At 48.8% G+C, this 130344-nt stretch overlaps 2 protein-coding genes and 1 long non-coding RNA gene across 10 annotated transcripts; 1 reads left to right on the top strand and 2 right to left on the bottom strand.

The window, feature by feature from the left end:
* Positions 1-58650: 58650 nt before the first annotated feature.
* On the bottom strand, positions 58651-66022 carry LOC110340476. The gene is made up of 3 exons (XR_002382296.2): positions 64136-66022; positions 59685-59762; positions 58651-59125 (listed from the first exon to the last, which is right to left on the bottom strand). It is a non-coding gene; the product is annotated as an uncharacterized LOC110340476 (long non-coding RNA).
* A 72-nt stretch (positions 66023-66094) lies between these two features.
* Positions 66095-94978, top strand: Tcf7 (transcription factor 7). 6 transcript variants are annotated; one of them, XM_013111638.3, is made up of 12 exons: positions 66095-66457; positions 66607-66673; positions 67127-67251; positions 85720-85831; positions 86760-86850; positions 88314-88406; positions 89505-89624; positions 90166-90328; positions 90437-90544; positions 91016-91064; positions 92102-92174; positions 93283-93398. In XM_013111638.3, exons 1-12 carry the CDS (start codon positions 66206-66208, stop codon positions 93284-93286), a joined length of 1257 nt encoding a protein of 418 aa, XP_012967092.1. In that variant the 5' UTR covers positions 66095-66205; the 3' UTR covers positions 93287-93398. The 6 variants fall into 6 exon arrangements, with proteins under 6 accessions (XP_012967092.1, XP_012967093.1, XP_012967091.1 ...); XM_013111635.3 differs by having other exon boundaries at positions 66100-66457; positions 93306-94978; XM_013111639.3 differs by lacking the exon at positions 92102-92174 and having other exon boundaries at positions 66097-66457.
* A 4427-nt stretch (positions 94979-99405) lies between these two features.
* Positions 99406-115010, bottom strand: Skp1 (S-phase kinase associated protein 1). 3 transcript variants are annotated; one of them, XM_040748606.1, is made up of 7 exons: positions 114857-114961; positions 112047-112089; positions 111237-111333; positions 104784-104857; positions 102780-102923; positions 101248-101388; positions 99406-100275 (listed from the first exon to the last, which is right to left on the bottom strand). In XM_040748606.1, exons 3-7 carry the CDS (start codon positions 111331-111333, stop codon positions 100240-100242), a joined length of 492 nt encoding a protein of 163 aa, XP_040604540.1. In that variant the 5' UTR covers positions 112047-112089; positions 114857-114961; the 3' UTR covers positions 99406-100239. The 3 variants fall into 3 exon arrangements, with proteins under 3 accessions (XP_040604540.1, XP_040604538.1, XP_040604541.1); XM_040748604.1 differs by lacking the exon at positions 112047-112089 and having other exon boundaries at positions 114857-115010; XM_040748607.1 differs by lacking the exons at positions 112047-112089; positions 114857-114961 and adding an exon at positions 114357-114470.
* Between the last annotated feature and the right edge of the window lie 15334 nt (positions 115011-130344).

Raw genomic sequence — 130344 nt, 5'->3', positions numbered from 1 at the left:
GTGGAGTCCCTGTGGGGTGGGCAGGCTACAGAGCCCTCTCCACCCAAGGCACACCTATGCTGGCCAGTGGAAAAGCAAATGGTATCGCACAGCCCTTCCAAGGACAGGAGAACCCCAAAGCAGAGCCCAGGGGTGGGATCCCCATAAAGTCCACCTCATCTTTTGGTCTTCTCTGACAGCAGCTCTGTGTTTACTGTGTCATCTCTAACGTGCATTCTTTTAACTGACCAAGGGCTAAGCCGGGAGGCCCCGGGCCTCTCGACATGATGTGCAGCATTAGGCATTTGCATCTTGCCCCAGCAAGAGGGCTTGTGGCTTTCACTAAAGGTCAAAACACACAGACCTGAGCTGAGCATGAACCACTGAGGAAGACTTAAGCCTACCATCGCAGAGGCTGAGGTAGAAGGATCAGTATGAGTTCAAGGCCACTCTGGGCCACACGGAAAGACCTTTGTCCAAACAAATGGTGGGGATGCAGCTCAGTTGGCAGAATGTTTGCCTAGCGTGAATGGAGCTCTGTGTTCGAAACCCCAGCACAGCTTAAACTGGGCATGGTGGTGCAAGCCTGTGTTGCCAGCACTGGCAGGCGGAAGCGGAAGGATCAGATGCTCAAGTTGGTCTTTGGGTACACCGAGAGTTTCAGGTCTGTCCTGGTTACTTGAGACTTTGTCTCAAAAACAAATCCCTCAAGGGCTGACTGGCATTCAGGTCGCAGCATGCGCGAGAAGAGGTCAATGCTAAAAGTTTTTAGCATTGCTCTTCCTTACTGCTGCCAGGAGGACCTGCCCACCTCTGGGGAACAGCCACAGGTCCCTTAGGGGCAGAGCCATGGAACATGGGCCCCAGGTTCTGGGGCAGCCTCTCCTGACCAGTGGGGAGATGCAGGCGGGGGTCAGGGATGGGGAAGCCAGCCCTCTTGGCCTCAGACCTGACAGTGCTTTCCTAATGGCCCAGGTCCTGCAGCTCAAGACGAGGACTGAGCCTGGTAGTCTGGAAACTGAATCTCAGAGAAAAACAGGCTTTGCTTAATATTACCCAACAAAGGGCCTCTTAACTTTGCCGGGGATCCCAGCCTACTGCCTTCCCAGTGTGGCCCTGCTCTTGACCCCCAAAAGGACCCCCGGGGTCAGAACGTCCTGTTGGTGGGTGAGTCATTCCCTAAGGATTAGAGCCCACCCAGGGTGACCTTGCCAAGCAGTCCCCTGGGGCTAGGCAGCACCACCCTGGCCACCACACACCCCTCAGCCGCCACCCCTGGAGCTCCTGAGGTGACCCATTTCCCTCACTCTCTTCAGCAGCTTCAAAACAAACCAAAACACAGACCAACATCCTTTGTTTGTTTGGGGGATCCGAGCGGGGAAAGCGTTCTGTGGGTTTTTACTTGAAAACAAGGTTGCTTGAGTGGGGAGCAGAGACCAAAGGCAAAGGGGACAGGGCTTCTTGTGGCCACATGCTTTCTGGATGAGTCAGGGCAGGGCTGGGGACCCAGCAACAAGGCTGTCTACTCACCACGTTTGGGGACTAGGGCCAGGGCCACCCCTACTCGCCCTAGGTAATTTGTATTTGGGGTGACTCAGTTCAAAGAGAGGCAGGCTTCCCATTTAACGACCCCAGACTTCTTTACCGTAAGTCGGGGTGGGTTGGGTTGGTTCAGGCCCCTAGAGCAAATTCATCTCCGTCTTTTAGCTTCCAGGCCCAGGCGAGGTGTCCAGGGCCTGGTGTTCCTCCCCAAGGGAGAGAAGAGAGCCTATCTAGCACGGGCTGCCTCTGGGGTATCCTGCCAGCCTACTGGATCTGGGCTTCCTATTGAAATCGGGATCCCTGAGGCACCTGCCTCCAGGACAGTGCACACAGTAGGTCAGAGACTAAAGCTCCCGTGTCTATATACAGAGTGTGTGGGTGTGGGGGACAGGCTAGTGGGGACTGCCTATCAGCGGACTTCACCCACGTCTGTGAGCAGCAGAGTCTGAAGGGTGGTGACTGACAGGCAGATGGCTATGGATGGAGTGGTACCCAACACTGCCTGGACAAGTGGTGGCTGCCAGCTGATTCCTGGCCTCTGACAGTTTTAGATGCACCAGCTCATTGGAGTTGCACCACTAGTTAAGCTAGAGAGGATGAGGCCACTGCGGTTCAGATAGGCAAAGGACGCACAGCAAGCCTGCATCAGACACAAGGCAGACAGGCTCAGCATTGGACCACATCCAGGGCTGGGAATGAGCCCGCTAATTGGAGCCAGATTCTACTGCCCGGTGGGAGGTGACTCCAGAGGACTCTCACCAATGGCCCTTACTCTGCTGGCCCAGCGTGGGGATGAGTAGGCTTTGGTTAAAGGCCTCCGTTTTCTGAAGCCACCATTTTTTAGTTCCATTCTCATCGGATCGTCCCTGCGTTCCTTAGGGAGACGCCATCATTAGCACATTTCAGAGATTGAAGCAGCGGGGTCGTGAGATGGCTCGGAGGGTAAAGGCGCTTGCTGCCCAAGCCTGGTGACGTGAGTTTGGTTCCTGAGACCCACATAAAGGTAGAAGGAGATGAACCATTCCACAATATTGTCTTCTCAGCCAGGTGGTGATGGCACTCGCCTTTAACCCCAGCACTCAGGAGGCAGAGGCAAGTGGATCTCTGTGAGTTTGAGGTCAGCCTGGACTCCAAGACAAGTTTCAGGACTGACGGCACTGTTATATAGAAAAACCCTTGTCTCAAAAAAAAAAAAAAAAAAGAAGCAAACAAACAACAAAACGAAACTGTCTTCTGACCTCTACACATGTACCATGGCATGTTTGCCTCCTGACACACAATAATAACATGTGATGTAAAAAGAAAAAATTAAAAGGCTAAAGCAGCAGGTGGGGCCCCTCCAGCTGCAAAGCAGGGGCTCTCTCCTCCCACCCTGTCTCTTCATTATATTGAAATGCCAGATTCCTGCCCCTTCCCTCTGTGAGCCTGCTCCAGGATACCAGTGAGTTGCGCTTTGGGACCTAAGCTACAAGGCTCACCCCCTCGTGCTGGGGTGACATTTGCACGGGGCCCTGCTCCTTCCTACCCTCACTCAGCTCCCGTCACACAGGTGTGTGTTAACGGCCCCACCAACGGCAGCCAACATCCGGGGGCCTGCTCCCCACTGGTGGGAGACCCCCATCCTTCTTGCCTGTGTCTTCAGCTGCTGGGCCCACAGGGAAGCCCCAGGTGTCTGTGAATTTGCAAAGCCTTCAAGGCCTTGCTCAGCTAGCTGGCATCTTAGCTCTACAATGCTCATGGAGTCACCTCTCTTCCTTAGACCGCAGCTCTGTGACACAAGAGTGTGCATCTGTTACATAACTATCTGTATATTTATGTGTGCACAGCTTTGTGCATATATATGATCCGTGAGGGTTGTGTGTGTACCTCCCTCCCCATCTGTATGTGGTTTGTTTGGTTTGGTTTGGTTTTTGAGACTCCATTTGTCTGTGTAGCCCTAGCTGTCCTGGAACTTGCTCTGTAGGCCAGGCTGGCCTATACTCAGACATCCACCTGCCTCTGCCTCCCGGATGCTGGGTTCAAAGGCGTGTGCCACCATTGCCAGGCATGTAGGTGTTTTCATGCGTGTGAACTCCATGTGCGTACCCGGGCTCTGCTGGTGTACGTGTGTGGAAGTAACTGGTGCCCACACTGTCATCCATCACTGGCTCTTCCGTCCACCCAGTCAACACCGCATCCCTAGGCATCGTGTGTGATCTAAGCACACAGAAGAGACCAGCCCCACAGATCTCTGAGCCCTTGTAAACTCACCTTCCTGGGAGACACCTAGCCGTTCCAGACAGGCGGCTGGGCCCAGACTGGAGAGCAGTTGGGCCTTTGGTGAACAGCTGCCAGGGTAAGGAAGGGTCCAGCAACTCCCAACACAGGCCACCCTGCAAAGCCCTGTGCCCTGTCCCCTTCAATCAGATCACAGGCCAAACCCCCATGAAGCCCACGGATTCATGCTCTAATGATCATGATGGCACATCACGTAAAGGCACTTGCCACCAAGCCTGACAACCCACATTCCGTCCCTGGAAGCCACATGGTAGAAGAAGGGAACTGCAAATTGTCCTCTGACCTACACATGTGTACCATGGCATACGCTGCGCCCACCAGATGAGTGTGTGTGTGTGTGTGTGTGTGTGTGTGTGTGTGTGTGTGTAGTCCAGGGTGTTGGCTTCACATCACACTGTAACAAGAGAATGGAGACCCTAACCAAGGTGCCAGCAGAGGAGTGGCCTTCCAGAATCCTCTCCATGTCTTTTCCTACTTCTCGCAGCTGCTCCATCCCTTGGCTCACAGCCTAACCCTGGCCCCCACACCAGCATATCTTCAGGCTCAGCTTCCGCTGTCGGATCTCCTGACCCTCTTCCCAGCAATGTCACTGAGACACTAGGGGAATGGCCTCCCTCTAGATCTTCGGCTTCCTCCCATCTGCCAAGTCCTGTTTGCTGAGTGAGGTAACCTGGTCACAGGCGCCGGGGAGTCAGTGGGTGCGTCAGAGCTGGGTAAGAACAGAGGGAAGAAGAAATTGTCGGTGCCCTGGCACCTGTTTGTTAGTGAATTCCCCTAAATATGAAACATATTGTGCACAATTTTTTTTTAATCTGTTGTTTCAAGACAAGTTCTCATGGAGCCCAGGCTGGCCTTGAACTCCAGATCTCTGGCCACTGTCTCCAAAGAGCTAGAGTTACAGCAGTGTGCTGCCACACCTGGATAAACCTCCCTTCCCCAGCCGAGCTGGCATCTCCTCCACTCTCTCAGAGCGGAGAAAGGGGCACCCCAGAGAGCCTGGCTCTCTGACTTCCTGTGGTTTTGGAGCCAAGAGGAGGGGACAATTCCCTCCTTTGTTGTGTGTGGCTGTCCCTAACAATGGCATTCTTCAAGAATTAGGATATTAAGGATTTAATAACTACTTGATATGCAGTAAAACATTCCATTACACTTCTCGAAAGTGCCATCCTCATCTCTTACAGGAATCCAAGTGTCTTTTAATTAAGTTGGTTCTCGGTGAGACACCTCAGTGCAGTGATTTTCTGAATGAAGCTACCCTGAAGTACTAATTATTTGGTTTCTAATGCACAAGGGGCCCTGCCAATGTGGTGGCAAGGGTGGGGTTGACCTGCTGGGACGCGACAAGGTCTAAGTGGGCGGTGAAGTCTCCTGGCATCCAGATTTCAGGGAACGCATCCACATTACATTCTTACAGCGTGGAGCCACCTGTTAGAGGCAGTTTGTTCTAGTAACCCTAAGAACACACAGGAGGAGCTAAAGACTCAGCTGGCTGTTACTTGTCTTACACTCACCACCACCATCGTCTTCATCATTATTATCTGTATCGTTAATGAGACAGGGTCTCACTGTGTAGCCCAGGCTGTCTTGGAATTCACTATGTAGAACAGGTTGTCCTTGAACCCACAGAGATCTGACTGCCTTTGAAGCCTCCCGAGTGGTGGGATTATGTGCCCTACCATCTATCCCCCTTTCTATTTAGATATTGATTTGTGGGTGTCATGTGAGAGTTGCGTGTAACTCAACTTGATGTGTGCAGTAGCGTGTAATTGCAGGTCCCCATGGGGGCCAGCAGAGGGCATTCGATCCCTCCTGGGACTGATGTACAAGCAGTTGTGAGTCACCTAACGTGGGTGCTGGGAACTGAGTTCTGGTCCTCTGAAAGAGCAGCAAGGTCTACTGAGCCATCTCTCTAGCTCACTCCAGTTGTCTTTGGTATGCTGTGCTGTGCACCTTCCAGTCTCTGGCTGATGTAACATTAGAGCCTGATGTCTTCAAGATGAGCCTCTATTCCTGTATGACTCATTCACATTCTCTGTCTCTCTGTGTCTCTGTGTCTCTGTGTCTCTCTCTCTGGTGTGTGTGTGTGTGGTGTGTGTGTGTGTGTGTGTGTGTGTGTGTGTGTCCTCTATAGTTTTTTGAGATAATGTCTCACGTAGCTCAAGCTGGTCTGGGATTTGCTATATAGCCGAGGAGAATCTTAACTCCTGATCCTCCTGCCTCAACCTTCCAAGCCTAGTGCCGGGACCCTGGGCAGCACTCCTCCCAGCCTTCTCTCTTCATGAGACAGGGTCTTGCTATGCAGCTGATGCAAACTTGAACTTTTGACCCTCTCAATAAAGCGTGTTCACCCATTCTAAAAATAAAAATGATGTTGGGTGTGACAGTGCACACCTTAATTCCAGCACTGAGGAGGCAAACTCAGGTGGATCTCTGTGTGTTTGAAGCCAGCCTGGTTTATAGAGTGAGTTCCAGGCCAGCCAGGGATACATAGTGAGACACTGTCTCAAAAATAAATAAAAATTAGGGCTGTCAAGATGGGTCAGGTACAAAGGGATTAAGACTGGGCTGGTTTAACCCCCAGAAACAGCTGACCTGACAAGGGTTAACTCTTGAATCCCAGGCTGATGCCTGGGAATCCAGCATAGGACTGATCAAGACCCCCTAAATGTGGGTGTCAGTGAGGAGGCCTAGGTAATCTATTGAGCCTTGGGCAGTAGATCAGTATTCATCCCAAGTATACACATGGACTTTGGACTCCCATCCAACAATGTGAGATGCACTCTCACCCTGAACTCTTGGGGGAGGGTCTGGGCCCTGCCCTGGATGAAATGACAGACTGTGGATACCCCCATGGAGGGCCTCACCCTCCCTGGGGAAATGAGGGGATATTGGGGGGGTTGGGGGAAGGCACGGGAGGAGGGGAGGGAAACGGAGAGGGATCTGGAACTGACTTGTGAAGCAACCTTGTTTCTAATCTAAATTTAAACTTAAAAATAAATAATAAAAAAACCTGAAAATAAAAAAAAGATGGGTCAGGTACAAACACTTGCTGGCCAAACCTGACAGAGAGGGCAGAGAACTGACTCCGCAGAGTTCTACACATGTGCTATGACGTGAACACATGTGTGTACTCATGCATGCACACGCAGGTTTACACGCACACTTATAAATAAGTACATAAATGTACACATAAATAAGATAAATTTGAGTTTCACAGATATTGCCAATGACACTTGAGGAACTCAGCCCCTTGCCCTCTCAGTATTGAATATCATTCGCCCGTTATTTACATTTTTTCTGCCAGTTGGAGAGTCAGAAGAACAGGAGAAAGGAAGGAAGAGAAAAAGGTGCTCCTTGTGGTCTGACTTCTGTGTTCATGCTCTGAGAGGCTGACTGGCAGGAGGGCCTGGGTTTACTGTTCGTCCCCTGACTGGAGAGGTCTTGGGCAGACCAGTGTAGCAGCCTTGACTGTGAACAGTACATTCTAGACACAGTGGGATGGAAGAGGAAGGGAACTTTGGGGAGGCAGAGGCAGGTAGATCTCTGTAAGTTTGAGGCTAGCCTGGTCTATGGAGCTAGTTCCAGGATAGCCAAGGCTACACAGAAAAACCCTGTTTCAAAAAACCAACCTTCCCACAAAATAACCAACTCTAAAGGAATCCCTAGGACAATTTCATTTGAGTTTAGAAGAAAAGTTCCAAAGCAGGTGAGTGAGAAATCTGGAGAGCTTCCCAGAGGAGGTAGACAGGGAAGATGGAGAATAAAGAAAAAGAAATCCATTCCTTTGAATTTGGCTAACATGGGGTCAGCCACATGGCAGATAAACAGCCAAGGGCAGAGAGGGAACCTTAGAGAAAGGGTCCAGCCGAGAACCCTTCTGGAAAGCAAGCTTAGGAAAGAGACCGAAGGGAAAGTTCATTTTTCTGAGTAATTTAAGAAACCCAGTCAACTAACCAAGTCAGCCTCACAGCTGCAGCACCCTCAGCAATGCACTCAGAGGCAGGGATTGAGGAGAAGAAAAGTATGTTATCTCAGAGCGGGAGAGATGGCTCTGTAGTTAAAAGCTCTTGCTGCTCATCTGTAGGACTTGAGTTTGGCTCCCAACACACAAGTTGGGTAGCTCACCACAGGTATAAAACAGCTCCAGGGGATCTAGCACCCTCTTCTGGCCTCCTTGGGTGCAGCATGCATGTGCACATACACACATAATAAAAGAGTAAAAATTGTAAAAGGCACATTATCTCATTAAAGGGATAATTATTCCTCCTATCTCTTTAATGTGGCCAGGGTAAATCTACTTCCCTAATGGGAGGTCCCACCTTCCAGCAGGTTGACCCTTCAGCCGGGTGTTGACCTGCCTAACTAAATGCTAGGTCTCAACCCAGGCCAGAGATTCCATTGTCTTGATCATAAAGAAATAATATTCCAGCCGGGCGTTGGTGGCGCACGCCTTTAATCCCAGCACTCGGGAGGCAGAGGCAGGCGGATCTCTGTGAGTTTGAGGCCAGCCTGGTATACAAAGTGAGTTCGAGGCCAGCCTCCAAAGCTACAGAGAAATCCTGTCTCGAAAAACCAAAAAAAAAAAAAAAAAGAAATAATATTCCTTTAACGGGTCTGTTACGGTTACTGCGACACAAGCACCTGGGCTCTAAGACCTTCCTGAAGCTTCCTGAGGCAGAGGCTGACATATCTGACCCGGCACCGATGATGCAGTCTACAAAAGCCTCCGGCTGGCATCTTATCCCACAGACCATCCTGTCTCTCACCTGTGCCCTTCTCAGGGGCTGAACCCGCTGTTCTCAGCAGCTCCAGGTGAACCCAACTACTCCCAGTACCCATGAGGAGGCTGAGGAAACAGACCAGCCTGGTGAGTCAGTACTTCCGGACACCAGGCTTGCCAACTCCTCGTCGGCGACAGGCCATGAGTCACAAATTATAGGCCTTCCACATGAGCAGGCTGTGCCAGTCTGGGAGGCGGCAACGCTGGCAGCGAGCTCAGGAACCCTAGGCTCGGGGCCATGGGAAAAGGAAGGCCCAGACAGGCCTGCATACTGTAGGGCACTCCTATGGCTTCTCTCCCTCCAGCCACCAGGCCGCAGTGCCAACTAGACATGCTCTGACACAGGACTTCCTCCTCAGCCTCAGACCAGAAACTGGCTTTACCAGAGCCTAGTGGAATCTCAAAGCCAGAGCCATCCCACTGCAGCTACAGAGGGTGCAATGCCAGAGAGCCTGCTTGGTCCCACAGTGGGTGGCCTCTGCTGGTCCGCTCCCTCACACCCGGAGACACTCCAGGACTTGGAGCTGCCTTGTTCAAGAGCAGGAGGCCACAGGCCAGTGCACTGCCTCTGAGGCCAAACAGGCATGATAGCACAGGCCTTCTGAGTTCTGGCATTTGCTTAGTCAAGGCATCAGGGGCTTCTAGAAGGTTCAGAGAATTTTCATGCTGATATAATGATGCCAACTGCATCCTACCCGCGACAACATTCCTTTAAGCTCAGGACCACATTCTCCACAACAGCAAATTTACGTGTTCCCTGAATCTGATGTTTCATTCAGCTTTTCTTTTTGTTAGAAATGTTTGATTGTGTGGCTGAAGGGGATGCAGGAAGGCATAGACAGAAAGGAATGAGAGCCAGAGCCAGGCTTGGGCAGAGGCCCGAGGAGACTGTCTCTCTCCTTGAGAAGCGCCTTCTGACCCCCCTAGGCCTGGCCTGCTATGCTAGCCTCTCACCCAGGACTCTGTTAGCTATGACACCCCTCTCCTTCACTTTCCTGTTTTTGTTTTGTTCCTTGAGACAGGGTCTTACTTTTTGCCCTGGAACTCTTTATGTAGCTCCGGCTGGCCTCCCATCAGGATGACTCTCTCAGCCTTCCCAGTGCTGGGATTACAGATGTGTGAGCCTGGAGTTGGCAGTAATCCTCCTACTTTAGCCTTCCCAGTGCTGGGATTACAGACAGGGGCTACCACATCCAAATGTTTCTATTCTTTCTTTTTCTCAGTGTGGGAAGACTGCGCCACGGCGCAACGTGGAAGTCAGGCGGTGTTTGCGGTGTCGGCTCTCTTCTTCCAATTGAAATGGGCCTGGGGGTTGACCGCCAGTCACCAGGCTTGCATGACAAGCACCTTTATCTGCTGAACCCTCTCACCCGCACGTTGGTCTGAGGACCAAACTAGAGTCCTCTGGGAGCACAGCCAGCACTCTTAATCACTGGGTCATCTCTCCAGCCCCATCACTCACTCCTTAGCTTCAAGTATGGCTCCTTTCCCATTGCAGTTGGTCCATTCGCCTAGGTGTTTGTCTTGGCCTTTTGCCTTTTTAAAGAGCCCAAGGTTTGCTTTTGTTCTGCTCCCCCGCAACACACCCCAGGCAAGGTCTCCAAACACAACACTCGGGGTCTCCAACATGCCAGTGCTGTGCTGAACTGTATTTCCAACCCTAATTTTCAAATTTCTTACATTTTTCCATCATTGTTCTTCTCCCTAGAAATTATTTGCATGTCTTTCTCTTTTTGCAGCCCTTCAATCATCAGCTGTCAGTATTGCTGCTAAACGTAGGAGGGAGGCTTCCTTAGATTTACCCAGCATGGGCTTTCTCCCCTTATTATTCTTCCATTCCACTCCTTTCAGATTTCAGTGTCCTTCTGTATTTTTTCCTATGTGTAGGAGAGAGTGTGTATGTGCATATGCATGCTGCTGTGTGTACGTGTATGTGTGCAGAAGCTGGTGTGTGCATCTGTATGTGTGCAGAGGCTAGTGTGTGCACCTATGTGTGCAGAGGCTGGTGTGTGCACCTATGTGTGCAGAGGCTAGTGTGTGCACCTATGTGTGCAGAGACTGTGCACCTGTATGTGTGCAGAGGCTGGTGTGTGTATCTGCATGTGTGCAGAGGCTGGTGTGTGCACCTGTATGTGTGCAGAGGCTGGTGTGTGCACCTGTATGTGTGCAGAGGCTGGTGTGTGCACCTGTATGTGTGCAGAGGCTGGTGCGTGCACCTGCATGTGTGCAGAGGCTGGTGTGTGCACCTGCATGTGTGCAGAGGCTGGTGCGTGCACCTGTATGTGTGCAGAGGCTGGTGTGTGCACCTATATGTGTGCAGAGGCTGGTGCATGCACCTGTATGTGTGCAGAGGCTGGTGCGTGCACCTGTATGTGTGCAGAGGCTGGTGTGTGCACCTATATGTGTGCAGAGGCTGGTGTGTGCACCTGCATGTGTGCAGAGGCTGGTGTGTGCACCTGCATGTGTGCAGAGGCTGGTGTGTGCACCTGCATGTGTGCAGAGGCTGGTGTGTGCACCTGTATGTGTGCAGAGGCTGGTGTGTGCACCTCCATGTTTGCAGAGGCTGGTGTGTGCACCTGTATGTGTGCAGAGGCTGATGGGTGCACCTATATGTGTACAGAGGCTGGTGGGTGCACCTGCATGTGTGCAGAGGCTGGTGTGTGCTCCTCCATGTGTGCAGAGGCTGCTGTGTGCACCTATATGTGTGCAGAGGCTGGTGTGTGCACCTGCATGTGTGCAGAGGCTGGTGTGTGCACCTGCATGTGTGCAGAGGCTGGTGTGTGCACCTGCATGTGTGCAGAGGCTAGTGTGTGCACCTGTATGTGTGCAGAGGCTAGTGTGTGCACCTGTATGTGTGCAGAGGCTGGTGTGTGCACCTGTATGTGTGCAGAGGCTGGTGTGTGCATCTGCATGTGTGCAGAGGCTAGTGTGTGCTCCTCCATGTGTGCAGAGGCTGCTGTGTGCACCTATATGTGTGCAGAGGCTGGTGTGTGCACCTGTATGTGTGCAGAGGCTGGTGTGTGCACCTATATGTGTGCAGAGGCAGAGGCAGAGGCAGAATCATGTTCCTGCTCCATCTCTCTGCCTTGTTCTTTTGAGGCAGGATCTTTCTCAGAACCTTATACCTTCCTATTTCCACTCTACTTAGTATTGGGGTTATAGGGATGTGATGGACAATTTTGGCTTGCTCTGTGGGTGGTAGAATTGGTACTCTGGTCCTCATGTTTGCAAGGCAAGCACTTTTAACTGCTGAGCCATCTGTCCAGCTCTCCCTGCCACCCCTGCCTTTTCTTTCATTTCTTTGAGATCTGCTCTCATGTAGTCAAGGAACATCTTTAACTCTTTGTCCTACACTAGCTCCTAAGCACTGAGATTATAGGCTTGTGCCACCACACCTGACTTTTCTTTCATCTCTCTCTTTAAATCTTACTACATAGCTAGGATCCTCAAACACAGGATCCCCCTACATCAAAATTCAGCGTTAACATCCCCCTTTCCAAGGAATGTTCTCTATCAGTGTTTTTGCAATAGTCTGTCTGTGAATGTCTTTCTGTGTTTTTAATTTTATTTATTTTACATGCATTGTTGTTTTTGCCTGTATGTATGTCCACATGAAGGTGTCAAGCTGCCATGTGGGTGCTGGGAAGTGTACCAGGACCTCTGGAAGAGCAGTTAGTGTTCTTAACCACTGAGCCATCTCTCCAGCCCCTTGTTTTTATTTTTTAAAGAAATGTCTGTTTGGAGCCAGGCAGTGGTGGCGCACACCTTTAATCCTAGCACTTGGGAGGCAAAGGCAGGTGGATCTCTGTGAATTCCAGGACAACCAGGACTACATAGAGAACCCTACCTCAAAAACAAACAAAACAAAACAAAACAAAACAAAACAAAACAAAACAAAACACATCTGTCTGGACTCCAGGAACATTACAGCATTTCTGTATCACTTTAGGATGGTGATTCCCTTGTCACTTTGAGGACACTTTTCTGTTTTTTTGTAGCTGACAAGAGGGATGCTTTCCTGTGTTTTTCTTGTTGGGAACATCCTTTTGTCTGTGCTTTCTGTAGGGATAAGCTTGGTGATCAGGCTAGGCTGAGTCCCAGGAACCCCTGTCTCAGTCTCCTCCACCTTGAGATTACAAGGCTCTTGTGTGTATGTTCTTAGGATTGGCCTCAATTCCTGGTATTTTCAAGGCAAGCACTTCATGGGTAAGTTGCTTCCCCAGCTATTTTCCTTAAAAACAAAAAAAAATTTGGGTCAGCAAGATGGCTCAGAGGGTAGAGGTACCAGCAGGCCAAGGAACCTGAGTTCAGTGCCTGGGACCTACCTGGTGGAAGGAAAGAACCAACTGTGAGTTCTTCTCTGACCCATACATGAGCTGCAGCCCACACACCCTCCTGTCCTACCCCTGCTAAAATAAAAATGTAAAAAGTAATTTTATAGATGAATTGTCATGTCACACAGACTGTCCCCAAACTTACTATGCAGCTGGGGATGACCTTAAACTTCTGATCCTCCTGTTTCACCTCTCCAGAGCTAGGACCACAGTCATGTACCGCCCGCCACACTCAGTTTATGCTGAGATTTGAGCCAAGGGCTTTGTGCACATTAGCGAGCACTAACCAACCTATAGACATGACCTGCTTCATTCATTCTCCATCTTTTCAATTCTGTCTTGGCTAGGCATGGTGTCATGTACCTCCAATCTTCATACTCAGGAGACTGAGGCAGGACTGTTACTCTCAGGACAGTCCAGAAAATATGAAACCCTATCTCAAAACCCAAATTCATGTATACACATACACAGACACATCACTCAAACCTCTAGGCTTAATTAGTACATTCCTTCAAAGTGAATTTAGGAGAAAATAAGCTTTCCTGGGAGGAGTGTGTGTCTGTGTGTGTGGTGTATGTGGGGGTGGGGGAATGTGTGTATGTTTGTGTGAGTGTGTGTGGTATATGTGGTGTGTATGTATGTATGTTTGTGTGTGTGAGAGAGAGAGATTTAGTAAAAGAAAATTTTAGTTCTAGTGCCTCTGGGAACCCCAACAAGTCTCCCCTGCTCACAGCCTCCCTAACCACCAGGTTTTACTTGCTTACAGATGAAAGTAAAAAACGAATGGTAAAAGAAATCAGAAGTTTAGAATGACTTACAGTAATAAACTGCCAAGTTCGTACTTCAAAGGATCACCAGGGCTTCAGAGAGAAGGGGATTTTGTGTGTGTGTGTGTGTGTGTGTGTGTGTGTGTGTGTGTGAGAGAGAGAGAGAGAGAGAGAGAGAGAGGGAGGGAGAGAGAGAGAGAGAGAGAGAGAGAGAGAGAAAGAGACAGAGACAGAGACAGAGACAGAGAGAGACACACAGAGAATTCTATGGTAAATAAGGGGCCTGTTGCAATGGGCTGTAGATTAGCAGTAATGAAAATGACCCATACCTCATTGCTCTTCTCCCATTAACCATCCCCTAAAACCCAGGATTGGTAACCATGGGAATGGCCTCAGAGGGTGGTGCTAGCCATCATCTTCTGGGAGGGAAGCTTCACGGGAAAGTGTTCTACCACCTCAAGCATCCTGAGCAGACAAGGGCAAAGGTGACAGACACATAGACCCTGGGTCTCACATGGTGGCTTTGCTGGGGATGGGGGTGGAAAGGTGGGGAGCAGTGGGGAGGTGTTACATACTCTTGTTTCCTAGTGTCTTTCAAAGATCCACATCTGAAGAAACATGCTGGGGCTGAGACAGGATACTAAGACAGGCAGGATACAAAAAGCAGGCAGGATACTAAGACAGGCAGGATACAAAGGCAGGGAAAATCTTGGGGACATAAGAAGTAGGGAAGCAGCAGAAACCCCTAAGTGTTGGGGCACACAGGTCCTTGTGCCCACAAATCACTAGGGAGAGCAGGAATGTTGAACACAAAGGTGCTCCTCTCTTTGGAGGAGATAAAACACCTGTTTTCCTATGCAGAAGGCTGCGAGTGGATTTTGTTAAAGACCCGGTGACCTGTTTGCTATCTGTGGAGGCAGACCTCACCCACCTTTTGCTACAGAGGCAGCCCTCACCCAAATCCCCCAGAATGACTATCCCAGACTCTTCCCTTCCTGGACCAGTACCCATCCTCCCATCCTTAGGGGAGATGTCACATGTACGTAGAAGTTGCTGACCTCTATGCTATCTCTGTCAGAGACCACACTAGATCCTAGGCTTTTTACCTATAGAGCCCATCTTCATGGCCACATGTCCTTTTTAAGGGAGTTTCTAAATTGTCACACCTTGAGCTTTATTGTGCATCTGGATTGGGAAGATTGTTGCCTGGAAATCTGGAATGGAAACTGTTGCCTGGAGACCTTTTCCTAGGTTGTATTTTTTTTTTAAATAAACTGACAATGAATTGCCTGGCATTAGACTCCCCGAAGTTATTCCCATCTCTTTGCAGGTTCGATTCCCATCTGATACCTGCAGAGAACCCCCCAGCTAAGCTGGAATCTGGTTAAGCTTTGGCTAGCAAGGTATCAAGAAATCCAACTCAATTAGCAAGTACTTAAGGTTTCCCTTCCCAGCCACGAACATTCAGTTCTCTAGGAATCTCACCAGAAACTCTGTTTGCAGGGAAAAGGTGCATCCTAACCACCTTGTGTGACCCTAGTGGTTCCTGGTTTTACCTTATCATATTGAAATCACAGTGAGATGGTACCACCAAGCCTGCTGTCCTGAGTTCAATCCCCACTACCTACCTGATGGAAAGGGAGGACCAACCCCTGCAGGTTGTCCTTTGACCTCTGTATAAATTCTGTGGCACAAGCAGCCACAAGTATACACACAATAAAATAAAATGTATGTTTTAAAAAGTCATTAAAATGGATTTAATAAAGTCACCAACCCCAGGAAACTGGCCAGTTCTGAAATTCTCTTCAGTATTGAAGCCACAAACCTGAATTTGGCTTGAGTCAGGGTCCCTAAAAGTCCAGGGAACTCTTCAGGCCCCTGAGGTTGGCAGTGTGGATCTGTGTCACTGCCCTCTCATCACTGACAGGGCCATTTGAGTGTTGTTGGTACCAGGGAAGCCAAGAATGCGTGGTCCTGAGCAGCGGGCACGCCTAAGGGACTCTGGGCAGGAGGCTTGACTCTGCGCCCCCTCCCTGCTTTCCACTCTATGACTCCATCCATATTCTTCAAAGAAAAGAACTCAGTCACGGAAGGATGCAGGGCTGGAGCCAGCCTTCTACAAAATGGAGATACCAGTTGATTAAACCTCTGATTGCCTAGGGGCCTGTTGCAAATAATAAAATAAAAAAATATGCTCAAGTGTTCTGAGTCTCTGATGGATGCCCCTCAAATTCAGAAGTAACAGGGCTCTGCAGGTACAGGTGCTGGTGGCCGTGCCTGACGACTTGCATTCACTCGAGGACCTGCATAGTGGAGAGAGAGGGTTGACTCGCTCCACAAGCTGTCCTCTGACCTACACACACATGCTGGACTATGCATGCATGTGTGTGCACAAAAACAAGTCCGCACGTGCGCGTGCGCACACACACACACACACACACAGATACATATATACACAAGAAGTAGTTTTTAAACATTGAGAAGTTAAGAAACCTGGTAGATTTATTTCCATTCCTTTTTTTAAACTTTTTAATTTTTTAAGGATTTATTTTTGTGTGTGAGCGTTTTGCCTGCATATACCTATGTGCATGCTTGGAACCCCAGGAGGCCAGAAGAGGGTGTTGAATCCCCTGGAACTGGAGTTACAATGATCTTAAGGCCCCGTGTAGATTCTGGGAATAGAACCAAGCTCCTCTGAAAGAACAGCAAGTGCCCTTGACCACGGGGCACCTCTCCAGCGCCTCTCTCTATCTTTACAACTGAGGTTTCTTGTGTGTGTACCACTTGTTTAGGATGTGCTCTATCACTTGTCTATAACTCTAGCCTACACAGTTTTATTTAGATGAAACGGGAGCTGGAGAGATGGCTCAGTGGCTAAGAGCCCTGGCTGTGCCTCCAGAGGACCCAGGTTCAGTATCCAGCAACCACATGTATCTGGCACACAACCATCTACAACTGCAGCCCAAGGAAATTCTGATGACCTCCATGGGCAATGCACACATGTGATACACGTACATACATGCAGGCAAAATATCCGAACACGTAAAAAAATGTATTTAAGGAGATGGCAAGGTGGGTGGGGGCAGGAGCTCTAGAACCCACGAGGTTCAGCTCCCAAAAGTCACCCTCTCACCTGTGCCCACACAAAGTAAGCATATAACACACATAGCTTATGGCATAAAATATTATAAGGTTTCAGAGAAACCTAAGATAACAACAGTCCAGACTTCTTTGTCCCAGTAGCCAAAGAGAACCACGACTAGTTGTTTGGTGTCTTATACCCACCCCCACTCTCCATCACTCCACCCCACCCCACCCCATTCCACCCTGGTTCTTTTTTTTTTTTTTTTTTTTTTTTTTGGTTTTTCGAGACAGGGTTTCTCTGTGGCTTTGGAGGCTGTCCTGGAACTCACTTGGTAGTCCAGGCTGGTCTCAAACTCACAGAGATCCCCCTGCCTCTGCCTCCCGAGTGCTGGGATTAAAGGCATGCGCCACCAACGCCTGGCTCCACCCTGGTTCTTTAGGCTCATAAAGTTGACCAAGCTAATACCAAGGGATTTTTACATGTTGGGTACTCGATGTTCTCTGTGATCTGAAGTCATGCCTTTCCTCTGTAGTTGCCTGACTTGAGATAAAGAGTGAATGCAGCCAGCTTCCCCACCCCCACACCCGCCCCCGGAATTTTCTCCATTTGTTTCCCAATGCTAAACAATATTCTGTGTGTCTTTGCATATATCCATGTTTATTTCTCATCAATGCTACTCATAAGGCAAAAGTCTGCACAGGGATGTTAATAGAAACTGGTCCTTGGCCCTCATCCTGCTAAGCGCAGGCCCATTTGGGGACTTTGGCCCTGTGGCAGACCTCCCCACTCCTCAAGAGGGAAACCCTGGTGTGTTGGAATGGTTCCCCTTCTGGATGCCAGGCCAACACGCCTACACCCTAACACTCAAAGGCAGAATCTGCAGGGAAGCCCCTAGCCCTCCTCCCCGGGTTTGGATTCATAAAAAACAAAGAGCACCCAGTGGGTGTCACCAATCCATTCCTATGCAAAGCGCCGGCTGCTGCTCCCAAGGTGCTGGCACTGGGGGAGGCGGGGGCAACCGACAAGATGATGCTGACGAAGCCAAGGTGCCTGGGGCAGCTGCCACTTCAAAGCTCTCTACTTGGGAACTGTAGATGAAGAGGGCCAGCTAGGGCCCCGCAGAGGGGTGACCCTCCCTACTAACTCCACCTACCCAGACCGTCTCTCCAGCCATGTCAGCTACCCAGCTAGTATTAGGGTACTTTTAGTCTGAGATTCTAGTAAGGAAGACCGAGGCCTGTACCACCCAGACCAAAAGTAACACCTGACGCTTTTCCACCGAGCAGAATTCCCCTGAGCTCCGCTGTCGTCTGCTGGGTTAAAGGAGCATCTTGAAAGAAATGAGAAGTCTGTTTTTGAGTCACAAAGGATTAAAAGCTTCTGCCATTCCCACCCCCACCCTAGTTCCAATATTACTGCAGAGCTGGAGGGGAATGTGGGTGAGGGGTGTCTGGTGGGGTCCTGGACAGAGTCCCTCCTTTCCCTTAGTTGGCATGGGCAGATCTTGGGCTACAGCGGGCTGGGAAAATGCTCATGGATCCATTGCCCCTCACTCCTCTCTGGAAGAGGAAGCCTTTGCACATCCCCCCTGAGGCTTAGCTTGTCTCAAGTTAACCCTGGATGCAGAAGTTGTTTCTAGGGACGAGACCCAGCCCCCTCTTGCAGGGCCCTAGGAGTTCTCCGATACCAACATGGCTGTCCCTTGCAGCCCCCACTTGCAGGAGATGAGCAGCTGAGCCCATCTTGTAGACACCTGCTAAATCTTTCTCTGTTCCCTCCTCTGAGCCTATGTAGATCAGCCTGGGCAGACAGGACTTCAGATGTAATCCAGTGAGAGAGGGGCTCCTGGACACACCACTTTCTCAGCAGTGGTACGGCATCCTAGCATGAAGACTAGATCCAACCTGTCCCTCAAGTGGTGGGGCCTGGAGCAGCTCTCCTCCCTTTTCATTTGTGACAGGTGATCCAGAGGGAGCCCCGTCTGAAATCAGGTTGCCCATGTTCATGGACAGTGTAAAGGGCAGGGCCCATTGAGGAACAGGGCATCATGGCTCTTTGGCAAAGGTGTAAGACAAATGCACCCCAGGTCTGGCTTTCCGCCGGTAACTCAACTGTCTGCACAGGTGCACAAGTGACTTCCAAAGCCACCAGAAGGACCTGGGGAAAGCAATGGCTCCTTCCTGGTGGTCTTTAGTTGCAAGGGTCCAGGGTCCTGCTTCTCCCCATCCAGTGTGACCTCTCGCAAACATACGGAGAACATAGAGGGCATGGTGGCCCTGAAGCCTCAAGTCCTTTAGAAGACTCCACTGGAGAGGGGGTGGTTGTTTGTTTCCTCTTCCTCCTCTCCCCCTTCCCCCCCCCCGCACCCCCAAGAGAGCATTTTGTAAAATAGACTTTGTCAGCCTGGTGGTGGTGGTGGTGGTGGTGGTGGTGCACACCTTTAATCCCAGGCAGAGGCAGGCTGATCTCTGTGAGTTCAAGGCCAACCTGGTCTACAGAGTGAGTTCTAGGACAACCAGGGCTACACACAGAGAAACCCTGTCTCGAAAGACCAAATAAAACATACAATAGACTTTGTCTCTGTCTCTCTCTGTGTGTGTATGTATAAGCGTACACGTGGAGGTTGGAGGGCAACTTTGTGGAGTGAGTTTTCTTCTTCCACCCTTACATGTGTCCTCAGGATCAAATTCCCGTTGCAGAGCAAGGGCGCCTGAGCCATCCTGCCTGTTCTACAATAGGCTTCGTTGTTGCTGCTGCTGTTGTTTTCGAGGCAGAGTTTCTCTGTGTAGACCTGACTGTCCTGGAACTCTCTCTGTAGACCAGGAATAGGCCTTTAAATAAAATAGACTTTTAATATTTACACAAATAATAAAAACTCCCAAGAAAAACAGGATCTCTCCAACTCCAGTGCCCTCCCTCTGGGGCAGCAGATGGATGGATCTCCTTGGTCAGCTTTCAGGACACATTTACAATATATATATTGTAATGTGTAATGTATAATATATATATTATATATAATGGGTGGATTTGCTTGCAGTACACTGTACCCCAATATATCAGAATATTACATAAGCCTGAGAAGTTTTGGTTTGTTTGCAGTGCTGGTCTTGTGCATTCCAGACAAGCACTCTATAGCGGAGCTACATTCTCAGAGCCCTTATATCTGAGTTATATATATTTACTTAGCAACTTATTTTTAAATTTTATTTTGTTTTATGTGTATGTGTGCTTTCTCTGCATGTATGTCCGGTACCATGTGCATGCCTAGTACCTGTAGAGGTCAGGAGAGGGTGTCCTTTCTCCTGGAACTACAGTCACAGATGGTTGTAAGCTACCATGTGGGTGCTGGGAATCAAACCCAGGCCCCCTGGAAGAGCAGCCAATGCTCTTAAAGGCTGAATCATCTCTCCAACTTCTAACACTTTCCCTTTTCATTTAATGCTACATCTTGAAGATCACCCACTTCTCAGCTCTCTTTTTTCTTCCTTCCTTCCTTTCTTTCTTCTTTTATTTTTTTATTTTTCTCTATGTATCCCTAGATGTCCTGGAACTGACTGTCCTGGAACTCGATCTGTAGATCAGGCTGGTCTTGAACTCAGAGATCCACCTGCCTCTCTGCCTCCTAAGTGCTGAGCTTCCTTCCTTACTTGTCCTGGGAATTAACCCCAGAGGCTCTCTTTTGTGGGGTAAGCACTCTACCACTGAGTTATATCACCAACCTTTTTTTGTTTTGTTTTGTTTTATTTTGAGGCAAGGTATCTATCGCTAAGTTGCCCAAGTTAGCCTCCATCTCACTCTGTAGCCAGGAAGAACTTGACTTTAGGGTCCTCCTGTTTGGCTTCCCAGTGGTCAGGATTACTCTTTGTTTTTTGTTTTTTGTTTTTTTTTTTGAAACAGGATTTCTCTGTGGCTTTGGAGGCTGTCCTGGAACTTGCTCTTGTAGACCAGGCTGGTCTCTAACTCACAGAGATCCCCCTGCCTCTGCCTCCCGAGTGCTGCGATTAAAGGTGTGCGTCACCAACGCCCGGCTCGGGATTACTCTTTGCAGATGACTGTACAGTATTCCAAGTGTGTACCCACTCCTCCACTGTTGAATACATGCATTGTGTTCAGATTGTCACAATCACAAACAGCACTCTAGCAGATGTCCTTGTACTAAGCTCAGCCTACTTCATCTAAAGGTTAGCTGCTTTGTTGAGTAATGGGCCTCCATCAGAGAAGGTATTCAAGTAGGAGGAAAAATAATGTCCCTCGGCATTGGTGACGCCCTGGAGAGTTTTTAAAGCTGTAGGTGCTGAGCCAGACATACAAAGGGGGAGACTTAGGATTTGTATCCTATCTTGTTGCCAGGTGACGATGCTAGCCTCAAAGTCACTCTGTAGTCAAGGATAATCTTGAACTCCTTCCTCATCCTGTTTCTATCTCCCAAGTGCTAGGATCACAAGCATATGACACCATGCCCAATTCCATTCAGTTTGCTTGTTTGTTTATTTGCTTGTTTTGTGGTTGATGTTGTTTTAAGACAAGGCTCACTTTGTAGCCCTAACTAGCTTGGATCTCGTTATGTAGGTAGAACAGAGATCCACTGCCTCTGCCTCCGGAGAGTTTGGTTTACAGGCATGCACCCCCACATCTAGCTGATCAGGTTGTTTTAAACGAATGCTTGGATTCTACTCTGTAACCCAGCCTGGTCTTAAAGTGCCATCCCCCTGCCTTAACTTCCCAAGTGTTAAGATTATTGAAGTGTGCTAGCATGTCCCAATTTGCAGCTTGCTTTAGGAAGAGTCTGTGGCTTTAAATTTAGGGAGCACAACCAGAGTCCTTTCTGGCCTTCTGGACAAAATTTTCTGGACATTCATTGGGTATCTTTAATGTCCTTTCCTGCTATTAATTGGAGATCTGACCTCAGTCAAGATTTAGGACCCCCAGACAACCCACCTTCCATATTTCCCTTGGTTCTGAAGAAAGTGCTCCTGACCCCACCAACACTGTGCCAGGATGACTGGGAAGGCCAAAAGGAGACCTGGCTTTTCTCTGTGCCTCAGTCCCCTCATACAATGAGTGTACCATGAGTGACTGCCATGCAGGGTTATAGTATTGATTAACTGAGATAATATGCATAAAACTCTAAACCCAGTGACTCACATCTTTTCTTTTGGTAGATGGGCTTGCTATGTTGCTCAGGTTAGTCTTGAACACGTATCCTCCTACCTCAGTCAGTCATTTGAGAGTTGTAATGGCATCATGCGTGACCAGGGTGGCTGTCGGGTCTGATGTTATAATGACAATGACAGGTATGGGCCCTGGGACCTGCCAGCACAGCAGAGAGTGTACAAGTCCCAGTGTGGAGAAGACTGTGGGGCCAAGCTGTCGTTTTTCTCATGAGGAGATGCTGTGAAGGCAGAGGCTGCACACAGTAGGACCCAGGAAGCTGTTGGAACGAAGATGCATCTCAGAAGGTGGAGTTTGCCCACTGAGCACAAAGCCCCAACCATGCATAACAGCAAGCTGCCTAGTGCGTGCCTAGAACCCCAGAACAGGGGCGGTGGTGGCAGGAGGATCTGACATTGAAGGCCATTGTTGACAAGATAACAAGTCTGAGGCAGGTTTGAGATACATACAGCCCAGTCTGGGGAGGAAGAGGAGTTTGTAGGGTGCATTTGGAGTGTTTGCTTTTCATTTATTTTTTTCCCATTGCCCAGGAAGACTTTGCAATTGAGAAAATAAAGAGATTTAAGGTCAATGTTTAGAAGAAACACTTCAAGCTATTTATAAGGGACTCTGGTTTGCAGGCGTTTTCCCCAGATTATTCCTTCAAACATCCACTGGGAACCCATGTTATGTTTCCACAGAGGCCCAAACCTAGCTAAGAGCAGGCAGGCTGGGCTATGGAGAGACCTCATTTTAGGGGAGACAGTGCATATTCACAGGCGCGAGCGCACGCGCGCGCGCGCACGCGCGCACACACACACAGAGCGAGAGAGAGAGAGAGAGAGAGAGAGAGAGAGAGAGAGAGAGAGAGAGAGAGAGAGAGGGAGAGGGAGAGGGAGAGGGAGAGGGAGAGGGAGAGGGGATCATCTAGTTATACTCAGAGTACTGGGTATGTGCTAACCCCCCCCCCAGCCAACGCCAACTGGGAAGGACCCTCTTAACCAAGTAGGGTGGGGCTGGTCTTCAAATAGGAAGCCATATCCAACCCCTGCTCTCTAAGGCCAGAGACCCCTGTAAAGGATGCTTGTAGAATGGATCAACATACACACACACACACACACACACACACAAAGGAAAGAGATCAAACCTGGTATGGTGGCACATACTGTCTTCCCACTACTTGGGAGGGAAAGGCAGATAGATTCAGAAGTTCAAGGTCATCCTCTGCTATACAGTGAATTAGAGGGCAGTCTCGGCTACATGAGACCCTATGTTAAAACCAGCCAGCCAGCAATCTAACAGACAGCACCAGAGGAGGGAGGCTGACTCTGAGAGCGAAGGGTTCAGAACAGTGACAGGGATCAGCAGAGGGTAACAGTTGGCAGCTAGGACAGAGGTCAGGAGCAAGCAGGCTCAGTCAAACTGCGCGGAGCTCAGGAAACCAACAAGGCTGTGGCCTCCTTAGGAACTCACAAGGGGCCGGGTGCTGTCAACACCAACACAGAGAGGCTCATCTGGGCCTGGGAGGCCACAGTGGGGACTTCAGAGGCTCCACACAGAAGGTGGGCGAGGATGAGGATCAAAGTGATCCCTCAGGTATCCAGGGAGATTCTTTGACCACCATATAGACTGTGGGTGGGAAGAGATGAGGCGGGGCAGAGAGAACATAGTGGAGGAAGACACTTACAGATGGCAGGGGGAGGAGCTGAACTTGGGGACACTGAGGAAGAAGGACAGATGGACCTGTCTCCACTGGGGAAGGAAATGAGGAAGAGGAAAGCCAAGAAACAGCTCCAGGGTGTCTAGGCCATGGCCACAAAGCCGGTGCTATAATCCCTGCGCTTGGCTTGTCTGGGGACACGCAACTTCAGTGTGGATTGATTGAACGCATGTGCGTTGCAGGCCCACTGTGTACTTGGGCAGCGCCCACCTTCACTGGCAAAGCGGTTGATGATCTAGGTCACCCTCGGGGACACAAAGGCCTTTGCCCAGTCATCCTGGGGGAAGTGGTTTTACTGAGGCACTTGCTAGAAGGACCCCAAAGCTCACTGATATCCCCAAACATTCATCCCCAGAAGCCCACGCCACCAGGGAGCCCCAGAACTGAACAGAAAGAGAACATGAGCTGTCTGTCGTCAACACAGGAAAAACCCAGGCTTCCTGTTTGAACTTGGGCAGGTACTGGAAGCTGTGAGTAATGCTGGGGCGGCCTGCGGTGGGGGCTTCTCACAGTGGCTGTGAAGCCTGGCTTCCAATCAGTTGCAGGGGACACGGGGCCCAGTGGGTGTAGGGGTGTGTAGAAGGAACACTGCATCCACGCAGGCAGGCCACAGGCCAGGCAACATCAAAGCCAGTTGAGCTGTGGCCTCTTGACGGCCGCTCTTTGTGGTCAGTCGTCCTCGATAATGACGAAGCATCAGAGACAGAGGGCATCTGAAGTCACGGTCCCTCCTGGCCTTCATTCGCATAAGACAACCATTGCTAGGTCCTTGAAAACAGCTCGTCCTCTTTTGCCCGACTTTAGTTCTGGGGTCCACTCTGGACCAAGAATGCTGTGTGTATGCATAAGGCTTCCTGAGGGACCAGGGGCAGGGACTCTTGCCCTCTCCCAGCTTCAGACCCATTAATGAATAAGGGCCCTACAGAAACTGCCATGTCTCTAGAGCACAGGTTAAGTGTGAGGGCACCAGCAGCTGACACTCAATTGTGTCCCTATCCTATACCAGGCACAGCAAGCTAACGTCTCATCTCATTTATTTTGTTATTACTATTTTTTTTTGGTTTTTTGAGACAGGGTTTCTCTGTGGCTTTGGAGGCTGTCCTGGAACTCACTTTGTAGACCAGGCTGGCCTCGAACTCACAGAGATCCGCCTGCCTCTGCCTCCTGAGTGCTGGGATTAAAGTCGTGCGCCACCAACGCCCGGCTGTTATTACTATTAATGACAGGGTTTCTTTAAGAAATTTTTAAATTTCACTTTTATCATCGTTTGTGTGTGTGTGTGTGTGTGCATGATGTGTATATATTCATGCCACAGTGTATGTGTAGACATCCAAGCACAACTTTGGGGGGCAGCTCTTACAGAAATCAAACTCATTAGGCATGGTGACAAGCGCTTTTACTCATGAAGTCATTGTACCAGCCTCATGAGAAAGGGCTTCTTGTATTTCAGGGTGTTCTTGAACTTGACACATAGTCAAGGATGCTCTTGAATTTCTGACACTCCTGCCTCCACATAAAGCCCTAGGCTTTTAAAGTTAGATCACAGACAGATACAGTGGCACACATCTGCACTCTCGGTACTCTGGAGGCAGAGGCAGGGGATGCCAAAACTTCAAAGTCATATAACCAGGCTCCATATGGAGAGGCAGGGTTGGGATGGAGGGATGCTAAATCATAAAGTTCATAAAATTCCCATTCTAGGCTCCAGGGCTTGGGTATGGCTCTGTGATAGAGCTCTTGTCTATCTAGCTCAAAGCCCTAGGTTCTAATCCCAGATCAGAAGGTTAAGTCAAATGCCTGAACTCATGAAACTGCCAAGGACCAAAGCAAGATTTTTTTGCTGCTGTTGTTTTTTGAGACAGTTTCTTTGTGTAGCTTTGGAACCTGTCCTGGAACTTGCTCTGTAGACCAGGCTGGCCTTGAACTCACAGAGATCCTCCTGCCTCTGCCTCCTGAGTGCTGGGATTAAAGGTGTACACCACCACCTGGTTCAAAGCAAGATTTTATTTTTGTCTTGTTTTCCTTGTGGTACTGGGGCTGCTCCATAAGACAGGGGTCCATAGTCCCTATGTCTGTTCAGGCCTCATGGACAAGTTTATCAGTTCATTCCTCTGTTAGCCATTTGATCTCTCTGCATTTCCATTTTTCTGTCTCTGAAATGGGAATATGAAAGCTTGGCATACCTGCCTGTGTAGCCACAGCTCGTGGCAGAGATCAAACCAGCTGCTAAAAGATCTGAAAACACTTAGAAACCTATAAGATGTTAAACTTATGCAAATCCTGGCGATTCATAGAATCACAGACTGTAACACTTGGTAGCAGTACTCACATCTAAAGAGCGTTTACTACGAAACCTGCATTTTTCCTGATAAAGAAGTTGAAGCCCAGAGAGGTGAAGCAACTTACCTAAAGTCACACAGTTAGTAAGATACAATTCAAGACTTGGTTTCTCTGATCTAAACCAGCTCTCACTCCTCAATCTCTCAGACTCAGATCCTTGGGGTTCATGGTCACAAGACAAAGCTAAAATAGAGGGCTGGTTAGTGGCTCAGTAGAGTACTTGCCTAACATGAACAGTAGCCCTGGATTCCTTGCCCAGGACAACATAAAGCAGGCATGGAGGTGCACATCTGTGATCCCAGCCCTTGGGAAATAGATTTAGGAGGATCAGGAATATAAGATCATCCTCAGCTATACATGAAGTTCTAGGCTAGCCTGGGCTACATGATACTTTAAAAGAGGAATGTGTAAACAAGTGGAGCTGGAGAGATGGCTCAGTGCTTAAGAGCACTGGATGTTCTTCCAGAGGATGAGGTTCAGTTCCCAGCATCCACATGGTGGCTCACAATGGTCTATAACTCCAATTCCAGGGGATCCAGTGCTCTCTTCTGTTCTCTGGGCACTGAACATATGTGGTGCATAGACATACCCATAGGCAAAAGCATCCATACACATAAAATAATAAAATTTAAAAATTAAAGAAAAACAGACAAAAAGCATTACAATAAAACCAAGAACCAAGAGAGTTTGTCTTGGCTTTGGAGATTCCCCCATGGAGGGCCTCACCCTCCCTGGAGAGCGGAGTGGGGATTGGGTGTGGGATGGGGGATTAGTGGGGGGTCAGGGGAGGAGGGGAGGGAGAGGGAGCTGGGATTGACATGTAAAGCGAGCTTGTTTCTAATTTTTTTTTGTTTTTTGTTTTGTTTCTTTTTGAGACAGGGTTTCTCTGTGGTTTTGGAGCCTGTCCTGGAACTCGCTTGGTAGACCAGACTTGGTCTCGAACTTACAGAGATCCACCTGCCTCTGCCTCCCAAGTGCTGGGATTAAAGGCATGTGCCACCACCGCCCGGCAGAGCTTGTTTTTAATTTAAATAAAAAATAAATAATAAAAATATGACACACATATATATATATATAGATAGAGATAGAGATAGAGAGAGAGTTTGTCTTAAGACCCAGGGAAACCTTGGAAGTCTTTGCCTTGTCTCTACAGACATGATAAATACTGTTGCTAAGAAACCCTCCCTTGGCCTCAGGATTGTCTCTATGGCTACAGCTCAGGTTGGCCCGGAACTGAAGGTCCTCCTGCTCCAGCATCCTAAACGCAGGGATTATAGAAATGGCCTTCTATGACCTGGCAGATTGCAAATATTAATGAGCCTGGCCTCATTGATAGAGGCCAATGAATCTAGAGCCAGCACCACCACCAAATACATTCAGATGTCTCAGGGTTAGGGGATGCTGGGCACCACCTAACACAAGCCTCATAGGATCTTTTTTTTTTTTTTTTTTTTTTTTTTGAGGTAGCATCTTGCTGTACAGCCCAGGCTAAACTAGAACTACATCCTTCTCTCCTTTCCTGTGGACTACTAGGATTACACAGACAGCTGGCTGACACCACAGCTTGCTGTCACAGTCTCTCCATTTAAGCAAAATTGACAGGTGATTCTGACAACATTTTTTTTTTTTGGTTTTTCGAGACAGGGTTTCTCTGTGGCTTTGGAGGCTGTCCTGGAACTAGCTTTGTAGACCAGGCTGGCCTCGAACTCACAGAGATCCGCCTGCCTCTGCCACCCAAGTGCTGGGATTAAAGACGTGCACCACCAACGCCCGGCTCTGACAACATTTTTTGTTACTATTGTTTTTCTTTAACTGAGAAAGGATCTCACATAGCTCAGGCTGGCTTCCAACTGTTTTGGCCAAGGATGGCCTTGAACTATTGATCTAAATTTTGAGCATATGCCACCAGTGCCTACTTTGAGTGACGCTGAAGACCCTGGCTCTCTTTCCTTCTTTCTTTTTTTTTTAAAGATTTATTTATTTATTACATATACAATGTTCTGCTTACATGCCAGAAGAGGACACCAGATTGAATTGTAGATGGTTGTGAGCCACCATGTGGGTGCTGGGAATTGAACTCAGGACCCCTGGAAGAGCAAGCAGTGCTCTTAACCTCTGATCCATCTCTCCAGCCCCTCTTTCCTTCTTTCTTATGGGGAGGGGAGTGACAGGGTCTCATCTAGATCAGGCAAGCCTCTAATTCCCTGTATAGCCAAAGCTACCTTGAACTACTGATCCTCCTGCCTCCATCCCCCAAGTGCTGGAATTATAGCATGTCTCACCATTGTTAATATACGCAGTACTGGAGGTCCTGGGCTTTGTGCATGCTCTGCAAGCCCTCTGCCAAGTAAGCGAATTCTGTCATTCATTCATTCATTCATTTGAAACAGGGCTAGCCCCAAACTTGATACATAGCCAAGGATGACCTAGAACTTTTGATCCTCCTGCCTTTCTCTCCCAGGTGCCAAAATTACAGGTATGAGCCACCCCTCCTGGTTTACATCTTGCTGGGGATTGAACCTAAGGCTTCCAGTGTGATCCTATGAATGCCCTGGAGCAACTAAAGGAACTACATTTCCAGGCTGCTGTCCCTCACTCCCTGGCTCCTCTCTGACTCTTCCTTGTCACCCCTCCTCCCCCCTCCCTGCAAATCTCCCAAGCAGGCAGACACAGGAGCATTTCACAGACTCAGCACATTCTTCCCTCTCATGAGCTCAGGTGTCTGATTTTCCCTTGTGACGCTCCTAGTGGTGAGCCCGAGGTACAGTGAGCGGTTTTGAAGGCAGGTTCCTTATCTCTAAGCGTTATCTAGTCATCAAAGCCCACTTGAAGAAAAAAGCAGTTTCAACATCAAACTTGAAGGTTTGACTGTTAAAAGGAAGAGCCGGGACAAAGCGACCACAGCTTTTATCGCACGTTTATGAAGGTGGCGTGTGGTGGGAATACTACCACACGCCACCTGAGGTCTGCTGCTGAGAATGCTCGGTGGCCTTTGAACAAAAAACAAACCGGTGGATGGAAACTGCCGGTAATTGTCTTTACCTATGGTTTCAGAGGGCGCACACCCGGCCTTGCGGTTGCGGGCGCTATTTCATGCTGGGGTTCGCGTCCCCGGCCCTGCCTGGCACCCAGTGGAACAGATCGGGCCTCAGATCTGTGCACCTGTGGTTCCCGCAAGGAGGCGAGTGGATTACCGCGAGATAGGGCAACAATGGAAAGTTTTCTCACCTTGAAAGGTCTGGGGGAGGGGAAGGGGAGTGCTGTGTGCTCCGGGGAGATTGGTGTGCCCCAGAAAAATAAGGAGCCTGAGGAAGCCAGCCCCCTCCCACCTAGGAGCCCCCGGCCCACACTGCTGATTTTCTTTGTCATGGGTTTCTTCTACCGCAGGTGATGCCCTGCTTTGTGTGTCAATAGTTTCTGAAGAAAATAAAGAGAGCAAACAGAACTTTGAAGATCAGAGTTTTTTTCCTTCCCGAAAGGGTTCATGGGGTTAGGGATGTACCTCAATTGGTATAGTGCTTGCCTGGTTTACACAAAGTCCTGTGCTGGATCCCTAGCTCCATATAAACCGTGTGGTAACATGCTCTAAACCCAGCGCTTGGAGGTGGAGGCAGGAGGATCAGAAGCTTAAGATATCCTATTTGGTGTTTTCCTGGGCTACATGAGACCCCATCTCAAAGAAAAATGTTTTGTTTGGCTTGGTTTGGGGTTTTTTTGTTTGATGGTTTGGTTTTAGCTTTTGGTTTTGTTTTTCAAGAAAGGGTTTCTCTGTGAAACAGTCCTGGCTATCCTGGAACTCACAGAGATCCTCCTATCTCTGCCTCCAGAATGTTGGGATTAAAGGTGAGTGCTACCAATGCCCAGCAAAGAAAAATGGTTCTGTACTAGAGATACGTTCATGTCACAGCAAAAGACCTACTGGGAGTCTCTCGGAGTTAGCTGGCATTGCCCAGGCAGCCTGCTACCAGAGAACACCAGGTGGGAACTACAAGGTCTTCTGGTTCCTGTGCTCTTGCTGGGGACAATGGCACCTCAGAGGTCCCCATCAAAGACAGTCAAAGAGCCGGACAGTGGTGACGAACACCTTTAATCCCAGCACTCAGGAGGCAGAGGCAGGAGGATCTCTGTGAGTTCGAGGCCAGCCTGATCTACAGAGCAAGTTCCAGGATAGCCTCCAAAGCAATACAGAGAAACCCTGTCTTGTGGGGGGCGGAAGAATGACCAAAGAGTTCTGACAATTCTTGACCCCGGAGGGAAATCATGGACTCTATCTGAGGAAGAGAACTAGTCCCCAAGTCCAGAAGGAGACCTTCCCCAGGTCCTAGTGCCAGACTAAGTGCCAGGGGCTACTGAAAAGGGTGACTCTGTGGCCCCCTAAACTTCAGGCCCTGGGGAGGGGCGGTCTGTAAGCCCTGTGATCCCATTGGGCTGAAGCCAGAGTATCTTGGTCCATCTTCTGATGCTAAAACAAAATACCAGAGCTGGGATAATTGATAAAGAATAGAGGTTTATTCATCTGATGGTTCTGGTTGCATTATAACCTGACAGGGTAAAGGAGCTAGCTAGGAAGGCCATTAGAGTGACCTTGCTCTCACCCTCAAACCTCTCACGTATGATCAGTTCCCCAAATCTCCATTGCTAAATGCCATCAACACATGACTGTGAGGTTCGAGTTTGTCACACATGAGGCTCTGAAGGGTACTCATTCAAATCTAGACCTGAGTCAAGTGGGGAGGGGGGCGCTAAGCACAGGTGTGGAAGAACTAAGGGGGGGGGGGGGTGAGACCACAAGGGAGCCAACCAGGGAGGGCAATGGGGGCCAGGCTGTTGTTCAATACCCCTGCTGTAGGTTTCCAAACAGTTGAAGTTCGAGTTTTCTTTTTTGCAATGTTAAAGGCCAGATTCTCGTTTTTGTTTGTTGTTTGTTTGAGACAGGGTTTCTCTGTGGCTTTGGAGGCTGTACTGTAACTAGCTCTTGTAGATCAGGCTGGTCTCTAACTCACAGAGATCCACCTGCCTCTGCCTCCTGAGTGCTGGGATTAAAGGTGTGAGCCACCAACGCTTGGCAAAGGCCAGATTCTAAATAAAAGCTCTACTACCAGTAAGCTCCATCCCAGCCCCTTAACTATTTTATTCTTCAGAAAACCAAAAACACAATGACATCAAGGATAGTCACACAGCAACCTGAGGGGCAAGGAACAGAGCTTGGCTGGGTAAGGTAATTCATGCCAGTGACCCAAACACTTACTGGTCAATCTGGGGCCAGGACGATGACCAGTTCAAAGATACAGTGAGTTTGAGGCCAGCCTGAATAAGACAAAGTGTGTGTGTGTGTGTGTGTGTGTGTGTGTGTGTGTACACTTGGGTGACAATGCTGCTCCTAAAACCATAGACTATCATCTTGATCCTCATTCAAGATGACCATTATGACAACATTCTTTTTTTTTTTTTTTTTTTTTTTTTTTGCTTTTTACAAGACAGGGTTTCTCTGTATTGTTTCGGAGGCTATCGGTCCAGCCCGGCCTCGAACTCACAGAGATCTGCCTGCCTCTGCCTCCTGAGTGCTGGGATTAAAGGCATGCGCCACCACTGCCCAGCGACAACATTCTTAAAGTTATCTTACCTATACTAATATGTGAATGTGTGTGTGCAGTCACTGTACATTTGCTTATTTATTTAGCTTGTTTGTTTTAAGGCAGAGCCTCACGTAGCTCAGGCTGGCTTCATTTATAGCCGAGGCTTGCTCTGCCTTCACTTCCTAAGTCTTGGATTACAGGCATGGACCACAGCTCCCAGGCCTGGGGAGTCAAACCCAGAACTTCATGAATGCTGGGCAAGCATTCCACCAACAGAGCTACTTTCCTTTCCCTGGCATTGAACTTTGATCCTTTTGCCTCTGCTGCTCAAGTGCTGGGATTATAGGCATATACACCTGACTTAATTTGCTTTTGTGAGTTAAAGTCCGATTTGGTAGACTGGACTGGTTTTAAATTAACTATGCAGCACAGGCTGCCCTCAGAGCACTGCAATCCTCCTGCCTCAGCCTCCAGAGTGCTAGGATTACAGATGTGAGCCATCAGGGTTAACTGACCTTGGTGCCTTCATTTTCAGTATAGCTAGCTCCCTGGCCTACCTCAGAGTGTCTATTCCTGGGTTTCAAAAGGCAGAACCTGGGGATGTGGAATGCTCCAGACCCTGCCCCCAGCCAGGGGCCCCAGGCCTCCCACAGACTCTAGGGTTTGACCACATGTTACTTTCTCCAGGAGGCTGCTCTGTGGAGACTGGGGAGGACACAGAGCCAGTGTGCCCAACAGCATCTGCAGAGCTTTGCATGGGGCATTCTGAGGTTTGCAAGTGGCTCACCTCAGCCTTTGTGCCGGATGCCCGTCAAGGACATTTCCCATGACTGCTCTGCCAGCTCTAAAAACCACTGGGCACTGGGACGGGGCAACAAATCAATGTAGGTCCCAAACGAGAAGCAGGTGGCTTCCTGACAGTGTATCCTAATGTGGCCTCCTCTTGGTTTCCCTCTCCAATGTGGTTCCCATTTGCAAGAAGCTTGAGTCTTTAGAGCCTGTGGCTCAGATGCAAAATGATGTAAATTACAGCTTGCTACTCCAGCCTGGCTGCTGGGGATTTTGGCATAAACATTAAGGCAAAGGTACCCTGATTATAAGGGAGAGACACTGACGAGAACTAGGGAGGGCTGAGCAGCATCTCCCCCCCACCTCCAGCAATGGCCTCTCTCTGCTCCTTTTTGCACAAAGGGAGGGGCCAGCCCAACTCTTAAAGGACAAGGGATCCCAACAACTAGCAGGGAGGACCCTGAAGAATTCACCCTCAATCCTGTCCATTCTGTGGGCATGCTGGCCCTCCTTCCTGCTGTTCCCACTCTCAGGGGAAGCTGGGTACCCTCCCTAACCTGCCACCTACCTGGGGTTCCTCTGACCCTTCATGGATTCCTGGGCACTTGGTTTAGCAGCCCACTGCTGTTCCACCCCCTGGAGTGTGGCATCTCTCCACTTGTAGACCATACCAATTAGCCCTGATTACAGGATGTGCGCAGTGTTCTCCCTGTTTGCTGAGTGCAGACCCCAGTCTGAGAAGGGGAGGGGATGTATAAACGTGGGGCAGAAGGTGGAGGCTTCTAATCCTCTCAGTGGGACCTCAGTGGGCTGTGGTGGACCCTCCAGCCCTGGAGAGGTAGAGGCATAAAGAACAAGTTCAAGGCCAGCCTGAGCCACATGGTGAGGAGGCCTTGAGGCCCTGGCCCCTCAACCCACACACTGGCCCAAGTGTGTACTCTGACGTGCAGGAAAGGGGGGTTGCCACTCTCCCCCTTCAGCCCCCCCAGCCCAGCCTGTGTCAGGAAAGTCTTTCCCACCATTCCTCAGCTCAAGAAGGCAGTGGGGGGGCACCTCCGGCATCACCCCTTCAACAAGCAGCCTGGGGCAAAACATCCTACACCACAGAGAACTTCTAAAAATACAATGTTTTTGTCAGAGAACCACCTACTTCCTTCAGGCTTTGATCTTCACACAAGCCCTTTCACTGAAAATAACAGTCCCGAGTTGCCATCTTTCTTTGGGGGTACCTGTCTAAGACACAGAATCCCTGCTTGGGCATGGCAGCTTCTGGACCTTTTACATATGCTCAGCTGGTGACAGCTCACACAGCTGGTCCTGCCCTGTGGGAGGAGGTCTGGGGTCAGGGACAGAGGCTGCTAGAGTGCCTGTCTGCTGCAGAATGTCATGCGAGCTTACGAGACTCCACTCTCTAAACACTAGGACAACTAGTGATAGAAAAATCAACGCTCAAATAAAGAAATGGGCAGGGCAGGGCTTAAGAATGGGGACTCAACTCCAGTGATCCAGGAACAGTGAGGAATTTTGTGAAGATCTGAACTCTTTTTTTTTCTTTTGTTTCTTTTAGGTTTTTAAAGAGGGTCTCATGCAGCCAGCTGGCTTTAGACCTATAATGTAGCTAAGATCAGCCTTGAACTCCTGACCCTCCTGCTTCCATCTTCCTAGTGTGGAAATAAGAGTATCCCTGCACTTACTGAATAGGCAATCTGATGGTTCACAACTTTGCCAGGATTTACCAAAACATCTGCAACAAAGCCCCTTCAAGGTCTCACATCATCATCTTTGCAGGGGCATAAAGGTGATTATAGATTCATGGTCCAAGAGTCAGGAATTTTCCAGTTTTCTGCTCCAGGTAGAAATGTGGCTCCCTGACTTGTAGTGAGCCTGTAGGTACTGGGGTATGCCTTGTGGAGAGAGTTGGATGTGATCCTGAGGGCTGGATGCAAAAGTTATCCCACTGCAGACATCCTGGGGGAAGCCCTCAGGGGTGGGGGTTAAAACACCTGGCTTTTAAAACTCCTTTGGGTACCCTGAGAGGAAAGTGTGCGTGTATGTGCATGCATTGCATGTATGTTTGTACAGCTCACATTGTGTTCTAAGTGAGTGGTGCCCCAAGGGTGTGAGGAATTTGGTAGCCTTGCACGTGTGTTCAGCATGCCCACATGAAAATAGACCCACTAGGCGTGGTAGTGCACACCTGTGATCCCAGCACTTGGGAGTTCCTGAGTTTAAGGCCAGCCTGGGATATATAATGAGACCCTGGAGAGGTTGCAGGGAGAAGGAGGAAGAGGAAGTAGGGAGGAGGGAAGGAAAAAGAAGGGGTAAGGAGAGGAAGAAGGAGAAGGAGGGGAGGTGGAAGGGGCAGGAGAGAGTTCAAGGTCATTCTTGTCTCAAGTTCAGGGCCCAGCCTGGGATACCAGACAGGTGTACACACACACACACACACACACACACACACACACACACACACACACACACACACACGAGAGACAGAGAGACACAGAGAGATTCAGAGCTGAAAATCCCACTGGCCCCAGCCTAGCAAGTCTGTGAGTGCTCCCTGACTGCTGATGTCCTTCACATGACTCCAGATGTGTAACTCCACTGTCAGAGTGGAGTCCTTGGAGGGACTGCACATTGTCCACCAAGGCTCCTGCACTGGACTCTAAACAGTGTGCTGGATTGAAAAGACTAAGTCAGTGCCAGGCAGGCAGGACAGTACAACATCAACCAAGCTCTGGAGTAGCAGAGGTGAGGACATCCCTCCTTATTGCCCAGAGAGAACTGAGCTAAAATTATTCAGAAGACGACAGACCAGAATCCAACCAAGACAGCCACGGCCTATTGGCTGTCCCTCTTCTGAGAAGCTATTTAGCTAAATGTAGGGTCAGCAGGCAGAGAACTGCCTTATCCCAGCAGGCACCATGGTTTCTATTGGGTGTTTTGGGCCCCTTCCTTCAGGGTGCAGCCCACTGACCTCCAGCCAGCTCTAGTCCTTTACATGCAAACTGAGGATGCAAGCAGACATTGAGGACACTTGAGCGCTGAGCCTTGACTCCCATCGGGGTCCAGCTCAGACACCAGAGCAGTGGAGTGACTCATGGACCAACAACCAGGCAGGAACAGTGGCGGGTCGGAACGACATGAAGTGGGGCAGGATGCAGCTCAGTGACAGAGCTCAGCAAGCCTGAGGCCCTACATCTGATGCCCAACCCCACGCAAAGGGCAGGGGAGCAGGCTAAAGGCAATGATAGGGAGGAGACAGCAGAAGGGTTAGGGACACACACTGCTCTTGCAAAGGACCTAGGTATTCCAGCTCCAGGGGGAACCGATGCTTCTGACTTATACCCTATACCCACACACATACACATAATAAAAAATGAGACTAGGAGGCTGGAGAGATGGCTCAACGGTCAAGAGCACTGGCTGCTCTTCCGGAGGACCTGGGCTCAATCCCCAGCACCCACATGGCAGCTCACAACTGTCTGTAACTCTAGTCCCAGGGGATCTGACACCCTCACACAGACATACATGTAGGCAAAATACTAATGCACATAATTTTTTTAAATACAAAATTAAAAAATAAGAATAAGCAAAACTTTAAGGCCAATTGTAGTGACACAAGTCTTTAATCCTAGCAGAAGGGAGGCAGAGACAGGAAGAGCTCTGAGTTTTGAAGCCAATCTGATCTGTACAGTAAGTTTTAGGCAAGTCAGGGCTACACACTGAAAGAAAGGGGGCCAGGGAGGGAGGGAGGGAGGCAGGGAAAGAGCAAGGCAGACCTGAGAGCTTGGTCTTGGGTTCCTTAAAATTAAAATAGAAGCCCTCATTGTGCCAGTGGCAGCACAGGTAGACTTTGGAAGAGTCTGGAACATCATTGTTCAGTATGTTTCTACGAGACCCTTGTCTCCTCTGCTTCTGATCCCCTCTTCAATAGTGCCAGTGGCAGCACAGGTAGCCTTTGGAAGAGTCTGGAACGTCATTGTTCAGTATGTTTCTACGAGACCCTTGTCTCCTCTGCTTCTGATCCCCTCTTCAATAATTGAGATTATGCGGTGGCTCCGAGGTACCTTGGATGGCACTGCAGTCTGATAAGGTAACCCATGAGCCACTACAATTTCCTAAAACCTCTTACTGCAAAGGGAATCTGGTGAGAGTCCTGGAAGACTGCAGCTTATAGCCAGGAAGGGAAGGGCAAATGGCTTTAAGCAAATGTTAATTGTGTTGGAATTCTCAGTTCTCAACCAGACTCTGAGGTGAGGGGCTCCTTTCCCTCCATACTTTCCACTCTTTCTATCCTGTCTCAGGTGAGACGAAGTGTTTCTGGTTTAGTCTAGGTTTTTCCTCAATGAGTTTATCTCAAGACTGAAATTTATAGGAAAAGGGAGGGGGGAGGAGGAACAGAGAAGGGAATAGCAGGGTACACATGACTTGAGTGGGGTGAGTGGGAAAATGGGGGAACTCCAACTGCAAATAGGGGAAGGAGACAAATGCAGAAAGAGGGAGTGGGATCAAATAACAGTAAGAATGTCTGAAATAGGGGCTGGAGAGATGGCTCAGAGGTTAAGAGCACTGGTCTGCTCTTCCAGAGGACCCAGATTCAATTCCCAGCACCCATATGGCAGCTCACAACTGTCTGTAACCCTGGTTTCAGGGGATCTAACGCCTTCTATACCAATGCAAATAAATAAAATTAAAAAAAATAATGTCTGAAATATCATAAGGAATCATATTCTCTATCTACCTAAAATTACTTATAATACATATGAAACTGTACACACACACACACACACACACACACACACCCCTACATAGTTTAAAGTAAATTTTCCCAAGTGGGATAACAACGCTTCCCTGCCCAAGAGCCATAGACTATCTAACAAAACCCCCCAACACCAATCACGAGAAACCATTACAGAAAACCACAACCAATCAAAATGGAGAACAAGAGATTTTAACAGATTTCTCTGTAACACAACTCCTGCACCTGAGGCTCAGGGGACATTGTGGAAGAGGAGGAAGAAAGATTGTTAGAGTCAGAGCAACAGGAAGCTTGCTGTGTGGTTGTGTCTCCTAGAAATGTCAGAGAGGCTATGCCCATGAAGTCTTAGCAACATGGCTGTCTAAATAAGACCTGACCAATGACATAAATGAACATGCTAAAATGGAGGGGGTAAATCTCATGGGGTGTCAACCCTAGACAAAAAACTATAGGCAACTTGGCAACACCAAGAGCAGGAGAGATGGTCTTGTCCAGGGAAGAGCCCTGTCCAACCCCCAGTTGGTGATCCAATATCAAGTGGTCAGCCCTGAAATCATACATACAAGTAACATTATATAGGCAGGGCAGTGATGGAGGCACAAAGGTCCTTGAGCCCACAAATAAGCACTTGGATGTTGTGGAACAATCTTTTTGTACGCTGTGAAGAAGTGTCACTCTGATTGGCTTAATAAAAAGCTGAACGGCCAATAGCTAGGCAGGATTTGGGGAACAGAGAGGATGCTGGGAAGAAGGGCGGAGACAGAAGGGAGAGGAAGCATGACATATAGGAGATGAAGTACCAAGCCATGAGCCACGTGGCAGCACATAGATTAATAGAAATGGTTTAAGTTACAAGAGCTAGCTAGAAACAAACCGAGGCGATCAGCCAAGCTTTCATACTTAATAAAAAGTCTCTTATTATTAACAAGGAGCTAGCTGGCAGGACAGAGAAAGGCTCCCTACACTTGGGAAACCAGTAATGTTAAACACACAGGGACCTCTCCTCAAGGAATTACCTGTTTTCCACCCAGAAGACTGGGAGTGGGCATTGTTAGTGACTTGGTGACCTTTTTGTTGTTTGTAGAGGCAGACTTCACCCAGAATGTTTATCCCAGATTCCTACCCCCTAGATCATTGTCTTTAGCTCCCAGTTAACAGAACCCATCCTCAGGAGAGATGTTGTGTGTGCTGTATGGCCTGCTGACCTCTATGCTATCTCAATCAGAGACCACACTAGATTCTAGACGTGTTAGCCATAGAACCCACCCTCGTGGTCACATGCACTTTGTAAGGGAGTTTCATTGTAGCCACACTTTAAGCTTTATTGTGTACCTGGAATTGGGATGTTTGTTCCCTGGAAACAAAAAGCTGACTATCCAATAGCTAGGCAGGAGAGGGATATGCAGGAAAAGAGGAGGGAGAAGGAGAGGGACATGCCCAGGGCCAGAAGTCATGCAGCCACCAGCCAGACATGGAGACAGCAGGAAAGTAAGATAAACAGAAAGAAAGGTGAAAAGTTCCAAGGTAAAACATAAATAAAGAGAAACAAAATAAGAGCCAAGATAAGGCCGAGCATTCATAATAAGTGTCTGTGTCATAATTTGGAGGCTGGTTGTTGGTCTAGAAGAAAGCGTGCTATAGACTGCCTGCGAGCAGACCCCCAGTGTCCTGATCAGGTTGATGAAGTCCATCAGAACTGAATTTTCATTCTTACCTTCTCTGCCTACTGTGATACCTGAAGGGTCCCCCTTCAGAGCAGGCTGTATATTTTATGTATTTAGAAGTGTGTGTGTGTGTGTGTGTGTGTGTGTGTGTGTGTGTGTGTGGCAACAATTAAACAATTAAAGGAAAAGAGGCAATAAATTTGAGACTGGTCAAGGTGGGTGGATGGGCGGAGTTGGAGGATGGAAAGGGAATGGTGAAAATGATGTAATCATAATTACAAAAAATAAAAATTATTATACATAAAAGCAATAAAACACACAATTTAATAAGTAAAGTCTTGGTAACAACAACAAAAGGACTGGGGTTCCCTAGAGTCTGAAGTGAAGGGATGCTATACCCCATGCTGCTCACTTGTCATTCTCCGGGAGTCCAGATTGCTGGATGAGGTTGGTGAGGCTCAAGACCCCGGCGTTCAGAACCCAAGCCAGCAGCCATGGGCCACACTGAAATTCACTTCAATTAGCCACACATACAAACGTGAAGAACCAAGACCAAATGCTCTTTCTGTTTGACTGCGCGTTTCCACAGCTGGGGATCAGCCGTAGACAGACTTGTCTGTGTGTGAAATGCACCTGGAAATGGATTTCTGCCACAGTGTCAGAAATACCTGGTTGACGTGGACTCGCATCCCCATGTTCGCTCAGCAACAGCTTCCCCTACTGAACCATCTCCCAGCTCCTTGTTTTCATGGCTCCAGTGGGGAGGGGTGCTTGTTTTTGAGACACCATCTCATGTAGCCCAGGCTGGCCTTTAGCCACTGGCCTTCCTACCAATTCTGAGATTACAGGCACATAAGCCCACGCTCAGCTCAGGCATGTCACTCCCAAAACCTCAGAAATCTAATAGCCCAAAGCTAAATGGATGAAAGTTGCTGAGAGCCGAGAGCCGAGGAATTGAAAGTGGGCTTTCAGTCCTCTGCTAGAGCAGAACGGGGATACAGTGTGATGTGCCTCTCTCCTATCAGAAGGGCATCGTCCCGTTCGGTAACACTAGCGGGGCTGTGGTGAACCACACAGCTCTGAGCTGGTAGCTCCCTTATGGAGGCAATGTTCTTATCACAACGGCAGGCCAAAAACTTCTTCCTATTTGACTGAGCGTTTCCACAGCTAGGGATTAGCCGTAGATAGACCCAGCAATGGATTCCTGCCACAGTGTCAGAAACACCCGGCTGGCATTCAAAAGCGGGGCAGCTATCTAAACAGAACCACTAAACAGGCAGCAGGCTGGTGAGATGGTTCAGCAGGTAGGGCCACTTGCCACAAAAACATGGTGACCCGAGTCCAGTCCCCAGAACCCACACTAAGAAGGATAGCTCTAGATCCAGAGTTGTCCTCTGATCTCCACAGCCTATGGCACATGCCCCCCATAATAATAAAGACATAAATACTTATAAAAATAAGATGGGAGGGGCAGAGAGATGGCTCAGTGGTAAAGAGCACTTGCTGTTCTTGCAGAGGACCCAGGTTTGGCTCCCAGCACTCACACAGGGGCTCGCAAATGCCTAAAACATCAGTTTCGGGATCTTATGCCCTCTTCCGGCCTCCACCTGCATTCCAACTTATGCACACAGAAAGACACACTTTGTGGAGCCTAGCTCCTGGCCAGTGGTGTAGGCCCAGAGGACAGCTCCACACCCATCCCTTGAAGGCAGCCCAGGTTAAATTCAGTGGGTCACAAAACAAAAACAGCTGAGCATGGTGGCGCATGCCTTTAATCCCAGTACTGTGGAGGCAGAGGCAGGCAGGTCTCTGTAAGTTCAAGGCCAGCCTGGTCTACATAGAGAGTTCCAGGACAGCCAGGGCTACATAGTGAGACCCTGTCTCAGCAAAGCAGACAGACAAACAGACAGGATAGTGGTGGGAGGTCTTGGTGGGTGGATTGGGATAAGAGAAGGTAGGAGGGTAAGTGTGAGCAGAGTATATTATATACATGTATAAAATTGTCAAGGCCGGGCATGGTGATATACCTTTCATCCCAGCCCTTAGAAGGCAGAAACCCACCAGAGTTACATAGTGAGACCCTGTCTCAAAACATCAAAAATGAGTAAGTAACATAAAAATGAAGTTGTCTAGTTCCAGGACAGCCTCCAAAGCCACAGAAAAACCCTGTCTCCAAAAAAAAAGAAAAAAAAATGAAGTTGTCAACACCACTTCTTTTGTTGTTGGTTTTTTTGTTGTTGGTGGTGGTGTTTTTGTTTTTCTTGACAGAGTTTCTCTGTGTAGCCCTAGATGTCCTGGACTAGCTCTTGTAGACCAGACTGACCTCGAACTCACAGAGATCCGCCTGCCTCTGCCTCCCAAGTTCTGGAATTGAAGACGTGCGCCACCACCTGGCTCAACTCGGCTTTAAAAGGTGAGGTGGAGGGCACCTGAGGAGCTGCACTCAAGGTTAGCCTCTGGCCTCCACTTCATATACACATGCACCTGCGCATCCTTTCACAGACACCTACCCAACCTTATCCCCATCCCCACCAATATAACAGTCACCTGGTCCCCAATGCTCGAAATGCCAAGACTGAGACGCCCTGACAAAAATCTCCTCTCACTCTAACGGAGACACAGGGACTCCAAGAGCTGGTTTGGCCTGCCCTGTGGCCTGCTGGGTGTCCCTTCTCCACCCCACATCTCCAGATAGACTCCCCCACAGGCCTCCACAAGGTTTGCAGCCCTCTCTCAGTGAGCTGTAGGGTTCCAGGCCCTCAGCTCACGAGAGAAGCTCCTCAACCATACCCACCTGTCCACCAGCAGCTGCAGCTTCACTGCCTCCCCCAAAGCATCACTCAACAACGAGACGCCATCCACACCTGTGAGTCCCGACCTGAGACCATCAGCATCTTTCACTAATCACTGAAATCACCAGGGCCTCAAACATCCCTACCCCAAGTGTTTTGATAATGGCATCTTGTTTTCTCTTGGAAACCCAGCCTGGATTGCTTAACAAAAACAACCATTAGTTAACCTCAGAACTTGGTTTGGAAATAAATTCACAATGAAAGAAAAAGTCCTCACTAAATAATGCCTCCAACTAAAGGTCGGAATGGAAAACGTTCATGAGCAAAAAGTCCCAACAAAGTACATTAGCCTGAGACTCAGCTCTGTGGCAACTCACTGAGGTCCTGGGGAAGGGCTTTTCACATCAAGGCATCACAGACTTCACCCAGGGCCTGCCCAGCTCTGGGACCCACTAAATGAATCCTCAATGAGGAAAGAAAGAGGTGTGTTATCTGCTCACAGCTGGGTACAGGTGTCTGGAAGTTATCTCTTCCTGGGAAGTCCATGGACACTGTGGACACCTCAGGCCCGGGAAGGAGATTACTTAGAAGGAGGAAAACTGTCTGTTACTTGTGACTGGAGACCTGGCTGGGTGTTCCCAGGTTCTTAGCCTCTTACTCAAGGAACTGAAGCAAAGACTCACACAGGTTTATAAAAGTAACAAGTGTGGTGCACGTCTTTAATCCCAGCGTTTAGGAGGCAGAGGCAGGTAGATCTCTGAGTTTGAGGCCAGCCTGGTCTGCTGAGCCAGTACTAGGACAAGAGCTACACAGTGAGACCCTGTCTTGAAATACCAAAAAAAAAAAAAAAAAGTAACAAGGAAACAGGCAGGCAGCGGCAGCACTCACCTTTGATCCCAGCACTTGGAGGCAGAGGCAGGCAGATCTCTGGGAGTTCAAGGCCAGAGTGATCACAGAGTGAGTTCCAGGACAGCCAGGGCTACACAGGGAAACCCTGTCTCGAAATAACAACAAAAAGTAGCAAGGAAATGTGACTCAAAGGAAATGGCTAGTAAAATCAGACTGGCAACAGGGGCTGGAACGCATACAGCTCTCACAGAGGACCCACGTTCAGTTCCAAGGGATCCAAGCCCTCCTCCAGCCCCTCTCAAGCACCTGCATCCATGTGCAGAAACCCCCGCATACACACACATACACACATAACTAAAAATGAATGTTTTAAGATTATTTTTTCCTCTTATGAGTGTTCTGTATGCATGTATGTATGTCACATGAGTACCTGGTGCTCACAGAGGCCAGAGAAGGTTATCAGATCCTCTGGAAGTAGAGTTACAGATGGTTGTGAGCTGCTGTGTGGGTGCTGGGAACTGAACCCCGGTCCTCTGCAAGAGTAGCAAGTGCTCTTCTAAGCCCTTTTTCCAAGCTCCCCCCCCAAAATAGGTTTTAAAAGGTTGACAGCAGGTCACAAGAGTGAGATTACTCAGGTTCTGATGTTGTTTGGGACAGGCTTCTTTTTATGAGGTTCTAAAGAAGATATTTGGGTAGTTTGGGTGAAACTCTATTTTGATTGACATACTAAGTTAAGTAACTATTTCTCTACTGTGCATTTTCCTTCCCATAATGCATCTGATTTTTTTATTTCTTTTCCTCTTCCTCTTCTTCATTCTGTTTTGTGTTATTTGAGGTAGGGTTTTTACTATATTCTGGAACTCACTATTTAGACCATGTTGGCTTTGAACTCACAGAGATCCACCTGTGTCTGCCTCCTGAGTGCAGGTATTAAAGGTATACACCACCACCATCTGGCTAATGCATCTAATTTTAATCACACATACGCCAATTGTGCATATGCTTAAGAGGGGAAAGAGGGGATTCTCTCTCAAAGTTGGCTTTGAGGGCACTTGGCCTTATTGCATGTGCACTCAAAATTAGCCTATGCTGGTTGGGCCCCTAACGTCTTATCCAGGCATAAGTGGAGTATGGGTGAATAGCATCTGAGTTTGATGATTTCTTTGTTTAATTGGTTGGTTTTTTTGTTTGTTTGTTTTTGTTTTGTTTTGTTTTGTTTTTTTTGGTTCTTCGAGACAGGGTTTCTCTGTGGCTTTGGAGGCTGTCCTGGAACTAGCTCTTGTAGACCAGGCTGGTCTCGAACTCACAGAGATCCCCCTGCCTCTGCCTCCCGAGTGCTGGGATTAAAGGCATGCGCCACCAACACCTGGCTTAGTTGGTTGTTTTTTGTTTTTTTTGAGACAGGGTTTCTCTGTGTGGCTCTGGCTGTCCTGGAACTAGCTCTATAGACCAAGCTGGACTTGAAATCAGGGATTTGCCTGCCTCCCCCGAGTACTGGGATTAAAGGAATGAGCTGTTATCTCCAAGCTTGATGACTGTTAAGGAGAGGAAGAAGCAATTCCATTCAGGCCTAGGGTGCTAGCTGGCTGCCAGACGCACTGTTAGAAGATGTGGCTGGGGTGGGTACAGTGCATGCAGGGCAGGGGCTCAGGCTGCCAGGTGCTTTATTAAAAGAGAAGCGTACAGACCCAAGCCAAGTGGAGTCCAGGCTGCTAGGCTGTCCGCTGGGCTTCTCTGCCTCATCCCAGGTCTTGCCCTACAGCTTGGCGCCTGGACAAGCTGAGGCTCAATCCAGCGTAGCTCAGGCCCTTTGCATAGACATTGCCCAGAGGGCAGGACGAGTGGGATGCTGTTTGTTTTGCTGTTATGTTTTGTTTTATGACAGTCTCCAGTAACCCAGGCTGAACTAACCATGTGGCCAAGGACAACCTTGAACTTTTGATTCTCCTACCTCTACCCGTGCTGTTTACTGGCATGTGTTACCATACCCTGTTTGGTTTTGGTTTTTAATGATTTGTTTTTATTTTATGTGCATTGGTGTTTTGCCTGCACACATGTCTATATGAAGGTGTTGGATCCCTTGGAACTGGAGTTATGGACAGTTGTGAGCTGTCCTGTGGGTACTGGGAATTGAACCCAGGTCCTCCAGAACAGCCAGTACTTTTAACCACTGAGCCATCACTCCAGCTACCCCCTCCCCGGTTCTGTTTTGTCTTGTCTTTTTGAGACAAGGTCTTGCTTGCTCTGTAGTCCTGTCTGACCTGGAACTCAATATATAGATCATGGCTGGGCATTGATGGAGCACGCCTTTAGTCCCAGCACTTGGGAGGCAGAGGCAGATGAATATCTGTGAGTTCAAGGCCAACCTGGTCTACAAAGTGAGTTCCAGGACAGGCATGCAACCAGGGCTGTTACACAGAGGAAGTCTGTCTCAAAAAAAAAAAATATATATATATATAAATCATCCTCAAATTTGGAACAATCCTCCTACCTCTCTCCTGCCCACCCCCCTCAAAAGCTGGGATTTGTAAAAGTATGTGCTACCATGCTTAGCTGTTTTTGATTTTGTTTTCATTTATTTGTGCATGTGTTTTCACTAGTGTGCCACAGTGCTCATGAGGAGGTCAGGGTACAACTTGAGAGGGTCAGCTCTGTCTTTCCACATGTGGGTGCCAGAGATCACACTTAGGTCCTCAGGTTTAAGGGCAAGTGTCTTTACCTGCTGAGTCATCTCATTGCCCGACCTTATAAGATTTATTTCCAACTATGTGCATGCATGTGTGCATCTGTGTGAAGATATGTACCCATGCATGAAGGTGCCCTTAGAGACCAAAAGAGGCCTTGAGACCTCCTGAGGCTGGAGTTACAGGCAGTTGGGAGTCAACAGATACCAGTCCCAGGAACCAAATTTGCAGATCCCCTGCAAGCGCAGCAAGTGCTCTGAGCATCCCTGTAGCCCCTGCTTTGTTTATTGAGAGCCCAGGCCAGCCTGAGACTCAGCAGTTCTCCTACCTTAGCTGCCCTGAGTGCTGAGATTCCAGGCATGAACCAGGGCCCCTGACTGCTTGCTTTTGATGAGGAGGGTGGGGATGTCTTGTCACTCATGTGGACAGGTCCCCCACTCCTGGGATCTACTTCCTGGATGCTGAGAGCATCACCAGGTATTTAAGGCCATATTCCTGTCACACAGTTTTCCTGTATTTTAAACAAAATCCTGACTAGGAATTGGTAAAGGAAAACAGATTTAATCACAGTTTGACTGAGGTGAACAGAAAAAAATCTCCAGTTTTTTTCTCCATTTTTCCTACAGCAGTGTTACAGTTTTATAGAAAAGATTAAAATTAAAAAAAAAAAAGCTAAGAACTAGGCAGACACTAATTGAATTGTGAGAATCAGAACTGTGAAATTTCTTCTGGCAAGGCTAGTCCTTCTCTGACTGGCACCAGCCTCTCCCTTCCACCAGACTGAAACTCCTGAAGAAATTTTATTTCTCTGGGGCTCATTGCTACAACAGTCTGACAGCCAGAGAGAGAAAGTGACACAAGTCTCTCCCCTCCCCCTCCTTCTTAATCTCTCTCCCCCCCCTCATTCTCTCTCCCCTCTCCCTCTCTCATTCTCTCCCTCTCAATCTCTCTCTCCCTCTCTCTCCCCCCTCTTTCTCATTCTCTCTCTCTCTACCCCCTTCTTCCCTCCCTCTCCCTCTCCCTCCCCCTCTCCCTCTCTCATTCTCTCTCCCTCTCCCTCCCCTCCCCCTCTCCCTCTTTCTCTATCTTCTCGCTCCTCTTCCCTCTCTCTTCCTCTGCTCTCCTCTCTCAACAGGGTTTCCGGTAGCCCAGGCTGGCCTTGAACTCACTACATAACAAAAGATAACTTTGATCTTCCAGCCCTCCTGCCTCCACCTTCCAAGTACCAGGATTGCAGGTGTGTGCCCCACACCGGGTCTCTCTTTAGAATTTCTCCTCTCAAGCCAATGAAATGGCTCAGTGGATAAAAGCTCCTGCCACCAAGCCTGAGGACCTGAGTTCAGTTCCCAGATCCTGCATGGTGGAAGGAGAGAATAGACTCCCAAAAGTTGTACACACACACACACACACACACACACACACACACCACAAAATAAACAAATAGATAAATAAAATGGAATAAAGAATATCTTCTGGGGACAAGAGAGATGGCTCATGAGTTAAGAGCACTGGCTGCCCTTGTAGAGGCCCTGGGTTCAATTCCCAGCATCCTACAACATCAGACATCTCACAACCACATATAACTCCAGCTCCAGGGGTTCCTACACCTTCTGACCTCCAAGGACACTGCATGAAAGTGGTGCAGAGACATACATGTAGGCAAACACACACACACACACACACACACAGAGACATACATATGCACTTGCACATGCGTGTGCACACCCACACACATATACACATATACCAGGGATTCAGAATTGGTCTCTGCCATAATCCCGCAAGCATGCAGTACCATTGGATGTGGCAGCAGGGACAACAGGGCTGGAGACACCGGTCGGTGCTATCACCGCAGTGGCTGGAAGACTTCTGTCAATCATCTGCAGATCTGACTCAGGTAAAACCATCCGTGGTTGACTTCAACACAGAAAAAGCATTTCAGGATGAGCCAGAATGAGAGCAGGAGTTAATTAAAATACAGAGAGGTATTTGGGGTGGGGGGAGAAGACATCCCAAGATACAGTGTGCGATCTCCAGGGAGAGTCACAGTGAAGTAGCTTGGCACTAATCACAGGTGCCATTGGCTGGGTTTCCATGTTATCTCTGGAACAATTGCTAAGAAACGTCTCTTTTTCCCATTTCTCTCTGTTTCTGATAAGTGAGATTTCAGGGCAGCTCTGGGGATGCTGGGATGAGATTACAATCCGGTCAAATAAAACCAGGAGCCGCCAGGGTTTCAGAAAAGGGCTTTGATCGGGCCCTTTTATTGAAAAAGGCATTTCTCATGAGAGTCCCGGCTGCCAGCTGGGGAGGGAGAAAGGTTTTAAGCTACGTTGTTGTGTTGGGACAAAATATTATTATTATTATTTTGTTTTTGTTTTTGAAACAGGGTTTCTTTGTGTAATCCTGGGTGTCCTGGAACTCACTCTGTAGACTAAGCTGGCCTGAAACTCACAGAGATCCACCTGCCTTTGCATCCCTGGTGCTGGGATTAAAGGTGTGTGTGTGTGTGTGTGTGTGTGTGTGTGTGTGTGTGTGTGTGTGTGTGCCACCACTGCCTAGCCAAAAAAATTTTTTAAAGACTCAGGGTCACCGTGTAGGCCTGGCTGACCTGGAACTCAGAGCAATCCACCTGCATCTGCTGGGATCCTTAACTAACAAGGGGCTTCCACCAGACACTGAGGGCCACAGCTCCTTTATTTCTCACGGTCCCATAATTTTCCTCGTCATTCTAGCTTGCTCACCACAACCAAGCCAGCTGAGACGCTTTTTTAATTACTAATTATTTTTCGACAATTCCATGTATGCACATAATGAACTTTGACCTTCCTTCCCCGGTTTCTTTGTTCACCCAGTCCTTACCCGGGGGTCCTCGGGTCTCCAGAAGGGAGAAGTGGCCAGGCCTTCTGGGAACATCAGAGGACACAAGGTCCAGCGGCCAGAGCCTCACCTTGCTCTCCCAAGTCCTCTAGGGACCCTCTCTTCACCCATCATTTGCATTTAATTTGCGTGTGGCCCAAAGGCTGGAAAATTCCCCTTGAAGCTTGCTGTGCTCTCACAGTCACAGCACCCAGTGGCAGACAGGGTGTCCTGCCCTTTTATCTAGAACCAGGCTCTGTGCAGCCTGGGACCCAGCCTCCTGCCTGAGGTGGCAACTGCAGTAAGGGTGGCAGCAGGAGATGCAGGAGGCAGAGCAAAACAAGATACTTTCACGTGTGACTCACACCGGAGGGCCAGAAGCAAAATTACAGTGTGAAAACCAGAGCTGGCTGAGTCTGAGAGGGGGAGAGGAAAGGGGGGGAATCCCCTCCAACTCAAGCTACTTCACTCCACTAAAGCACTCTGGCCATGGCCCATCGCTCTAGAACCTTCCAAGAAAGTGCTTACCTCCTGCCTTCTGTGATGGGCAGGGACTGTGTTTTATTGCCACCCCAGTCTCTGAGTCTCAGAGGGCACACCCAAGCAGAGAAGCCGGCAACTGGAGAGTCATGCCAAGGGCAGGGCCTGGATGGACAAGCTGCTGACTTCAGGCCCCGGGGACTGTGCTACACTCCTGTTTTTCTCAGCCCAGCTTCCTCCTCCTAATCCATCCCATGAGCCATCCCACATGCTTCCAATGAAGTCCCATTTGCTCAGGACCACCAGAGCTGACTTCTCCAGCCTGCAAGCAATAATTCCAAAAACCATGCACCCCAGGGTGGCAGGCTGCCCCAAAGCCCTTGGCAAAGACTGTTTTCAGCTCCTGACACACCCTTGGGTTTTCTGCCATCTTCTCCCTCTACCCCCAACAGACCAGCCTGGCTTCCAAAGCTGCTCTTGCCAGCCTCCACTGCCTTCCTGAGCACTTCCTCCCTCTGAGCCCCTTAGCTCCCTCACCTGTAAGATGAAGCTGCTAATTATGACAAAAGATCGAGGTAAAGCATAAATGAGACAAGGAGAAATCTACTGTGTAGGGAGGGCTCAGCACACCTTGGCTTTCTTAGCTGTCGTATTTCTTTTCTGTTATGCTCATTTTCTGCTAGCTATGCCTTCTGTTTGCCTTGTTCCGTTGTTGCTTCCTTGTTACTGGAAGCAAGAGTAGCATGGTCCAACATCCATCATCGCCCTGGGTGGTAGTGAAGCATCTGTTTTCACCTCCAAAGTGGGAAACAGGCCCAGAGACAGGCTCCCAAACCAGACTCCCTGGGTTCAACTCCCATCTCCAAAATTGAGAAGCTCCGTGACCTTGGGTGTAATAATTTGTGTCCTTCAAGTCTGTTGACCTGAAAGGGACTGATACCCCCTGCCTTAACTCATGATTTTGAAGAATGTGGTCATAGGTTTGTGGTCATTCAAGAGAAAAATTAATTACATTAATTTATTTGTGTGCATCCGTGCGTGCATGCATGCGTGCGTGCGTGCGTGCGTGCGTGCGTGTGTGTGTGTGTGTGTGTGTGTGTGTGTGTGTGTGAGCACATTTGTGGAAGTCAAAGGACAACTAGCAGAAGTTGATTCTTTCTCTTACCAGGGATCAAATCCAGGTCATCAAGTTTGGCACCAAGCACCTTTATCCACTGAGCCATCTTGATGGCCCAAGAAAATATCTGTATTCTTAAACCAGGCAACATGTCTGTGATCCCAGCACTCAAGAGGTAGAAGGTAGAAATAGGAAGATCAGAAGTTTAGGATCATCCTCAGTCATACAGCCGGTTCAAGGCCAGCCTGGGTTAGATGAGACCCTGTTTCAAAAAAGTAAAAGCAAAGTAAGATATTTAGGGATACACATTTCAGTGATTAAGAGTGAAATGACATAGCCAAAGGTAGTGGCACACACCTGTAATCCCAGAACTTGGGGAGTGTAGGCAGGAAGATCAGGAGTTCAAAGCTATCCTTAGTTATACTGTGAATTTGAGGCCAGCTGGGACTACATGAGCCCTTGTCTCAAAACACCAAAATCAGAGTCCCTTCCTGATAGCTGTCAGAGATTTCACTGGCTGTCACAGGTTCTTGGTGCTCAGTAAATCTGAGTAAACAAACTGTGGCTGCCAAGGCTGGTATTATTACTTCAAGTCCCAGAATCTGAGCCAAAGCTACTGTCAGAGACACCTTGTGCTACCCCTCTCTGGGGTCCTTGCCAGCTGTGTGTCACAGCCCAGTCATAAGTACTGAAGGTGGGGAGACTTGGGGATGGTTGAGAGGCTGCCAGAGCTCTGACAGTCTGTCACTCCTGTTTGGTCCTGTGTTAACAATCGTATTACTAAAGACTCGCTGTGGCCAGTGAACTCCAATGTGTCTGACCACTAGGCATGCTTCAGAGCCCAGGTGAACACAGTGCCACAGCCCCTGATGACCTGGGGAGACAGAGTTCCTCACAATGAAGAGGTAGCCACTACTGGAAAGGAAAGGGGAATGGGTTCTCTTTTGAGGGTCTCAGCATCCAAATAGTCCAACTGCTGGGCAAAGCTAGGCCTCTTCCAGAGACAACCACCAGGGGGCCCCCACTGCTCTCAACTGACCACTGAATCAGCCTTCCTGTGCAGAGAGGAGGGGAGCTGTTGAATGGGCCCCTGGTAAGGCTAGGCCAGGGCAGTGAATGAGTGTATTGCTTGGTAATGCAAGGGCCTCAGCCCCACTCTACCCACAGCTGAAGGTTTGATTGATTTCTACCTGCATTTATTTTTTCTTAAATGTATGTGTGTGTATATGTGTGACACACATGTTCAGGCACCTGTGGATGTCAGAGCCCCTGGAGCAGGAGTTACAGGTGGTTGTGAGCCACCCTATATGGGATGTGCACTCTCGTCCTCTGAAGACCATGAAGTTTCTTAACTGCTGAACCATCCCTCCAGCCCCACACCTGAAGTTTTTGAATGTCTTGTATCCCTGACTGGTCCCAAACTCCCTAGGTAACAGGGGATGAATTTGAAGTTCCTGTCCTTCTACCTCCTTCAGTGCTGGGATTACAAGTGTGCATCAGCCAGTCAGGTGTTGGTGGCCCACACCTTTAATCCCAGCATTCAGGAGGCAGAGGCAGGTAGATCTCTGTGAGTTCGAGGCCAGCCTGGTCTACAGAGCAAGTTCCAGGATAGCCCCCAAAGCAATTCAGAGAAACCCTGTCTCGAAAAACCAAAACAAACAAACAAGTATGCATCAGCCATCCCGTTTTTTCACTAAAATATCATTTGTATGGCTTGGTGAGATGGCTCAGAAGTATAGAGCCTGGTTGCTCTTTCAGAGGACCTGGGTTCAATTCCCACCACCCACACAGTGGCTCACAAGTGTCTGTAACTCCGATCCCAGGTGATCCAAGGACCTGGCCTCTGTGGGCTCCTGCTTGCATGTGGTACACAGACACACATGCAAGCACACATGCAAATTAATTAATATTTTAACATCATGCTTGGGGTTCAAGGGACAAGTTGCAAGAGTCATTTCTTTCCTCTACCATGCTGAGTTCAGGACTAGACCTCAGGTCATCAGGTTTGGTGGCAAGTGCCCTTAAAAAGTAACATTAAATAGTTTAGATTTTTGTTCCATGAGCAATAATGCTTTTTACATGAAATGGTACTCAGGGCTTATTTGTTTCATGTTCAAGACTACCTTAGAGTTAGGGCATAGTAGCTCATATCTGAAATCCCAGCATTTCGGGGAGGCTAAGGCATAATGACAGTGGGTTCCAGGTCAGTCTGGACTAGAGTGAGAGCCTGTATTACGATGCTTCCTGTACTCATGGGCAATGAGGTAGGGAACGCTCACTGACTGTGGGCCTCAGTTTCCCTCAGTTTCATGTCCACATGGTCTGCTATTGTTTCCAAGTCTGTCTTGAGTTCTAGCAGGCTCTCTCCTCCTGTTCAGGGAGGTAGGGCAGAAGGATTGCTGTGGCCTCTGTTCTATGCCACCCCTCACTCCCTGCCCCCCTCACTTCCAACGCTGCCCCGCTTCCCAGAGCCTCCCTGACCACACTGATCCTGGCTGTTCACAGCCTCTGAGACCTGCCTGGCATCTCTCCCACCCCATCCACACAGTGACTCCCTTTAGCTTCCTGTTCTGTGCAGCTGCAGTGACAGGTAAGCCCTGTAAACCCTTCCACTGTGTTCCCAACCAGCCTGAGACCTGGGACCTGGGGCAACTTCGGGACTTTCTGTGGGTGTAAAGGAACGGTCTTGTGGGGAACACAGAGGCTCTGTGTGTCAGCCTCACGCAAGATTCTCAGCAGCTAAAGGGGCTGAGGGCTTTCCCCTTCAGGCCTGCATCTCTTCCGCAAAGCCAACAGGGGAGCAGCCACTCACACAAGCAGGAGTCATTTGACACACATGCACAGTGCTTTGCAAGGGCGAGGTTGGTATTAGATGTCTTGAAACTGACTCACACACACACACACACACACACACACACACACACTCCACTTTAGGGGCCTCAGAGCAGGCAGCGATTCTCTGACTCCAACACAAAGAAGGCAGGAGTTGGGGCTAATGTCTAGGGGGTTCCTCAATCCTGGTTCCAACCTACCCAAAACCCAACTGTCAAGCACAAAGCCCGGTTCAGGACAGAGGGCTTCCCTGATGCACCCTGGGCCCTGGCCGTTCTGAATCCAAACTAACAGTCAAGACCCAACTCTAGCCCGAGGGGCTGTGGATTTCTGAAGGGGCGGTTTCAGCCACAGAACCAGTACTACAATGAATCAGGAGTTACAGAGGGGCCCATCTCTCATTTCTTCTCTGCCATGCAGCCCCAGCAGTGGGAGCAGCCTGAGGTGGGCAGAAAGTTGGAGTAAAGGAGAGTGAGCGGGTCATTCTACAGGGAGCTTAAAGCAAGAAAAAGAGTCTCCAGGAGCTGGGGATGGAGTTCAGTAGAGCACCTGGCTGGCATGCGTGGAATCCTGAATTTGCTCTTTAGCCCGTAAACAGAATATTATTGCCCCAGTTCTTGTAGGACAGAGGTAGGAGGATCTAAAGGTTCAAGGTCATCCTTAGCTAAATAGTGGGTTCCAAGCTAACCTGGGCTATACAAGACCCTATCTCAAAAAACAAAACAAAACAAACAAACAAAGAAAAAATATAGCACATGCATATCTTCCCCAGAGACTGCCCTCGGAGCTGGCGATATTGTGGGGTCCCCTCAGGCCAGTTGGGATCAAGGACAGCAAGGCAAGGGTACAAATGGGGGTTACTTTTAAACTAGCCCCTACTATCTGTAGCTCCACAAGAGCAAATAGGGAGAGGACAGAGACTCCAAAGCCATAAAAAGACAAGCTTGACCCCGAGGGAAATCCCTCTGTCACTAATAACAGAGCAGTGAACAAAAACTCAGCACAGTGACGCTGAGGAAAACCTCAGTGTCGGGGGGGGGGAGAAGCACCAGTGACCCCAGGTAAAGGAGGTACTTTCACCGTGAGAGCTGGTGGCATTCTGAGGACCCAGCCGCCACCCTGCTCCCAGACAGATCCACCTAGGGACTGAGGCACAGGGCAGGGGACCCCAGGGAACCCCAAACTAAGTCTCCATGGAATACAGTACTGTTCCCTTCAGTGAGGCAGAGCTTGGTTGGACACTTTTTGGAACAATGGCTTGGACCTGTCCAACCCACGTCCCTTGTGAGAACTGGGAAGGACCCAGACTAGGGAGAAGCTTCAGAGAGCTAGTCTGGTGAATAAGTAGCCATGGGACCCCTGAGACACGTTGTCCCGTTAGGAAACCTAGGAGCTGTGACTCTGGCATTCAGGGGGCCGATCCATCCATCACTCTCCCCAGAACATCTGGAGAAAGACCTGTGTGCTGAAGGGGCCTTCACCTATGGGGTTCTTCCTGCCCTCTAGCATTCTCACATTAGGAAAGGGAGATGTCTTTGCGTTGCAGAGCTAGCATCAGCTTACAGCCGAAGACCAGGGTTGAGCTGTGAGCCCTTGGGTGACTCACTTCCTTGTTCTGAGCAACAATTTCCTCGTCTGTGAAATGGACTGAGCGTGCTCAGGGTTGCAGTACAGGCGAAAACAGACAGGAAGGCGCTGGTACACAGCAAAGAGCTGGGCGTGTGTCTGGAGTCATCTTGGGCCCAGCTGCTGTGTACTGGGCATCTATCTCTGCCAGTGAAAGAGTTCAAAATGATATGAGCAGTCCAAGCCTGGTGCTCAGACACTAAGCAGGGGACCAGGGTTTCCAGCTCTCAGGCCCTGTCCCTCCAGATTGTTTATGGTGGCCCAGCTCCCTCTCCAGCATCATCTACCTCCACAGGACAAGCAGCCAGCCCCTCCTCTGACCTTGGGACTGTCCAGCCCAGAAACTCCCTACTTTCTGGTCCCCGTGGTGGAGATCGCTCAGCAGGATTACAATTTGTAACCCAGTCTCCATCCCTCAAGTTCTCCAGCCCAAGTGACTGTCTGTATATTTCACCCATTTGGGGGGACACCTCCTCTCCTTTGAGAAGCTGCCAACTGCAGAGAGTGCTTCCTGTCATTGCTTGACCTTGGACAAGGCACATGATCATGATCTTCCTGGATTCAATTTCTCTAATAATGGTCCATCCGCCTTTAGGCTGTGGCCACTAAACAAGATAATTGGTGTAAGGCCCCTTGTACAATCTTGGTAGGGCTGAGCTGTCCAGTTGTTTTTTTTTTATCTATTTCATTAATATAGGACTATGTTAAAAACAATAACTCTAAACATTTTATTTGCAGACTGGGCAGTGGCAGCACACACCTATAACCCCAGTACTTGGGAGGCAGAGGCAAATAGAGCTCTGGGTTGAGGCCAGCCTGGTCTACAAGTATGAGTTCCAGGATGGCTAGGGCTACATGGAGAAACCCTGTCTCGAAATACCCAAAAAATTTGCTCATTTTCTTATTACTTTTTTTTTTGAGCGTGCACATGTAAAGATCAAACCACATGGTAGGGTCATTTCTCTTCTTCAACCATGTGGTTCCTGGGGATTAAATTCAGGTTGTTAAGCTTAGTGGCAGGGCAACTTTACCTGCTAAGCCAACTCATTAACCCCTTATTATTATTGCTGTTGGTATTTGTTCTTGCTGTTGTTGTTGTTGGGAGGGTATCACTCATGCCACAAGGACAGTTTTATGCCATTGTTTCTCTCCTTCCTTTATGTGGGGTCTGGGGAATCGAACTCAGGTCATCAGGCTTGCATGACAAGCACTTTACTCATGAGCCACCTCACCAGATGTGAGAACTCCTCTAATCATCACAAGAACCCTTGTAAGAGACAGGAAGTGTGATCTCGACATCCCACAAGCCCAGAGTGACTTTCCCAAAGTAAATGGCAAAGCCAAAATTGAGACCCTGGATCTCCTCCTCTTCTGCTTCTCATCTTTCTCCTTCCCATCCCTGGTTTTAGAACAAACTGAAGGAAGTGAGGGAGATTCTGCCCTTCCTGGGTCTAGCAGAATGGAGAGGGTACTGGGGCACAAAGCTGACAGACTCCAACTCCATAATGGACCATTGAGATGGATCTATTGTAGGACCTCCCCTTCCCAAGCAGCCTGCAGCCCCCATTTGGGGCCAGTTACCCTACAGCTAGTCAGATGTGTGCCCAGGCTCATGGGATCAAGGCAGAGCAGAGTCACCTGGAAAACAGAGGGGACTGCCCTTATCCTTGGGGGGACCTGTGGTGTAACCTGCACATCTTGTGTGCCTGCGAAGAAACCCTCTTTCTGCTCCCACGCCCTTACAGCCCAAGAACTCAGCAGAGTAGGCTGCCATGGTCCACCAGCTCTGACTGGTTGGTAGGCTTCCTCCGGGCCCGATGAAATCTCTCGAGTAATTTCCTCCCATTAGTCCTGTCTGTACCCTCAGGGCCAGTGCTCCTTCAGCCTGCAGACATCAGGAGATTGGACTCATAGCTGGAGGAGGCTCCCAGCAGGCAGAATGTTCTGGATGCTTCTGCTGGCAGCAGATAGCAGGTTCCCTACCCTTTTACCTGGTCTCCACTCTCCACCCACGATCATGGCACTGCTGCCACTTGCCCAGTTGGTGCCTGGAAAGTACCTCTAGGGGTTCACCCCAGCTTTGTCCTACTGGTTGGGAACACTGATGGTGATTGCCAATGGCCACTGTTGATGCAAGCACCTGCCCTGAACCAAGCACCCTGAGCTTGTCTCCAGCACGAACTTACCCCCAGCTTCTCAACTCTGACAGACAAGCATCATCTTCTTACCTCCACTTAAGAAGGTTCCAGAAGGCCTTGCCCACAATGTACACAAGTCAGTTCTGATGGAAAACAGCTAGTTTTGAGATTTGTATATTTGTTTGTTTTGTTTTGTTTCTTGAGACAGGGTTTCTCTTTGTAACAGCCTTGGCTGTCCTGGAACTCACTCTGTAGACTGGGTCAGCCTCGAACTCACAGAGATCTGCCTGCCTCTGCCTCCCAAGTGCTGGGACCGAAGGCACACACCACTATGAATATGTATTGTGTGTGCACATGTGAATGCCTGGGGAGGCCAGAAGAGGATGTTGACCCCGTGGAGCTGGAGTTACAGGCAGTTGTGCTCTACCCAACCTGGATGCTGGGAATAAAACTCAGGGTCCCTCTGCAATAAGTGCTCTTAACCACTGAGATATCTCTCAATTATTTATTTATTCATTCATTCATTTATTGAAACAGGGTCTCCTGTAACTCCAGGCCAGCCTTAAACTGTATGGTTGAGGAGGTCCTTGAACTCTCGATCCTCCTGTTTCCACCTCCCAAGTTATAAGATGGCAGACATGCACCACCATGCCCAGTTTATTTGATGCTGCGGATCAAATCCAGGGCTTTGAGCATGCATAAAAGTTCACTCCACCAGCCGGGCGTTGGTGGCACATGCCTTTAATCCCAGCACTCGGGAGGCAGAGGCAGGCGGATTTCTGTGAGTTCGAGGCCAGCCTGGTCTACAGAGCGAGTTCCAGGACAGCCTCCAAAGCCACAGAGAAACCCTGTCTCGAAAAAAAAAAAAAAACCAAAAAAAAAAAAAGTTCACTCCACCAACTGTGCTACATCTCCGACCCTTTTTAATCTTTAACTTTCCTTTCCCTTTCGAGACAGGGGCTTGCTCTGTAGCCCATAACTGTCTTGGACTTCCTATATAACTCAGATTGGCCTTAAACTCAAGACCTTCCTGCTTGAGACTCTTTTGCAACTGGAGTCACAGACCTGTGCCACTATGTCAGGCCAGAATGCAGCTATTGATCTCCAAGAGGCAAAGACACAGCAACCAAAGGACAGGAGACTCGAGGATCAAACCAAGAGGCTGGGATGGCCTGAGTGTCTCCAGTGCAGAGGCCAATGGGATCCCTGAAGGGAAAAAGGACCACTGCAGACCTGCAAAGGTGGGAGGCTTTTGAAACAGGACAAGACCATCAAGGACAGAGACCTCTCAGACTCCGCAGAGATACCAACTAACAAACGGAAATGCTACCGCAGTATCCCAAGAAGTTGAAAACCATGCTGGACCTTTGTGCAATGGTTGCATCCTCTGGTGGAAAGCATTTATTAGTTGCACCACTATTCATGGGTCCTATTTCTACCTAGAAAGGTCCACTGGAGTCAGTGAGATTGCACAGCCAGTAAAGATGCTTACTCCTTAAGCCTGGTGATTAGAATTCAACCCTACATACTCAAAAAATGTGAAGAGAAAGAACCAATTCTATAGCGTTGTCCTCTGATCTTTGAGTGTGCCTTATAGTATGCACACACACATACACACACACACACAATAATAATAATAATAACAACAACAACAACAACAATGAGTTCAATTCCCAGAGCTCACATAGTGGAAGGAAAGAACTAACTTCTGCAGTTTGTGAACAACATTTAAACACTAGCACCCTGCTCACACAAAATAAATAAAACAAATTTAACAGTATTAATAAAAACAAGGAAGCAAGCAAGCAAACAAACAAAAAACCAACTACTAGAGCCACTAAGATGGCTCAGTGAGTAAACGGTCACTGTGTATGCTTGGTGACCTGAGTTTAAATCCTTGGAACACATGTAAAAAAGACAGATGGGGTGGCACACATATTTAATTCCGGGACTCCTGTGGTAAAACAGGGAACAGAGACAGAAGAATAAGTCAAAAGCTCCTGCAGGGTGGTGGTGGCACACACCTTTAATCCCAGCACTTAGGAAGCTGTGAGTTTGAGTCCAGCCTGGTCTACAGAGTGAGTTCCAGGACATCCAGGACTGTTACACAAAGGAACCATGCTTTGAATCCCTCTCCCCACCCAAACAAAACAAAACAAAACCTCCAAGGCTAGCCATCCTGGAGTACATACAACATCAGAAATGGCAGATCCTGCCTCAAAAACAAAATGGAAGGAGAAAACCAACTCAGCATAGCACCCCCTCTGATAAAAATACTAAAAGAATAGTGATCTAGGGATAACTGAAGACCAGGCTGGCCTTGAACTCACAGAGATCCTACTGCCTCTGCCTCCTGGGATTAAAGGCATTGAACCACGTGGAACTGGAGTTATAGACAGTTGTGATCTACCCAGTCTGGACGCTAGGTGTGCTGGCTAGTTTTATGACAACTTGACACAAGCTGGATTTGTCTGAAAGGAGGGAGTCTCAATTGAGAATATGCCTCCATAAGATCTGGTTGTAATTAATTAGTGATTGATGGGGGAGGGCTCAGCCCACTGTGGGTGAGGCCATCCCTAGGCTGGTGATTTTTGAGTTCCATAACAAATCAGGCTGAGGAAGCCATAATGATCGAGCCAGTAAGCAGTCCCCTTCCACGCCCTCTGCGTCAGCTCCTGCTCTAAGATCCTGCTCTGCTTGAGTTCCTGTCCTGACTTCCTTCAGGGATGGACTGTGATGTGGGAGCCTGAGCCAAATAAACCGTTTCCTCCCCAACTTGCTTCAGTCACGGTGTTCATCACAGCAACAGAAGCCCAAACCAGGAGTGGTGGAAATCCAGGAGAATTGATAAACATCTGCCCCCCCTGCTCCCCCGCAAGCGTGAAGTCCAGGATTCATTCCCAGTACCACATAAAAGCAATGGTGTAGGTCTGCAAGCCCAGTATTCAGAAAGAGTGGGAGCTGAAGGTCATTCTTGGGTACCTAGGCAAAAAAGGAGAGAAAATAAATAAAGATCTTAAACTGGTGTGGCAGATCACGCATACCATCCCAGCCTTCCGGAGGCTGCAGTAGGAAAAATTCAAGCTTCTGGCCAGCCTGGGCTTTGTAGTGAGTTCCAAGTCAGTGTACATTAGATAGGAGAGTTCTGTCCACACCAAACAGACAGACAGACTGACAAATACCTAGTGATTCCTCTTGCTTTGTGAGGCATTCCTACTTCAGGAGGCCTAGGAAGCCCAGATCAGTGTTGATGTGAGTATTTCTCTCTTGAAGTTGCAGGCAGCTCCCACATCCAGGCAGGGGCTTGGCACACCCCTGTCTCATAAAGCTGCTTGACTTTTAGCTCTGGGCTCACGGCTGTGGACCCCTCATTGCATCCCTGAAACCATGTAAGGGATACCTGCAGTTTCTGGATAATTCTGGGTCCGGAGAACACAGAGAAATTACTTGGACTTGCACAACAAGCCCCTGGTAGATTGGGGATACCGGACCTATCCAGTTTTTGAGTGGCAAGTGCACACAGCAAACACCCCAGGCTTACCTTGCTGTCTCTGACCCAGATAATTCCTTCTGAGTGAATTCCAGATACATTTGTTGGGAATCCAGTATGGAATTTGGCCTGTGGAAAAGAGTGGTAACAGCCCTCTGAACCTGTGAGACATATTTCTTAATCCCCCATCTTAGGCCAAGTTCTTTTGGGTTTCATCAGGACAAATTACATAGTTAAAATAGCTTTATTTATTTATTTTGCTTTCGTCAGGGTCTCACTGTGTATCTGTCTGGCCTGGAACTTGCTCTGTAGACTAAGCTGGCCTCAAACTGGCAGAGATCTACAGGTCTCTACCTCTTGAGAGCTGGATTAAGGTCATGTGCCACCATGCCCAGCCATTATGCTGTTTATAAGTTTTTGGTATTGCATAAAACCACCACTATCTCCTCCTCCTCTCTATATTGGGCACTGGACCCAAGGCCTCCCCTCAGGCATGCTAGGCAAGTGATTTCCAAATGAGCTGTACCTCCAGTCACTCCATGTGCTTTTTGAACTTTTTAAAGACAGGATCTTGCCAAGTTTCCTGTCCTGTACTTGAACTCACTATGTACCTCATGCTGGTCCTGAACTAGCCATTTTCCTGCCTTAGTCTCCCAAAAGCAGGTATTATAGCATGATCTAGCAAGCCAGCTTTCTTCCTTATATATTTTTTTCATTATAGTTTTTTTTAAATACAAGATCCCATGTGGCTGGGCGTTTGTGGCACATGCCTTTAATTCCAGCACTTGGGAGGCAGAGGCAGGTGGATCTCTATGAGTTCAAGGGCAGCCTAGCCTACAGAGTGAGTTCCAGAACAGGCTCCAAAGCCATACAGAGAGAGAACCCCTGTCTCAAAAAAAAACAAAAAAAATCTCATGTATTCCAAGCTGTTCTCTAACTGCCTATGTAGCCAAAAATGACTCTAAACACACACACATACACACATACACCCCTTAGTTTATATACGTAGGGACATTTTGCCTGTGCCTATGTCTGTGTATCATGTTCATGTTTGGTGCCAGCAGAGGCCGTGAGAGAGTGGCCTGAAATTGGAGTTACAAATAGTGTGAACTATCTGTATGTGCTGGGAACCAAACTGGGGTCCTCTAAAACAGCAGCCGGTGCTTTATTGGTGTTTTTGTTGATTTGGTTTGGTTTTTTGAGACATGGTTTCTCTGTGTAGCCCCCTGGCTGTTCTGGAACTCACTCTTGTAGCTCAGGTTGGTCTGGAACTCAGAGATCCGCCTGCCTCTGCCTCCCAAGTATGGAATTAAAAGGGTGCACCACCACTGACCAGCGTAGTCACTGCTTTTAACCAGCACTCACTCTTTAAAAGGTGTGTGTGTGTGTGTGTGTGTGTGTGTGTGTGTGTGTGTGTGTGTGTATAGCCCAGAAGACAACCTCAAAGATCATTCTCAGGAAACATCAACCACCTTAGAGACAGGATGTCTCATTGGTATGGTGCTTACCAATTAAACTAGAATGACTGCCCAGGAATCATCAGCTTATGTGGTGCTGGGGACTAAACCCACAGAGTGTGTCACATGCTCAGCAAACACTCTACCCACCAAGGTACATCCTGGTCCTCATCCTTCTCTATGAGGGAGAGAAATCAATCCTTACCACTTATTGCTCCATTTCTAGGCAACCGCATGATGCCACTGTGCCACTGTGGTGTGCGCGCCACACAATCCCTCCTTACACACACAGCCCCTTATGCACACACCCTTATATGCACATTCCTTCTTACACACACTCCCTTACACACACATCCCCCTTATACACATACCCTCACTCATTCCTCCTCCTCCTCCTCTTCTTCTTCTTCGACAGGGTTTCTCTGTGTAGGTTTGTAAACCGGCTGGTCTTGAACTCACAGAGATTCACCTGCCTCTGCCTCTGGAGTGCTGGGACTAAAGGTGTGTGTCACCATTGCCTCACTCACACATCACTTCTTACACACACCCTTACACACACATTCCCCTTACACACACATCCCCTCTTTGTTTGTTTGTTTGTTTTTTTGAGACAAGGATTCTCAGTATTGTTTTGGAGGCTATCCTGGAACTCACTCTGTAGACCAGGCTGGTCTCGAACTCACAGAGATCCACCTGCCTCTGCCTCCCCAGTGCTGGGATTAAAGGCGTGTGCCACCAATGCCCGGTCCACACATCCCTTCTTATACACACCCTTATACACAAACCCTTACACACACACACACTTACATATACATATCCTCTCTTGCACACACACATCCCCCTTACACACACATACCTTTACATATACATCCCTCCTTAAACACACACTCTTACACACATCCCCCTCACACACACATCCCTCCTTTTACACACACCCTCACATACATCTCTCCTTACATACATCCTACACACACACACACACACACACACACACACACACACACACACACACACATCCTTACACAGAGACAGAGACTACACAGTTTCCAGAGAGTTTCTAGAAACAGACCACAGTCTGCCTCAGGGACTGTGTCCAGCTCTGTCCCTAGAGAAGCTCGCCCGTGGGGGAGCTGTTCTGCCTGGAGCCTGCAACTCCCCTGCAGGCAGCTCCTGGCAAGTCCCAGCAGGATGGCAAGTGGGCTGGCAGGCAGGAAGAGGGCTGCTCTCTGCTTGCCCCTCAGCCTCCCTCCCTGCTGTAATTTACTCAATCCATCTGGGGCTCCTTTGAGCCATTTTCTGGAAATGCCACATTTCAAGGATCTCCCTGTTAGAAAAGGTCAGAGAGTTCACAGGGGCCTTTCATGTTAAAGGAACTTGAAAGGAAAGGAGAGGAAATGTGTATTTTCAGTCTTAGCTATGATTAAGTGGGCTCAGGCCATGAGAACAGTCAGATGATTTACATGGCATTACATGAAGAGCCAATTAGCCTAACAACTTCCGAAAAATATCGAGCTCACGAGCACCCATTTATTAGTGCCTTGGAATGTGCCAGGCTTTGTGTGTAGCTCTTTACTAGGAGACAGTGATTCACCCAGCCCCACGCTAGCATGAGGGAGAGGCAGGCCCAGGTCAACGCCTGTTCCTCTCATGACGATGCTGAGGTTCCGAAGCCAATGATTTGTCCCTGACCCCACAGGGTAGAGACTCCAGAGCTTCATTTCTCCGCTGTCTAGCCTGAAGGGGTCCTTTGACTCCAGCCTCTGAGGCCCACCGAGTTCACCTGGTTCATTTGCATAAAGATGAAGTCTCTTTTGCAGTCACCACCCATGGCTCGGCCACAGAAAACTTGGATCTCCCCCACAGCTGGTCCGGTCCTTCAACCCTCTGGAACTTCCGAGGGAGTCGCCACCAAAGGGCTTGGCCACTGAGACACATCACTCTGAGAGATCCCCTCACCGGTTTGAGACAGGATCCTATGTCATAGGCCCAGCATGACCGTGAACTTCTGATTCCCTGCATATATCCACTGAGTCCTGGAACCACAGGCACAAGCCACCACCCTCAGTTTCTATGGGTCAGACCCAGGCCTTCACACATGCTAGGCATTCTTCCAACCGAACCACATCCCACTGTAATCACCTAGTCCTCTCCCTCGTCCTTCCATGAAATAAGAATCACCCCAAATCGGGATCTTCTGTTAGCGATAGCTGCTTCCTCAGCATTTTGTTTGCCAATGCCACACATCAAATACGAAGTTCCTTCCCAGCACTCGGGAGGCAGAGGCAGGCAAGATGCCACCCAGATCTCTGTGAGTTTGAGGCCACCTTGGTCTACAAGAGATGTTCCAGGACTTCCAGGGTACACAGAGAAACCCTGTCTTAAGGGTGGGGGTGGGGTGAGGGGAGCTCCTCTGGGATCCTACTGGAATATAAGTGTGGTGGTCAGGTGTGGGTTATGGTGTCTAACCACCAGGAACTGGAAGCTCAGCTCAGCACCCTCATATTGAAGCTGTGACACCTTGAGTGACTCAGGCAACCTCGCTGAGCTTTAGTTCCCTCATTAGTAAAATGGGGACGATTGTTCCCATGTCACAGGGTTCAGTAATGATTAAATGAGTATGAAGCTCCTAAGGATGCTGGCACACTGTAGTCACCTAGTATATGAAGCCATCTGTCAGGTGCTGATCAAAGAAGCAGTGCTATCTGGGCAAGGGGCTCCTGCTACCTATTTATTTGTTTTTATTTTCTTCAGATAGAATCTCATTACATAGCCTAGGCTGGATTAGCTCTGTAAATCCTGGGGCTTTCCACACCCAGACGAATCACACACACACACACACACACCCCACCTCACCCACCCCAACGCCATGCTGACCCCTTCAGGTCTCTTGGTCCCACCTGTACTCCTGCCACCGTCGTGGGGGAGCACACAGTGGCGACTCCTCAGCAAGCCTTTAGACTGCTCAGTGTGGATGTAGAGAAGACTGAGCCCTTTTACCCCTGTCCTCCCCTTCCTCACCCCTTCTCACCCCCTTCCCATGCTCACCAGATCGGGTGAGGCTGAGAGCCCAGGATCCCTCAGGGCAGTGGTTCCCAGGCTTGGGGGATTTCACAGCTCTATAAAGTCATCCAAAGACACTTGAGGGTGGGAGGGTGAACACATCAGGAAAAAGTATATTTTCTTTTGCCAAATAAGGGCATATAAAAAATTCCCTTTTCGCTACCGTTTGAAGACAAGCTGCTTACTGCACCAATGAAGTAGAAAGACCTTGCTCTTTGATAAAAGGGCAATGCCAAGTTGGGAAAAAAATTAGCCTGCGGCGGGGGTGGGGATCACATCTCTCCTTCCCTGACTTGTCTTCTTGGATAGAGAGAAATTTGGTCCCCAATGGCCTGCATCAGTTGGGAGCTCATAGTATGCTAACCAGCATGGAAGCAACTTTGCCTAAACTGGAGTCGTTCAGGAGGATTCACAGTGCTTACGATGATCTTAATTTCTCAGCAACTTTCTCAGAAAGGTGGTCATCCCAGAACCAGACCCGACAACCTCAGAGCTGAGGTCAGGGAGGTCTCGCCCCGGGATCTTTCCTCTCCTGTCTCTTTCCGTTGGAGCTCCTGCCCTGCCCCCAGTCTTGAAAGGATGGGGTCAAAATCAGCAGCAAGCTGGCACCTGCGGGAGGAAGACTCCAGAGGCTCCAAGGACAGGATCCGCACCGCGTCTCTATTGCCAAGCTGAGCACTAATGGCCAAGTCCCTCAGCTCTGGGGAGGGAGAAAAAATGGGCATCCCAACCGGGAGCTGGAGGACCCAGAAGCCTCGCTGGCAGGGCGCTGATAGGATCTGAGCGCTGAGAAGCAAGGCCCTGTCTCTTTGATCCTTGGCCAGGCAGGCTGGGCCTGGACCGGGAGGGGCGGTGCGGCTGTCTTCCGGCCGGCTTTGCGCCGCTGCCAGGAGTCCTTTGAGGCCCGGAGCCGGAGAGGCGGCTAGTGTCCTCCTCCACAAATTGCCCTCTGTTCCAATTGCTCTCGCAAGAGGTGCTTGGGGCGGAGGTGTGTGCGCCCTCAGTTCACTACATCACTTTCCAAAGGGTCCAGTGTCTTGCAGAAACAGTGGCCGGTGAAGGCCATCCGTGTCCTGGAGGTCCGCATGGATACGGCCCTGAGTGAGAAGGAGATGCCACTGAAGCCACGGCCCTAAGTAGCCTCAGAGTCAATGGGCTCTGGGATGCAACTTCCCGTATTGAACTGTTGCCTAAAGAGCCCAAGACCGAATCACGTGGCTCACGTGGCCACCGGAAGTCTCAGTTCCTGGGCAGCAGGTTCTAGGAATCGAACTTAGTTGGAAAAGTCTTAGCGGGCTGGCGAGTGGCTGGAGAACCCACATGAGTAGCCACGGTCCTTCCTCGTCCTCTGTGTCTCGGAGCTGCCACATGTCATATATTTTCAGTATTGAAGTTGTGCATGCAACAGGCGCTCAATAAACTTGAGGCGCGAATGCTTGTGTCTATGTTGGCGGGAGGTCTGGAATAAGGTCCCCGGTCGGCGCAGGGATGGTGAAAGAGGCAGAGGTGTGTGTGGGGGTGGATGGGTCCATCCTCCAGCAGCCCGGGCCCTAGGAAGCCTCCAGATCAGGCACAAGACGGTGTTCACACTACGGTTACAAGCCACCCACACCACCCACGGGTCTAAGGAACCGCATTCTCTGCAGCTGAAAGAGAAACTTGGGCGCAAGTTGCGGCTGTCTTATAGGTAAGGAAGCAGAGTCCTACAATTTCGGGACAGATTTCATGCTGGGAAGAGCGCGAGGAGAGCTAGCCCTTTAAGACTATGCCCAATAGGCCTGTCCGGGTCTCTCCAGGGAGAGGAGGGCGGGGCCTGCAGTTAGCTCCTCCCATCTCGGCCCCGCCCCGGCGCCCGTCCCGCCCCCGGCTCTCTGCCCGCGGCGCCTTTGATGTTCCGACCCGCCAGCTCCCGAATCGGCTGTGCCCCGCGCCCACTGGCCGCTCAGGCGGAGTCAGCGCGCGCTCCGCCCGCCGCGCTCCGGGCTCGGAGCTCCGCACCCTGGGCTCGCCGCCTCCCGCGCCCCGCACCCTGCGCCCCGGCGGGCGCAGCGCACCATGCCGCAGCTGGACTCGGGCGGGGGCGGTGCGGGTGCAGGCGACGACCTCGGCGCGCCCGACGAGCTTCTGGCCTTCCAAGACGAAGGCGAGGAACAGGACGACAAGAGCCGCGACAGCGCCGCGGGCCCCGAGAGGGACCTGGCGGAGCTCAAGTCCTCACTGGTGAATGAGTCCGAGGGCGCGGCCGCAGGCGCCGGGGGCGCGGGTCCCGGCGTCCGGGTGCATGGAGAGGCCGAGGGAGCGCCCGAGGTGAGCCCGGCCCGCTCCTCCCCTGAGGGCCTTGTCCCTGGCTGGGATCGTGCGGACCCGCCCCCCGCGCCCGCGGCCCTCGTGGGTCCCATCCCTGGATCCCCTCGTGTCTCCTCCACCCCTCACGGTCCCTCTTCTTTGCTCCGCAGGCCCTGGGACGAGAGCACACTTCGCAGAGACTTTTCCCGGACAAACTTCCAGAGTCCCTAGAGGACGGTGAGTTCTGCGCGGCTCGGGAAGGCGCTAGAACTCGGGGTGGGGGAGTGGGGGGCGGGTTTCCCGGGCGCCGCTGAGCTAGAGTCACTTCCGGTGCCCTGACCTTTATAGGAGTAAACAGACCCCCGCCATCTCCGCCTCCCCTCCAGCCCAGGTGACTGACTAATCCTTTGCCTTGAGGAGCCAGCCTTGGCTAAGGTTCCCAGGCGAGAGGGCGGGGTGAGAAGTCAAGTCCCGGCCGGCCGCTAAGTGGAGGCCTGGACTCTGGGTCTTTACCCCAAAACTTGGCATTGCGGATAATCTCACCCGTTCGCCTATCCCCGTTCCCTATCAAGTCACGAACTTGAAGGGGACCCCCTTGGCAGTTTTTTTGTTTTTCTTTTGATCAGACAGTTTTCAGCCCTTAGGAGCAGCTGGCTGGGCTGGTGTCTGACCCAGCTGTGGTTTTTCCAGGCCTGAAGGCCCCGGAGTGTGCCAGCGGCATGTACAAAGAGACTGTCTACTCTGCCTTCAATCTGCTCATGCACTACCCATCGGCCTCCGGAGCAGGGCAGCACCCCCAGTCTCAACCCCCGCTGGTAAGTGACCCCAGCAGTCTGGCCCTGTAATGGGCCGGCTACCTCCTTGTCTATGCAGATGAAGCTTGGACAAAAAAGGACTTCTGCCCAGATGAGAATTCCTAGATGCGCTTTTCCCACGCACACTCAGTGGAGTCTAACCCCAAAGGAGAACTCTGAAGGGGTGCCTGGGCTCCCAACCCTCTCTTTCTCACCTGCTGTTGGCCTATGTCCTCTCAGCTTGCTCAAGCAGGTGCCGGTGTTGGACTGTGCTGGGGTCGGCGGTCGGGGATCAGGGTCTTCTGAAAACTGTTTTGAGTTTCCCTAGCGTGTTGTGCATACCCCGAGCAAGAGCTTTGCGTTAGCTTTCTCCAGATAAGCAAGGGGGCCCCGGAGAGTAGAAGGGGTAGACCTAATCTTTTCCATTTCCTACATGTGTCTCAGGAGCTACCTTCCCTGGTCAACTGTCCTTACCGGCGATACATAAGCCTTGCTAGGGATCCTTGGTTTTGAGGTGGCTGGCCTGGCCTCACACACACCAGGAAGGGTTTGATAAATGTGCTACAAATCAAGGGTGTTGGTTAGGGGTCAGCTGCATGAGTTAGTGTCAGGCCTTGTGGCATGGTTGTGCTCATCATGACCCAGACCTTTGGCCCTTAGCTGTAGGTAAAGAACGAGTTGCTGGTTCTGAGCTGGGTACCAGCAAAACGCCACCTTTGAAAAGTCCCTACCAGGCTTCCAGGCTGTGCTCAGTTGGGGGCTAGGGTGTGTGGAGAGCATGGATGTCTAGTGGTTATAGCCGTAAGCCCAGTGCAGGTGGGGGCCCAGGCTAGAGGCTCTGATGGCTCGTGGCAGGGTCCATTCGGAAGACAGGATGCTCTGAAAGCAGCTTCCTATTGAAGCGGATGGGAGGTGAGACGGTAGATGCAGGCTGTTCTCCAGAAGCAAGCTTTGGCTAAGTTCACTGCCTGGAGGGTGGAGTAGGGGGTCTGGGCCACTTGGTGGCAGAGGGAAACCTGGTCCACTCTAGAGATGGACTTCCCGTTCTTCACCTGTAAGCTCTGCATGTCAGCCGTGTGGTCTGTGCCTGCCTTTCTGCTCTGGGGTGACTTGGTATATGAGGTGCTTCTCTTGTATGTGAAGGGGTGGCTGACTCTCAACACTGCCACTTGCTCTAGGGACTTGTGCCTTGAAGATAACCTTTTAAAATCCCCAATGGGTGTAAAGCTATTGATCTGGGGGCCAGTTGGCATAATCTACCACTTTGAAATCACTGGCAAGCATTACTTGGGCTGGGACTAGGTTCACTGTGGTAACTGTGACTTGAGCTAAGACTAGGTTCACTGTGGTAACCTAGGTTTTAAGGACAGCACAGCAGTACAGGGAGAGGGCAGTGTGATTTTGGGGTTTACTCACAGATTGAGCCAGAGACAGGAGACATCTAGGGGTGCCAGCATTGGGTGGAGGGGGCTATTCAGTCTAAGGGTATGGGTGATGGGACTCAGAGAGGCCCAAGAGCAGGAGAACAGCGGGTTCCCACAGTCACGACCAGCAGCACTCGCCTGGCTTAGGGCTGGTGCGGATTTTGCTTTGGAGTCCTCAAGCTGCAACCGATGGATATCTATGTGTCACTGTCCCCTGCCTTCCTTCTCAGCCACTGTCTTCGTCACTGTCTTCTGGAAACACCAGAGTGGGAGGACAGGCTCTGGTGCTGGCTTTCTTGGCCATGGCATCAGCGACTGAGCAGGGCTAGAAAGAGAGAAGCAGGGACTTGTGTTGGAGGGATGCTGGGGCAGGGAGATAGACGTGCATGAGTGTAGAAAGACTATCTTATTTATTACATGCATGTGCATGTGTGTAATGTATATGAGGGCATGCACATTCAGGATAACTCAGTGAAGTCTGTTCTTTCCACTTTGACATGGGTTCTGAGGATGGAACTCAGATTGTCAGGCTTGCACAGTGTTTTTAGCTGCTAAGCCATTGTCCTGGCCTAAGAGAGACACCCCCCCCCCTCTCTGGACAGAGTTTCTCTGTGTAGCTTTATAGCCCAGGCTGGCCTCAAACTCCCAGAGATTTGCCTGCCTCTGCCCCCCCCCCCCGCTGGGACTAAAGGCATTCACCAACACCGCCCGGCATGAGAGAATCTCTTAAGCAAACCTGATAGAACACATAACAAAAGGTTTAAAAAAAAAAGTAAAAGTAGCTTGCAACCCGTGAAGAACTATGTGGGTGTTTCAAGTAGAATTTGGTTTTACAAAGCAAAGTTGCTCATCCCGTGGTTTGGGAGCCCATTTGTCACCTGACTTCAAGGCTCGCTTGTGTGGTGCTGGGAAAGACGCCCTCATTCTCCTAACAGGTAAGGAGTGCCTTGCAAGGGCCCTGGGGCAGGAAGTCCTTTGCCAAAGCTAATCCTTTCCCACACTCCTGTAGCAATACAGACAGTAAGCTGTTTATGCCCTGCCGACTGGCCGTGAACATAGACCTCCTCTCTTTTTGCCCAGCCTTTCCTGAAGGCATACAGGACATCAGTGTTATGTTGAGATGCCCAAGACCAATGGGTAGGCCTCCCTTGGTATCATGGAAAGCCTGATCCAGGACCTTCTCTGCCCATGTGGCTACCACATTGGAGGGAGACATCTTAAACAGGCCAGCTGGGGCCTTGCCCAGAGCAATGAGCCAAATGCCTGACTCACAGCCAACTGCCATGGAACACAGACTCTCACCCCCTGCCCAAGTAGCTTTTTTGGTGTTTTGGCTTCTTCTTCTTTTTTTTTTTTTAGTTTTTTTTCCGGACAGGATTTCTCTGTATTGTCTTGGAGGTGGTCCTGAAACTCACTTTGTAGACCAAGCTGGCCTCGAACTCAGAGAGATCCGCCTGCCTCTGCCTCCCGAGTGCTGGGATTAAAGGCGTGCGCCACCAATGCCCGGCTGTTTTGGCTTCTTTTATACCTTCTCTCGGAATGGGAAATTGGTCAAAGCTGACTCCTCAACCGGTGCTGGTGGGGTATCTCCTGTTGACTTGTAGGCAGTTAGTGGTCCAGACCAATAGCTAGGGATTGTGTGGGGTGTTTTGTTTGTTTCTGCGTTCATGTATGTGTATGTATACATGTATGCTGCTGCATGTGTGTCGGGGTCAGAGAACTTGGGGGAGTTGTTTTTCTCCTTCTGTGTGTGTTCCAGGGATCAAACTCAGGTTGTCATGTAAGGCTTGGCAGCAAGCGTCTGCAGAGGCAGGCGGATCTCTGTGAGCTGGAGGCTAGCCCAGTCTACAAAGCTACACAGAGAAACACTATCTCAAAACACCAAAAAAAAAAAAAAAGTGGTATGTTTTATGGTATGTGAGTTATATCTCAACTTGTTTTTTTTAAGCTGAGGCTTTTGTCCATGGCAGAGGTCACATTTCCCTGTCCCCAGTCCCCACAGCTCTCTGATACTTGTATATGTGTTCATCTGGTGAGCTTAACAGCTGTTCCTGTTTGGAGAATGAAGGGAGACGCAGGACTCATCCTTGGGCTCCTGGGCTCCCCTCTGTTCCTGCATTGAGGTCCAAGGTGCAGTGAACCCTTGGTGGAGCAGGAGTGAGAGGTTAAGCAGGACCCCTGGGAGCCAAGGAGGGAGGTACTCTTACCCTGTGTACTTCCTGTCAGAGCTGAGTGAGGAGAAATGCCATCCAGCCTTCCCCACGGAGAGGGTTTGCTGCAAGACTTAGTGGTGGTCGGGCACCAGTCTAGGTCATAGTGAAGCTTATTAGGGAGAGTTAGGTGGAGTTTGGCACCAGGATGCACATGACCATATAATCACAGTTGTCCTGGGGAAGACCCAGCTATGGCTGTAAGGGATTCCAGTGAGCAGCATTGAAAGCCACTGGTTGTTCACCAGAAGAAGACAAGGAAGGGCCCAGCATGCACTTGGGCCTCCCTCCAGACAGCTATGTGGATCAGGGATGTGTCCCCAGATACATCTCAGACCTCTCCATCCTTTACTTTGTCATGCCGCCCGCCCAGTACCCACCCTGTTGCTGTCTTTTAGATGGCAGTCGATGCTTCCTCCAGGGTCCCCTTTCCTCCCTCTCCGTCCCCAGCCCCATACCTTGACCAGCAGTCACGTAGAAGTGAAAGGGTTTCTTAGGAGCCAGGGCCAGACCTTGCCTCATTGGACCACCTGGGACTTGCACTGCTCGTGGAGGAAAGTCTACACTGTGTACCCCAGCTTGAGTGCTGAGGCTCCCCATGTCCTCTTCCTGCCCTCACAGTAGTCAGCTCTGTGTCCTTGTGGGGCCCACACCTAGAGACCCCCCTTACCTCTAACTGTCACACTCGTGCCCTCAGCTTGCCGTCTCTTCCCCAGGTCATCACGTGGGTTCCACCTTCTCATTCAGGGCTGACTTCAGGTGTCTGCTCCAGGAGCTCTCGACAGTGGGGCTTCCGGCCTTGGCTACCTCGTTCACCCTGGCAGCTCATCAGACCAGGGCAGTGGGTGCTGCTCTCCAGGGCACCTATGACCTTCTGTTAATGTCTCCTGGTTTCCTATTGGACAGTGGACTAGCAAGCACCCTTCTAGAAGTAGAGTGAGGATTTGCAACTTTAGGGCAGCTGGGTCAGGTATTGGCCATGGTTGATCTTGGCTCTCCTGGGCCCAGGGGTGGCTCATGGACCTTCCATAGCTTCCCATCTAGAGGGCTGTGCTTTCTCTTCAGGCTGGAGAGATCTGATTGTCTGAACCCTGAAGGTATAGGGCTCAGGCTGCCAGGCTCCTACCCTGCACCTGCCCTGCCCTGGGTTCTTGGGTGGGATGTGCTATTCCTGAAAGCCCCCCCCCCATAAAGGTTTGGTCCATACAAAGCCCTCATTCAGAATCTGAGGACATCAGTTTTGGTGTGGAAAAGGGAGAAGAGATTTCCCGTCTTTGGCTGTTGAGCCATTGTCAGCATTGCACAGAGGCTCCTGGTTTGTAGCTCTGGGAGTGTAGCCCCAGGCAGCGCCCATGTGTCTTCTTCCAGTTCTTTACCTCGGCATCCGTTTGGACGATGTTCCTAGATCACGGTATTCAGAGTAATTCTGGAACCAGGAAGTGGTGCAGCCCCAGGTAGCACTCACTGTAGGTTTTGAGCCTTTGATTGTTCCCTAGCCGAATCAAAGCCTGAGTGCCCCTGGACTGAAGTGACATTTTGTCTATGTTGCTTTGCACTTGGAGTCCCCAGGACCTGCATTTCTTTGAAGCCTGGGAGGGCTGTGAAGGACTGGTGTAACCTTTGGACTATTATCTGCCTCTCCTCTGTCCTGAAGCTGGAAATCTCTGAGGGTGGTTTTACCTTACTGCTGTTGTCAGGGTAGGGAAGCCTGCCCTGCAGTCCCCTGCTTAGAGCTGGGCCGCCCTACCCTGAGCAAGGATGGTTACAACTGTAGGACTATGCCTGACTCCTGGCAGGGCAGGGTGAACTAGCTCACCAGGGCAGAGAGACACTATCCTCAGGCTCAGAGGCCAACACAAAGCCCTGATGGGGTGGTTGTTAGGATCAGTAGGACCCAGCGTTCTACCCCAGCTCTGCCTGGTTCTGTGGTTGCTCCGAGCTGTGGGCTGGGGTGGAGGGTGCGCTCTATAGACAGACACCACAGCCCTCCCTGTCCCTGAAAGCAGCAAGGTTGAATTGAACTGTAAAGCAGGTTTAGAGTCCTATAACTGCTGAGGTTAGATTAGGTCACGGTGGGCCCAAAGCAGGGCGGATGGGGGCAAGCCAGTCCCTCAGCCTCCTCAGGTCTGCTGTGGTCCCAGAGCCTTAGAGTCACACCCCTCACACTTGTGACTGGTGTTTCCTGCCACTGTGTACAAACAAGGCTCTGTTGGAGGAAGCAGGTGTTTTTGTCAGGTCACAGCAGCATCACCACCACCCAACTGTACAGCACTCAGATTCTTGAGGGAACCCCCCCCCTCAGGTGGGGATGGAAGCCAGGTGGGAACAAATTTGTCTTAGCACAAAGAGGACAACTATTTAGTTTGGATGGTCCATCTCTTTGGACAGTCCATCTCTGTTCCTGGCGGGTATGCCACTCTCCAGCTGGATGGTCCTGGGAAAGTCGCCTGCCACCCTCTGAAAGAAGCATACCAGGGCTCTGTTCTCTTTGGGGAGGGAGGCATCACATGTGAAATCCACAGTGAACTGGAAGCTGCACTGAAGGCCTGGGAATAGGCCATGGCAGCTTGTGCCCTCTTATACCTCAGGCTGGGCTGGGGTCCCCCAGGCAGCCAGCATCCCCTAGTGGCAGTGCTTGCTAGAACTTTGGGTCCACATTGTAAGTTTTGAGCCATATGGGTGAGAGGTTCCCACTGCCAACAGGGCTCGACCCTTGGTGAGACAGAGCTGCTGCCTGAGAGCCCCAACTCAGCTGAGGTTCTGTTCAGCTGGATAGAAGGCACAGGAGTGAGAGGCTGCCTGCGGGGGGGGGGGGCAGCTGGTGAGGCCCCCTAAGAGACGCCTCTGCAGCGGAGAGTGGGAGGGTGCCCTGGGTGGAGCATAGCAGAGCCAGGAGAGAGGCCTAGACGGGCTCATTTCTGTCACCTGGGCAGACCCCACCCCAGGGTCCTTGAGGAGTGCAAGTTGAGGCTGGGGAGGCTGCTAGTAAGGATCTAGTATGTGACCTTGGGGCCCAGTCCTCACTGCTTTCAGAGCCTGGGAGGGGCAGGTGGGCACATGGAGTGGGTTGGCAGCCTTGGCAGGGCAGGGCGGTGCCCACCACAGATGGTTTGGGTTGGACATGGAGGCGGAGGGCCGTGGCAGGCAGAGCTGGCAGCTGGGGCAGGGTGGACACTGGGAGTGGCAGGGTGATTGGAGGAATGTGAGCAGACCATGGGAGGTTGAGCTCTGGGCTAGGGAGACCAGGATGCTGGCCAGTATAAGGCCAGCGAGTCTCCAAGGTAGGCGCTCTTGTCATTCAGCCCATCGGTTATCTAGTCAGGGTGGAGGAGGGTCTCTAATCAGGAGTCCATCTAGCAAGGCTCAGGGACTTAAGGAGGACCCTAGAACCCAGAATATTCTCTGCTGCCTCCCTCAGGCAGTTTGTAGCCTCCCCCCATACACTGACTCTAGGGTGCAAGCCTTTAGTTCCAGTACTTCGGAGGCAGAGGCAGGTGGACTGATGTAAATTCAAGGCCAGCCTGGTCTACATAGCAAGTTTTAGGACAGCTGGGACTAAATAGATCCTGTCTCAAGAAACAAAACAAAAACCAAAACCCACAGCAACAACAAACCACCTCAAAACAAAACAAAAAACAAAACCAGACACTAGAAAGATGGGGCTGGACTGGAGCTGGAGCTCAGCTGGTAGAGACCTGCCTAGCCTGCACAAATCCCTGGGGTTGATCCCCGAGTTCAAGGCCAGCTTGGTCTACATGAGACCCTGTCTCAAAAAAATAAAAATAAACAAGCAAGTCTTGGGTAGCTGGCCTCAGACTGGAAAGCTTTCTTTAGCCTGGGTAGGCTCATCATCTGTTTTATTGGGGTTTTTGTTTGGTTGGTTTTGGTGATACTGGGGATTTAAACAAAACCCCTCTACCAGTGAGCTATATCCCCAGATACCTCTCTTCTCTCCCACCCACTTGATGTAGCCCTGGTTAACTTGGAACTGGCTAAGTATCCCAGGCTGGCATGGATTTCTGATGGTCCTCCTCCTTCTGCCGCCCGAGTACTGGTAGTTGTGAGCTACCCTGCCTGCTTGTACTTCTTGAGATACGATTTCACTGTGTTTCCTAAGCTGGCCTTACGCCCATCTTGAGCTCCCCTTGTTTCAACCTCCTAGGTACTTGGGATTACAGGCTTGTGTCACCAAAGCTCAGAGGGGTTCACTCTCAACAGGTTTTGTAGCCATCTGCTGCTGCACATCCATTGGGTACACAGGGCTTCTCTTGGTGCAGGGCCTGGGGATGGAGGATGAGTGTCACTTGCTGGGGGCCTTTGCCTCAGCAGAGCTGGGAGGGTGTGAGTTTGGGTCTCTTCTGCCAGGAGGCTGCTCTTGTGGCCTGTCCCACCCATGAAGACTGCCTCCCTGGACTGCACCCAGATTCTGCCTTAGAGCCAGAGCCAACCGGGTGACACAGCCTTCCCTCGAGGCCCTGACTCTACAGCCAGAACTCCCTGGAGATCAGAGGAAACAGACACGCCGTCAAATAAATACGCTTCCTCCACAACCCCTTACCCCCCATTAAAACAACTACCTCCCTCACCAAGGCCAAGGGAGCTGTCTGGGCCCCACAGTGTCTGCTTCCAGATGACGTGTGTGTATAGCAGAAACTCCAGGCCTGGGTGGGCAGGTCTGGGCCCCAGGGAACAATGGGTGTGGGTTCAGGATGTACATGGTTAGTGCTGCACAAACCCCATTAAGTCTGAGCAGGCCTGGGGTCAATGGTGGTGGAGCACTCCCTTCAAGCTGGTTTTCCTGTGAGGGCAGGGGTTGGGGTGGCCTGCTGACCTCCCTAGGTCTCAGTGTCCTCCATGGGTGGGAATCCTGGCCCCAGCAGGATTCTTGAGGTTCAGATAGCTATAAACTGGAAAGGCCTGATAGGGTGGCCCTTGGGTAGGAGTCAAAGGTTATTGCAGGGACCAGCCCCACCGTTACGTAGTAGGGGTCATAGAAAGGGATGGACAGGTGATGGGAACCCAGGATGGAGACGCTGAGTAACTCTGACTAGTCCCTGGTGTCGGGCCCAGCCTCCTGGCCTGCTGGGCCGCCATCTGAAATGCATTACTGATGCTCTGTAAACTCCCATCATTCAGCCACATGAAAGCCTCAGACCTAAAAATAGCTGTTCCCAGAGGACGCCCCGCACTGGTGGGGCTCAGCTGACCTCTGCACACAAGCCCTCCTCCATGCCACCTCCCTTGCCCAGGAGTCCCGAATGGCAGGACTGCACATACCCACCCACCCAATGTGGGCAGCCACAGCCTGAGGCTGCTGTAGCTAGACGTGTCTCTTCTCTGCTGGCCAAGGCTTCAGGCCCGAGGCCTTACCTGGGGGGGACTGTCTGGAACAGGAGAGAGACTGCTAGAGGGTGTGTTGCGGACCCTTCCCTAGGCTCGTCCTTGCCTGGAATCCTGTGGGAGGCTCCATGAGCAGCAAGTGCAACCATCAAGGGCATCAAGGCCCAGCCCGACTGACCTGGTCACTGTCAGGTGTGGGACAGGAGGGTCACTGGCTGGGGTGCTGGAAGGGAAGGGCGGGCGGGTCTGATGATTGGTGGCGTGGGAAGCCAGCAGCAGGAGGGCCTCTCGGCTGCTAGCACTGACTCCTTGCTCTGCTTTTCTGTGGGTTCCCTCTCCCTATGGTCTCTGACCAACTGCAAACCACTCTTTTCTCTAAAAATAAACATGCTTATGGGATTGGGGGAAGCTTTGTAGCTATCAAAGGAAATAATAGGGTGTTTAAGAAAATTACATTGCGTTTTAAATAACCAGCATGAAAGTCATTAAGTTTGGAGTTTCACTCAGATCAGATGGCTCTGTGGCCGCCTGGTGGCCAGGCAGGCAGAGGGTGGGTGGGCCTCTGATGCTCAGAGGCAGCCTGTGGGAAGCAGTGGGGTCTCTGCCAGGCATGGCTGGACACTAGGGGTGTGCCGGTTGTGGCAGCCACCCCAGAGCGTGACGGTGGGCTTTGAAGCAGTGTGCGGCCCCAGGAGCTGCCCTGCTGTGGGGGGTGGGGATAGAGGGAACAAATGAAGCAGGGAGACCGAGGCTAAGAGGTTGGTCGCTATGTCAAGTGAAGCACTCGGGGGTGGTAGCTTTGATCAGAAAGGATAGAGGGTCCAGGCTGTATCTGCTCCTTTTAAGACTAGATTCCCGGTGCCCCACTCAGGGACTGGCACTTGCTAGGTGCTTAGACAACAGTTAAACATCTCACGTGTCATGATACATCTTCCTTTATGCAAGAGCTAAAATGGCGTAGGTTCCAAGTGCTTGCCTGGCACACTGGAAACCCTTCCTAGGTTCAATCCCTGACACTGTATAAACTGGGTATAGTGGTAGACATCTATGATCCTAGGATCAGATAGACCTTCACGGTTGTCCCCGGCTATGCTGGGAGTTCAAGGCCAAGGCTACACAAGGCCCTGTTTGGTTTGGTTTGTTTGGCAGGGAGTGGAAGGGCTCGTTTGGTAGTGTGGTTGTTGTATAGGCAGAAAGACCTCCGTTTCAGGGCCACAGCACCCATAAAAAACAAGGTGTTAATGTACATTTGCAACTCCAGTGCCAGGGTGCAGGCACAGGCTGACGCTGGAGCTTTGGAGCCAGCCAACCTAGATGGTGAGCTCTGCCTTTCCTGAGAGAGACCCTATCTCAGAAAATAGAAAACAAGGGAATCTTTGACCTCTGGCTGCCATATTCATGCTCACTTTTTGGAGGAGGAGAGGAAGAAAGGGTTTATTTCGTCTTAAGCTTGTATCCCAGTGGCTCTCAACATGTGGGTTGTGACCCCCCTTGGATCAAACAACCCTTTCAACAGATGTCTTGCATATCAGATAATTACATTATTGATTATAACAGTAGCAAAATTAGTTATGGAATAGCAACAAAGATAATTTTATAGTTGGGGGTCACCACAACTGTGTTAAAGGGCTACAGCATTAGGAAGGTTGAAAACCACTGGATATACTCACACATTTATGCACATATTCTTACATGTGCATAGGCACATACATGTAAACACACACATACACTATCACTGCCATCTTTCTGAGGCTCATAGAAGTACGCGGTGGTCAGGATTTGGATGTGGCTCTTACCCTGCTGTCTATGCTTTTTGCGGCTTGTCTCCATTTGTTCTAGAATATGAGAGACGGGAACAGTGCAGGCTGTGGAGCTGCATGGTTTTCCTCTGGCCCCAAGAAGGGACTTGGGCTCTCCCTGTCCCTCCTAGCTCTGGGCCTGGGCTGAGCTGGCCCTCTTCTTGGACACCTAGCAAGGTCAGTCCTCCCAGGGTGAAGACCGCATTTCTTGGTTGGGAGACCAGACTCCAGGACTTTCCCTCTTCCAAGAAAATGTCACATGAGGACAGTCTGTAAATGACCTGTAAAAAAGGTTGAGCCAGGTTTGGTGTGAGGCAGAAGATGGTTAGAAATTGTCCGTTAGAGTTTCCCTTGCCAGCTTGGTCCTCACTTAGCTCAAAACCTACTGCTAGGCTTCCCCAGGCCAAGGTATCCCTTCTGGGATGTCTGTGAGTTTCCTAGGCCCCGAGTCCCTGAGAACAGCTGGGCTAAGGAGTTGAAGGCACCCAAGGCCTGGGGATGACACCTATGGACAAGCTTCTTGGGAGCCAGAGCCTCCTGCCAGCCTCATGGGAGCATTTTTGAACCATCCCTTGTGGTCACTGCAGGCCAGAGAGGAGGAGCTCAGAAGCCTGGTCTGCTGGTGACCAGGCAGTGGTCCAAAGGACATTGAAGGCCATCAGTCCCAACTTGGCATGGAGCTGGCTTTCCTGAAAAGCGTTTATCTAGGGACAGGGCTTGCTTTTGACTTTTTTTTCTTCCTTTTGATCTTAAGTACAAAAAGAACATAGCAAAGGCAAATAAGAACTCACGTAGGCACATTCCATGGGCATTTATAGACCAGGAAGTGTGGATACCAAGAGAGCAAGTGTTAGAGGAGGGATTTGAGCCCGGCTCCTCCACAATGCCCTGTAGGCAGGATGCATGGCACAGCAGCTGAGTGCTTGGCTCTCCTATGTATCTGCCCTGTGTAGGAACACTTCCTACAGGTGTGTAGCGGTGTCTGTATAGTGTGATTTTTACATGAGCCCCCTAACTCAGCTTCCTTAGGGACTTCATCTCAGGGCGCTGTGGCATTGGAACAGTCCACCTCTGCTTACACTGGGTATAGGGGCTATGGGAGCACTCTAGGACTGGAGTCCTTAGCAGTTTCTTTCTGTACCTTGTCTTGGAGCCTTGTGGACGAATGGCTGAACTGAATCAATACAGAGCTCCTGTATAGAGAGTAGTTTGAGTGTCAGAGCAGAGGGGGCATCCTGATATGGCCTCCAAGCAAAACTGTCGTCTTGAGGCAGTCTAGACAGTCCAGGTGACTTGGTGGGCCTGTGCTGTCCTTCACCGATTGAATTGGGGTAAAAATGCAGGCTGTCTGAGCATGAGGTGTCTGAGTTTCTTTTTTTCCACATCTTTCCCCTCAGCTTCACCTTTTAGGGTTTGTCTGGGATCTCTCAGGCCAACCTGAGCTACAGAGTTGAGACCCTTTCTCAGAAACAACCAACCAACAAACCCACCCAGATTTCCTTGGCAGGGAACAGCCAGCGTAAGTGCTGGCCATGAGGTCTGGCCAAGTGGTAGAGCTGCTGACCAGAACGCAGAGGGCCGGCCTCAGGTTCAGACTGGTCACTGTTCTTTGCTTCCCCATCCTCATCTGTAGATTCCTCTCGTCTGGCACAGGGTGGAACTCTGTAGGCTGCTGGGCACTGGGGAGACCATTACTGGACTGGCAGGGACCACCAGCTCTAAGTCTGCCTTTGCTTTGCTCTTCTTGGCCTTCCATCTTCACGAAGCCTCCAGCTGTGCCCAGACAGTATCGAGGCCACTTCCACAGTGGACACTTAGGGGGAGCAGGGGCACTGCCCAGCCCTAGGCTGCTTGCAGAATCCCCAGACAGGGTGTTCATAAGTTAGCTAGCAGCTCAGCTGCAGCAGCTCCCGGAAGCTTATATTTTCCTCTGAAAACATCCTGTCCTGAGGGGCGTTTACCTCAAAGAGGAGGAAGGAAAACACAAGCAGACAAATGAATAGAAACCACGAGAGGCCATGGGCAAGGCCACTCGGCTTGTGGGGTTCAGCTCACTCTGATGGTGCCTCTGGGCTGGGCTGGGTGGAGAAACCTGTGGTTTGCCAAAGCTGCGTGCAGGGACTCTGGTCCTCACCTCCGGTGAGGCAGGTCCCGTTATCTGATGTCGGGGCCAGGAGGCTAGTGGACTAGTCACATGCACTTGGCAGGGCTCTGCAACCATGGCAACAGCCTTGTTGCCAGCAGATGGATCTAAAGTCTCTTGGTCTAGGGTGTGGTCCAGCCATCCCCAAGCCCTCTCAGCTCTGCTGACCCTAAGGATGTGGCCCTGGTTCTGTAGTAGCTATCTGGCATAGGGTGTTGATGAGAAGCTTATAGGTTGCTGTTCCCCGGAGAGCACTGTGTCTTTGGTAGTAGGAGCTGGGGCTGGAGCCAAAAGGAGCAAGGGCTCTTGGAGCCTGTTCCTCTCGGCAGCCGGTCTTCAGTGTGTCTGCAGAAGAGGACCTGTGGAAACCTGCATCCTGGGAAGTTCATTCTCATGAGCTCAAACACTAGGGAGCACCTCCGTGAAACTCCTAAGCACACATGCCGTTGGTGCTGAATGGTGATACTGTTGTGCTCCACATGGGGAACTGGGCAACAGTCTGTCTGACAACGCGAAGACAAGAAGTAAGAATTGGTGGGGACTTTTTCAGTGGCCACCACTGGATTTAGGGGAGCTAAGTTGAGGATGAAGCCAGCCAGCACAGTGTTCCACAAGACAGAGGCTTGGGCGTCTGTCCATGAGTGTACCTATTCTAATCAGGGCAAAGACACCCTATGAACTAGTGGCAGGTCTAGTTTCTGCACATTCTCATTCCCAGAGCCCCTCAGGTCAATCGAAGAGTAGAAAGGAGGAAAGCAAGGAGGGGCTTAGATGCTGGATGGACTGTCTCCTGACCCTAAAGTGGTCCCAGTTCCCTATGCTGCTGTAATCCTACACCCAGCCCTAGACTTCCCCAGTGCTGCAAGTCGTCTCTTTGTGGGCTTATCTGCACCCGCTTCTAGAGAACCAGCCTGGATACCAGCTTTAGTTCAATGACAAAAATTAGAGACATAATGCCAGAACACAGGGAGAAGGCAGGTAAGGAAACAGCAGGGAAGCGGCCACATATGGAGGGTTGGAAAGGCAGTCTCTTGTATATGGGACAGGAGGAAGAGCACTCCAGTCTTCTGTGGCTGGTGCAGAGTGCAAAAAGGAAAGCTCAGAGGGGTGTGACTATCTGGCATCCATGGTGACCCCAAGATTCCTTGAAGGGGCCCAGCAGGCTGTGTGCTGTAGATGACCCCCTCTTCTCACAGCCCCGCTTCAATGCCTGCCTGCGATGAGTTGCCTCAGTGTTTATACTGCTCAGGTCCACTGCTGTGCTCTTGGCAAACACAGAGAGTGAGCCGCCATGGCAGTGCCCACCTTTCGGGCTAGCGTCTGCCCTGGAGCTCTGAGTACAGAGTGGATCTGTCTCTCCTTCCACAGATGCTCCCTAGGGGCCCCTTTCCAGCTCTGCAGGAGGAGCTGGAGCAGCCTCTTGCCCCGAGGGACTTGAAGTCTCAGCTACAATGACAAGTGTGGGTGGGATGTGCAGAAATGTGGTGCACCAAGAATTTGCCAGGCCTTTGTTCCAGGTCTTCAGGAAATGACCTGAGTGCAAAGCTGGAGAGCTGGAGATCACTAGTTCCCTAGGATGCTCAGGCAGTTGCTTGCCAAGCTGGCAGACCCCTTGCCAGGTTAGAGGTGACCTAGTCTGTGGAGGAGCCTGCGTGGCAAGGAGCAGAGGAACCATGGAGTCTCATGGGAGTGGGAAGAGGCATTGAGGCAGAGAGCTGGGTGTCTAGGTGACACAGGAGCATGCCAGTGGTGGGCAGGGAGACAGGGCTAGGGCCTGTGAAAGTACCGAATTTCACTGTCAGTAGGCTTCTGATGACTATTTTTAGCCGGGAGCACAGACTCAGCAAGGTGTAAGCTAGTCCTGGGGAAGGGGAAGACTGATAGATCCAGCCTCCTGTGCACTCCAGCCTCCCGCTCTAGCCTTGCTAATCACAGGTCTGCACTACAGCAGTTGGCAGCTGAGCTCTAGCTGTGGCCTTGTGCTTCGGTTTCCTTACCTGCAATGGTGATAGTCACTATGCTGCCTGCAAATGGAAGGTCTGTTCAAGGAGGGGTGTCTGGTGTTCAGAACTGTGCCTGTCCCGTGCCCAGCACTAGGTCATTAGCAAATGCTGTTCTCAGCCTCAGACATTTTTTGACCTGGCACATTGCTAGGAGCTCAGGGACACATCCTGATACTTGTTCAAGCTTATGGGTCCTGGATGTTCAGGGACGCTTCTTTTGGCTCAGACCCCGCCACAGGGCTTTCTTGAGAGGACCTGTTCTTCCACCCCCATCGAGCTTGAGGCCAGAGGAAACGGCAACTTTCTTCGCTGGGAAAGTGTTGTGGGGCTTAAGCACTTGGGGGTTTTTAGAGTCAACCGTCAGAGGCGAGGGAGTTTCTCTGCTGGCGGTGACAGGGGCTCTCAGCGAGCTCACAACCTTGTGAACAGACCGCTGCGGTCTGCAGGGAAAATGCCGACTGTGTTTATTTTTTACCTGAACCTGCAGGAAGTGGGGGGCCAGGGGCAGCCTAGCTACACTCAAGCTCAACTCTTGAGCAGAGAGCTCAGGGGTCCCCCATTTCGACTTTGTGCTGCCTTGCCCCGAGGAGGTAGCCAGGCTAGGGCACTGGAGTTGGGGACTTCCCAGAAGATGGCTTTGGGACAGTGGCTGGGGGTGGGGTGGGAGAGTCTTTGAACAACAAGAACATGCCAGTAGCAGGAAGGCCCACCTCTGTTGGGAGGGAACTAGTCACCAGGTAGCAGGCTAGGTAACTCCTGGCAGGAATAGCAGGGTAGCTAGCTGCAGGCACCCCTGGGGACCTGTCCTGGGGTACCACAGACGGGTGGGAGCAGCTGGCAGCACTCAAGCAAAGGCAAGGAGTGGGGATGTGGGGTGCCTGGTATGGGGTGCAGAGCCAGGTGCAGCTGAGCTCCTGACTCAGCTTGCATGTCTATGTCCCACTATGCTCTGACACTTGCTGTGTTCTTTCCCGGACTAAGCAGATGACCGGACTCTGCTGTTGAGGTGTCTGGTAGAGACAGTCAACCCAATGTGCCTCCTTCCCTTGGAGGCTAGGGACAGTTACCTTCAAGAAGAAGAGGGAGGTGGAGCTCAAGTCCCTGGACTTCCCGTGCACATGGCAAGCCCTAGGCGACCCCACCCTGTTGTCTGGGAAGTCTGGCGCTGAGACAGCCTTGTGCTGAAGCCCTGGAGCGGGACGTTCTACTGGCTGAAGGGGGCAGGGAGCCTTGCGCCAGACAGTGGCCCCTGGCTAGCACCATCAAGCATGGAAGGAGCTGAGGATTTGGGTGAAGGACGAGCCAGGCCCACAGTGCCTCCCCTGCAGCCCTGGCCTCCCAGGGCCTCTCGCTGCTGGTGGGTTCTTTGCCCTACCCTGCCCACCCAGTGCTTCTGTGGTTTGCCTGCAGACTTCTAATTAATGAGGCTTTTCCCCAAACACCAGGAAACAACTAGTAGATAGGATAGGCCCACCACTCCCAGGAACCCAGACCCTAACTTCACTGCCTTGTACACAAACCCACACACACACACCCACACACCACACCACACCGAGCAGGCAGGCAGGAATTGTAGGCCGAGCTGGATCTCTGAGGTTTCTTAGGCCCAGCCTGAGCTGTAACATGGGGCTCAGGAAGCAAAACCTGGGCCTTCGGCAGTGAGTGGTATAGTGAGTGCCTTATGCTTCCAGTAGTAAAAGGCCTCAGTAAGAGTTTTTTTAATGACTGAGGTGAGAAGGACTGGTTCTCATTCCTGTTTAGGAGGGGAGAAGCCCAGATCAGGATCCTGGAGTAACAGGATCAGCAAATGGTTAGCAATCCTAGAGGTTCCAAACTTCCTTTACACCATGGTATACTTCAAAACTTAGCCGTGGGTAAGTGCTGTGGGGTTCCTGGGCACTGTAAGCAGACATGGAGGAAGACACTGCTGTTAGTGATCACCAGGTAAGGAGACAGTCAGGCAGTGACAGGATCTGTGCTTCGAGCCTGGCTAAGAAGCACAAAGGATCCGTGGTCCAGGTGAGAGGTGATGGCTTTGACTGTTGGGCGTGAGGCAGGAAGTGGTTAGGGTCTAGATTTTGAAGGGAGACCCTGTGAATCTGCTGTGAAATTGGACACAGGTTAGTGTCAAGAATGACTACAGGCTGTCTGTCCTGAGCAGTCCTAGTTAATGGAAGGACGGAACTTCTGGTAACTGAGGAAGTCCACAGCAGGCAGGCAGAGTCGGAGGTTCTGATTTGAGGGCTGAGGGTGTTCCTCGGTGAGACTGCACTTACAAGAGTGTGGAGTTTGGGGACATTTTAGGCCTAGAGTTGAGGTACTTACAAACTTATACACGGTGCCTGGAATGTGGCAGGTAGTCGGTGCTTGATCTGTGTCCACATCTCCTAGCTGACTTCCCCCACCCCCAGTGGACACACTATAGTTCTTGCTGGCTTGGAACTATGCAGACCCTGAACTCATCCACTTGCCTCTGCCTCCTGAGTTCTGGAATTAAAGGGGAACACCAGCATACATTGCTTCAGACATCAACTCTTGTTTAGGACTGGGAAGCCTGGTAGCCCAAGACTTGAGGGAAGGGTTAGCTTACAAGCTGAAAGCTGGAGTGCAGGCAAAGACGGTGGACTAGGACTTCTGTGGGGTCTGCTGGAGCTGCGCCCTGTTAGAGGCCTCATGCCCTGGATACACTGGGCTCATGCCCAGCTTTCCCTCTGGGCTAGCCTAGAGCTGCAGTAGCCAAGTAACAAGCAAGGGGCCTGTGCTGGGCCTCATTCACCTCCAGGACAGGACACCCAAGACCTAAGGACTGCTCTGCTGAAATGCCCACACAGACTCTACCTGCTTTTGGCCAGCCGTTCCATCTACTGTCCTTTCTCCCTTTTGTGCCGTGGTGAGCAGTCACTCCTGTGCGCTTTCAGCCAACAGCATTCCCACACACACGCTTGTCTGGGTGGAAGCTGAGCCTCAGTCATAGATGTCCCCAGAACTCTGGCTGCAAGGGCGCGCACTGAAAACACCAGGCCTGGCAGCGAGCGACGCCCTGTGGCTGGCTCATGTGCTCTCAGCCTGCTGAGTCATCTCTTGACAGAACCATTTGACTGTGAAAAAAGTCCTGCAGCTAAGGAAACCAGAAGAGCTATGTGCAGACAGGCTGTCCGTGGGGGGGGGGAGCCAGGTACCCCCTGACCTCACCCAAGTTAGGGTCTAAAGGAGGTCCCTGCCCTGTGCCAGCACCTGCAGATAGAACTGATGGGCTTCATAGAGTCAGAGGGGATCTCTGGGAGCAGGGAGGACTTCCCTAGCTAGGGAGGACTTCCTGAGAGGAAAAATACTGACTGTCCCGGAAGAGGCTCACTAGGAGGTGGGACTGCACAGGCAGTCTCCAGGATTAGAACACAGGAAAACAGTGCCACAGGACACCAGGTGTGCAGAGTGCCTTCTTCCCATAAGCCTGTTATTTTTGACTGCCAGGGTGACCACAGAACTCACAGAAGCTTTACATGCTCCCTTTACCCTCATGTCCCTGTCCCAGAACACTCCATGTTTACCAGCCTCCTGGTCATTTTTCAGCATAACAAGGCTGGCCAGCCCCCACATGGCGTCCCCCAACTTTCTCCACTCTACGAACATTTCAGCAGTCCACACCCCACCCCTGCACCTGCGGACATCAGCCAGAAGCAAGGTATGGGAAGGGCATGGGAAAGCCCATTGAGGTGGGAACTTGTGGCCCAAGTTCCTGGCTTCTAAGGCCACATAGGCTGGCCCACGTTTCATAACAGTAGAAGCTGGGGCTTTGCAAACCCAGGGCCCAAGGAAAATGTCAGAAAGGAACCAGGTGTGGTGTGTAATCCAAGTAGTATGGAAGGCAGAGGCAGGGGGATTGGAAGTGTGAGCCCAACCTGGGCTACACAGTGAGTTCCAGACAAACCTGGGCTATAAAAACCCTTAGAGGGGGTCAGAAAAAAAAAGAAATGGATTGAGCCTGGGAGTACCATAGGGCACGGGGAGGTGGACAGATCAGAATGAGGCTTTCGGCTCCCTGAGCCAATGTGAGAGCAGCATCTGTGCATTGCTGCAGCTGCAAAACTCTTGGCCTTTCTCCCCCAGTGAGAAAATGGAAAGTGGTGGTTGTGATGGCTGATTCACCTCAGCCTCAGCCAAAGTCATTCTGAAATCCACCATTGTCAGCTGTGGGAAACCTGCTGACTCACCCTGGGGCTGGGTGGAGCCCTGGCTCTTGAAGCCAGGTTCCTCTAGACTAGAGGGCTGCTTTCTACCCTAAGCAGAGGCTCCAAAGAGAGCAGCGGTGCACCAGGAATTGGTGAGGTCTGACTTCATCCCTGAGTGACTCCAAGCTTTGCCTCTGTCCAGCCAGTGTCCTAAGGCAAGTCACTCAGCACCTCTGTCCTTGGTCCCTTTTGCTTTGTCAGAAGGCCATTATTATTACCTAGGACAGTTCTAAACAAACCAGCTGATATCTGGACCTCTGGCAAAAGGAAATGAATGGGATCTTAGAGGCCCCTTTGGAAAGCTCCAAGGTATAGTAACTGCTGAATGTCCCACCCTCCCAGGTGAGGGTGGCCTGCTTACCTGGCCCCTTTCCACTACAGGAGTTCACAGGCCACTGCAGACCACTGATCTCTCGGGATTTTACTCTCTGACCTCAGGCAGCATGGGACAGCTCCCGCACACTGTGAGCTGGTAAGTGTGTGCCCAGAGAAAAGGGCACTGCGTCTGCCCTCCCATGCTTTAGCCTAACCTGGCTCTAAGCTAGCAAGTCTTGTGACTGTGAGCATCCCCCAGTAGCTTGACGTACTTCCTCAACTCTACTCCAACTAAATTCTTCAGAAGGTGAGAAAGCTGGGCATGTGCGTGGAAGTGTATAAACTCCACCAGGAGAGGCTGCTGGTAAGCAGACAGGTAGCTTCCTTGGGGCCTCAGTGTCTGCTACTGGTCTGACCCACCTTTGGCAGAGCAATCTGAGGAACAGGGTCTTGGTTTCTGGTGTCTGCCGGAGCCACACTCCTGACCAGCCTACTGGGAGGGTCTGCTAAGGCTGAAGCAGGCCCAGCTGTGGACCAGAGTCTATTCTCAGCTGGAATTGAGTCTCAACAGGCCACTTGGCCAGCCTTTTACTCATTAACCAGTGTGACCTGAACAGGTCTCTTAACCAGTAGCAGGAAAGGCTGTCTTCCCAAGAAGGCAGTGAAGGCAGACCTTCAGCCTGGGCCTACCTGCCCTGTTCCCCTTGCCTGTCATTCATGATCAGCACACTCCTCCATTCCCAGTTGTTTTGGACAAAGTTCCATTCTGCCCGTGATTACCCAAGACCAATGTGGGGCTCAGTGCTTAGCCTGATGGAAGCAGGGCAGGGCTCTGAACAAGCAGCTCTCTGGAAGCCTCCTAAGTCCCCTAGGCCTGAAGCTCCAGAGACAAGGAAATCTGAGCGTTGAGGGGATATTCAACTGAGCCTTCGGAGAAGGGTGTAGGCCCAGGGAAGGGAACCTCGGTACTTAGCTGCTGCCAGGTGAGACATGGAACATTTTTACCTTCTGTTCTGAGGCTTGTGTGTGCTGGGAAGGAATCTGAGTGTCAGAGAAACACTGTTAGAACTGACTGTGACCTTAGGTCCTTGCCCTTTCAGAAAAAAAGTCTGTCTAATGGACAGCCAGGTAAGAAGCCAACAGTTATGGAGTACTGTTAACACTGTCTTGACTTGGGACTCTAGGAGCCCAGAGAGGCACCTCATTCACCTTGGGACCATGGAGCTTTGGAGTTGAAGCAGGGCTGAAGAGATGGTTCAGCTGTTAAGAGCACTGTGCACTCTTCCTGAGGACCCAAGTTTGATTCCTAGCAGCAATATGATGGATCCAGGGGATCCAATGCCATCTTCGGACCTCGGAGAGCACCAGGCATGCATGTGGTGCAGATATACATGTAGGCAACACAATCACACACATTAAAATAAACCGAGTTGAAGCAGGTAGATGAGGGCAGAAGAGCGATCCAGACAGTGTTAGTAGCAGGGACAGAGGGCCTAGCCTGGGAGAAGGCTGCCAGATGCGTGCAGCACTATATATGAGTCCAACTGCACAAGGTACAGAAGTCCTTCCCCATGTCTGGCTAGCAGTCAGACGGCTAACAGCTGTCTCTCCCAACCACAGGCCCAGCCCTCCTCTCTACCCTCTGTCCCCTTCCTGCGGATATAGACAGCACTTCCCTGCCCCCACTGCAGCCCCTGGCGCCCCCTATCCCAGGTGAGTCCCCTATCCCTGCAGCCAGGCTCCTGCTTCCTGTTGCCCAGGCTTCAGTGCCCACACAGGGCTATGTTCAGGCCAGTGCTTACCCTGTGTTAGTTGTTTGTCCATCTGTCTGTCTGTAACCTTGGAGTCCCATGCTGCTCTGTACCTGAAGATACAACTAGAAGTAGGAGTCTCAGCCCAAGCCATACTGGACAGAGCATCCTAGAGCAGCCAGGACAGCAAAGCACATGCGGCTAACTCAGCTCTATTGCTCACCCCTGCTGGGTCATCCTCCAAGCTAAGGCAATACCTTGGAAGGTAGTGTCCCTAGCCCGTCCTCTAGCGCCTGTCTGTTCAGAGTTCTTACACCTGGTAAGCAACAAAGGGCAGAGTGGTCTCCATACAACAGCAGGAAGAGGTGTGTAGAGGGCTGAGTGTGCATGTGCCCCCCCACATTTAGCTCATTCTCCTAGTGACAGACATAGTGCCAGGCATGCCATGGTAAGGCATTCAGCACTCCACAGGAGGAGGTAAAGATACAGCACAGTAGCTGAATGGGCAGCTGGGCTGAAGACAAGCCCCAAGAAGACGCCAACCAAGCATGACGGGTCAGAGAGGCAGTTCCTGGGAAAGGTAGATAGAGAAACTGGAGCTGGCGTGGGGATGGGGCGGTGGCGACAGGAAAGAGGAAGACAACAGGAAAGAGGAAGACGGGATGAGAGATGTAGTAGAGGTGCTTAGGTGGGGTTAAAGGCCCCAAGCAGCAGCGTGAGTTTTATTCCGTTACGAATCAGGAAAACTTGAGCTGAAGCGGGCTGATAGCATTCTTTTAAAAAGTTGGTCTGTTGTGCAGAGTGGTGCCTGGAGGAGCAAAGTGGAGAGCAAAGACTCACATGTAGCCAAAGGCTCCTGAGCATGTGGAGGGGGATAACCGCCTCAATAGCACATATGTGGGTCTTCTGCAGTGTCTGTGCATACATATCTGTGTACCCTGTGTCCAGGCCAGTGGGTATAAAGTATCTGTCACTTGTGTACTCTGTATAGGGACCTCCATATGTGTTCCAAGTGTAGCCCAAACTTCTGGTTTAGTGATGCCTTTACTCCTGCCTCCAGGTTCACCCACCCATCCTTGATGCTGGGATCTGGTGTACCTGGACACCCAGCAGCCATCCCTCACCCGGCCATTGTACCCTCCTCAGGGAAGCAGGAGCTGCAGTCATATGACCGAAGCCCGTGAGTTAAAACACAGGCTGGGAGAAGGGGACAAGAAGGTGTGAGCCAGGCAGGTGAGCAGAGTGGTTTGGTCAGCCAGGATATACATGCCTCCTACCAGGTTCAAGGCCTTCTTCCTGCCATCTTAAAGGACTGCCTGGAGAGCCCTGCCAAGCTGTCCGGTTGCTCTGGCACTGGCCATTGCTGTGCTTTGCAATCTTCAAAAGAACAGTTTAAAAGGAACAGTTACTTCATTTTCTGCTCACTAATGTGGGGCAATTAGAAGACTCTTACAGACCACTACATAGAGCAGTGGAGCTGGGCAATGATGGTTCACACCTTTAATCCCAGCTCTTGGGAGGCAGAGGCAGGCAGATCTCTGGGTTTGATGCCAGCCTGATCAACAGTGAATTCCAGGATGGTCAGGGCTACACAGAGAAACCCTGTCTCAAAAAACCAAAAGTGGGGGGGATGTGGTGGAGTTAGGCAATGGTCACTGCTGAGGCAGAGGCGGTGGGGGAGGGGAGGTTGCTTTCCAAGTAATCTGGTTTTGTACCCCCAGGAAAACACAGGCAGAACCCAAGACAGAGAAGGAGGCTAAGAAGCCAACTATTAAAAAACCCCTCAATGCCTTCATGCTTTACATGAAGGAGATGAGAGCCAAGGTCATTGCAGAGTGTACCCTCAAGGAAAGCGCTGCCATCAACCAGATCCTGGGGCGCAGGGTAAGGCCATGGGCAAGTGGGCTGGCAGGGATTGCCCCCAGTCCCTTTCACCCCAGTACCGCGTCCTAACTCCATGATGTATCCCACCCACCCGCTTACCTGTTGCAGTGGCATGCACTATCTCGAGAAGAACAGGCCAAGTACTATGAACTGGCCCGCAAGGAAAGGCAGCTGCACATGCAGCTGTACCCAGGCTGGTCAGCGCGGGATAACTACGTGAGTGGCCAGCGATACACCACAGGGGAGGCGGGGACCTTTGAGATACCATTCCCAAGACAACGACCTCAGCATGGGGAATTTTTGCCTTGATGGTACAGGCAAAGTAACACAAAGAGAGTGAGCCCACAATCTCCCTTGAGTATTTCAGAAAAGGAAAGTTTAAGCAGTTTAGGGCAGTTCCCCACTCCAGAATACATTCACTTGTGGGTGGGACTGTTGCCCAGTATTTGGTTTGGCCATGTCAGAAGGGGAAAGGAACCTAGAAATCCCTCCCTGTACTCAAAGAGGAGATCAGATTGAGAGGGAAAGACTCCTAAGTGTACCCTATCTGCAGTAGCTTTGCAAGAACCATAGCCAAGAAAGAGGAGCACAAAAGTAGGAGGGGCCTATTGACCTGGAATCTCAAAGCAATGGGTTGCAGATAACCCAGGTTCACCTCCTAGAGCCAACCATCTCTCTTGTCCCCAGGGAAAGAAGAAGAGGAGGTCAAGGGAAAAGCATCAAGAATCCACCACAGGTGAGACCTTGCTTCAGTAGTAATAGAGGTTCCTCTCCGTGTTCCCATTTCAAGCACAGCCCTGCTTTGGCCCAGAGGGTGGGTGGACTACTCAGCCAGGAACCTTCAGGGCCTGAAGCTCTCTGGAAGCAAACCTGCACCTCTGAAGTCTAATACCATGCAAGCAACGGTTTAACTGTACCCTAGGCACAGACCAGCAGAAGCAACTCTATAGTGATACACCCTATGCCACCTTTGCCTGCCCTGCTCACAGCTAGGTTCCACCATGTCTAAATCAAAACTATCAGCCAGGACCCAAACTATCAGCCAGGACCCAATAGTCACACAGCCTACTGACAGGTAACCTGCTGACAGATTTCTCCTGGCAGTGTATAGTGCTGCAGAAAGCCCAGAGAACCCATCCTGCTGTCTGCCTCATTCCCATTCCTAACTCTGATTTAGATGACATTGATACTCTGAGCTGTGTTGCCCCAAACAGGAAGGCTGGGGCCTAGGACTGGGACAGGACAGGAAAAATCCCTTAGCCATTTCTTGAACAGGTCCTTCTTTCCATCTGTGTGGAACGTTATGCTGTACTTTTAGTCTTATTATGAATATGGGCCAGAGAGAGATGGGGTATTGACAAGAATGAGGAAAACCTGCATTAAAACATGCAAGAAGTTGGGGGAAGGGAACAGACAGCCCCAAGATAGAAAATGCAGACGCCCTGAAGGACCCCTGTACAGTCCTGGAGCCTCCATGCTAGGAGGATCAGCCAAGGCAGGGGTAGCACGAGAACTCCCTCTACACGCCATCATTCTTCCCACTGACTCTTGCCCAACTGGTTGACTGCCTTTTCTCATAACCTTGCTCTGGGTCCTAAGGCTTCCCCTGGGGCCAGCTATGCCATGGAGAGGTCCATTCTGCCTATGGGGGCTATGGGGTGTCTATAACTGCCTAACACTGATGTTACCTCTTCTTTCTGGGCCCTGTTCTGCCCTGCTGCCTGCCTGCTCGCCCTCTGCCCTGTTCTGCCCCTCTGGCATGGCTGTGAGCAGACCCTGGCTCGCCTAAGAAATGTCGTGCTCGCTTTGGCCTCAACCAGCAGACGGATTGGTGTGGTCCGTGCAGGTGGGTTTGTCCCCACCATCATTCTCCCTTCGCTTCAAGCTGCTTCCCTTTATGCACATGTTCTGCTGGGTCTGTAGCCCCCCCCCCCATCCCTTAGTTCCTTAGCAAGCCCTGTAGAGAAGGGAACCCATGCCACCTAAGAGTATATGTGAACGCTGAACAGATTGTGGAGATGACTAGTCTAGATGGGACAAGTAGAGAGGGAAAGACAGTGTTCTAGAAGAAAGGCATACACAAGTGGGTGGCTTTGGTACCAGCCAGGTTTAGAAAACAAATCTGTCAGAGCCCCTACTCCTAGCCTCAAAGTGATTAAGGTCCACAAACTCCCTCATTTCCTTAAAATGAAATTCCTGCTTATTGAAAAAAGCAAGGTAATAGTATCAGAGACTCCAGGAAATAATCTGACCCCTGGGCAGCCCTGTGTGACTTGCCATCTTGTACCAAAAAAAGTTACAGAAGCTAGGGAGAAAGAAGCACCCAAAGGCAAAGAGGAAAGGTGTGTGTGTGTGTGTGTGTGTATACAAGTGTACGTGTACTCACAACAGGAAATGAAGACTCTATCCCTAGAAGAGGTCCTAGTCCATCCATTTGTGCCTCTCAAGACAAATTATGGTTGGGGACAGGTGCATCCCTATAACCCCAGTACTCAGGAGGCTGAGGCAGGTCAGCCAGCACTACATTGGGAGACCTTGTCTAAGACAAACTGTTCCAGGGTGCTCAAGTTATTAATAGGCAACAGTCACCATGCACTTCTTCCACTAGCCTGGTTGTGAGAACCAAGATTGTTCACAAGCATCACAGTCTCTTGACTTAATACATATCTAATCCCTGCATGATTAGACATGGAACAGTAGCTCAAGGACCCAAACTAAGATAGTTCCCCTGGAAAATTGGAAGCAGCTCACAGGCCTACCCACAAAAGGTTCTTGCCATCTTGTGGTTGTTCTGTGTAACTGCACTCATCCTAGATCTGGGCCAGGTGGGGCTGAAAGAATGGGCATAATTTCCAGGCCACAAAGAGAAAGGACAAAGTGGTTAGCCAGGCCAGTTCAAGTACAGCCATTTTCTGGTTGTGGTGTGTGACCATGGACTTACCCTCTGTTTACAGATAACTCTCTTCACTATTCCTAGGAGGAAAAAGAAATGCATTCGGTACTTACCCGGAGAAGGCCGCTGCCCCAGCCCCGTTCCTTCCGATGACAGTGCTCTAGGCTGTCCCCGGTCCCCAGCTCCCCAGGACTCACCCTCATATCTTCTGCTGCCCCACTTCCCCACAGAACTGCTTGCTAGCCCCGTGGAGCCAGCACCGACATTCTCAGGTCGCTCTGTAGCTCTTACTCTTCCAGCCCCTGTGTCCCCAAAGACCCTCCACAGCACCTTCCAGAATACACAAGTACAGCAACAGGAATCTCAGAGACAGGCAGCCTAGCATGCACAGGACACCTGGCTTGCTTCAGGGGCCCAGACCTAACTCAAGAGGAGACAACAAGACCAGATCACATGGAACCAGCTAAGGGTCTTTAAGGTGCTGAAGATTCCAAAGGCTGCTACTATTCCCTGAACTGGAGGCCATCCATTGAAGTGGTGGGGATCAGATCTGTGTGGCCTATATGTCTCAGTAAGGGCATCCTGGTTCCTACGGCAGCCACTTCTTGCTAGTGGATGCCCCTACTGTCTTTTGGTTTTTGTTTTTTTGTTGTTGTTGCAGGTCAGATGGGCTGGATTGAGTTCCAGCTGCCTTCTCTACAAAGCTTCTCTTGCCCTCTACCACGCCTTCCTCATGCCAATACTTCTTGGACCAACAATATCTGGTTTATCACACAAGATGACTTTGTGGTTGGTGACCAATCACAAAAGTCTAATAACGCTTCTCTCTTGAGCTGAGAAGTTCTGTTTACAAACAACAGCTGCTGTTCCTAAGCTGGGCCAGAGGATGCTTCTATGTTCTCAGGAGCTTGCAGGAGGAAATAGGATAGATAAAGCTTAAGGCCCTTCCAACCTGGGCAACAAAATAACACCGACCCTAGCTACTGGTGGACAGTACTCAGCTTTAATTAGAATGACTTGGAAATCTTTCCTGAGAAACTCACCAGCCTTAGAAACGACAGTCAATAAAATGAAGTTGGCCTAAGTCCAGTGTGCGCCCTTCCCAGTTCCATTTCCAGCTCATCTATGTCAGCGGAGTCATAGCTCCTGGGCAGCTGTGAGAGGGCAAACCCCCCAGCCCCTGGAGCCCATATTTAAGCATTTGGAACTGGCCAGCTTCAGTTTCTCTATAGGGCTGCAGGAAGGAATATATCTGTTACAACTAAAGCAAGGAGTCCATAAACCTCTTGTGGGCATGGTTCTTTGCCACATTCTAGAAACCCTTTTTGAGCCAAACTTAACCTTGAGCCTTGAAAAACAAGTTTTTTTTGTTTTACTTTTTTTTCTTTACTGTATATAGCCTGAATCCAAAGAAAAGGGTTTATCCATGTATTCTGTACACTTAAAAAAAAAAGCCTTTTGTTTCTATTTTAGCCACTGGTTTCTCAATCCAAAGATCATGTTTCTAGTGTAGTGTTATAGGCATTGAAAAGACTGGCAGAGTGTGGTGGTGCACACCTAAAATCCCAGTATTTGGGAAGTAAAAGAGGTGGGTCTCTTTGAGTTCCAGCACAGCCAGAGTTCTATGGAGAGACTTTGTCTCAAAAAGGAAACAAACTGATGTAGTAGCCAAAATATTTTTGTATTAATGCATTATCATAGAAGGACTTTTTTAAACAAGAGAATAAAGATACTTTTTACTGGGTTTTTTTTCCAAAGCCTGACTGAGTAGTAAGCTGTTTCTACCTAATTAACATTGCCTACCTAATGTTCCTTTTCTTAGCTGTCACAAAACATGGAGTGTATTCCCTAGTATGTACAAAGATCCCAAGATTGCCAAGCTACAAAAACCAAAAATCACTATCAGAATCTCCTTATAGGGGCTTGGTCCTGATCACCACGGCTGAGCTCACTTTCCAAGCTCTACTCTTAATTCTTTGACACTACAACCAAGGCAGATCAGCCTTCTCCCTAGTACCCCGGTGCACTAATGAGCTGGCAGCTGCCATCCAGACACAACAGTCCAACCTGAAATGTATTCAGGATCTGCTTTCCTCTAAGGGCAGAGAGAAAAGATACCCATGTTTATTTTAAGGAAAATAAGGAATCCAAGTCTTATACCTACACAGACTTAAGATTTATAATGTATGGGTGCTTTATCTGCATGTATGCCTTTATGCCAGAAGAGGGCACCAGACCCCACTCTATGATTGCTGGGAATTGAGTCAGGCAGGACCTCTGGAAGAGCAGCCAGTGTGCTCTTAACCCCTCTCTCCAGCTTTCTGCACAGATTTAACAGCACTCTATTCTTACAAGGGCTGCCTGTTGAAATACTTTGAAGTATTTTCTCTAATGAAGTCAGAGTGACCAAACTTTTTTACATGCATGCCCCACCATGTTAAAGTATACTGTGCTGCTAACTTCTAGAGCTCTTACCATGAATGTAAATGGTACCAATACCACCTCGGGTTAACCTTTAGAAAATGAATTTTCGCCGGGCAGTGGTGGCGCACGCCTTTAATCCCAGCACTCGGGAGGCGGAGGCAGGCGGATCTCTGTGAGTTCGAGGCCGGGCTGGACCGACAGCCTCCAAAACAATACCAAAAAAAAAAAAAAAAAAAGAAAATGAATTTTCAAGGACAGCCGTCAGACCATTATGCTGCATTGCAGCTTTCAGTTCACAGAACATTCTTTAGAATTACATCCCAAAGTATTTATGTAGACCACTGGACATTGCAATCTTGACTTCTCCCTCTTTCCTCTTTTTGGGAGGATTAGACGCCCCCCCCCCATTTTAAAGAATTCTACTCTGGTTGTGGGCCTAGTTTTTTTGTTTTTGTTTTTAACTACATTATTAAACAGGTTAGGGTACACTGAGTACATGAACTTTCCTAAACTTACCAGGGCTTTTGGTCCTGTAAACCCAGTACTTGGGAGGTGAACATAAGAAGAAAAGATAGAATTGGAAACTAGGCTTGGCTACATAAGGGAGGGCCAGACAGACATGCTAAGAGGAAGCTCTTCAGGCTTTCGGAGTTTAACAAGTCTGTAATACCAACACTTCACAGGATTCAAAGTTCAAGGCCAGCTTCAGGTACAGTGAAACCCTACCTCAAAATAAAAAGTACAGCTGGCTCATTGAGTAAAGAAAAGTTTGCTGCCAAGGTTGGTGATGTGAGCTTAATTTGGTTAGAAATGATTCTCCCAAGTTGTCTTCAGACCTTCCTAGGTGTTTGCACACACATACACAATTATAGATACCATAAAATAAAAGCAGACAAACCAAACAACTGTCAGGAGTTTGCAGCATTAAAAAAAGCACTGCATTGTAGATAGCAGCTATGTACTCTGTACAGGTACAGATCTAATCCAACACATTCTTCAGTCCTACCTGGCCATCATCAAACTGCAAACACCTTCCCCTTTGCTGACAAAAGGCAGTTTCCTAATTAAGCCTGAAGGCTGGTCAAGAGCCTTGATGTTCTTGGTTCCTGAGCTGGGGATATAGCTGTTGGTAGAGTGCTTGCCTGACATATCCCTGGGTTCAAATAACAAGGCTATGAGCAATTTCCCCTCATTGTCATTCTGTGCCTAGCTCATGTACCTCATGGGGTTTCTCACTTCTGATCCTTATACAGGAATACATGGAACAGTGTTGCTAAGTAAAGGTAGGTCCTGCCTGCCATCAGTGGCCTCCAAATCCTGGATCAGCTACCATAAAAAAACATACAGAAAGGATACTGTTTTTCAACTTGTCAAGTACCACTTCAGGACAATGCTTTAAAAAAAGTGGTGCCGCACACCTTTAATCCTGGCACTTAGGAGGTGGAGGCAGATCTCTCTTGAGTTTGAGGCCAGCAGGGTCTACAGAGTGAGTTCCAGAACAACCAGAGCTACACAGAGAACCAAAGTAAGAGTAGAAATCATGATGAGACTATTGCGCATATAGAGTTCACCTCCTTGGAAGTTTGATACAAGCCAATAACATATATTGAAACTTAGACAAGATCAAGAAAAATTAAGTTACAGCTTTCAAAAGGTCAAGGAGAGACCCCATCTTTGACATACAGATAATGATGTTCCTGATCAGCCATTCTCATAATTCCTGGGCTTACTAATTCACAAAGCAACAATGAAGCCAGGTGACGTAAACCCCCACCCCCTCATTGTAGCCACTGGCAATGCTGGGTTAAGACTATGTCCATGAGTTGAAGATCAGCCTGGGCCACACAGGACTTGGTATGTGCCCCTCCTTGACCCAAAAAAGGCTCTTTTCCCTAGATATCAGCAAGAACTTTAGCCAAGACTTGGGTTTTTCCTCACACAAGCAGAGTTCCTGGGTAAATGTGTTTATTATAGTAATAACTGACAAGTGAAACACTCCAGCTATCACTGAACTGGTGTTACCCTCCCTCCTCACTGAACCAGCACAATGGGGGAAAAAACTGTTTCTTGAGAATAATCACAGGGGACAAAGCTTTTTCTAAAAGGATTCCAGATAAACAACTCATACTTTCTGGCGTCTTATTCTCACATATATTTTAAGTGTGTGTGTGGATGCTTTTGTGCCATGCATGCCAGTCGGGTTTTCTCCTTCCATCTTGTGAGTTCCTGGGATAGTTCAAACTCAGGTCATCAGGCTTGGCAGCAAGTGCTTTTACCTACTCCGACACCTCAGACACTGTATTTTGTTGTTTTTTGAGACAAGGTTTCTGTATATAGTCCTGGCTGTCCTGGAATTCACTGTAGACCAGGCTGGCCTCAAACTCAAGAGATCTACCTGCCTTTGCCTTTTATCACCACCATCCAGCTATATTTTTATATTTTAACAAAGGCTGAAGTTACATTTCAAGTTCAAATGTAAATGCTATCTTACACACAAAGAACCAATCTGAAACAAGATTATGACATGTATTCTATCTGTGTAGAAAACAAATGGGGCCAGGCCGTGGTGGTGCATGCCTGTAATCTCAGCACTCAGGAGGCAGAGGCAGGCGGATCTCTGTGAGTTCGAGGCCGGGCTGGACAGACAGCCTCCAAAGCAATACAGAAAAACCTTGTCTCATAAAACCAAAAAAACAAAAAACAAATGGGAACGTAGCTTAGATGCAGAACACTTAGCATGTACAAGGACCTAGGCATAATCATTTTAAGTAAAAACCTTTCTACCATAAAGGGGAGGCTAGAAATAGTGGTTAAGCAGTTATATGTCTTAAGAACTAAGCAAAGGAGGGCTGGAGAGATGGCTCAGCAGTTAAGAGCACTGGCTGCTCTTCCAGAGGTCCTGAGTTCAATTCCCAGGAGCCATCACAACCATCTATAATGAGATCTGGTGCCCTCTTCTGGCCTGCAGGGACACATACAGGCAGAATGCTGTACACATAATCTTTTTTTAAAAAAGATTTTATTATGTATACAGCACTTCATGTATGTCTGCAAGCCAGAAGAGAGCATCAGATCTCATTACAGATGGTTGTGAGCCACCATGTGGTTGATGGGAATTGAACTCAGGACCTCTGGAAGAGCAGCAGTGCTCTTAACCTCTGAGCCATCTCTCCAGCCCAAATAAATCTTTAAAAAAAAAAAAAAAGCAAAGCTTTAAAGGGGGCACACCACCTACTTAGTCTGACAACTTGAGCTTGATCCCTGGGTCACACGGGTGACAGGAGAGAACTGATTCCCACAAGTCACTACCTAAGAATCTCTTCAATTAAAAAAATAACTTGGGACTGGAGAGATGGCTCGGTGGTTAACAGCATTGACTGCTCTTCCAGAGTTCCTGAGTTCAATTCCCAGCACCCACATGGCAGCTTACTGTAACTCCAGTTCCAGGGGATGTGACACCTTTACACCAATGCACAATACATCTAAATAAATTAAAAAAAAAATAACCAAACTTATCCAGGCAGTGGTGGCATGTGCCTTTAGCCCTAGCACTTGGGAGGCAGAGGCAGGGGGATCTCTGAGTTTGAGACCAGCCTGGTCTACAAGAGCTAGTTCCAGTACAACCTCCAAAGCCACACAGAACCCCTGTCTCAAAAATAAAAATAAACAACCAAAAAAACAAAAACAAAAAAACCCAAAACCCACTAAAAGCAAACTTAATTTAAGTGAAGAGACACATTTACATCCACAAAAGCAACTGTTTACTACCTATTGTATTACTTTTTATTGAAACGCATCTTGCATTTAGTAAGGCTGTTTTCTGGGTTTTGCAGTACACTTTAATGTTAAAGATTAAATTATTTTTTACATGCAAGTAGTGTCTTTCCCCAAGTGGGAACAATGATGATTAAAAAGATGACATACCACATGAAGTAAGTGTCTTTTTTAATTGAAAAGCAAAGAAAATATCTAGTTACAGCCCCTCCAAAACCAAACTGGGTAGAGTAAACTACATATCTAGCAACATATTAAAAATTAAAGAAGAAAAAACAAGTCCTCAGATCTAATTAAGAGAGCCCAACTGTGTACAAGTTTACCAGCAGCAGAGAGGCTGAAAGATATCCTAATCCTGACAACCCCATTCACAACATTAACTTCAAGTTGCTGTGTTCCAGTTTCCGACTCCATGAACAAAGATCATGTTTTGTTAATTCTATTTCAGCATACTTCTCATAAGTTGTTTTATTTACAATGCCAACTTAGAAAGGCTCACTGAAATTAACTGGACAATGAACTAGGCAGAAATTGCTTTACAGAAAGAGGGAAAGCCCAAAATGCCACTTTCCACAGAGAACCCAAAGTTCAGCTTTATTCAGAGTAATGAGAAAAACAAAACAAAAAACAAAACAAAAAAAAAAACCTTCTGCTCATAGAAGAAACTCAGCCATAGGTCAGATCTGTACTGGAACTACACATGCAATGAGGACAAGGCTGTGTTTGTCTACTGTTTTCTAATATTAACAATTATAAACAAAGCAGTGCAACTAGCATTTAGAACAACCCTTCTAGTGTTACAGCGTCAGGCACAGTATTTTCACTTCTCTTCACACCACTGGTTCTCTTTGCGTACCTAGAAGAGACAGACAAGGAAGTACCTTTAGTGGTCTTTTGTGAGATGGCTAAGCACTACCTATACTATACCATCAGTAACCTATGTGATGTGACTTGGTGATTTCCACTGTAAATCATCAAACAGCACATACAACAGGGAACTCTAGACCCACTCTCCAAGCTAGTAAACAAACTAAACTCATCCACTCTTGTACTATCAGGCTCCACTTTCTAAGCCAACTGTTTATGGCCTATACAAATGTCCTAGGTAAAAATCTACAATCCAGTAATGGAGAACTCCTTTGGGGCTGGAGGTGGCTCAGCAGTTAAGAGCACTGGCTGCTCTTTCAGAGGTCCTGAATTCCAATTCCCAGCACCCACATGGTGGTTAACAAAGATCTGTAATCCTTCTGGTGTGTATGAAGACAGAGCACCCATATACACAACATGCATAAATAAATAAATAAATAAATATTTAAAAAATAGTATTAGGCTGGACATGACTCAGAGGTTAAGAATCCTGTTTTCATTTAGTTCCTACCCTTCAACCACCTGTAACTAAACTCCAGGGGATTTGATTCAGTCCTCTGGCCACCATGCTCACACACATGAATAAAAATTAAAGACTTCAAGGACAGTACCATCTAAGTACTTAGATTCAGAGACATATGAGCAGTATATGAGACACATTATCCCTCTGTATCAAGACTTTTGTTAATGTTACAAGGTTTTCTTTGTATTCTCAGACAAGGTTTCTCTACATAACCCTGGATGCCTGTAGCTCACTCATAGCCTTCCTCAGCCTCCCAGGTGCTGGGATCAAAGGCATGCACCACATCTGGCTGGTGTCAAGGCACTTTAAAAGGCATCCTAGGTAAGCTGTAGCCCTAGCCCAAGACCTCATGATAGGTACCCTTTTTTTTTATCATGTTACTGGGTTCCAGTTTCTCTTTAAAAAAAAGTAATCAAAAATAGGCTGTGTGATACCTACCTGGGCCTCTTCTTCTTCAGTAAAGTCGTTTTTTATATTGAAGGTTTTACGAATCTCCTCAGGAGTTTTCCCTTTAATCATATTGGCCACAGTCTTGCACGTGACATCAAGCAAACCTTTGATGTCTAAGTAGTTTGCAGCCTGTAAATGACAGTTAGTCTTTAGTCATGTGTACTGAATCATCCAGTGATTAACAAGCTACAAATTGAGCTTAAAATGATACATCTTTTTTTTTTTTTTTTTCGAGACAGGGTTTCTCTGTGGTTTTGGAGGCTGTCCCGGAACTAGCTCTTGTAGACCAGGCTGGCCTCGAACTCAGAGATCCGCCTGCCTCTGCCTCCCAAGTGCTGGGATTAAAGGCATGCGCCACCAACGCCCGGCTAAAATGATACATCTTTTAATGAAATTCTCTATTCTTTAATATTACTTTCAATTTAACTTCACCTTTTACTAGCTTTCCTCTGATATACTGCTTTACCTTTATCCCAGATTTTAATTGTTTTATCTCAATTTGGTTAAAAATACTAATTTATGCCAGACATTGGTGATGCACACCTTTAATCCCAGCACGCGGGAGGCAGAGGCAGGCGAGTTCGAAGCCAGCATGGTCTACAGAGCGAGTTCCAGGGCAACCTCCAAAACAATACAGAGAAACCCTGTCTCAAAAAACCAAAACAAACAAACAAAAAATACTAATTTAAATGTTTTCTTTGCCTTATAAATAACTAGGAAACTGATAAATTTTCAAATATTTGCAAATTTTTTTCCAGATTTTATTTTGAAGCAAAGTCTCACTATGTAGCCCTGAATGTCCTAACACTTGCTATGCAGACTAGGCTGGTCTCAAACTCAACCTGCCTCTGCCTCCTATATGTTGGAATTAAAGGTGTGCACTATTACACCAAGCTTTAAACATTTTTTATGTTTCTACCACTGAGGTCAGAAAACCAACTTTCTATAACTTGAATACTTTTAAATCTAAGACTTTTATGTCCCAGAACTTGGTTTACCTTGACAAGAATTTATATGGCCAATTAAAACAAACTGTTCAGTAGTGTTCCTGAACTGATTTTCTGTCCACTTGTTATAATTACTGAGAAACAATATTGGAGTTTCTATGACTGTACAATTGTGTATTGACCTTAGTGTTTCACTACTTTTTCACTTTTTAAAGTTCTGCTTCTAGGTGTATATAACAATCAATCCCCTTATCTTTATGAAACAATCTTCTTTAGCTACAAAATATAACCATTTCAGCTTTCTTTTGTATTAGCATATTCTTTTCCATCTTTAATTCTAAGTGTGCCTGTTTACTTAAAATGATTTGCACAGACAGCAAGAGTTTTACTTTATCTGACCTAACATTTCTACCTCTCAAAAGTACTTGGTTCATTTACATTTAATGTAACTAGTAACATATAACATTACATGAGTCCAGAGACTATCCACACCTGATGATCAATGCACTTAGCAAATTCAACCCTTTAATAGTGAAGGCTGTGCCAACAGAACTACCTTATACATTAACATACCAGAATAAGTTCAAAAAGTGTTCCTTGGTCAACTTTCAGGAATTCTTGGTCCCAAACAGGAATATCATCTGTCCGCTTTTCTTTGTTCTCATCATCCTCAGGAGGAGGAGGGTCATCCTTGTGATGGGTGCACCACTGAATGACCTACAACAACAAATTCTTCAGGCATTCTGTTATAAGACTTTCAGTTTAATGCTGGGAACATCAACCCTACTCTGGGATAAGAACTAGCTAAAGTTAAAGAGTTAACTTTTAAAAATAAAGTTTATTTATTGTGTGCACACACAGGAAGGTTTGACAACTGGGCAGAAATTGGGTCTTTTCTCCCACCACATAGATTCACAGATCACGCCGGGCGTTGGTGGCGCACGCCTTTAATCCCAGCACTCGGGAGGCAGAAACAGGCGGATCTTTGTGAGTTCGAGACCAGCCTGGTCTATAAGAGCTAGCTCCAGGACAGCCTCCAAAGCCACAGAGAAACCCTGTCTCGAAAAACCAAAAAAAATAAAATAAAATAAAACATAGATTCACAGATCAAACTCAGACCATCAGGCTTGACATTAAGAGGCATCATCTACACTAAGAAATCTGGTTGGTCCTAAACTTGCTAGTTGCTGCCAATTACCTTGTACTCCTGATCCTCCTAACACTACCCCATATCCCCAAGGCTGGGATTACAGGCACAACTACCAAATCCTTTCAAAAGGCAAAACGAAGCTTGGATAACCTTTTTAACTTTCAAAGATGAAAGATCTTACTAGATGTAACCAAATCATTCATAGCAATATAACTGACTCTGTTAAAAACAAAAAACCAGTAGAGGGACCAGATGCTTGAGGCACACCTATAATCCCAGGAGTTGGAAGAATAAGGCAGGAGGAATCTGAGTTCCATGCCAGCTTGAGAGATACAGCAAGACCTGTCTCAAAAGCACAAAACAATAAACTCTCCACAAACCAAGAGGCTGGATAGATGACTCAGAGATTAAAAGCATTTGCTGCATATGCATAAAAATCTTTAAAAAAAAAAATCAGAGGGGTTGGCGATATTGCTCAGTAGTTAAGAGCACCTTGACGCTAGTCCAGAGGACATGAGTTCAATTCCCAGAACTCACATGGTAGCCCACAACCATCTGTAACTCCAATTCTAGGAGATTTGATGCCCTTTTCTGGTCTGTTCAGGAAGTAAGCATGCATATACAAGAAGGCAAAACACCTATATACATATATACTAAAAATAAAATGCAGGGCTGGGGAGATCAGTAAGTCTGCTTGCTGAACAAGCTTAAGGACCAATGTTGAATTCTCAGCATCTACATAAAAAAGATGAAACAGCATGCATTTGCAACCCCTATTGCTTGTGGTGAGTGGGGTGGGGTGGGAAGTTTGTTGGTTACCAGTCTAGCTCAAGATTCAAGACACAAGTAATACATCAGTACACCTGATGTCCTTCTCTGGCTTCATTCAGGTAGACATCCAAAACACATGTATGCACACAAACAAAACCACATACAAACAAAACCAAATTACTAATTTACACAAGGAAACAATGGAAAGACCAAAAGCTAAGTTCACTAAGAGGTACGGTGGCACATGCCTGCAATTCTAGCATCCACAAGGCAGCAGCAGTAGGATTGCTTCCAATTTCAAGTCCAGCCTGCGCTATCAAGCAAGACCCCATCTTAAAAAACAAAACCAAGCCTGGTAGTGGTGGTGCACACCTTTAATCCCAGCACTTAAGAGGCAGAGGCAGACAGATCCCTGAGTTCGAGGCTAGCCTACAAAGGAAGTTCTAGTCTACAAAAATGAGTTCCAGGACACACAGGGCTACACAGAGAAACTGTCTCAAAAACAACAACAAAACAAAGAAAACAACAAAATCTGCCACAAATGATCTTACCTGGGCTGGTGATGTAGCTCAGTATCAGAACATTCAGTAAGCATGTTCAAGACCCTAAATTCAATCTCCAACACCAAAATAAGAAAAACAAAAATAATCACTTACCTTTTTTAGAATTGCTGCATTAACATTTGGTAAAGGAACAGGATCATCATCTCCCTCATCATCCATTCCCAAATCTAAGAAAACCAGGAAAAAGAAGCCATTATTGAGTCTCAACTCCATAACAACTTAGTTATGGATTTGTAATAAAACACCAAAAGCAAGTTGGAAAGAACTGAAGCATGCAGGAACTGAAGAAGCCATTGTTTACTGGCTTGCTCAGTCAGCTTTCTTTTTCCTTTTTTTTCCAGACAGGGTTTCCCTATGTAACAGCCCAAGGCATCCTGGAACTAGCTCTATAGACTAGGCTAGCCTGCTCCAAAATGCTGGCTTAATGGGTTTTCTTATACAACTCAGAACTACCTGCCTGGAGGTGAGACAAATCCACACTGGGTCGCCCCTACTACCACCACCAACGGTCAATCTGGTGGGAGCATTTTCCCAATTGAGGTACCTTTTTACAAATGCCTCTAGCTTGTGTCAAGTTGACATAAAACTATCTAGCATGGATGGGCATGGGGGCACATACCTGCCGCTGATTTAATGAAGTATGGATAAATGAGAAACAATCTGGAAAAGCTGGATCCTAGTCTCCTTTTTAAAAATATGAGCCAAATCTTTTATTTATTTCTTATATTTGAAGTACTCTTTGGGGATATCCCTGGCCGGAGATTCTTTGCCACAGTCCTTAGCCACTACACAACTGCAGTCAACAACTTTACAAGGTCCCCCTCTCCATCAATTTACACAACTGTCTGTAACTCTAGTCAGAGCAGAATCTGATGTTCTCTCCTGGCCTCTTTAGTGACTGCATGCACAGGGTGTACATCAATACATGTAGGCAAAACACTTACATAAAGAAACATTTATATCCTGGAAATCAAACAAGAAGTAAAAGGTCAATCTTTAGGTACTGCAAATCTAGATGAAAACCAAAATTGACACGGCACTTGAGTTGAGTACAAAGCACTCACTAAGGTCCTTTACAAGTTTCAGAAGAGTGTAAGAGCAGATCATTTCCTCTCTCCTAATACCTCTAAGATTTGTCCTAGACCACTGCCCACCTTAGAATAAACAAAGACAAAAAGCAAAGCCTCAAGTTTCATATATAAACATCACCCCCCCCAACAAATACTCTTAAGAGAAACCATACACTATAAAATTTTCCTTTGGGAAACAGATATTGCTATTGAAAGACAACATAAAATACTATCTTTGTTTAAATACAAAACTATTTGGAAGAAGGCCTAAGTAATAATAAAGTCCTGATGGCTACAAAAAATTGCTTCCCTAGTATTTAGATGAGTTGTGTTTTTCTTTAGGACCATATATGAAAGCAGCAAAACACATTCCTTTTCATGTACTTCTGACAGACACCTGTATCTGACACAACATCTTAGAGACTTGAACATATAAGCCAATCCATGTGTACACATAAAGATTTTCACTTCTGAATATCCTGAATTTAAGAGTTTCATTTTGCTCTTTAAAGTCACATGGAACTCTAACCAGACACTGTAAATACAAAACAAAAATAAGCAGTCAAATTCAAAGAATTCCAGATCTTAAGAAGCTAGAATCCTATAAGCTACAGGTACTTAAAATGAAACTATGAAGCTTTGAGCCCAAAGGGACATATAGGGAAAGAAGCCTTTAACTACTGCTATCAATCTACTTCTGAGATCAAAGCTAGTCTGTAAAAGTTTCTAGTCAACTAATGCTCTTAAAATTGGCAAATGCTTCTTTGAAGCAGCACAGGACAGATCAGCATGTCAAGCAACCACTAAGATGAAGTAAATACTTCCATCACCAAAACAAGTATTTAGGAAGCAAGTCTGCTGTCAGTTATTCACCTACCTTTACAGAGACACTGAGATCACTTTCTCCTTATTGTGATCAGTCCATATTTCTTCATTCAACAGATACTTAATAAACCATGACTAAAGGATATACACCAAGGAGTTTACAAACTTAATAGAAGGGATCTACAACATTCGTTACCAGAATATAGGACTTCATGTGCCACATGACATGCAACAATTACCAAAGAAAATGTGTTCACAGCTTCTATTTTAAAAATAAAAGGCTAGAGAGATGGCTCAGCAGTTAAGAACACTGACTGCTCTCCCAGAGGACTTGGGTTCAACTCCCTGCACCCACATGGCAGCTCACAACTGTCTATAATTTCTGTTCCATGAGACCCAACATCCTCACAGACATACATGAAAGCAAAACACCAAAAAGTCACTAACAAAGAAGACATACCCTGTGCAATCAGCTTAAGTCCCCTACCTCAGGTGAAGAGTACTTGTCTATGCACAAGCCTTGGGGTTCAGTCCCCAGTAGTGCAAAGGGAAGAAAAAGCACCCTACCTCCACTAGATATGCAACCCAGCAAGCACTCCAGCCACCTAGAGATGTTTCCTCTTCCCTTGAGGGAATCTCCAACACAATTCAAGTTCAAAGTCATTTTCAATTCTATTCCTCTCAAATTCATTCATATCTTTACCAGTTACAGTATTACAATTTTACCCCATCTAGACAAACAGCTACTAAAAATTATATGTAGGCTGGGTAGTGGCAACTCACATCTTTAATCTCAGAACTTAAGAGGCAGAGGCAGGCAGATCTCTGAGTTTGAGGCCAGTCTGGTCTACAAAGCAAGCTCCAGGAAAGTCAGAGCTGTTACACATAGGAACTCTATCTTAAAATACAAAAACAAGGGGCTGGAGAGATGGCTCAGTGGTTAAGAACATTGGCTGCTCTTCCAGAGGACCAGGGTTCAATTCCCAGCACCCACATGACAGCTCACAACTGTCAGTAACTCGTTTCAAGTGATCTGATACCTTTATACAGACATACATAAATGCACATGAAATCAAAATAAATTATTAAAAAAACAAAACAAAACCTCTGCATTTTATTTATTTTATGAGGGTGGGTGTTTGTCTGCATGTGTCTGTGTACCACCTGAATATCTGGTGCCTGTGGAGGCCAGAGAGGTGGTGGGAATTGAACATGAGTCCTCTAGAGGAGCAGCCAGTTCTTTTAATCACTGAAGCATCTCTCTAGCCACTCAGTTCTCTTTTTGATTTTTAGATTTTTTAGTTATGTGGGGGTTGTGCTTGTGTAAATGCTGTCCCTGCAGAGGCCAAAAGAGAGTGCAGATCCCCTGGAACTGGAGTTACAAGCAATTATAAGATGTCTGATGTAGGGGTTGAAAACCAAACTGGTCTTTTGCAAGAGCAGCAAGCGCTCTTAACCACTGAGATGTTGGGGCTGGAGAGGTGGCTCAGAGGTTACGAGCACTGGCTGCTCTTCCAGAGGTCCTGAGTTCAATTCCCAGCAACCATGTGATGGCTCACAAACATCTGTAATGAGATCTGGTGCCCTCTTCTGGCATGTAGATATACATGCAGGCAGAACACTGCATAATAAATCTTAAAACAAAACAAAACACACTGAGATGGCTGGATGTTGGTGGCGCACGCCTTTAATCCCAGCACGCAGGAAGCAGAGGCAGGCGGATCTCTGTGAGTTCAAGACCAGCCTGGTCTACCAAGCGAGTTCCAGGACAGGCTCCAAAACAATACAGAGAAAACCTGTCTCAAAAAAAACAAAAACAAACAAACAAAAAAAAACCCACACACTGAGATGTCTTTTCAGTCCCTCAATTCTCCTTTTATTGAGACAGGGTTTCTCTGCGGTTTTGGAGGCTGTCCTGGAACTAGCTCTTGTAGACCAGGCTAGTCTCAAACTCATAGAGATCCCCCTGCCTCTGCCTCCCTAGTGCTGGGACTAAACGAGTGTGCTACCACCACCCGGCTCAATTTTCCTTTTTTGAGGACAGGTCTCATGAAGGTTAGGCTGGCCTTAAACCTTCTATGTAACAGATGCTGACTTTGATCTTCTGTGCTTAATTTTCCTTAACAATCCATCTACTTTACTTCAGCATAATCATGGTCTCTAGTACCACACACTATAGTCTTTCTAAAACATAGAATGACACCAGTCAAGCTGTCCCTGCAGCACCACATAGCATACAACTTCACTAATGCACTACGTGTCCTAAGTGACTGTTCTAAATTTAGTATCTGGCACCCTTTCTAGCTTGTAAATTCTGTAAGAAACAGACCATGTTTAAACTTTTCACCAGTTTTAATAGCTAGAGTTTATATATAACTCCCACACCCATTCCGGGTCCTGCCTCAACCTCCCAAGTGCTAACATTATAGACATGGGCCACTACACCTGCATTTATAAGTTGCAGACCTTTCCTATGCAAAACCCTAGGACTTCTAAGTAATAAAGAATATTATTTCTCCCATCAATTTTAAACACTGGTGTTTACGTTTCCTATATATACTATCACTATTAACTAGTAACTTTTCAAAGTTTCAGGATCTATTGTCTTATCCTACCTTTGTTCAACCACACAAATGTGTTGCAGCAGTTTCAACAGGACAAGTAACAAAAAGGAAAGCTTGTTTGAAAAATAAAGACACCTTGGATAAAGTGTGCTTGCTATGCAAGCCTGACTACCTGATTCAATGATCCTCAAATTCACAACAAAGAGAGAACAAAGTTGTCCTGAGATATGCGCATACACCCACAATAGAGATGCATAATAAAAATTAAATGCAGGGGCCGGGGGAGACGGATCAGTAGTTATGAGCACTTGTTACTTTTACAGAGGACCTGGATTTGTTTGGTTCCCAGTTCCCACATCTAGCAGCTCCAGTTCCAGGGGATCCCATGCCCTCTTCTGTCCTCTGCATGAACATGGTGCACAACACATATACAGGCAAAACAGCCATACACAGAAAAATAATTGTGAAAAATGAAATACAGATTCTTCGGGTGTAGACTCAAAAAAAAAGTCTTCAACAGCATTGACAACAGACTCACTTCCTTTAATAGCAGTTCTATTTAGCTGTCATGCAGCAATATTACCCTTTCCAAATGCTTTGATTTTTATTAGGAAAAACAAAGATTTGTACATCCAATTTATTTTAAACAGAAATGGACTACTATAGCCAGACATGGTCCTAGCACTCAGAAGTCAAAGGCAAGTGTTCTGAGTTTGAAGCCTGCATGGTCTATAGAGCTAGCTCCAGAATAGCCAGGACTACAGAGAAGCCCTGTCTTGAAAAACTAACAAAAAAACATGAAGAAAGAAAAAAAGAAGCCAGGCGGTGGTGGCACACTCCTTTAGTTCCAGCACTCAGGAGGCAGAGGCAGGCGGATTCTCTGTGAGTTCGAGGCCAGCCTGGTCTACAAGAGCTAGTTCCAGGACAGTCTCCAAAGCCACAGAGAAACCTTGTCTCAAAAAACCGAAAAAGAAAAAAAGAAACAGACCACTGTCTTGTACTCCAAGCCCCATTAGGACCACCAAGATGGCTTAGTGGGTAGAAGTACTTGCTATTCAACTTAAGAAGCTGGATGTCACCAGACGGTGGTGGCACGGGCCTTTATTTCTAACACTGGGGAGCAGAGGCAGGAGGATCTCTGTGAATTTGAGGCTAACCTGGTCTACAGAGTGAGTTACAGGACAGCCTGGGCTACACAGAGAAGCCCTGTCTGGAAAAACAAAACAAAACAAAAAAACCTGGATGTCAAGGCTTATATATGTAATCTCAGCACTCTTCTGGCAAGGAGGTAAGGACGTGCATTGCAGCAGCAGAAGAGACCCAGCCTCAAAATGGACTGCAAAGATGGCTTTAGTGGTCAGGAGTGTGTACTGACTGCTCTTGTAGCAGACCCAGCTCAGTTCCTAGCACCATACTAGGCAGCTCACAAGCACCTGTTAACTCCAGCTCCAGCAGAATCCAATGTCTCTGGTATTCCAAGCACTTGCAAACTTGTGTATATATCTAAATACACACATAATAAACAATAAAACCTTAAAAAACAACAATGTAGACAGGTACAATAATAGTGTACACCTTTAATTCTTGCTCATGGGAGGCAGAGACAGGTAGATATTCCTGAATTCAAGGTCAGCCTGGTTGACAGAAAGTTTTCCAGGACAGCCAGGGCTATGTAGAAAAAGCAAAAACACAACAAATACCAACAAGGTGGAGTAGGGGAGGTGAAAGAAGAAAACTGACTCCTAAAATACATTATCAGGTATGACATGGCATGCCTGCACACACAATTGTTTGTGAGACAGGGTCTCACTATGTAGGCTTGGCTGGCCTAGAACTCAGAGATTCCCCTGCCTCTGCTAAGTGCTGGAATTAAAAGTGTGAGCCATCATGCCTAGCAAATCTTAAAAACAAAAAAACCAACCAACACTTTAATAATTTATGGTTTTATTCATACAATGCAGAAAGGAAGCTACTTTTTTCACTCTCAAGCTTGTAACTGGCTCAAGTAAACCTAATACTTGCAGGTTATATAATACCATCCTAAGTTACACTCCCCACTTTTTCACACCAAAATTTCATAAAGTTACCTTCCAGCATGGTCTTGATGGTCACAGATTGTTTGGCAATTTCTACATCAACTTCAAATATCTCTCCATCAGAACTCTGCAACTTGATCGAAGGCATCTAAAAAAGATGCATTGAATTAAGAAATGTAAGTTATTAATTACACAAGACATTTCGTCAACTAGTCTGTCAGGAAGCTGTAACCAGAGCTACTGTACAGTTCTAAGTTCTTCACAAATCAGTCTATAATTGTTTTTATTTTTTTTAAAAATTCCCAAGTACAGCTCCTTAAACATCAGCCTTAAGTCCACTTAAAGGCAGTGCTGAATTTACAACTGGTATTAAGAGGTATCTGTGACATTTATAATATATGTAGGTATGCATATAGCTCAGCAGCATGCAGAGGTAGAGAACAACTTTCAGGAGGCACTTCTCTCCACTATGTGGGTTCCAAGGACCAAGCTTACGTTATCAGGCCTGGCAGCCATTTGTTAACCCCTCAAAAATTGTAAGATATATGCTTTCTATGTTCCTTTATGCTCCCACTGAGAAATTACTCAATATGAAAAATTAACTGTCACAATTAACTACCTACAAACCTGAGTGAAGTCGGTCCAAAGTAAACAAAGTTATCAAATAAAAGTAAATTTCTTACAGTGAAATCTATCAGTGAAAAACAAATTACTACAAAGAGTAGACTAGGAAATGCTCACTTATAAACAAATGCAAGACTACACACAAGAAAATAAAAGACAAATAAGCAGATGTCAATGTGATCCCTAAAGCCCACAAAGAGCTTAAACTTAGAAGAGTCCTTTTTAATTTTTCATTACCTACTGTTCAGGTGTCCAAGTTTGAGATCTTCTGGCTAAGTCCCTACAGTAAAAAAAAGAATCTGCTTCAAAAATTCATTTTAAAGCCGGGCAGTGGTGGCACATGCCTTTAGTTCCAGCACTCAGGAGGCAGAGGTAGGTGGATCTCTGTGAGTTTGAGACCAGCCTGGTCTACAAGAGTCTAGTTCCATGACAGCCTCCAAAGCCACAGAGAAACCCTGTCTCGAAAAAGAAAGAAAAAAATTCATTTTAAGTCAGGTATGGTGACACACACCTTTAATTCTTAACTCAAGAGGCAGAGGCAGGCAGATAGATCTTTGAGTCTGAAGCCAGCCTGATCTAAATAATGAATTCCAGGTCAGTCAAGGCTACATAGAAAGACTTTGTCTCAGAAACAACAAAACAAGAACAAAATGTATTTAAGTCATAGTGGTACATGCCTGTAAAAGTACTTGAAGCCGGGCGGTGGTGGCGCACACCTTTAATCCCAGAACTTGGGAAGCAGAGGCAGGGGGATCTGTGAGTTCGAGGCCAGCCCGCTCTACAGATCGAGTTCCAGGACAGCCTCCAAAACAATACAGAGAAACCCTATCTCGAGGGGAAGGGAAGAAAAAAAAAAAGTACGAGGCTAGCCTGGGCTTCATGAATGAGACCTTGTCTTAAAAACTAAACTCAACAGTCAATAAACCCAAAGACCGCATTGACTCAGATAAAATATGAGCCACTAGGAAAAATATAATTCATATATAAAAAAATTAAGCAACCTAAAACTCCTAACATACTTGAATTTGAGGGAAAAATCAAAAAACCAAACAAAAGCAAATATAAAACTAAAAGCTCTTAAGCCTGAAATTTCTTATCATCTTCAGATTTCTCCCATTTCTCCAAAAAGGATTAATCCAAGACCTCTTTAAAATTCACATGCAACTTTTTGGGGTTTTTTTGGGGGAGGGGTTGTTTTTTGAACCAGGGTTCCTCCATGTAGCCCTGGCTGTCCTGGAACTTGCTCTGTAGACATCGAGAGTCTTGAACTCAGAGATCCACCTGTTTCTGCCCCCAGTGCAGAGACTAAAGGTATGCACCAAGATAGCCTCACAGGCAACTCTTAAAGTCTGTGATTTTGAGATAGACAATCCTTCAATGTTACTATATACTAACTTTAGGTACCTCTGAAGCCTTCTGATCTAGGTTGTATTAAGAAACAATGTGAATTTTCACAAAAGCACAGGGTTTGGCATTTAAAATAATTACTGCACCCATTTTAGCATCATACACTTAAGACTCAACACATCTCTTAAAACTGTCTTAAATTCATCTTTCCTCAGACACTTGTCCCTATCCCTCAAGCAAACAAGCTAGGGCAGGGACGAGCTAAATCACGTTTTACAATCATCCACTAAAATACCCAACTCTCCCTCACCCATGGTTAGAGAATCAGATTTCACTTTTCCAGTCACAAACATGTCTGCTTCTCCATGTTACTCAGTGCTTGCCAATAATGCAGAACAGAGAAGCCCAGAGCAGCAGACCTTCCCTACGATAAGGCAACAATACAGTTAACAGTGAAGGGAAGCTAGTTTTTCACAGCAAAACATTACTTTCTTTTTATAGTCCCCAATACTGTAATGAACACTCCAGAACAAGTCTAACTACGTAGTTGATAGAATTACTTTAACACCAATACCATTCCATATTTCCTTGAAATAATCCACAATAACTAAAGATGTGCTTAGTCATAGTCAAATTCAGGTATTAGGTTGCTTGTGCGGGAGCCAGGATCTTATTAAGTGACGGGGAGACAATCGGTTAATCTGTAATTCAATGCACTCTGTAATCCTAGACTTAACTTTCGGTGTTGTGTCGGAATTAAGTGCAAATTTTTCAAGTAATAATAATGCATGAGATTACGATTTGACATGCTTTCAAAAAAAAAAAGCCCTTCAGTTTTCTAACTCCTGGACTTGGAAATTAAACAACCTAATCTAGTACAGCAGACTACAGCAGACTTTAAAAACAAACCTGTTTTAAGTGACTCGAAATTCTGACACTTGTTATTAGACTGCAGGATGGAAGGGACTGCATTGTTCTATGCCACAAACACATTCTACTGTGACATTCTGAAGAAAAACTGCAAGTCCCCAAACCTGAGGACTCCATTTAAAAAAAAAGTGAACCAAAGGGCAGATGTCACACTATCTCTTTAAAGAACCCAGGCACCTCAAGTTTAGGAGTCGAAAGCTCCTAAAAGACACACCTCCAGAGACTGCGGGACACGACAAAACAACACGCAAAGAAACATCGAGTCTGTACCTGCAGTTTCGGTGGTAGAAGCAGCAGAAGACCAAAGGGGAGCTAGTGGCGCCAGATACAGGCGAAAGAGGGAGCCAAAAACCGAGCCGACTAACGACGACCGCCACCACCTGGGCGGCCAGGGACCCCCCCCCCAAGCCCCGCCGCCACCCGCCCTGGAGCGCGGGGCAGCAAACCTGTCGCCCAGGCAGGCCGGGCCGAAGCCTGGGCCTTGCAGCCGCGTTCGAGCCCGACTGACGCCGCCCTCAGAGGAACAGGCTCGTCACAGGGCTCGGCTCACACTCCTCGGGCGAGCGCCGTGAGGACGCGCGGCCCGAGGAGGCCTGACTCGGCCGACTCGCGCCTTCCGCGGTCCGGGGTCGGCAACGGGCCCCACAGCGCCTCGGGCTACGCCAGGCCGAGTCGCCGCCGCCTCGTGCAGGCCACAGGCACCTCGGATCTCCAACACCGCCCCCCCTCCAGGGACCACGTCCCGGCCCAGCTCGCGGGCAGCTACTCACAGTGCTCGGCGAGGCTGACGGGCAGCGCTCCGACACGATGAGAAATACCGAAGACAAGGCCACTACAGCAACGCCTCGCGGCGGCCAGCTTTTATAGGAGCGGGAAGCGGGCGCCGAGGCCCCCGGGCTCGTGACGTCACACAGCCGGCCGGGCTGACCGTTGAGATCGCCTGACTGCAGGCGGAGGGCGGCGCGCCAGACCCTGAGCGCTGCAGAGGTCTGCGGGAGAGATGCTGAGGGACTTCGGGTGGAGGGGCGGCTAGGCAGAGGAGGGGCTTCCGCCTTACTCCTCTGCCCTCAAGAGCGCCATGCTCTCCTTCAGTGCGGACGCCGGCACGGGCTGGGGTACCAACGCGACCCGAAGGGTCTTTCAGGCAGGGGCTGTCTTAAACTGCATGAAGGAGCCCAGTCCTGGAAAGCCTGGAAACAACAGACTGCAAAAGCGGCTGTGGGGATGTGTGTGTTTCACTTCAAAGATTCACCTCGTTACTCTCCTGATAACCCAAAGAAGTGAGGTTGTGTTCGCCCACCAGGGATTCGGGAATTGAACCTTACTCCACCGATGCTAATTTTTTTTTTTAATCTCACGGCATGTTGAGACAAGAACTCGGGATACTCCTGACTTAGTACACCTTGTCTGTTTGATTGTTAAAAAAAAGAAAATGGGGGGGGAGAGGTGGTTTCTTGTTGCTGTTGTTTTATGAGACAGGGTCTCATGTAGTACAGGGTGGCTACACATTTACTGTGTAGACCAAATTGTTCTAAAACGCATTATCTTCCACCCCGTGCTCTGGAATTGCAGGCCTGAAGTGTTTTGTTTTGAGACAGGTCTTGCTACATAGACCAGGCTGCTGGCCTCCCAAGTGACAGCGCTGGGATTACAGGCTTGCACTACCCTGTTGGGTATTTTTAACATTTATTTCCTACCCTCGACCTCTGAAGAGCCTTCCAAACCCCAAATAGCCATTGTATTCATGAAGCTCCAAGCCTAGAAAACGAAAACATCGACATAGCGGTGAGAATACATTCTTTGGGTAACCACGCGCTCGACCCCGTAGGTGAGGCCAGTGCTGGGATCCAATAATGACCCGGGACAGTTGAGCGCAGCCTGAACAGACTGTGCTGTGTGAGCAGCTCAGAGAAGGCTGCGATAAGGTCGCTAGGATGAAACAGCTTTGCAGAAAAGAGGGAGAGGCCGAAAAGCACCCATCTGGCCCCACCCCAGTCAGGAACTGTGCAATTGGCGGCTCGCCCTGCCCTGCTGTGTCTAGGGAGCATCACTGTCCCCACCGAGGCGCCTGGCTCACCTAGCCAAGAGCACGTGATGGTATTCCAGACACCACAAAGACAAAAGACACTTCCACACAGGGCCTCCTAAAGAAACCAGAGACCACAGTTTCTCTAGGACAAGACTGGGCAGAGAGGTCAAGCAATGGCTTGGGTTACCAGGTCTTTGTCTGCGGGCTATGGTATCCAGTATCTGCCAGGTGCCACTGCTGATGACAGAAGATGAAAGATCCCCAGTTCTCAGGCTTTCTCTCTGCGCACTGCCTGCCCTTCATAGCTCCTGCTTTGGGCCTCCTAGGAAAGGGGTCGCTGGAGAGCCTCTCTTCCACATGGTGGGCGTCTCAAGCAGTACTGGGTGGGCAGTGCTGGGCCATACAGCTAGCCTAAGAACCCAGCACAGGGCTTGGCACAAAATAGGTATATGTTTTTTCTAGATGTATGAGAGCCTCTGATATTAGAATTACCAAGAGATAAATAAATGGAACTTACCAGACAGTGGTGGCGCATGCCTTTAATCCCAGAACTCAGAGGCAGACAGATCTCTGTGAGTTCGAGGCTAGCCTGGTCTACAAAGCAAGTTCCAGGACAGGCTCCAAAGCTACACAGAGAAACCCTGTCTCAAAAAATCAAACCAGGACTGGAGAGATGGCCCAGGGGTTAAGAGCACTGGTTGTTCTTCCAGAAGTCCTGAGTTCAATTCCCAGCAACCACATGATATCTCACAACCATGAGATCTGGTGCCCTCTTTTTTTTTTTTTTTTTTAGGAGACAGGGTTTCTCTGTATTGTTTTGGAGGCTGTTGGTCCAGCCTGGCCTCGAACTCACAGCGATCCTCCTGCCTCTGCCTCCCGAGTGCTGGGATTAAAGGCCTGGCCTGGTGCCCTCTTCTTGGTTGCAAGGATACATGCAGGAAGAACACTGTATGCATAATAAATGAAAATCTTTAAAAGCAAAACAACAAAAAGAAATCAAACAAAGCAGCTGGGGCGAAAGTTTTGTGATTTTTATATTTTTTCTGCTGTTTGGATATGGATTCACAGGAATGTATCACATTAATTTTTCCCTGCAATGAATTAGACACAGCAGTACAGTTCTTCCACTACAGTCTATTGAAAGTCTACTCCCTGGGTCTAGAGATGTGGTTCAGTGGGTAATGTGCTTGCCCGGCATGCACAAAGCCCTGGGTTTGATTCCCAACACCCCCATAAACTGTGAGATGGCACATTTCTGTAATCCCAGCACTCAGGAGGTGGAGGCAGGAGAATCAGTTCAAGGTCATCCTCTGCACTTAGTGAGTTCAAGGGTAGCCTGGTCTACATAATTTTGGGTCATCCAGTGCTATATAGCAAGAACCTTAATTTAAAAATGTTTTTAAGTGAATAAGAAAATAATTAATTGGCTCACTGTAAGGAAAGGCAGCTGGGTTCACTTTCAGTGTACTTAATCTAACCTGGGAGCAGGTTTTTCAGCCTTTAAAACTATTTCAGGTGCTTCATAAGCTTAGAGTAAGTGGATAAACTTCTGTAATAGGGCATTGGTGATAATGCATTGTCAGTAAGGAGCCAGTAGCATTTATCATAACAGATTGATTCAGTATCACACTTTTTGAATCAACCCTGCCTTCCCTTAAAACCTCCACTCAAAAGCCAGTATGGCTGCAGGGTTTAGGGTGTAGGCTCAAATGATGCATTTTCACCTAGCTTATTAATTGACATTCTAGATTAGAACTGACTCCAGTGTGTGTGTGTGCCAAAATTAGCTCTGAGGAGGCTAAGGTGTCATTCTTCATTCTCTCCATATACATGTAATCAAAACTCCTTGTTTGGCCAGGCCTGATGATACACATGGAACCCTAGCACTCAGGAGGAGAGGCAGGAGAATCAGGAGTTTGGGGCCAAGTTTGAATTACATAATGAGTTTTAGAGCAACCTGAGTACACACAAAGACTGCCTTGAAAATAACAACAAACCTTTTGCTAGAGAGGAAGGAAAGAAAACTGACGAGGTACTTTCTCAGCAGAGCTGAGGCTCCAACAGGCATATCTGACAACCCAGAACACAGCCCCAACTGTCCAGTGCCACAGACAGGTTCTGACATAACACCTGTTTCCCGGAATACAACCTTTGGGCAAAATGAGAGCCTGGGAGTCAGGCAAGGCCCTTGGAAAAAATGCATTTGTTTTTAATACGTTGTTTCTGGAGATGATCTGCCTTAGTGAGCAAGTCTCCATTGCTGTCAAGCGTTCACAGAAAGATTCCTGTGAGGACCAGCCTTCTCAGTGGGCTTTAAAAGGGATTTGGGGGCTGGAGAGATGCCAGCACTTAAGAGAACTTTAATCCCAGCACTAAGGAGGCAGAGGCAGGTGGATCTCTGAGTTCAAAGCCAGTCTGGTCCACAGAGCATTGGCCAGGACAGCCAGGACCCTGTCTGAAAAACCACACACACACACACACACACACTCACACACACACACACACACACACACACACACACACACACACACACACACACACACACACACACACAAGCACTTGCTGCTCTTGCAGTGGTTAAGTTCAGTTCCCAGCACCTGGATGGTTCAGAGCTGCCTGTAACTCCTGTTTCAGGGGATTCAGTGGCCTCTCTGGCCTCTGCAGGTGGTACAGCACTTACACTTATACATGTATGCAATCAAACACTCTGCACTGCATAGTTACATGTCAACGCAAGCTAGAGTCATCAGAGAAGAGAACTCAGCTGAGAAAATGCTTCCATGAGGTCCAGCTATAAGACTTTTTTTTTGTTTTTTGTTTTTCGAGACAGGGTTTCTCTGTATCGTTTTGGAGGCTGTCCTGGAACTTGCTCTGTAGACCAGGCTGGCCTCGAACTCACAGAGACTGCCTGTCTGCCTCCCGGGATTAAAAGCGTGCGCCACCAACGCCCAGCTTAGACTTTTTTTTAATATAAATGATGAATAGGTGAGGGCCCAGCCCCTTGTGGGCAGTACCACCCTGGGCTGCTGGTCCTGGTTCTATAAGAAAGCAAGCTATGAGGAGCAAGTCCGTAAGCAGCACTCCCCCATGGCCTCTGCATGCGCTCCTACCTCCAGGTTCCTGTGCTCACAGTCTTTGATGATGAACTGTGAGTAAAATAAACTCTTTGCTTCCCAAGTTGCTTTTGTTCATGATGTTTCATCATAGCAATAGTAACCCTAACTAAGACACACATGCACACACACACACACACACACACACACACACACACACACACACACACTCAAAACAACAAAAAACACACCAGGTCTTTGGGGTTAGAAATGTAGCTCCGCAGATAGAGTGCTTGTCAACAGGCACAAAGCCCTAAGTAGTCTCCATCACTATAAAACTAGAAATGGTGGTGCACATCTTGGATCCCAGCCCTTGAGAGGTGAAGACAGAAAGGCCAGAAGTTTAAAGCCACTCTCGGCAAGTTGGAGGCCACCCAGAGATGCATGGGAGCATGTCTCAATCAGCCAACCAAACAATAAATCAACCAAATGACACTTTGCAGCTCAGAACTCAGTTAATATTCTCTTTCTTAGGCATCCAGCCACAGGGCATTTTGTATGTAGACTCTTGGTGTGCTCTAAGCCAGAGGATAGCACCTAAGCTAAGCGGTTGTGTGCTAGTTTCCTCAGAGATAAGACATTCCTTCCTGGAGGGGAGCTCCTGATGACCCACCGTGTTCTAAAGAAGTGGATCTCAACCTTCCTAATACTTCCAACCTTTAATACAGTTCCTCACGTGTGGTTACCCCCAACCATAAAATTATTTTTGTTGCTACTGCCATAACAATTGTAATATAAATCTCTGATATGCAGGATGGTATTAAGTGACCCCTGTGAAAGTGACCAAGGAGTCATGACCCACAGGTTGACAGCCCCTGGTCTAGAGGCCTGCCTCCTAGGTGATTCTATTGACACTAACCATCACACGCCGGTTCAGTCTCCCACACTGTGAAGGAGCAGTAGTAGAATAAGAGCTCTGCCGTTCGACACACTCATGTCCTAGTAGTCTCAAGTTCATTCAGTCACAGGTGCACAGAAGTCATGTAGGCCCACTGCTGCACACATGCTTCAGACTTCTCATGTGACATGGGATAGGCGTTTCCCCTGGCTGTCACTCTTCTCATCTATAAGTCAGGCCTTCATAACAGTAATAACCTGCTACAGTTTTTGTGAACATTATTTATGTCACTGGGATGGGTGAACTTAAGAGAATGACGGTATTCAAGTGTTGTGAAGGACATGGAAGCTGATACTCTCACACACACTGTTGATGGAAGTACAAACTGGTGGATCCCACTAATTGCCAGTATCTACTAAAGAGAAACAAATGAACCCAGTGGTTTGGCAACTCCTGTTCTGAATATATGTCCAGGAGAAATAAGCGCTTGTGCACCACAGGTTACATTTCAATATTCATAACAACTGTGTTAGGACCAAACGCTTAGGATGATTCCGCTTTAGGACAAATACTTTCTGTGGAGAATAGCAGTAACCCTGTTCAAGGGTAGTGCCCCATGACCTAATTACCTCATATTAGGTACCTCAAGAATTAAGGAGTCTCTTAGAGAGGTTCTGCCTCCTCCACACCACCACACTGAGGACCTCACCACCACACTGAGGACCACACCACCACACCCAGGACCACATCACCACACCAAGAACCACATCACCATACTGAGGACCGAGCTTCCAGGATGGGAATCCTCAGGGGTTATGGTCAGACCACACCTGAGCAAAACAACAGCTTTATTCATGAATCAAAAATTAGAAATAACAGGGCTGGAGAGATGGCTCAGCGGTTAAGAGCGTTGGCTGCTCTTTTAGAGGTCCTGAGTTCAATTCCCAACCACCACATGGTGGCTCACAGCCATCTGTAATGAGATCTGGTGCCCTCTTCTGCCCTGAAGGCATATGTATACATAATAAATAAATAAACCTTTAAACAAAATTAGAAATAACAAATCCATCTGAGTCAGGTGGTGGTGGCACATGCCTTTAGTCCCAGCACTCTGGAGGCAGAGGCAGGCGGTTCTCTGTGAGTTTGAGACCAGCCTGGTCTACAAGAGCTAGTTCAGACAGCCTCCAAAGCCACAGAGAAACCCTGTCTCAAAAAAAAAAAAAAAAAAAAAAAAAAGGAGAATTGAGGGACTGAAAAGACATCTTAGTGGTTAAGAGTACTCGAAAAACCAAAACAAAACAAACAACCCCCCCAAAAATACCAAAAAACAAAACAAAACAACAAATCATCTGTTGTGCAAACAGCCTGTAGGATTCATGCCATCATGCCATAGAATTTTAAATTGAAAGAGAAACTGACAGAACATGAATGAACCTCAATGTCACATGAAAGCAGCTAGGTGCAAGACAACTTACTGTGTGAATCCATTTCAGCAAAGTCCACAAAGAAAGGTGAAGGAAGCCAGCGGTGGCACTGAGCAGCTGACAGGTGTTGAGGGAGGGCTCCTTGGCTGCCAAGCACAGGTGTTGAGGGAGGGCTCCTTGGCTGCCAAGCACAGGTGTTGAGGGAGGGCTCTGGGACACCAGATTCTTTCCATCTTGATCCAGGTGACGTCTTCATGTGCGGATATAGAAAAAAGTGGACATAAGTAAAAAAAATGGAATGTGTGGGTTGGTGGGATGGCTCAGTGCCCCAAAGCCTGTCAGCTCAAGTTCAAACCCAGGTACCACATGCTGTAAGGAGAGAGCTGACTCCCAAATGCTGATCTCTGGACTCCACAGGCACACATACCATGCACACATACCATGCACACGAAAGAAATCTTTAAAATTTTAATGTTTTAGTGCCAGAATGAAGGCTCAGCAGCCTTTTGACCTCCACATGTAGGCCATGACATGCAGGGACGCATACACACACACACACACACACACACACACACACACACACACACACACACACACACACACACGGTAAAATTGTTATAAAATGTTAAAATTTTAATCTATGCATTTGTTTTATATTTATGTGTGTGTATGTACCTGCATATATGCATGTGTACCATATATATGCTGATGCTTCCAGTGGCCAGAGAAGGGTACTGGATCCCTTAGAACCAGAGTACTGGTGATTGTGGCTGTGTTTGTGAGCTGCCTGATACAGCTACTGGGAATCAAACCTTAACCTTCTGGAAGAACACAAGTATTCTTTTTGCTTTTTTAAGATTTATTTATTATGTATACAGTGTTCTGCCTACATGCTAGAAGAGGGCACCAGATTGAATTGTAGATGGCTGTGAGCCACCATGTGGTTGCTGGGAATTGAACTCAGGACCCCTGGAAGAGCAGCCAGTGCTCTTAACCTCTGAGCCATCTCTCCAGCCCGAGCACAAGTACTCTTAACAGCTAAACGCTCCCTCAGGCCCTAAAAGATGTTTAGGACATGGCAATGTGATAATACATGCTGTGGCTGGGCATTGGTGGCGCACGCCTTTAATCCCAGCACTCGGGAGGCAGAGGCAGGTGGATCTCTGTGAGTTCGAGGCCAGCCTGGTCTGCAGAGTGAGTCCAGGACAGCCTCCAAAACAATACAGATAAACCCTGTCTCGAAAAAAAAAAACAAACAAAAAAACCAAACAAACAAACAAAAAAAAAAAAAAGAAAAGATAATACATGCTGTGTTGTTTACATGGTGTCATTGTTCATTCCCAAGGAACCTTGGTGCTTCTGTGACCTCTCACAAACAGCTGCCCAATCACTGAAGGAGCAATGAGAGGTGTCGGGAGCAGCAGGAAGTTTCTGGAAGGACCCTACATCTAGGAGACCTTAGTGCCCAGAGTCCAACCTTGGACCTTGACCACAGACAAAACTCCAGAAAGGTCCATGAGATGGCTTTCGTGCCTCTGTTTGGGCCACCCAGTGCAGTGACTCCTGATGAATGACACTCAGGACAGGACGCTGCCTTGGAAACTCAAAGTGGGAGTGGTATCCACTTCTAAGTAACAGAGGAGGATGTTGGCTGACACACATTTGTACTCCATGTCATGATAGAGGCCCAGGTTGACTCAGAAGGTCTTGTCACAGCAGGCCTCCCTATGAGGCAGGAGTGAGAGGTGACACCGTGTAAACCAGTGTGCCAGTGAGCTCAACGCTACAACACTAGGAGAGATTGCAAAGCTGCCACTGGCTACACAAGCTGGGCCAGAATGCTCACCAGAAAAGTGAGGAGACAAGTTGTGGAATGTTTGTTTAACTATGCAAAGCTGGTTTACCGAGCAAGTTCCAGGACAGCCTCCAAAGCCACAGAGAAACCCTGTCTGGAAAAACCAAAAAAAAAAAAAAAAAAAAAGATAGCAAGGGAGGAGGTATAGGCAGGACTTCAGAACAGAACAAGAAGAGTAAACAGGAGGAGGAATTTAGGCTTGAAGAGGAAAGAAAAGGAGAGGACAGGGAGATGCCAGGAGCCAGCCAGTCAGACACAGAGGAAGCAGGAGAGTAGGACGTGCAGAATGAAAGAAAGGTCCCAAGGCAAAATGTAGATGAAAAGAAACAGGTAGAATTAAAAGAGCTAGTGGGACAAGCCTAAGCTAAGGCTGAGCATTCATATTTAATCAGTCTCTGTGTCCTTATTTGGGAGCTGGTCATGGGCAGCCCAAAGAAAATTCCACCAACAGAGACAGGCAAACCAGTACACAGCATTTCTCCATGGCGTCTTTAGTTTTTGCCTCTAGTTCCCACTCTGGCTTCCCTTCATGATGGATTATAAGCTGTAATAAACCTGGAGACCAGCTACTAGCCACCTGGCACCTTGAGGCCTGGGAGCAAGGAGGACAGCTACTGCTCTGCCCCAGGACCCTCACCTGGGGTGGCCAGAGATCAACCTTGAGCCACAGTCGAGGCAGGCGGTCGGGCACCATTACAGTGAGTGAGAATATAGTGAGGAAATTGAAGAGAGAGAAAGGCCAAAAGGTTCATGTGCTGGGGAGAGAGGCATATTGTAGGTGTTTTTCATTGGAACCACCAACTTAATATTAATTATAAATGCTCAGCTGATAGTTTAGGCTTATTACTAACTAGATCTCACATCTTAAATTAACCCATATTCGTATCTTGTATCTCGCTCTACCACGTGGCAGTACCATTTTTTTGTTTGTTTGTTTTTTTTTTTCAGCACAGCATGTTCATCTTGCTTCTCTCTGTGTCTCCTGGTGACTCTGCCCTTCTTCTTCCCGGCATTCTCGCTGCCCCCAAAATCCTGCCTAGCTATTGGCCAGTCAGCTCTGTATTGATAATGACAGGAACAAATGTTCACAGTGTCCGAAAAAGAGCACATCTGAAGAGTCAAGAGCGGTGAGAAAGCAGCAGACATGGGTACCTGTTTGCTCTCTGGGGCCGTGGTGAAATCTGACCTAGCTGCGGCTAAGGACCTTGTCAGGGTTCTTGGCCCTGACACAGCCGTGGCAGTCTGTGTTAGTATCTATGGTTCCTCTTACCACCTAAGGCCCTGAAGATGCCCAGAGGCTGGACCACCACCTATGACCCTGTCCAGGTCCCAGGTATGTGCCCCCACAGGACCCATGCCATTCAAAGAGGCCCGTGCTGCTACCCAGGTCCATAGTGACATCCTGGCCAGACTGCTACTGTGGGCTATGTCTGGGTCTGTGACCCTGCAGCATCCAGGCTCTGTGTTGATATCTGTGACTCTCATTGCCACAGAGGGCTGTGCAGAAGCCTGTAGTCTGATCCTATACATGAGGTCACCTTGTTGTCTGAGAGTCATGCAGCCATTTGGGCCATACAGATATGGGTGGCATGTGCTGCCACCTGGGGCCATGGGAACTTCTGGACCCAAACTGTGACTGAGGACCATGTCTAGGTCCATGGCCCTACCACAGTCAGGGGCTGCACTGACGTCCATGGCTACTGTTACCACCGAGGCCAGAGCAGATGTCCAGGGTGGCATGTGCTTAAATGCTGTACTGCCACTTGGGCTGTGCCAATCTGGGTGGCCTGCAATGCCATGATAACATCTGGGCCTAGGCTGTTGCCAGGAACCATGTCTGAGTCCATGATCCTACTGCAGCCTGAGTCTGTGTTGACATAAATGGCCCATGTTGCCACCAAAGGCCACACAGATGCCCAGGATCTGGACCACCACCCATTGGGCCATGTTGCTGACGGGCCATACAGACCTGAATGACATGTGCTACCAACTGGGACCAGGACGCTCTATGAGCCAAGCTGAAGCTGGGACCATGTCTAAGTCCAGTCATAGGCAGGGTATGTGTTGACGCCTGATGCCCCATTCCCATTGAGAGCTGTGCAGATGCCCGGGATCTGGGCTGCCACCTGACACCATGTAGGTGTTCCAGGGCCACACAGACACTGGATTCATCCCAATCTGAGTGACTTGCACTGCCAAACAGGGCTACGGTAACATCCTGGCCAGGCTGCTAACAAGGACCATGTCTGGGTCCATGGTACAACAGTAGTCAGGGTCTGTGCTGATATTCATGGCCCATGTTGTCACCAAGAGCCACCAGGATGACTGGGGTTTGAGCCTCCACCTAGACCCATACTAGTGTCTGAAGGCCATGTCAGTGCCTGGGTCATACAGATCTGAGTGGCCTATGCTGCCACCTGGGGTCAAAGTGTGGTCTGGACTTGGGCTGCTGCCAAGGGTCATGTCTGGGTTCGTGGCCCTGCCACAGCCTTGGGCTTCGTTGATCTCCATGGCTCTTGTTACCATTAAAGACAGCAAGGATAGGACTGCATAGAGTCAGCCCCGCCCCTCACTGGCTGCAGCGCTAGGGAGAACTCCTCACCACCCCCAAACTGCAGCTCTCAGAAGAGCAAGCCTTGCACCTTGCTTGGCTGGGCAGCATGGAGGAGCTGACCCAGTTAGTGGGAGTGCAGGTGAACCAGCCCGGAAGGCGGGAAAGTGGGAGACACTATCTGTCTGTCACATGGCGGAGTGGGTGGGGGAGAGATGGCCCGCTCTGCCGCTCGGCTCGACACCCACTGCAGGTAGGAAATCTGGTCCCATGGTCACAAGAGTGGGAGGGCTGCCCCTGCCCCTCACTAGCTGCAGCACTCGAGAGAATGGATCCGCACCTCACCTGGGCAGCACGACAGAGCTGACCCGGTTGATAGGGGTGCGGGTGATCTGACCCCACCCCTTATCTGCCATATGCTGGAGTTGGTAAGGGAGAGATATCCTCCCCCACGCCCTGGCCCTCACCACCTCGGGTGAGAGAGCTGGACCTGAGGTCATGAGAGCGGCAGAGCTGGCCCTGGCCCTCACCAGTTGCAGCGCTTGGGAGGATGAACCCTGACCCTTGCCCAGACAACACAGCAGAGCTGACCCTGATGGTGGGGGTGTGGGGGAGTGGGCCCTGAAGGTGTGGGAGCAGAGACCCGACCCACCGCCTCATCGGCCATGTGGTGGCCTGGTGAGGGTAAGATGCCTCCCCTCACCCCGCCCCTTGCCACCTGAGGCAGGCGAGAGCTGGCCTTGGGAACAAAAGAGTGCACAGGAGCATGAGAGCTGGCCCTGCACCTCACCAACTGCAGCACTCAGGACAGTTCCTGCTCCTCTCCTGGGCAGCACAATAGAGCTGGTCCTGGTGGTGTGGGTGAGCCAGGCGTGAGAGCAGGAGGGCTAGCTCTGCTCCTTACTGTCTGCTGCCGTGAGTGAGCTAGCCAGGGCAATGCTGGAGAGCTTGCCCTGTTGGTGTTGATGAGGGAAAGCTGGCAAGCTGGCCAACACAGCCACCATCCAGGCCCGGAACCAAGGCCCACCCAAACACCCACCTCATCTAGGAACTAGTCCTGAAGGGACTGGCCCTGAAGATCCAAACTGCAGGATCTCTGTGACACAGGCAACAGTAGGATATCCCAGAGGAGTCCCAGTATTGAGGGTGTAGCAGAAGTCAGAGGCGTCAAACCAGACCAAAGACTCATTGCAAGAACCCTTGCAAGCAAAGATGTATGGACGAAAGGGTATATAGTGTGACTCACTCTGTCATACTACCGCTCCATGCTGAGGTGCGCTTGAGCACAGGCGCGTGCGTGCATGTGTACCAGTGTCTGTTTGGTTGTTTTGTTTTTCCTTTGGATTCTATTTTGTTTTTTGGGGAGGCCAAAGGCTGCTTACGAAGGAACGGAGACATGTGATGGGATTGGGACGCATGATGTGAAAGCCACAAAGAATCAACCAAAAAAAAAAGTGAGAAGACAGGCTTTGAACCTGGGTGTGGCTGTTTCAGAAGAGAATGGCCTTTCCTCCTCCACTCCACCCTGCCCCAGAGTGCAGAATCTGTTGGGACAGATGGGTACGGCTCAAGTGCTTACAGAAAGCAGAGACAGGGACTGTGGCTGAGGCCCCAGAACCACCAGCACTCACTGGTCTGCCCAGCAGATGGTGCCAGAGGGCCACTTGGCTGTCCCAGAACAGAACTGCATTCCCCATCTTTGCTTCCCCTATCTAGAATAACCAGTGCAGAGTGGTTCTGTCCTCCAGCGCTGGGCCACTGTCCCTCCGTGAAACCAGTTCACATTAGGAGGGGCAGCAGTGGCAGGCAGGGTTTCTAAGGAGGTTTGAGCTAGGGCAGGTGAATGATGATGATAAAGATGGCTTTACAAGTCCTGCTGCTGGACTACTGTGGAGAAGGAGAGAGAGATGTCAAGAGTAGCTATGTGAAAGGTGGAGGAAATACCACGAGTTTGGGTAGAAGGTAAGAAACTCATTTTCTGTATTTATTTGTGCATTTATTTGAGGTGGGGTGAGTCGTGGTTTGTGTTGAAGGCTGGAAGACAACTTGTGGGAATCAGTTCTTGTTTTCCACACCATGGATTCGGGGGATCAAAGTCAAGTTATCAGACTTGCAGCAAGCACCATCAGCCAATGAGCCGCTAACCGGCCCCAGGAACTAACTCATTTTGAGATGCTGACCAGATGAGGCACATTAAGTGGGCAGCTGGTTACGTAGCGCGGGAGATCAGGAGAGAAGCTGGTCTGAGGCTACAATCCGGGATGCTTTAGCCATCTCTTCATGGGATCACAGAGAGAGTAGAGGAGAAGCCTGGGGTAGCTGCAGTGATGGTTTGGTGGTTATTGGCTGTTATCCCAGAGGACCCAGGGTTGATTCCCTGCATCCACATGGTGACTCGCAATTGTCAGCAACTCAAGTTCCAGGGAATTGGATACCTTTTCTGGCCTCCATGGGAAATGTGCATACATGTGCACAGATCTACATTATAGATAAACACCTCCATGAATTAAAACGTAACAGTAGCCGGGCGGTGGTGGCATACGCCTTTAATCCCAGCACTCGGGAGGCAGAGGCAGGCGGATCTCTGTGAGTTCGAGGGCAGCCTGGTCTACAGAGTGAGTTCCAGGACAGCCTCCAAAACAATACAAAGAAACCCTGTCTCGAAAAACCAAAAAAATAAAAATAAAGTAAAATAAAACGTAACAGTAAATAGACGGGCAGTGGTGGTGGCACACGCCTTTAATCCCAGCACTCAGGAGGCAGAGGCAGGTGGATCTCTGTGAGTTCAAGGCCAGCCTGGTCTACAGAGCGAGTTCCAGGACAGGCTGCAAAGCTACACAGAGAAACTGTCTCAAAGAAAACAACAACAACAACAAAAATGCTTCTTCGAGTTTGCACAGGAAAGGGCAGGTGTTTAAGGAGTTTGTTTCCAGGAGCATAGAGAGCCTTGTTTACATGCTGGTCCAGTGCAGGCCAGGGTTAGAGGTGCAGCTGCTGGAGACTGGTAGCTGTGATGGCAGTATGGATAGAGGCATTTATTTGATTGTGCTTTGCAATATTAATCAGTGACAAGTGGAGCGAATGGCCCCAAAGCTAATGAGTACACACAGCTCTTATAGAGGGCCAGCATTCAGATAGGGCAACTCACAACAGCTCTTATAGAGGACCAGCATTCAGATAGGGCAACTCACAACAGTAACTCCATCTCCAGAGGCCTCCGATGCCTCTTCTGGAGGCACCTGCACTCACTCGTACAGCATGCACATGCATTGGGTGTATGCATGCACAAACACACACACATTTAATTAAGATAGGGGCTGGAGAGATGGCTCCACGTTTACGAGCACTTGCTGCTCTTGCACAGGACCTAAGACAGTTTCCAGTACTCTCAGCAGGTGTCTCCAGGGGATCCAGGATTCCCTAGCAGCAGGCCCTTTCAGGACCAAACATGCAGTATCCCTGCTCTTCTGGCTATTCTGCATTCATCTCAACACCCTTTAGGAATTCTTCCTTCAGCGTGGAGTACCGACATGAGCTAGTTCAGGATTGCAGCATCAAACTGATGTATTGGTAGAAGCTACAAATCACTTAGGCTGCACTTCTGAAGCAGCAAATGGTGCAGGACCATCTGCCGCTCAGGCTGAAGACAGAAATGTCCCAGTGTTTCTAAGTGACTTAAGCAAACAGTCTCATTTTGAAAAACTCACATGCCCCCAGGCCTATTTTTAAAGTGCTGGCTTCTGATTTGCAACCTAGTGCTCTGTTACCTCCTACCACCAGGATCCGAGAACTGGGAAACTCAAGACAATCCTTAAGATTCTATTTTCAGGAAACCTATGAGAGGGGCTGGAGAGATAGCTCAGCAGTTATGAGTGCTGACTGCTCTTGCACAGTCCATCAAGAGTTCATTTCCTAGAACCCATGCCTGGAGGCTCACAACTACCTATAACCCCAGCTCCAAGTGATCTAACACCCTCTTTTGGCCTCTATGGATACTGTTGTTCAGGAACACGTCAGTCCCTGAAAAAAAAAAAAAAAAAAGGAAGGAAGGAAGGAAGGAAGGAAGGAAGGCCTTTTGTGGTAGGGCACACCTTTAATTTCAGCAATTGGAAGACCAGAAAAAGCAGATCTCTGTGAGTTCAAGGCCAGCCTGTACTTCATATCAATTCCCAGGCCAGCTAGGGCTACATAGTGAGACCCTGACATTGGTGTATCATCTACATGCATATACACACCACAACCATTTATTGATATTCAATATACACACCAGTTGTAGTGGTACATCCTAATCCCAGCTTGTTGGGGGTGGAGGCAGCATTGGGAATTCAAAGCCTACTTCTGCCAGATAGTAAGTCTGAAGACAGCCGAGGAGACCATCTTTTTTTTTTTTTTTTGCAGAGGGGTAGAAGAGCTACCCCAAACTCCAGGCAGTCACAGAAAAAGAGGGG

Source organism: Mesocricetus auratus, unplaced genomic scaffold (assembly GCF_017639785.1).
Source record: "Mesocricetus auratus isolate SY011 unplaced genomic scaffold, BCM_Maur_2.0 Super-Scaffold_100007, whole genome shotgun sequence".
Taxonomy (NCBI): domain Eukaryota; kingdom Metazoa; phylum Chordata; class Mammalia; order Rodentia; family Cricetidae; genus Mesocricetus; species Mesocricetus auratus.
The sequence above is the reverse complement of the archived record's forward strand: the minus strand, read 5'-3'. Positions and strand labels throughout refer to the sequence as shown.

Excerpts from the sequence above, each read along its gene's own strand:
- Tcf7 (XM_013111635.3), top strand. The coding sequence starts at position 66,206 with ATGCCGCAGCTGGACTCGGGCGGGGGCGGTGCGGGTGCAGGCGACGAC. Across the intron at positions 89,625-90,165 it reads CAGTCATATGACCGAAGCCC|GAAAACACAGGCAGAACCCA; the intron begins GTGAGTTAAAAC and ends TTGTACCCCCAG. Across the intron at positions 91,065-92,101 it reads GCATCAAGAATCCACCACAG|ACCCTGGCTCGCCTAAGAAA; the intron begins GTGAGACCTTGC and ends GGCTGTGAGCAG.
- Skp1 (XM_040748604.1), bottom strand. The coding sequence starts at position 111,333 with ATGCCTTCGATCAAGTTGCAGAGTTCTGATGGAGAGATATTTGAAGTT. Across the intron at positions 102,924-104,783 it reads ATGCAGCAATTCTAAAAAAG|GTCATTCAGTGGTGCACCCA; the intron begins GTAAGTGATTAT and ends TTGTTGTTGTAG. Across the intron at positions 100,276-101,247 it reads CTGAAGAAGAAGAGGCCCAG|GTACGCAAAGAGAACCAGTG; the intron begins GTAGGTATCACA and ends TGTCTCTTCTAG.